Raw genomic sequence first — 143,272 nt, forward strand, 5'->3', positions numbered from 1 at the left:
GTCCCCTCTTCTCAGGAGGAACCTGGTGATTTGACAGGAGTGCCGGAGGAATATCATGATCTGCGCACGGTCTTCAGTCGGTCCAGAGCCAACTCCCTTCCTCCTCACCGGTCGTATGATTGTTGTATTGATCTCCTTCCGGGAACCACCCCCCCTCGGGGTAGACTATACTCTCTGTCGGCTCCCGAACGTAAGGCTCTCGAGGATTATCTGTCTGTTTCTCTCGACGCCGGTACCGTGGTGCCTTCTTCCTCTCCCGCCGGAGCGGGGTTTTTTTTTGTTAAGAAGAAGGACGGTACTCTGCGCCCCTGCGTGGATTATCGAGGGCTGAATGACATAACGGTTAAGAATCGTTATCCGCTTCCCCTTATGTCGTCAGCCTTCGAGATTCTGCAGGGAGCCAGGTTCTTTACTAAGTTGGACCTTCGTAACGCTTACCATCTCGTGCGCATCAGAGAGGGGGACGAGTGGAAAACGGCGTTTAACACTCCGTTAGGGCATTTTGAATACCGGGTTCTGCCGTTCGGTCTCGCTAATGCTCCAGCTGTCTTTCAGGCATTAGTTAATGATGTACTGAGAGACATGCTGAACATCTTTGTTTTCGTTTACCTTGACGATATCCTGATTTTTTTTCACCGTCACTCGAGATTCATGTTCAGCACGTTCGACGTGTACTCCAGCGCCTTTTAGAGAATTGTCTCTACGTGAAGGCTGAGAAGTGCGCCTTTCATTTCTCCTCTGTCACATTTCTCGGTTCTGTTATTTCCGCTGAAGGCATTCAGATGGATCCCGCTAAGGTCCAGGCTGTCAGCGATTGGCCCGTTCCTAAGTCACGTGTCGAGTTGCAGCGCTTTCTCGGTTTCGCTAATTTCTATCGGCGTTTCATTCGTAATTTCGGTCAAGTGGCTGCTCCTCTCACAGCTCTGACTTCTGTCAAGACGTGCTTTAAGTGGTCCGGTTACGCCCAGGGAGCTTTTGATCTCCTCAAGAAGCGTTTTACATCCGCTCCTATCCTTGTTACTCCTGACGTCACTAAACAATTTATTGTCGAGGTTGACGCGTCAGAGGTGGGCGTGGGAGCCATTCTGTCCCAGCGCTTCCATTCTGACGATAAGGTCCATCCTTGCGCTTATTTTTCTCATCGCCTGTCGCCATCGGAACGCAACTATGATGTGGGTAACCGCGAACTGCTCGCCATCCGCTTAGCCCTAGGCGAATGGCGACAGTGGTTGGAGGGGGCGGCCGTCCCTTTTGTTGTTTGGACTGACCATAAGAACCTTGAGTACATCCGTTCTGCCAAACGACTTAATGCACGTCAAGCTCGTTGGGCGTTGTTTTTCGCTCGTTTCGAGTTCGTGATTTCTTATCGCCCGGGAAATAAGAACACCAAGCCTGATGCCTTATCCCGTCTCTTTGGTTCTTCTGTGGCTTCTACCGACCCCGAGGGGATTCTCCCTGAGGGGCGTGTTGTCGGGTTGACTGTCTGGGGAATTGAGAGACAGGTAAAGCAAGCACTCACTCACACTGCGTCGCCGCGCGCTTGTCCTAGTAACCTTCTGTTCGTTCCTGTCTCTACTCGTCTGGCTGTTCTTCAGTGGGCTCACTCTGCCAAGTTAGCTGGCCACCCCGGCGTTCGGGGTACGCTTGCTTCTATTCGCCAGCGGTTTTGGTGGCCTACTCAGGAGCGTGACACGCGCCGTTTCGTGGCTGCTTGTTCGGACTGCGCGCAGACTAAGTCAGGTAACTCTCCTCCTGCCGGTCGTCTCAGACCGCTTCCCATTCCTTCTCGACCATGGTCTCACATCGCCTTAGACTTTATTACCGGTCTGCCTTCGTCTGCGGGGAAGACTGTGATTCTTACGGTTGTCGATAGGTTCTCTAAGGCGGCACATTTCATTCCCCTCGCTAAGCTTCCTTCCGCTAAGGAGACGGCACAAATCATCATTGAGAATGTGTTCAGAATTCATGGCCTCCCGTTAGCCGCCGTTTCAGACAGAGGCCCGCAATTCACGTCACAGTTTTGGAGGGAGTTCTGTCGTTTGATTGGTGCTTCCGTCAGTCTCTCTTCCGGGTTTCATCCCCAGTCTAACGGTCAAGCAGAAAGGGCCAATCAGACGATTGGTCGCATATTACGCAGCCTTTCTTTTCGTAACCCTGCGTCTTGGGCAGAACAGCTCCCCTGGGCAGAATACGCTCACAACTCGCTTCCTTCGTCTGCTACCGGGCTATCTCCGTTTCAGAGTAGTCTTGGGTACCAGCCTCCTCTGTTCTCGTCCCAGCTCGCCGAGTCCAGCGTTCCCTCCGCTCAGGTTTTTGTCCAACGTTGTGAGCGCACCTGGAGGAGGGTCAGGTCTGCACTTTGCCGTTACAGGGCGCAGACTGTGAGAGCCGCCAATAAACGTAGGATTAAGAGTCCTAGGTATTGTCGCGGTCAGAGAGTGTGGCTTTCCACTCGTAACCTTCCCCTTACGACAGCTTCTCGCAAGTTGACTCCGCGGTTCATTGGTCCGTTCCGTGTCTCTCAGGTCGTCAATCCTGTCGCTGTGCGACTGCTTCTTCCGCGACATCTTCGTCGCGTCCACCCTGTCTTCCATGTCTCCTGTGTCAAGCCTTTTCTTCGCGCCCCCGTTCGTCTTCCCTCCCCCCCCCCCCCCGTCCTTGTCGAGGGCGCACCTATTTACAAGGTACGGAGGATCATGGACATGCGTTCTCGGGGACGTGGTCACCAGTACTTAGTGGATTGGGAGGGTTACGGTCCTGAGGAGAGGAGTTGGGTTCCATCTCGGGACGTGCTGGACCGTTCGTTGATTGATGATTTCCTCCGTTGCCGCCAGGGTTCCTCCTCGAGTGCGCCAGGAGGCGCTCGGTGAGTGGGGGGGTACTGTCATGTTTTGTCATTGATTATCATGTCTTGTCCCTGTGCTTCCCTTCTATTCGTTTCCCTCTGCTGGTCTTATTAGGTTCTTTCCCTCTTTCTATCCCTCTCTCTCCCCCTCCCTCTCTCCCTCTCTCGCTCTCTCTCTCTATCGTTCCGTTCCTGCTCCCAGCTGTTCCTCATTCTCCTAACTACCTCATTTACTCTTTCACACCTGTCCCCTATTTTGCCCTCTGATTAGAGTCCCTATTTCTCCCTCTGTTTTCCGCTTCTGTCCTTGTCGGATCCTTGTTTGATGTTTGCTGTTCTGTGTCCTTGTTCCGCCCTGTCGTGTTTTTGCCTTCTTCAGATGCTGCGTGTGAGCAGGTGTCTATGTCAGCTACGGCCTGTGCCTTCCCGAAGCGACCTGCAGTCTGTGGTCGCGTCTCCAGTCGTTCCTCTCTACTGACGAGAGGATTTCAGTTTTCCTGTTTTGTATTTACCTAAGATAATATCCAGGAGTATCGTTTTTGTTTAAGACTGGAATAAAGACTCTGTTTCTGTTAAGTCGCTTTTGGGTCCTCATTCACCAGCATAACAAATACAACAGGCAGAAATGTAAACTTGAATATTTATGATGATTGTAATCTTCCTTGAAGGATTTTGTAAGTTTAGCCCCTACTCTTGTAATTAAGTCAGGGGCCACCACAGACTATCTCTGGGGCCACCATGGATTTAACCTCAAATCCAATATGGCTGCCACAGTACCATTTAATGGACGTTAAATCCGGTGTAAAAATTTTTTTTTTGTGTGCAACACTGATTCCAACATGGCCAACATAATTACACTCAAACACCATTACCTGCATAGTTGTTTATTTTGTATTGTGTTATTCTTTCTTTTTAAAAGGGTTTCATAAGGCTCTTGGTATATCTAGGACTAGGGGTGGCGCTGCCACACACACATTGTGTTTGAATAGCTGAAGCCAAATAGTGTTTAATGTGTGTTCATGTTTAAAAGGTCATTCACAGATTTACAGCATATCAACAGTGGACAATTCTGCAAAATATATTAACAAGCCTTTCACGACACAAGCACACAGAAGCGTAAACAAGTTACAGGAACGCAAACTGTAATACAACAGTCATCTACTCTAGAAGCGTATATGTACAACTCTGAACTTTTCCTTATGATACCCAATGAAACTAAGTGTGCAAGGTTGATTAAAAGTGTTTGAGGTGACCAGAACATGAGAGTGTCCTAACAGGGTGAGGAGACAAAGTAGCCAGTGGTGGTTGTAGTTCTGGCAGGGCCTGACGAGCTTGCACAGCTAACTGGTCATTTTGGGTAAGCTGCAGCGACAAGGCCAGTATCCTTCCTGTTTGACAGTTTCCAATTCTTAAACAGTTGGGTGCAGGCACTCAGCAGATGCAGCTTGCATGTCAACAAGACCCATTGACTAACTGGAATGTTATCCCAGCCTGAAGGATGCAGGGGATACTCCAGTAGTGGAATGGTTGGCTGTCTGGTTGTGTAGGAGAGTCTGTGAAAGGGCTGTCACCAACAGACCTGCCATTAGATCTTTTTAACACCGAATTGACCTGTGGCCTGAGTTTTTTTAATATTAAATGTGGCAAAAAGTCCTGCAGGTCACGTCCTACTTATTCCTTCATATTCCTTTGGAAGCTGGGTAGGATGATCATTTGGTCGATATTAACTGTGGGTGGTTGGCTGTTATTATGGTCTGGGGCAGGCCCAGCAGGACATAAGGAGAGTGACAACTGGTGAGGAAGACCTCAGGTTAACTAGAGGTTACTTGGACCTCGGTTACTTGGACCTAAGTGTTATGAGGGACGTAGCATATCTCCACACACATATACACTGCCTTCAGAAAGTATTCATATCCCTTGACTTATTCCACATTTAGTTGTGTTAGATTTATTTTCTCACCCATTGTTTTCTCACCCAGATTTATTTTCTCACCCATGTTTTTTGATATTTTTGCAAATGTATTGAAAATGAAATGCAGAAAGATCTCATTTACATAAATACTCACACCTCTGAGTCAATACATATTAGAATCACCTTTGGCAGCGATTACAGCTGTGAGCCTTTCTGTGTAAGTCTCTGAGAGCTTTGTACACTTGGATTGTACAATATTTCCACATTATTCTTAAAAAATTATTCAAGCTCTGTCGAGTTGGTTGTTGATCATTGCTAGGCAGCTATTTTCAAGTCTTGCCATAGATTTTCAATCCCATTTAAGTCAAAACTGTAAATAGGCCACTCAGGAACATTCAATGTTGTCTTGGTAAGCAACTCCAGTGCATATTTGGCCTTGTGTTTTAGGTTATTGTCCTGCTGAAAGATGAATTCATCTCCCGGTGTTTGGTGGAAAGCAGACTGAATCAGGTTTTCCTCTAGGATTTTACATGTGCTTAGCTCCATTCTGTTATTTATTTTGTCCTGAAAACTACTCAGTCCTTAACGATTACAAGCATACCCATACCATGATGCAGTCACCACTATGCTTGAAAATATGGAGAGTCGTACTCAGTAATGTGTTGTACTGGATTTGCACCAAACATTACACTATTCAGGACATCTGGAAATAGGAGACAAAGGGCTGTAAGACATAGGTTTAATCCTAGACACATGAAAAGTGGGATGTATACAGAGGGTACGGGGCAACAAAAGACGATCAACAGAGGGGCTAATAATCTTGGAGATGGGGAAAGGGATGATAAAACGGGGGGATGTTTGCAGGACTCCACCCGGAGGGGCAGATCTTGAGTGGACAGCCATACCCTCTGCCCAAGACAATAGCAGGGAGCCGGGGTCTGGTGGCGGTCCGCTTGTTGCCGATACCTGGAGGTAGTCTTGAGAAGAGCTGACCGGGCTCTCTTCCAGGCACGGCGACAGTGGCGGACAAACACCTGGGCAGAGGGTATGCCAACCTCTTCCTCCAGGAAGAGCAAGGGGTGATAACCCAGGGAACACTCGAAAGGTGAGAGCCCGGTGGCAGAGCAGGGGAGGGTATTGCGGGCGTATTCAACCCACACGAGTTGCTGGCTCCAGGTGGTGGGGTTGGCGGAGATAAGGCAGCGAAGAGTCGCCTCCAGGTCTTGATTGGCTTGCTCCGACTGGCCGTTGGACTGCGGGTGGAACCCGGAGGACAGGCTGGCCGACGACCCAATGAGTGTGCAGAACACCTTCCAGAACCAGGACGAGAACTGGCACACCGATCTTGACAAACCATTTCTGTATGGACCTCGCTTTGTGCCCGGGGGAATTGTCATGCTGAAACAGGAAAGGGCCTTTCCCAAACTGTTGCCACAAAGTTGGAAGCACAGAATAGTCTAGATGTCACGCTCGCCGAAAGGAATGGACCAAGGCGCAGCGTGCTGAGCGTACATTTTAGTTTATTTAATGTCGCCAACAAAACAAGAACATAACTAACAAACGTAAAGCTACGTAGAGCTCACAGGCCACTACACGTAGACAACTACCCACAATCACAGGTAGGAAAAAGGGCTGCCTAAGTATGATTCCCAATCAGAGACAACGATAGACAGCTGTCCCTGAATGAGAACCATACCCGGCCAACACATAGAAATACAAAACATAGAAATAAAGAAACTAGAATGCCCACCCTAGTCACACCCTGGCCTAACCAAAATAGAGAATAAAAGCATCTCTATGGCCAGGGCGTGACACTAGAATGTCATTGTATGCTGTAGCGCTAAGATTTCCCTTCACTGGAACTAAGGGGCTTAGCCTGAACCATGAAAAACAGCCCCCGACCATTATTTCTCCGCCACCAAACTTTACAGTTGGCATTGGGGCAGGTAGACCTCCCGGTCGCGGCCGGCTGCGACAGAGCCTGGCCTCGAGCCTTAGACCACTGCGCCACCCGGGAGGCCCTAGCTATAGAACCTTTTGAGGATCTGAGGACCCATGCCAAATCTTTTCAGTCTCCTGAGGTTTTGTCGTGCCCTCTTCACGACTGTCTTGGTGTGCTTGGATCATGTTACTTTGTTGGTGATGTGGACACCAAGGAACTTGAAGCTCTCAACCTGCTCCACTTGAGCCCCATCAATGAGAATGGGGGTGTGCTTGGTCCTCTTTTTCCTGTAGTCCACAATCATCTCCTTTGTCTTGATCACATTAAGGGAGAGGTTGTTGTCCTGGCACCGCACGGTCAGGTCTCTGACCTCCTCCCTATAGGCTGTCTCGTCATTGTCGGTGATCAGGCCTACCACTGTTGTGTCAAATCAAATCAAATTTTATTTGTCACATACACATGGTTAGCAGATGTTAATGCGAGTGTAGCGAAATGCTTGTGCTTCTAGTTCCGACAATGCAGTAATAACCAACAAATAATCTAACCTAACAATTCCACAACTACTACCTTATACACACACGTGTAAAGGGATAAAGAATATGTACATAAAGATATATGAATGAGTGATGGTACAGAACGGCATAGGCAAGATGCAGTAGATGGTATAGAGTACAGTATATACATATGAGATGAGTAATGTAGGGTATGTAAACATAAAGTGGCATAGTTTAAAGTGGCTAGTGATACATGTATTACATAGAGATGGCAAGATGCAGTAGATGATATAGAGTACAGTATATACATATACGATGAGTAATGTAGGGTATGTAAACATTATATTAAGTGGCATTGTTTAAAGTGGCTAGTGGTACATTTTTACATAATTTCCATCAATTCCCATTATTAAAGTGGCTGGAGTTGAGTCAGTATGTTGGCAGCGGCCGCTAAATGTTAGTGGTGGCTGTTTAACAGTCTGATGGCCTTGAGATAGAAGCTGTTTTTCAGTCTCTCGGTCCCTGCTTTGATGCACCTGTACTGACCTCGCCTTCTGGATGATAGCGGGGTGAACAGGCAGTGGCTTGGGTGGTTGTTGTCCTTGATGATCTTTATGGCCTTCCTGTGACATCGGGTGGTGTAGGTGTCCTGGAGGGCAGGTAGTTTGCCCCCGGTGATGCGTTGTGCAGACCTCACTACCCTCTGGAGAGCCTTACGGTTGTGGGCGGAGCAGTTGCCGTACCAGGCGGTGATACAGCCCGACAGGATGCTCTCGATTGTGCATCTGTAGAAGTTTGTGAGTGCTTTTGGTGACAAGCCGAATTTCTTCAGCCTCCTGAGGTTGAAGAGGCGCTGCTGCGCCTTCTTCACAACGCTGTCTGTGTGGGTGGACCAATTCAGTTTGTCCGTGATGTGTACACCGAGGAACTTAAAACTTTCCACCTTCTCCACTACTGACCCGTCGATGTGGATAGGGGGGTGCTCCCTCTGCTGTTTCCTGAAGTCCACAATCATCTCCTTTGTTTTGTTGACGTTGAGTGTGAGGTTATTTTCCTGACACCACACTCCGAGGGCCCTCACTTCCTCCCTGTAGGCCGTCTCGTCGTTGTTGGTAATCAAGCCTACCACTGTAGTGTCATCCGCAAACTTGATGATTGAGTTGGAGGCGTGCATGGCCACGCAGTCGTGGGTGAACAGGGAGTACAGGAGAGGGCTCAGAACGCACCCTTGTGGGGCCCCAGTGTTGAGGATCAGCGGGGTGGAGATGTTGTTACCTACCCTCACCACCTGGGGGCGGCCCGTCAGGAAGTCCAGGACCCAGTTGCACAGGGCGGGGTCGAGACCCAGGGTCTCGAGCTTGATGACGAGTTTGGAGGGTACTATGGTGTTAAATGCAGAGCTGTAGTCGATGAACAGCATTCTCACATAGGTATTCCTCTTGTCCAGATGGGTTAGGGCAGTGTGCAGTGTGGTTGCGATTGCGTCGTCTGTGGACCTATTGGGTCGGTAAGCAAATTGGAGTGGGTCTAGGGTGTCCGGTAGGGTGGAGGTGATATGGTCCTTGACTAGTCTCTCAAAGCACTTCATGATGACGGAAGTGAGTGCTACGGGGCGGTAGTCGTTTAGCTCAGTTACCTTAGCTTTCTTGGGAACAGGAACAATGGTTGCCCTCTTGAAGCATGTGGGATGTGTGTGTGTCATCGGCAAACTTAATGATGGTGTTGGAGTCGTGCCTGGCAGTGCAGTCATGAATGAACAGGGAGTACAGGAGGGGACTGAGCACGCACCCCCGAGGAGCCCCTGTGTTGAGGATCAGCATGGCGGATGTGTTGTTACCTACCCTTACCACCTGGGGGCGGCCCATCAGGAAGTCCAGGATCCATTTGCAGAGGGAGATGTTTAGTTCCAGGGTCTTTAGCTTAGTGATGAGCTTCGAGGGCACTATGGTGTTGAACGCTGAGCTATAGTCAATGAATAGCATTCTCACATAGTTGTTCCTTTTTTCCAGGTAGGAAAGGGCAGTGTGGAGTGTAATAGAGATTGCATCATCTGTGGATCTGTTGAGGTGGTATGCAAATTGGAGTGGGTCTAGGGTTTCTGGGATAATGGTGTTGATGTGAGCCATGACCAGCCTTTCAAAGCACTTCATGGCTACAGACGTGAGTGCTACGGGTTGGTAGTCAATTAGGCAGGTTACCTTAGTGTTCTTGGGCACAGGCATTATGGTGGTCTGCTTAAAATATGTTGGTAGAGGTTGAAAATGTCAGTGAAGACACATGCCTGTTGGCCAGCGTATGCTCGCAGTACACGTCCTGGTAATCCGTCTGGCCCTGCGGCCTTGTGAATGCTGACCTGTTTAAAGGTCTTACTCACATTGGCTGCGAAGAGCGTGATCACACAGTCTTCCGGTGCTTCTGGTGCTCTCATGCATGTTTCAATGTTATTTGCCTCGAAGCGAGCATAGAAGTAGTTTAGCTCGTCTGGTAGGCTCGTGTCACTGGGCAGCTCTCGGCTGTGCTTCCCTTTGTAATGGTTTGTAATGGTTTGCAAATCCTGCCACATCCGACGAGCGTCAGAGCGGTGTAGTACGATTCAATCTTAGTCCTGTATTGAAGCTTTGCCTGTTTGATGGTTTGTCGGAGGGCATAGTGGGATTTCTTCCGGGTTAGAGTCCCGCTCCTTGAAAGCAGCAGCTCTAGCCTTTAGCTCAGTGCGGATGTTGCCTGTAATCCATGGCTTCTGTTAGGGGTATGTACGTACGGTCACTGTGGGGACGACGTCATCGATGCACTTATTGATGAAGTCAATGACTGATGTGGTGTACTCCTCAATGCCATCGGAGGAATCCCGGAACATATTCCAGTCTGTGCTAGCAAAACAGTACTGTAGCTTAGCATCTGCTTCATCTGACCACTTTTTTATTGATCTAGTCACTGGTACTTCCTGCTTTAATTTTTGCTAGTAAGCAGGAATCAGGAGGATAGAATTATGGTCAGATTTGCCAAATGGAGGGCGAGGGAGAGCTTTGTATGCGTCTCTGTGTGTGGAGTAAAGGTGCTCCAGAGTTTTTTTCCCCTCTGGTTGCACATTTAACATGCTGATAGAAATTTGGTAAAACGGATTTAAGTTTCCCTGCATTAAAGTCCCCAGCTACTAGGAGCGCCGCCTCTGGGTGAGCATTTTCTTGTTTGCTTATGGCGGAATACAGCTCATTCAATGATGTCTTAGTGCCAGCCTCTGACTGTTGTGGTATGTAAACAGCTACGAAAAATACAGATGAAAACCCTCTAGGTAGATAGTGTGGTCTACAGCTTATCATGAGATACTTTACCTCAGGAGAGCAAAAGCTCGAGACTTCCTTAGATATCGTACACCAGCTGTTATCTACAAAAATACATAGTCTGCCGCCCCTTGTCTTACCAGATGCCGCTGTTCTATCCTGCCAGTACAGCGTATAACCAGCCAGCTGTATGTTGATAGTGTCGTCGTTCAGCCACAACTCCGTGAAGCATAAGATATTACAGTTTTGAATGTCCCGTTGGTAGTTTAATCTTCCGCGTAGCTCTATTTTTTATATATATTTTATTGTCCAAAGATTGCCTGTTTGCTAGCAGAATGGAAGGAAGTGGGGGTTTATTCGATCGCCTACGAATTCTCACAAAGCAGCCTGCCCTCCGGACCCTTTTTCTCCGCCTCCTCTTCACGCAAATCCCAGGGATCTGGGCCTGTTCCTGAGAAAGCAGTATATCGTTTGCGTAGGGCTCGTCAGACTCGTTAAAGGAAAAAAAGGATTCTGCCAGTCCGTGGTGAGTAATCACAGTCCTGTTGTCCAGAAGTTATTTTCGGTCATAAGAGACGGTAGTGGCAACATTATGTACAAAGTAAGTAAAAAAATAAGTTACAATAAATGCAAATAAAATGAAAAAAAAACACAATCGGTTGGGGGCACGTAAAACATCTGCCTTCTTCTCCGGCGCCATTTTAGCCTGTGCATTACAATGTAATGTGATGAGTGACGCAGAATGTAATGATCCTTTTTCTCACGACTGGTGTCTCTTTGTTGACAGGAGTAGACCTCCCACTCAGTTCCTCATCTCTCAGAGATGGCCAGGTCAAAAGTGTTTCTCAGGTGCTACTTTTTCTACACCTTCTCCTTGTGAAGCACAATGTCTCCTGCTATTGTTCATTATTTTCCCTAGTCTTTATGTCATGTAGAAGCCCATACCAAAAACCTATACAGTATATTAAACATAACCACTTCCCCACGCTCAATTGCTAGAGAGAGCCAGCTGGTGGACAAGATTGTACTGAACATAAATTGACCATGTTTCTTCCTTATGTCAGGCGCCCTCCAAAGGTCAGGACTGTTATGCCAACCTGAATCTGAAGGCCCCCAAGCTGGTGTCTGGCCGCAGCTCCCCACAGCCCCAGATTAAGTACTCTGACATAGTGAAACTACAGGGGCCACAGGAAGCGGAGAAGGTGACCATGGCCAACAACAACGCTGACTCAGTCTCTGTGCTCTCTGACCTGTATACCTCAGTGAAAATAGACCGCACCAAAACCCTGGACACAGTGGATGGCAATGACGGCTATGCCAACCATGTCTGAGAGATAAAATGTTGGTGACATGCTTTTCAATTTGTTATAGATTTTTTCTGTGTTTTTGGTTGGCAAGATTTGGAGATGATGACGCTGGTTGTCTAGCTGTTTCACCTCACAACCACAGAGTGTCGCTAATTGCCAGCTTTAGAAAAATATTTTTCCTTCCTAATATAAAAATCTGCAGAGCAGTGTGTGTGTGACAACTGTGTGGTTTAACTTCAGTCCCCGCAGACTTTACAACTTGTTGAGGCCCGTACTTACTTATCTAATTCCCTTAAACCAACAAGAAGCCAGTAGGAGGTAAGAGGCTACATGCAAGCAGTGGTGTAAAGTACTTTGAAGTACTGCTTAAGTCGTTTTTTTGGGTATCTGTACGTTACTTTACTATTTATATTTTTGACAGCTTTTACTTTTAATCACTACATTCCTATAGAAAATAATGTACTTTCTACTCCACACATTTTCCCTGACACCCAAAAGTACTCGTTATATTTGAATGCTTAGCAGGACATGAAAATGGTCCAATTTACGCACTTATCAAGAGTACATTCCTACAGACTCTGATCCGGTGGACTCTAAACACAGATACTTCATGTGTAAATTATGTCTGAGCGTTGGAGTGTGCCCCTGGCTATCCGTAAAAAAAGATATATACAAAAACATTTTGGTGCCGTCTGGTTTGCGTAATATAAGGAATTTGAAATGATTTATACTTTTACTTTTACCTTTAATACTTAAGTATATGTTAGCAATTAAATTTACTTTTGATACTTAAGTATATTTAAAACAACATACTTTTAGACTTCTACTCAAGTAGTATTTTACTTGGTGACTTTCACTTTTACTTGAGTCATTTTCTATTATGGTATCTTTACTTTTACTCAAGTACTGTATGACAATGGAGTACTTTTCCACCACTGCATGCAAGGTATTTGGAGGTGGATTATTTCCTCTATTTCCATCACACATTTTCAGATGCCTATTAGGGTAGAGTGTCTACCATGTTGTTTGCGGTTTTATAATCTCCAGATCCTGTCAAACATTAAGGTTAAACTGAACATGAAATTTAAGGAGATAAAATTGTGAGGGGCAATACATTTCTATATTTTTGAGATATTAATTAATGTGGTTTATGTCTAAATTGTTGATACCTCCTTTTGTCATAAATAAACAAACGGTATTTTTGATTTATTTAAGTTCTGTGCACATGTACTTTGTCAGTTCATTTGATGGTCGGATTCTCCTGCAAGGGTAATAATGCATCATAGACCTTTTGATATGTTCATGTTTAAACCCAAAGAATACTCCACCAGTGATTGTGAGTGACTAGGCTTTAAGATACAGGCATGAGGCTTTGCAAGTTGTAATCACTGTCTTAACAAAGTGTTTGTTATCATCACTATAATAAAAACTTGATCAGTTTGTCTGAAATGTATTTTCTATCTAGGGTTAATTACTGTACTACTTAAATCATGCTCAAGCTTTTAATTTAGAGGGTACCAGGGAATTATATCCCTTGGTTTTTGAAGTAGGATTTTTAATTTGGTTTAAACTTTTATGAAAAAGTTAACGATGCAATTGATTTCAAATTATTAACACATTTGGGTTATGAAGTGTTTCTAAGGACAAATTATTGGGATATTTGCAACCAACATTGGCAGCAAGATCATCTGGGTCAGTGAATTCAGTAGGTGAATTGAATATCCTCATTTAACATAATCATAATTTTTCATTGTTGAATTGGAAATCCAATGAATCTCCTAAACGGATTGAATTGAAATGAATACCAGACGTACACTATAGGTTCACAATATATTCACCCAGTATTTATTAGACCAGATGTATTATTTGCATAGATAACTGTTCATAGATATAGATGTACTATAATGTTCTGCTTTCTTGCAGACGTTGTGTTGTCCAGCATTTTATCTCAGTCAGGATGTCAGAGGAGTAATAATTCAACGATAGTTGTTCATGAGAAAATACTTTATGGTCAAAATGGTAAATGAATAAACAAGAGATAACGATAATCGATTATACCATATTAAGGAATTATTAACATTTGTAAAACAATTTTTGCAGATTATGCAACTAATTTATATGTGAAAGCTGAAATGGTCTATTCATTCCTTTTTCAGTAGACAGGCTTATCCAGGACAAATTACAGTAGTGAGTGCATACATTTTCATACTTTTTCATACTGGTCCTCCTTGGGAAATGAACGCACAACCCCAGCAATTCAAACACCATGCGCTGCCAACTGAGCCACATCATCACATCTCATCATCACAAACCACTTGATGTCTCAATGTACTCAATTACTGTATTGAGCGTTATTTTTCTTCATGGTGATGGAAAGTGTATAGGTACAAACCTAGATGGCCAGCCTATGTACAATACAGTAATGCACATTTACATTAAGTGGTTTGTAAGTATGGTAAATTAATACTGCACAAATAGTGGTTGTTTTCCATGTCATTAGATCAAGACAAATATTTAATTTGATGTAGATGTTTTGTGTCTTTGCATATAACTTTCCACCTTTTGATTTAAATGTTTGAGGACAGGGTTTTGTTCTTTCTGAACACATTAGAATGACAATCACACCGAAAGGGACAGGGCAACAACTCTTACAATTACAACTATCGAATCCTGCAAGATACTGTTCTTAATTATACAACTACCTTTTTTTGCCAAAGCAGAGATGCTGCAAAAATATTTTTGCCTGCGCTACAGACAATATCGGTCCGCTAATACTAGTAAAGGCCCAGTACACTACTTTTGTGAAAAAATATATATTTTAAAAAATATTTTAAAAATGTATTATTTTTCTTTTTAATTCAGATTTTTCAGGGGGTGCTGCAGCATCCTCAGCACCCCTACTTCCCGCGGCTGTGGTAAGTCCACAAAAATGAAAGTGGACAGAGAGTTCAAAATAGTTTGAAGTGATCCTGCTCTGTACTCTCTACCAAAGATAATGTGTAACGTGGATGGTAATTGTGTCGAAGCTCTGGCTGAAATCAACATTGCGGACATAGTACAACGTTTTGACCACTTTGACCCTGTGTATCAGGAAACCAGTAATCCTCCATGGCTCTGTGCCCAGAGCTCCTGTTAGAGGGGACCAGCAGCATAGGGCTTCACACTAGACTGCTTTATCAAGTGCAAAAGTAACACCACTAATAAAAATAGTTTATTCCTAATGTCTGGGGCCAGGGGGTTTCCTGACCACGTAACCTGACCAGGAACAACTCTGGGCCTTGTAATGGAAATTAAAAGATTCAACACGTGATCCCACGACCTTGAACAGAATTGAAAAACAGATTTGTAGTTAATAACGCAGTTTACTTTTTGAGGGCAATTATTATTTTATTATTCAACCAAGACAGTCCACTCAGCAACAATAATCCCTAACTATTGGTGGCAGGTAGCCTAGTGGCGTTAGAGCATTGGTCGCTGGTTTGAATACCCGAGTCGACAAGGTGAAGTATTTGTCTGTGTCTTTGAGCAAGGCATTTAACCCCAATTTGCTACAGCAGTGCTATGGCTGACCCTTTAAAACAACACATTTCACAACACCTATCCGGTGTATATGGCAATATATATATATCATATACTGTACTTGTTGCCTTGAAGTTTTCCAACAGAACATCTTGAGCCGGTCAGCAATAGGTACAGATGTAGGATATTAATTTGAGCCAGTTTTCTACAGCAGGAAAATAAGCCTGCAGAAACAGGAAATGTTAATTATTATGTGGATTATAATTAATGGACATTTTTGTAGGGGTTGACACATTTTTTTGTGAGGGAAAATCAACCCTGAAATTTCCAAGTTGAAATGACAGACTTCAGAAGCCTTTTTAAACTGCTAATACACTACAAGTATTACATTTCCTGCATTGCAGGGATGCTCTCCTGCCACAGGGTGATCAAATTAAGATCCTACATTTATATCACAATGCCGGTCATAAATAGCTGTTAATCATCCATTATAAACCTACCAATCTTTATTTTCAGGGACAGGGTAGCCTTTCCTTGATCCTTCAACCTGTTGCATTCTTAACATAAGCTGCTGGTGCTGATATAGAATTGTATGATTATTGAGGTGCTGATAAAATAGTAAACCCTAGATTAAGATTGCAAACAGGAGATTGAGACTGTAAAAGAGCCAACACAAAGTTGAAGGATTGTTACTACCTAACAAAGCTTTAGTCTCTCCCTCTTATAATGGATGTTTCTTCGTATCCCTTTTGTAGGGTTGTTCATTAAGCATAAAATGTTTCCTTTGAGCTTCACTTTTTATAATTCATCATGAACTGAACTTGATAGATAGGTCTTGTTTAAAGCCAGACTGAGTTCCACTACAGTGAGATGTTAATGGTGTATGATCTCTTGTCAGTAATTTAAATCAAGTATTACCCTATGTGACCTCTGGTATTTAATTTGAGAACAAAATGTACAGTGTACACTGTAAATTGAGTCAACTTAAAAAATCTAGGCAACCAGCTAACGTACATTCCTGAGTTGTCTCAACACATTTGCCAAAGTTGAGTTAACTAGAAATCGTAATGCAGCTGGTTGCCTTGATTTTTCAAGTTGACACTTTGGATTTCAAGTCCTCTCAACTTAACGATGCAAGCTCACCCACTCAGCTGAACTATTTAAGATCAATGGGAAAAGATTGCGAATTCGGTAGGTAGCCCCAACCGGGACTCGAACCCAGAGCCAGTGACTACAACACCTTACCATTGCTCTATAGAATTACCACTATGGAAATTATTTGGCTATTGATGGCTGTTATATTTTTTATTTAGGATGGAACAAGTATGTTAATGTTGCATGAAGGCTGCGTTTACACAGGCATCTAAATTCTGAAAATGTTTCCACAAATTGGTATTTTGACCAATAACATCAGATCTTTTGACATCAGACTAGTGCTGAGCGATTAGTGTTTTTAGGGCTCGGTTTGGTTTTGGTTCTGTTGTAAAAAAATAATTACGGTTTTAAATTATTATATATTTTTTTTTACATCAAATGCATTATGAAATATGACCTTGAAATGATTTTAGAGCTTTTTCATTGACATTCCAAGCCAAATATTGAGGACATTAAATTGCCAAAACACTGAAAACATTACACTGTCTCTAACACTGAATAAAGCAATTAATAAGAGCCCCATGATCGTAGTTTACTGCCCATAAAGTCTTATCACTTATTAACCACCATCATTTATTCACATTACTTTACTTAAATGAAGGCGTTGCTTCTACACCTGCATTGCTTGCTGTTTGGGGTTTAAATACAATATTTCAGTTGTGTATATATATATATTTTTTTAAATGTATGACTTTATTATTTAATTTCTTGATGTCATCATGTTATCTCTTCTCAGACAGCAGACAGACAGTGAAAATGGTATCCCGTGATCATTGGGTTACCACAGTTGCCCATGCTGCAGAGCTGTCTGACGAAATCACTATTTTAGTAGTTCTTCAACGTAGATAAGGCATACTTTCAAATTTGCTACAACTATCAATCGCGTCTCGTCACTGTGTTGTACATTCCTCTCATATGGTCTGTGTGCAGGGCCGGGAAGAATAGGAGCAATGGATTCTGGTCATTGTAGTTAATTACCACATTTTCTGCGCTGAACTAGGTTGAATATTTTCCCATTGAAAACAACAACTCCCTACACCGTCCGACAGTTCGTTCTGGATTTTATGTAATCTTGTGCTTGGAACGGCTCGTTGAGCTCACAAAAAAATGAACTAAATGGAATTCAAGTAATTGAACCAACGTTTAATAATCTGGAAAATCAGCACTACATCCAACCTTTTTCAGAGCTGATCTGATTGGTCAAAAGACCAATTAGTGAAAAATATCAGAATTGGGCTGCCTATGTAAACGCAGCCTTCGAGTCAGTCCTTTCTAGTTTTGACTAAAATAAAGTAAAAACAACTTGCAGAAAGGTACACTGGGTAATATGTTATGGAAACACATGGTTTTAAGCTAACACAGTATTTTACATTACGGGTCTCAGCAAACTAAACTCTCTTGTGTGATCAGCTCAACTCTTGCAAAATTAACAAAACAAATAATTGTATAACAATTGGCAATAACAATAACAGGCCAAAATTAACAGCCGCTATTCCTTCTGTACACAACAAACATTCAAATAATTATTTTGTTAATTGATCAAAATGCCAATGAACTTGAAAGCTGGCAAGAATGTATAAGATGTCAATCCCATCTTCTCATGTCATATAAGAGAGAGTGGTGAGCTAACACTGTATGTGCAACATTTTGCAGCGTCACACCTTCACATTCATTCCTCAGTACTGCTAACCCAGTGTCCCCATACAAGGCTGGAAGCCTGAAATGTGAGTTCAGACCTTGGTATTGTCCTAAATGTCCTTTATGCTGGGGGGGGCCTTGTGCACCCCCATGCTGGCAAAATCAGAGGGCACGTCAAAGAACAGCTCGTCGTCAAAGCAGAACTCGTCAGACGGCGTAGCGAGACAGGGCAACTTCAGTGCAAAGCCGGTCAGCACCCCACCGACAGCGGCTGCCCCGATAGTAGAGAAGATAGCTGCCACCTGGTAGACGGCTTGCTCCTTGGCGGTGCGCCCCAGCCCGGGCCTCAGCCCTGGGATCAGCTGCTGTAGCTCTAGGAGCTTTGGGTCTCCCTCCATGGGTGCACGGTGGGCGAAGATCTGGTACATGCTGGGGCCATAGGTTTCTTCGTTGGCCATGAGGATGGCACAAATGCCAGCTGTGCAGGATATGAGGCCAGTGAGGCCGTGGAGATTGTGGATGCCACACTGGTCTTGGATCCTGAAGCGGCGGGCCAGGAACGGGGTGAGGTACCTGTATCCCATGAAGCAGGCGGTGCAGCCCATGATCCCAAGGGCGTAGGCGACTGCAGGGGAGATCATCATGTCCACAGAGGCCCCAACAGTCACACCACCCGCCAGAGTCACATTTTGAATGTCGGCCATGGTGAGCTTGCCTCTCTTGTTGAATACGGCAGATAAGGCGAAAGCGGTCATCGTTGAGGAGCTGAGGCCTATGAAGGTGTGCAGGACGGCCCTGTGCTGGTCATCACCCTTTAAGGTCAGAGCCGAGTTGAAAGAGGGCCAGAACACCCAGAGAAACAGGGTGCCCATCAACGACAGGATGTCTGACTGGTAACTGGTAATCTCCTTGACGTGGCCGTCATTCAGGCTAGGCCGATACAGCACAAATGTGACCCCCAACCCAAAGTAACAGGCAAACAGGTGAATGAGGATGGAGCCACCTGCGTCATTGATCTTTAGGTACTTCAGCACAGCCCACTCTGTCACGGCAAAGACAGGGACCTCTAGCAGGGCCATGACCAGCAGCTGCACCGGACTGGTCTTTCCCAGCACCGCCCCGAAGGAGATGAGCACCACGGCACAGGCAAACTCAGCATTGAGCAGGTTGATGACCCCAAGGTGGATCTTTCCATCAGAGTAGAACTGGAAGTAGCCCTGCATCAAGATGGCCCACTGGATGGTAAAGGTGGCTGTTAAGAAGTTGAAGACCATCCCGCTGAAGCCATAGAGCCGCAGGAAGGCCAGCAGGCAGCCGAAGCCGACAAAGATCATCACCTGCACATCCGCGAAGAAGGGATAGTCCCGATACAGGGAGTTGTCCATAGGGTTGGTCTCATTGTTCTGAAACTTGGCGTTGGCATTGTCGTCGTAGGTGACAAAGCCGGCAAAGAGACCAAGGAAAACCACTTCCATCAACAGTACCAGCACTGGCAACCGCACCCTGAGGCTAGTGGAGTTATTCATGGTGGAATGGACACCTCACATAGGCCAATTACTCCTGCATCCGCACGCTTTATAGTGCTCTATATCTGCTGCCAGATATAGATTGGCATTTGGCAGAGAGCAGAAACGCACACCGTACAGCTACACAGGACTCCACATCTCTACCGCTGAAGACAGGGTTGTACTTTGGTCCCTCAAATTACCCGCAGTAACATTTTTACAATCCAGCACGTTCTACAGTTTCACAGAACAATGTGTACTGATGAAATGATTACAGATTCAGGTAAAATACATTTTTAGGTTAGTAGCCATGCAGGGTCTATTTTGAATAAATAAGGGAAATGGTTTTTCAGAAGTTTTAAATGTTTTTTTTTAACTTCCCGACTGATTGTTACTGTATGCCTCAAATTAGTTTCTATTGTACTGGAAAAAGAACTGAGCTAATGAGCTAATGCCTCAAAGGTATTATAGTATTGAACACGTTTTTCAAAACAAAAGATGCTCAAACAATTGACTTTGCATAAAAAATAAAAAATAATGTTTCAGTAATTCTATATCTTTAGAATTCCCTTTACAAAAAAAGATTGCAGTTTTGAAACTGCAGTAAAAGTGCAGTAACTGCAGTCGACTGTGGCATTATGGAGGCAATTATTGCAGAATAACTGCAGTGTACTGCAGTTGATGCAGTTATACTGCACTTTTACTGCAGTTACACTGCAAAATTACTGCAGTAAAAAAACAGTGTTATTTTGGACGCAGTATTTGCAGTATACTGCAGTTATACTGCAATCTAGTTAGTGAAGTACAGCACAATATATTCAACAAAACAGTCCAAATCAAATGGAAAAAGGGTTCTACCTCTTCAAGAAAGCATGTATTATTGCAGTGGATGAGAATGTACCTTTGCTTTAGCCCCTATCAGTGAAATTGTGCTGGGTTGGTTAGCAAGTGGTTTTACAAACTTCTACAAATGTGCTGTTTCCAAGTTGTGTCCTTCATTTGTGTGAATATGTTGATATCTAGTGGGCATATATAGACATTACAGGAACTCGATCTTTACAACAGTGGTCCTGTGGCCTCATTTATAACAGTTGAGTAAATTTCACACTACATTTCTGAATGAGCATTAAATGAGCAAGAAACAAATCCACTCACCTTTTATGGTGAAAAAACACCCCTTTATTTGCTGAATCATTTGGAACTCTTGGCATGTCGTGGCACGGCATACAAAATACTAATTGTTGTTCAATAGTGTATATATTCTACAAGGTCCAATTAAATGATAGTTGCACATGGTAATTTGTTGCATAGGAGATCTGTGGCTAAATTGAGGGTGCCTACTGCGCTGGCTAATCCGATAGCTACAACCACTGTGCCTATAGCTTCCACGACCCCGGCCACAGCAAAGTTTGATGCTAGCCTATATGATATGTCAGAGTACAACCAATATTGTCTGAGAATAACAATATTGTCAGGCCAGGCTTATAGCCAATATGCTGCTATAATGTATTAAGCCTACTGCACAAACCTAATTCCTACAGAATTGTTTTTATTAGGTTAATGTTACAATTTTTAAGTCGTGTTTAAAATAATTCTGAGAGGTAGATCTCTGCTAGCTTTTGACTGTGAAAGTGATCTTCATGCCAAAAAGGTTGGTGACCACTGGTCTAAAGTTTTCAGGGAGGTGAGCACATTCTCCCCTCAAGTTCATAAAAAACAGGGCTGGCACATTTTCGGGTATATTTTGTATTACGCATGGTTTATAAATGAGGCCACAGGGGCCTTGTCTGGTCCTCCACAACTAAGTATTCAGACCCTTTACTCAGTACTTTGTTGAAGCACCTTTGGCAGTGATTACAGCCTCAAGTCTTCTTGGGTATGACACTACAAGCTTGGTACACCTGTACTTGGGGAGTTTCTCCCATTCTTCTCTGCAGATCCTCTCAAGCTCTGTCAGGTTGGACAGGGAGTGTCGCTACACAGCTATTTTCAAGTGTCTCCAGAGATGTTTGATTGGGTTCAAGTCCGGGCTCTGGCTGGGCCACTCAAGAACATTCAGAGACTTGTCCCGAAGCCACTCCTGTGTTGTCTTGGCTGTGTGCTTAGGGTCGTTGTCCTGTTGGAAGGTTAACCTTTGTCCCAGTCTGAGGTCCTGAGCGCTCTGGAGCAGGTTTTTATCAATGATCTCTCTGTACTTTGCTCTGTTCATCTTTCCCTCGATCTTGACGAGTCTCCCAGTCCCTGCCTCTGAAAAACATCCACACAGCATGATGCGGCCACCACCATGCTTCACCGTAGGGATGGTGTCAGGTTTCCTCCAGACGTAACGCTTGGCATTCAGGCCAAAGAGTTCAATCTGGATTTCATCAGACCAGAGAATGTTGTTTCTCATGGTCTGAGAGTCCTTTAGGTGCCTTTTGGCAAACTCCATGCGGGCTGTCATGTGCCTTTTACTGAGGAGTGGCTTCCGCCTGGCCACTTTACCATAAAGGCCTGATTGGTGGAGTGCTGCAGAGATTGTTGTCCTTCTGGAAGGCTCTCCCATCTCCACAGAGGAACTCTGGAGCTCTGTCAGAGTGACCATTGGGTTCTTGGTCACCTCCCTATCCAAGGCCTTCTCCCCCGATTGCTCAGTTTTGCCGGGCGGCCAGCACTATGAAGAGTGCCTCGACACAATCCTGTCTCGGAGATCTATGAACAATTCCCTCAACCTCATGGCTTGGATTTTACTCTGACATGCACAGTCAACTACGGGACCTTATATAGACAGGTGTGTGCCTTTCCAAATAATGTCCAATCAATAGAATTTACCACAGGTGTACTCCAATCAAGTTGTAGAAACATCTCAAGGATGATCAATGGAAACAGGATGCACCTGAGCTCAATTTTGAGTCTCATAGCAAAGGGTCTGAATACTTATGTAAATGTGATATTTCAGTTCTTTATTTTTAATACATTTGCAAACATTTCTAAAAACCTTTTTTTGCTTTGTCATTATGGGGTATTGTGTGTAGATTGATGATGGAAAACCCCTCAATTTAATCGATTTTAGAATAAGGCTGTAATGTAACAAAATATGGAAAAGGTCAAGGGATCTGAATACTTTCTGAATGCACTGTATAGGCATATATACTGAACAAAAATACGAACACAACATGTAAAGTGTTAGTCCCATGTTTCATGAGCTGAAATAAAAGATCCCAGAATTGTTCCACACACACAAAAAACGTATTTCTTTCAAATCTTGTGCACAAATTTGTTTACATCCCTGTTAGTGAGCATTTTATCCTTTACCAAGATAATCCATCCACCTGACAGGTGTGGCATATCTAGAAGCTGATTAAACAGCATGATCATTACACAGGTGCACCTTGTGCTGGGAACAATAAAAGGCCATTCTAAAATGTGCAGTTTTGTCACACAACAATGCCACAGATGTCTCAACTTTTGAGGGAGCATGCAATTGGCATGCTGACTGCACGAATGTCCACCAGAGCTGTTGCCAGAGAATTGAATGTTAAAATCGTTGAAATTGTTGCATGTTGCGTCTATATTTTTTTTCAGTATATATAAAAGGTTATTTTCCTTGGTTCTTTAAAGCAAGGCTACCCCAGGAGTGTGAGTGGGCTGAGGTTGCACTTAACTTGCCACTGATGACTCTCCAACCACTGTCACGTTCCTGACCTGTTTTCTATTGTTTTGTATGTGTTTAGTTGGTCAGGGCGTGAGTTGGGGTGGGTATTCTATGTTGTGTGTCTAGTTCGTCTGTTTCTGTGTTCAGCCTAATATGGTTCTCAATCAGAGACAGCTGTCAATCGTTGTCCCTGATTGAGAATCATATATAGGTGGCTTGTTTTGTGTTGGGGATTATGGGTGGTTGTTTCCTGTCTCTGTGTTTGTGTTCTGCACCAGATAGGACTGTCTCGGCTTTCACGTTTTGTTAGTTGTTAAATTAAACATGTTGAACACTAACTGCATTTTGGTCCTCTCCTTCATCCCAGGAAGAAAGCCGTTACAACCACTCTGTATAGGATCATGCACTGTCTGTTTTTTGGCTCGTGGGGAGGGGTTGGCATGTAGAAATAGGTCTACCGGCATGTTGCTTGTTAGATCCAAATGGCTCATACGATTCATATTTAGTTGCCTAGATTTCTCCACGACTATGAAAGCTTATTTTGAAGTGTTGCGTAATTTCCAATCGTTGAAGCAAAATAAAATATAGGATTCGCACCCCTGTAGATTATTAGATATGGGTATTATTCTGATGATGTAAACCTATGTCTCTGATAAAGCTGGGGCTTTCCTTGATCTAACCTTATAAAAATTATTAGGCTTAGTTAGCTATTTCATTTGGGATGAAATGTAGGCTACATTGAATGTTAATTTGAAATGAGCAAGCAGTATTGACATAAATAAATACAGTAAAAAACGACCTATGCATAATTAGCCTAAGCTTGTTATCAATAGAGCTCGCCAACTTGTAGTCCTAAAAACCGCAAATGAATGGGGGAAAAAAATATGGTTTGGGGATAAAAGCTCAAAATAAGGTCTGAGGTTAACACAGGCTTAGTAGATCTAATACGTTTTGTTCTATGAGATAATATCAGTCAGTTAACATGACCTTTATGAATTAAGAAGCCTTTTATGTGCTTTTAAAAAAGTACATACATGCTTCAAAATTCACAAAAAGTTACTTTAGCTAATGAATCTAAACGTATGATATCTCCTAAGCCTGTGTTTACCACAGGCCTTATTTTCGGAGTTTATCCCAAAACTCTCCAGAAACGACATTGATTTTCCCATAGGCATTGTCCAGCAAACCATGGCTGAGTGCCTACAAAAATATGCCATTACTATTGCAGAGATGAAAGCCTCATGACGCTAACATTTTGGCTCTGTAAGTGACATTTATCTTCAATTGAATAATATTGTAGCTAGCTATGTATGCATCCTGCATTTTAATAGGTACAATTACTCAGGCAATTGGAATAATGCTCCACATAACAGTGTTTGTATGTCAGTGTCACAGTCCTTCATATAAAAAAAAAATATAAAAATACCCATAATGCATTGCAATGCCAACGTAGGCAAATCTGCCACTGGCTAGTTGTCAACATGGCCACCAGTGTTTGCCATCCGCTAGCATAGCTCTTCGCAATGGGTGTCAATTAACTCCACGTATTTAGCAAAAAGCCATATCGAACTAGCTAAGCACGAGAGACGCTTTAAACACCGCGTTCTTTAGTTTCTACAATACCCAGCCTGGTAAGAGACTACGAGCTAGCAGTAGCATAGTCGTAGTTAACATCAGTTAGCTACAGTAACTGTTAGATCAGATACACTATCATACATAGTATAGACTATTGAATGACATTCAGCTTTCTAGTTGCAGTCAGTTCGTATTTTCGAATATTGTTTATTTAACAAGGTATGGCTTTCAAAGTCTGTCATTGGCGTCCTACGTTAGCCGCTTGGTAGTTAGCTAAGCTATACACGTTATTGCTTTGATGCCGGCTTGGTTGGTGATAACATAAGCAGCTAGGACGTGATTTATGTGTAAGATTGCTAATAATTACTCTCTTCAGTGTCAGTCAAAATGGCAAGCCCAAGGACCAGAAGAGTTTTGAAGGAAGTGAGAACCCAGGAGGAAAACAACGTGAGTAGCTAGCTAACGTTAGTTTGCTGTTTGACCAGTAACGTTGTAGCTGACTTAGTCACGACTTGATTGCCCAAAGGGCCAAGGCTGAACTGACGTTAGGACCTTGTGGGTGAACAATATCTGTTGAGATATTCAATGTGATAGTGTCCACATCCATGTTTTCAATATCGACATCAAATAGCGAGCCAACATTTTCCCCTCTTTTCTCAGCTTTGCTTTGAGTGTGGGGGCTTCAACCCTCAGTGGGTGAGTGTGACCTATGGGATCTGGATTTGTCTGGAATGTTCTGGCAAACACAGAGGCTTGGGAGTGCACCTTAGGTGAGTAACTTCCATGTTCCAAAAGGATGATTTTTCTGATTGTGCTGGTATTTATGCTTGCCTGCAGAGGCTCGTCTGTGCATGAATGTCAAACCTCTACTGTTGAATCTCTTATCCTGAATAAGTCATTGTTCAAGCCTTCAACCATGCCCTTCTAAGATGATGATTACCACTTATATTCTTTAACCCACCATACCCACCTAGTCATCCAAATGTCTTCTTATATAAGATCCCATGCCTAGTTAAACAAAGTAACATTTCCTGTCAAGTCGGTTTGGAAGTATTTAACCCCTAATGTGATCTCTGTACTGTAGCTTTGTGCGCTCTGTTACCATGGACAAGTGGAAGGACATTGAGCTGGAGAAGATGAAGGCGGGAGGGAACGGAAAGTTTCGAATGTTTCTGGAACTCCAAGATGATTACGATGCCACCTGGACCATGCAGGACAAATATAACAGCAGACCTGCTGCACTTTTCAGAGACAAGGTAAGGAAGCCTCCCTTTTGAGTCATTCATTTAATGGTCATGTACATGATAAAGTTGCCGGGGACACTCCAAATCAACATTTCTGAATTCCCAATGCTAATATCAAACAGTACATCTATAATGGTCTCACTCACTGAAATGCATGCCTCTTTATTCTATTGACAGGTTGCAACCATTGCAGAGGGGAAAGAGTGGTCTATTGAAACTTCCTCTGCCAAGGACTGGACTCCGCCTCAGGCTAAGACCGGACTTTCGTCGTCTCATCGGTAAGGGTGAAAAGAGTGTTATTTCATATAGCTAAAGTATTCAATTACTTGAATATTTTCAAAGTACCCATTTCCAATATTATCACATCCCATAATAATCTGTGGTTGGTTTTCCAATGTAGCTCAGGGGGCCCTGGCCAGAACTCGGGAAACCCTTCAGACAAGGTGTTTGAGGACTGGTTGAGTGACGATGTGAACTCTTATCAGAGGTGAGACCATTGTATCCATGCCATGCTTGTCTCTGAAGCAGATGTACAGCCCCCCCCCCCCTCTCTCTCAAAACAGCCTCAATTTGTCAGACATGGACTTCACAAGGCATTCCACCGGGATGCTGGCTCATGTTGACTCCATTGCTTCCCACAGTGTCAAGTTGGCTGGATGCCCTTTGGGTGGTGGACCATTCTTGATACACACGGGAAATGGTTGAGCGTGAAAAAACAGGCATCTTTGCAGTTCTTGACACAAACTGGTGTGCCTGGCACCTAGTACCATACCCCATTCAAAGGCACTTAAATCTTTTGTTGCCCATTCACCCTCTGAATGGCACACATAGTCTGTCTCAATTGTCTCAAGGCTTGAAAATCCTTCTTTAACCTCACTCCTCCCCTTCATTTACACTGATTGAAGTGGATTTAACAAGTGACATCAATAAGGGATCATAGGGGTCAGTCTGGCATGGAAAGAGCAGGTGTCCTTAATGTTTTATGTGTATACAGTGCATTCGGAAAGTATTCAGACCCCTTGACTTTTTCCACATTTTGTTACGTTAGACTTATTCTAAAATTAATTAAATAAAAAATGTTCATCAATCTACACACAATATAATATATATATATTTTTTTTGCCTATTTACCTAAGTATTCAAACCCTTTGCTATGAGACCTGAAATTGAGCTTAGGTTCATCCTGTTTCCATTGATCATCCTTGAGATGTTTCTACAACTTGATTTTAGTCCAACTGTGGTAAATTCAATTGATTGGACACAATCCTGTCCCCTGGGGAAGGGATGCCTGGTTATTCTTTAAGCGCTTTCCTCGCCATCTTAAATAAGCATGCCCCATTCAAAAATGTAGAACCAGGGACAGATATAGCCCTTGGTTCACTCCAGACCTGACTGCCCTTGACACCAGCACAAAAACATCTTTGGCGTTCTGCATTCGCATCGAATAGCCTCTGCGATATGCAACTTTTCAGGGAAGTTAGGAACCATTATACACAGGCAGTTAGGAAAGCAAAGGCTAGCTTTTTCAAACAGAAATTTGCATCCTGTAGCACAAACTCCAAAAAGTTCTGGGACACTGAAGTCCATGGAGAATAAGAGCACCTCCTCCCACTGCACCGAGGCTAGGAAACACTGTCACCACCGATAAATCCACGATAATTGAGAATTTCAATAAGCATTTTTCTACGGCTGGCCATGCTTTCCATCTGGCTACCCCTACCCCCGGTCAATGCCCTGCACCCCCCACAGCAACTTGCCCAAGCCTCCCCGATTTCTCCTTCACCCAAATCCAGATAGCTGATGTTCGGAAAGAGTTGCAAAATCTGGACCCCTACAAATCATCTCGGATAGACAATCTGGACCCTCTCTTTCTAAAATTATCCGCTGTAATTGTTGCAACCCCTATTACTAGCCTGTTCAACCTCTTTTGTATCGTCTGAGATCCCCAAAGATTGGAAAGCTGCCACGGTCATCCCCCTCTTCAGAGGGGGAGACACCCTGACCCAAACTGTTACAGACCTATATCTATCCTACCCTGCCTTTCTAAGGTCTTCGAAAGCCAAGTTAACAAACAGATCACTGACCATTTCGAATCCCACCGTACCTTCTCCGTGATGCAATCTGGTTTCAGAGCTGGTCATGGGTGCACCTCAGCCACGCTCAAGGTCCTAAACAACATCATAACCGCCATCGGTAAAAGACAATACTGTGCAGCCGTATTCATCGACCTGGCCAAGGCTTTCGAGTCAATCACCGCATTCTTATCTGCAGACTCAACAGCCTTGGTTTCTCAAATGACTGCCTCGCTTGGTTCACCAACTACTTCTCTGATAGTTCAGTGTGTCAAATTCGGTGGTCTGTTGTCCGGGACCTCTGGCAGTCTCTATGGGGGTGCCACAGGGTTCAATTCTCGGACCGACTCTTTTCTCTATACATCAATGATGTTGCTCATGCTGCTGCTGATTCTCTGATCCACCTCTACGCAGACAACACCATTTTCTTTACTTCTGGCTCTTCTTTGGACACTTAACTAACCTCCAGATGAGCTTCAATGCCATACAACACTCATTCCGTGGCCTCCAACTGCTCTTAAATGCAAGTAAAACTAAATGCATGCTCTTCAACCAACCGCTGCTCATCCCCATATTGTTATTTTATTTTTTTGCTCCTTTGCACCCCAATATCTCTACTTGCACATTCATCTTCTGCACATCTATCACTCCAGTGTTTAATTGCTAAATTGTAATTATTTCACCACTATAGCCTATTTAAATAAAGGTGAAATAAATAAAATAAAACACCTGTCTATACAAGGTCCCATAGTTGACAGTGCATGTCAGAGTAAAAGCAATGAGGTCGAAGGAATTGTCCCTAGAGCTCCTAGACAGGATTGTGTCGAGGCACAATCCTGTCCCCTGGGGAAGGGTACACATTTTTTTTACAATAATTCTGCAGGATTGAAGGTCCCCAAGAACACAGTGGCCTCCATCATTCTTAAATGGATAAATTTGAATCCACCAAGACTCTTCCTGGAGCTGGCCGCCCGGCCAAACTGAGCAATCGGGGGAGAAGGGCCTTCGTCAGGGTGGTGACCAAGAACCCGATGGTCACCCCGACAGAGCTCCAGAGTTCCTCTGTGGGGATGGGAGAACCTTCCAGAAGGACAACCATCTCTGCAGCACTCCACCAATCAGGCTTTTGTGGTAGAGTGGCCAGACAGAAGCCACTCCTCAGTAAAAGGCACATGACAGCCTGCTTGGAATTTGCTTAAATGAACCTAAAGGACTCTGGTCTGAGGAAATCAAGATTGAACTCTTTGGCCTGAATGCCAAGCGTCTCGTCTGGAGGAAACCAGGCACCGCTCATCACCTGGATAATACCATCCCTACGGTGAAGCATGTTGGTGGCAACATCATGCTGTGGGGATGTTTTTCAGCGGCAGGGACTGGGAGACTAGTCAGGATCAAGGGAAAGATGAACAGAGCAAAGTACAGAGAGATCCACTCAGGACTGGGGGCGAAGTTCACCTTCCAACAGGACAACGACCCTAAGCACACAGCCAAGACAATCCAGGAGTGGCTTCTGGACAAGTCTCTGAATGTTCTTGAGTGGCCCAGCCAGAGCCTGGACTTGAACCCGATCGAACATCCCTGGAGAGACTTGAAAATAGCTGTGCAGCAACACTCCCCATCTAACCTGATAGAGCTTGAGAGGATCTGCAGAGAAGAATGGGAGAAACTCCATAAATACATGTTTATTTTTTGTTGTTTCACCTTTATTTAACCAGGTAAGTTGTTGAGAACAAGTTCTCATTTACACCTGCGACCTGGCCAAGATAAAGCAAAGCAGTGCGACACAAACAACAGAGTTACACATGGAATAAACAAGCATACAGTCAATAACACAATAGAAAAAAATAAAGTCTATATACAGTGTGTGCAAATGGTGTGAGGAGGTAAGGCAATAAATAGGCCATAGTAGTGAAGTAATTACAATTTAGCAAATTAGCACTGGAGTGATAGATGAGCAGATGGTGATGTGCAAGTAGAAATACTGGTGTGCAAAAGAGCAGAAAAGTAAATAAAAACAATATGGGGTTGAGGTAGGTAGATTGGGTGGGCTATTTACAGATGGGCTATGTACAGCTGCAGCGATCGGTTAGCTGCTCAGAGCTGTTGTTTAAAGTTAGTGAGCGAAATATAAGTCTCCAGCTTCAGCGATTTTTGCAATTCGTTCCAGTCATTGGCAGCAGAGAACTGGAAGGAAAGGAGGCCAAAGTAGGTGTTGGTTTTGGGGATGACCAGTGAGATATACCTGCTGGAGCGCGTGCTACGGGTGGGTGTTGTTATCGTGACCAGTCAGCTGAGATAAGGCGGAGCTTTACCTAGCATAGATGACCTGGAGCCAGTGGGTCTGGCGACGAATATGTAGCGAGGGCCAGCCGACTAGAGCATACAGGTCACAGTGGTTGGTGGTATAAGGGGCTTTGGTGACAAAACGGATGGCACTGTGGTAGACTGCATCCAGTTTGCTGAGTAGAGTGTTGGAAGCTATTTTGTAAATGACATCGTCGAGGATCGGTAGGATAGTCAGTTTTACGAGGGTATGTTTGGCGGCGTGAGTGAAGGAGGCTTTGTTGTGAAATAGGAAGCCGATTCTAGATTTAATTTTGGATTGGCGATGTTTAATATGAGTCTGGAAGGATAGTTTAGTGCCAAGCTTTTATCGTCAATACCCAAGAAGACTCGAGGCTGTAATTGCTGCAAACGGTGCTTCAACAAAGTACTTAGTAAAGGGTCTGAATACTTGTGTAAATGTCATATTTCAGTTTTTTTTTGTAATACATTTGCAAAACACTTTAAAACCTGTTTTTGCTTCGTCATTATGGGGTATTGTGTATAGGTTGGTGAGGGGGGGAAAACTATGTAATCCTTTTTAGAATAAGGCTGTAACGTAACAAAATGTGGAAAAAGTCAAGGATTCTGAATTCTTTGCGAATGCGCTGTTAACATATTGTACCCAGAAAGCACAGTCTAAACCAAAAGTAAGATGCCACAGAGCATGTTTTACTATTGTTTAAAGATAACTTGAATCTGATTTTTCTCTTTATATATATTCTTAACCATAATTTTAACTAACAACTTTCAAGACTTTATCTGTAAATGCTCAACCAATGTATAGCACAGGGTCTTCATCCAAAAGTAAGATACCACAAAGTACACATTTGTACTTTTGCTTTAAGATCAATTTCATCCATATTTGTCATTTATTTTTCTTTCCCGCTGGGACCACCCATATGCGTATGCATGATTGTAAGTCACGTTACATAAAAGCACTTCCTAAATGTAATTTATTATATAGGTTTTTGCTCACCTTTTATGAAGACTTATAATTTATGCAAACATATCATTTCCCCTGTAGTGGTGGCGGTTATAGTGGGAATCAGGAGAACCGCTATGTTGGCTTTGGGAATACACCGACCCCAGAGAAGAAGGAGGATGATGTCCTGAACAACGCTCTATCTTCCATTTACTCGGTACGGCAGTAATATGGCACAGCATCTGGGAATCTGCATGGCCCTGAAGTAAAGGGGGGGTTCCCAAATGGCACCATATTCCCTATATTTGGGACACAGACATGGAGTTTAAGGTATCTGTCATGGTGACTCGTGTGTCTATTTGGGACGCAGAGTTTAAGATATCTGCCGTGGTGAATTGTGTGTGAATTGTATGTTTTGTTTGATAGGGCTGGAGCAATTTCACAATCGGAGCAAGCAAAATTGCAGCCGTCGCCAAAGATAATGTAAGTATCTCCAAGGAAAGCTGTTATCCTGTCACAGAACTTAATTTCACTGTTTGTTAATAGCTTTTTTCCCGTCTTTTCACTGGACCAGACTGCAAAACTTGCAACCTCAGCAACTCTAAAGGTATGACTTTATTTTATTAAACAGTTAATTAGTACCCGATTGATTAGCACCATCAAGTTTTTAAAACTTTTAGTTACTATTAAGATATCGTAAAGTTTTTTTTTACTAGCATCATTTTGCAACTTACTGTACTGCTCTAAAAACGTGCATTTAGATTAGACTATTTATATGAATGTGTAGATACAAACTCTTAACCTTACAGGTCTGAGATGCCATTTAACAAAGTTGATAAAGATGTGATTGTGTGAATCCCTTTTTGATGAAAAAGCAAACCATTATTATGCTCATGCTCGCATGACACAAGTAATAAATATGTTTCAAAGTTTATTCGCCACATGCACAGGATGCAATAAGTGTAAAGCAGTACAGGGAAATTCTTACCTTCAGAGCTCTTTCCAACAATGCAGTGATAATAATAATAACTACGATGAGAGTTAAAAAAACACGAGAATGCAAGAGTATGTTTAGGTCAGTGCCAGTACCTTTATTCAATGTGCAGGTTTACTGGAGTGGTTGAGGTGGGTTTATGCATAAATAAATAAACTTTCTTGAACTGCATTATTGATTTAAGGGCTTGTAAGTAAGCATTTCACAGTAAGGTCTACACCTGTTGTATTCGGCGCATGTGACAAATAAAATGTAATTTGATTTAGTATGATAAACAGTACCAGTTAAAAGTTTGGACACGTACTCATTCAAGTGTTTTTCTTTTATTCTTACTATTTTCTAAATTGTAGAATAATAGTTAAGACATAAAAAATATGAAATAACATATGGTATCATGTAGTAACCAAAAAGTGTTAAACAAATCTAAATATATTTGAGCTTCTTCAAAAGTAGCCACCCTTTGCCTTGATGACAGCTTTGCACACTCTTGGCATTCTCTCAACCAGCTTCACCTAGAATGCTTTTCCAACAGTCTTGAAGGAGTTCAGCACTTTTTGGCTGCTTTTTCTTCACTCTGCGGTCCAACTCATCCCAAACCATCGCAATTGGGTTGAGGTCGGGAGATTGTGGAGGCCAGGTCATCTGATGCAGAACTTCATCACTCTCCTTTTTGGTCAAATAGGCCTTACACAGCCTGGAGGAGTGTTGGGTCATTGTCCTGTTGAAAAACAAATAGTCCGACATTAGCGCAAACCAGATGGGATTGGGTATTGCTGCAGAATGCTGTGGTCGCCTTGCTGGTTAAGTGTTCCTTGAATTCTAAATATACCACTGACAGTGTCACCAGCAAAGTACCATCACACCACCACCTCCATGCTTCACGGTGGGAACCACACATGCGGAGGTCATTCGTTCACCTACGCTGCGTCTCACAAAGACATGGCGGTTGGGAGCAAAAATGTAAAATTTAGACAACAGATTTCCACCGGTCTAATGTTCATTGATCGTGTTTCTTGGCCCAAGCAAGTCACTTCTTCTTATTGGTGTCCTTTAGTAGAGGTTTCTTTGCAGCAATTTGACCATGAAGGCCTGATTCACACAGTCTCCTCTGAACAGTTGATGTTGAGATGAGCCTGTTACTTGAACTCTGAAGCATTTATTTGGGCTGCAATTTCTGAGGCTGGTAACTCTCTAATGAACTTATCCTCTGCGGCAGAGGTAACTCGGGGTCTTTCTTTCCTGTGGCGATCCTCATGAGAGCCAGTTTCATCATAGTGCTTGATGGTTTTTGCGACTGCACGTTTTTGCGACTGAAAGTACGCATTGACTGACCTTGATGTCTTTAAAGTTATGATGGACTGTCGTTTCTCTTTGCTTATTTAAGCTGTTCTTTCCTGCATTCCAGGTGAATACCTCATGAAGCTGGTTGAGAGAATGCCAAGAATATACAAAGCTGTCATCAAGGCAAAGGGTGGCTACTTTTGAAGAATCTCAAATATAAAATATATTTTGATTTTAATACTTTTTTGGGGGGGTTACTACATGATTTCATATGTGCTGTTTCATGGTTTTGATGTCTTCTACAATGTAGAAAATAGTAAAAATAAAGAACCCTGGAATGAGTAGGCGTGTCAACTTTTGACTAGTACTGTACATGTAAACAGGGCTGAAAAGTGACTGGTAGCAGATATATATATATATATATATATATAAATTAAATGCACACACACTGAGTTTACAAAACATTAGGTACACCTTCCTAATATTGAGTTGAACGTCGAAAGCGTTCCACAGGTATGCTGGCCCATACTGACTTCAATGCTTCGCACAGTTGTCAAGTTGCCTGGATGTCCTTTGGGTGGTGGACCATTCTTGATACACACAGGAAACGGTTGAGCGTGAAAAACCCAGCAGCGTTGCAGTTCTTGTCACAAACCGGTGCGCCTGGCACCAACTGCCATACCCCGTTCAAAGTCACTTAAATATTTTGTCTTGCCCTCTGAATGGCACACATACACAATCCATGTCTCCAGGCTCTGTAACCTGTTTCCTCCCCTTCATCTAGCTACACTGATTTGAAGTGGATTTAACAAGTGACATCAAATAAAGGATCATAGCTTTCACCTGGTCAGTCTGTAATTGAAGGAGTAATTTGTATACTCAGTATAAATACTTATGGTAATATACTAATGGTAAAATATACTGTACATGTAAACAAGAGTAATAGCGATCAGTAGCAGGACAAATAGGTAAATACTAATGGTAATCGCGATCAATAATCAATGGACGGCAGCGTAATGGAGTAATAAATCTAATACAATAATAATTTTAGCAGTTGTCTGAGGGGGTAGAGACCCGTGGATGGGCATATAGTCAGTGTGGATAGTCATGATGATCTGCTAAAGATAAATAGTTCTAGCCCCCTCTCTCAGGAAATACCAAGCTAGGGTCATTTATTTGAGTAAGACATTTTCATGTATTGGTTAAGAGGTTCAACCTCCTAATTCCATATGATGTACCCACAGAAAAATAATTATTCCAGATATAACGTAATTCTATGGATGCACCACTGTATGTGATTCCCTCTGCAGCAGAAACAGCAGTGCAAATGTTTAGCCTTCAGAGCTCATGGAACATAGATTTTCTTCCACAGGTTTCCCTTTTTATTTTTGCTCATAAATGAACTGGACAAATAACTGACCTTATTCTGTGAACATTACTGTAGTTTAAACTGTTTGTCGCTTCTTTAACTTCCTTGCTTTCTCTGGACGTAGTTAAGGGGCTATAAGCCGCCCCCAGAGCCGGTAAAATCATTAACAAATGCGTGCTCTATGTCCATTTACCTGCATCTCCCATTTTACTCATTGTTTTCATGTATGTATTCATTCCCACCCTAAGCTTGTCGGCTGGTCATCGGAGTCCTGTCTGAAAATGTATGTGAAAATGACCAGACCCACCACTGCAAAATGGTGGATAAGTACAGTTAGCCTAACCAGTAGTGTTATATTGAGCTTTTCTTGGCTGCAGACAGAAAAACATATATTTTGCAGCTGATGGATAATCTTAATGTCAAGGGTTGTAGTAGTTTAAAATTATTAATTAATATGAAGTTCTTGATCACTTTCACTTTAGTGGCTCCTTAAGACAATGGTTGAGAAACCATTCAAGGAGTGTGAACATTCCTGTCATTTACAAAGAAAGAAATCTTGGCATAATAATAAACATGATGACCACTTATTTTGTACTCACCAACCATAGGGTTATTTATCCCTGCATGACCGTTCCATTGCTTAGTTCCCATTGAGGGTCAGCCCTCGCTCTGCTGACTGTGCTTGTTTAATGTCCTAGTGAATGGAATGACAGTTCCCTCGCCTGCCTCAGCTGCCTGCTACTCAGAAATTCAGTCAGTGTCTTGCAATGTCGTGAATGTCGAACTGTTCTGTTTAATTCACACATCTTCTCCCTGTCACTCCCGACTAGGCCACAGAGTTAGGACAGACATTAAATGAGAATGTTATCAAACCTACCCACGAAAAGGTAACTGTTTAAAGTTAGTTAATAGGCTAATATGCTTCATAAAACCAGCTTTACATTTGATTTGCATTGTCTCCTTTGGAATGTGTCTGCTCTAGTGACTGACTAGTGTGCACTGTGCATATGTAATAGCTAATTGCTTGATGTAGAAAAATTCCACATAGCTTCTTAAAATGGGCGTTTTCAAATCTATCTTGACTGAGACTAACAGAAATCACCTACTGTCTCATAAGTAGGCTAATCACCACATTATTGTCCTCTCAGTAAAAGAAAATCTAAGACTAATCACTTTGCGCACAATAAAATGTGCAACTGTTCACAATCAGAAACACTGCCTGAGCTAGCCTGTGTGGTGATGTCCTGATTTACACACCCACCTCTTGATGCTGTGAGTTGTCTCCATTTCCATTAACGGTGATTTGGCTTGTCCAGGTAAAAGATGGCAAGTTGCTAGATGAAATGTCCGTCGGCATTGCTGGGCTGGCATCCAAGGTAGGAGAAGGCAGACCTCTGCCACACTGCAAACCTACAACCAGTCTCCTGAGTAAGGGTCGTGTGAAGCTATGCATTCATTAGGAATTAGCCTAAGTTTAGCAAGGCAAAATACGTTGGTGCTGTCATCGCACTGCTTACTCTGAAAAGGAGACTGGTTTGGGTGTGTTGATGTACATTTTGAAGATATTCATTCAATTTTTATCTCCCTTTTCTCTTGCTGCTATTGTTTTTCTGGTGGTGAGTACTGTGTAGATTGAATTGTACTTATATTAACTTGTACAACCTTATACAACCTTTACTTTGGTCAATGAACTATTGTGAATCTGATAAACATGATTTGTAAACTTGTTTTGGTGAGTGTTGTAGACTTTTTATCAACATTTCATGTCTATTGATGTTTTCTCAATTTTGTTTGACATGTGTTCCCTCTTCTCAGGTTCAGGATGCTGGTGCAAAAGGCTGGAAAGACATGACTGACTTCTTTGCTGGAAAGCCAGAGGACGGGTAAATCAAATGATTAAATTAATCTGGAATTTGGCATAGTGATGTGTCAGTTGAGGGTCTTTATTTCTGAGATAACCGTCTCCCCTCTTTGTGACGAACCCTCTCCCACAGGTCAGAAGAAGAGAGCTACCAGAACATGGACGCCACTGAAGGTTACCAGTTCAACTCCTCAGGCCCAGAACTAGGCCAGGCCCCTGCGCAGGACTTCTGGACGTCCTTTGGCAGCACCAGCTCCTCCAAGCCCAAGAAGTCCCCAAGCAGCGACAGTTGGACCAACGTCGATAACTCTGGCGCTGAGAAGAAGAGCTCCGACAGCTGGGACAACTGGGGTTCGAAGGCGGCATCCAACAACAAAAACAGCACTGGAGACAGCTGGGAGGCCTGGGACAACAACTGGGACAACGCTGCTGGCGGAGAGGCCAAGGGCAAGAAAAGCCCCGCAGCCGCCCCCGCCAAACCTGCTGAGGAAACCTGGGACAATGCAGACTGGTAGAGGCCTCACTCACAATCCTCCCCAGCTCTATTTCTCCCTTTTCCTCTACCTTCACTGCCTTCTCTCTTTCCTTCCTTCTCAGAGGCACTTTTACAGTTGCACAGTTCTGTCTCTGACCTAGATTGAGTTCAATGCCAGTTCAGTATGTATTTATCACTCAATAACAACTAATTGAAATGGAATTGAGCTCAACGCACACTGAGTATTCCTGAATATTTACACATTTTAAAGGAAGGTTGCAGTCTATTTAATTTTGCTGGATGTGTATACATTTCTTTAATTAATTACAGGAGTTAAATGTAAGCAGAGTCATAATCATCTTATGTCACATTTAAAGTTGTCTCCATATTAGAAGGCAAGGTGCCATCTTGGTTTTATGAGTCTATAGTCTGACATTTTAATACATCATCCTCAACTAAAGATGGCAGCAGTCACCTACTCAACCAGAGTTTTTAGAGTGAGAGGAGCCTGGTCTGTCAGTGGTTATCCCTTGAAAAATGGGGATTTCAACTTTCTGAGTTTCCACACTCAATTTATGCATAATGAAATTGACAAGGAACTGGAATCCAGTTTAGTGTGCTGTCGTGTAAAGCCAGCATCCCTTGCACCCCAACAGTGCGGTCAGTGTTGACTAAAACTTACGGTCAAAATGTTCTGTTGTGTGTCAATTTACGACTGCAGCTAACCTTGGTATGATGATGCTTAGCATTGTGCAATGGCGTTATATGTATAAAATGTAGCTGCTGGATTCATGTGACGCAAGTACAGTATTTTACCAATATTTTTTTCTTTCCATTCTCAGCCGTCTTCATTGAAACCTGAAGAGAAAGCTCTTATGAGTCGGTACGACTTGGTTATTTTGATGAGGAACAGGTGATAAGTACATTTAGGTTTTAATACAACCTAGTCTAAAAAGCGGTTGACAGTGTAAGAGTACTATTCCACCACCCAATCAGTAGTTGTCGATAGTATGGCATTAATCTCAGCAGCTAACTGTAATATAAATGATAATGTGTTAATTTAATGTGGTAAGCTGTACAATTATTGTGTGTTGAGAACTGGACACATTCGTTTTTGGAGTAGGGACTGTAACTCTGACTTATGGTTCATTGCATGTAATACTGCCGAACCTGTGGGACCACCACAGCAACCTTCTGTGACCTCAGTGGGATCTAGTATAGTGTAGTTGCGTCTGTTGTCCTCAACACACACTCCAAAAAAAAAAAGAAGCTTTTTCATTAAGCTGATCTTTTCAGTCTCCATGTCCGTGTTAAGTGTTGCATTCAAGTTTTCATGACTTCATGTTAAAACAGACAACGGGCAAAGAACACGTCTCAGGCCAGTCATTTAAGAATCTTTGATACGAATTTCAGTTTGATACGGACAGTCGCTTCTCAAGGAGTGAGGTTGAATACTGCCAATTTTGAAAGAGCTTTTCGCTGGACTTCTAAGATGAGTCCGATGTTTTACATTGACATGCAAATTTCAGCCATGTAATCCCTTGCCCTTGTTGTTCGATTTGACATGTTTTTGTGTTCGTATACAGGGGTTAAATGGGTATTTCTGTGTCCTCTGAATTGCTGGCTTTTCCATAGTCATTTTTCACAGATTAGCCTAGTTCCTACTGTTTACTATCTCACCTTGTAATGTCTCCCGTTGGAACTCTCAATTTCACCCTTGTATCTATGTGAGAGAGTGGCGTTGCCTAGATTATTTTTTTCACTCATGAAAAAGAGGAGATGGCAAGGCTACTATTTCTTAATTGCACCAGATTGTTGGAATTTCCTTCACCTGGCTATTTTTCTGGTGGAACCACAGCAATATGGGCTGATGTGGCGTGGCTTGCATCGTCGTGTGTGAACGAGAAGTGCTTCTGCTAAATGAGAAACAAGACTGTCTGAGTTGTTTTCTACACACCAGGATAACTAATGACTAACTGCAACGCTTGTGTAGTAGTGCATGTTTTGCGGTATTGCGCTCTCCCCACCCTCTATTTTAATGTTGTGTTACAAGCCTTAAAGAGCTGTCGTCATAGTCTATCTATTGATAAACCGGTGTCAGTTTGGTTTTAAGTGTGTGTTTGGGTTTGTGTTTTCCGTTATTAGATGGACAGCATGTATGATCAAATGATAAACTATGAACGTAAAACGAGGTGCTGCTGTTTACAGTTTGCCTCCATATTTCTGATGCTCTATGACTTTTTGTACTATGACTAATCACACAGCCTGGATGGTGAACCAGCCTGATGGTGAACGTAGCGATCGGGCTGTCTCCACCAAGCTAAAATACACATTCTTGCAGTCCCAATTTAGTTCTTTAAAAAAATATATTATTCATCAATGAATTCCAGTGTTTTAATCTAAAGGATGTTCAATGTTAGATATTATGTTTTATAGATCTACAAGTCTCACAGTGGATCATTAGGTATACATGTGTTATGTAACACTTGCAAATTAAAGAATCTTCTCATATTTTTTTACCATTGATGGTAATGAAGACTTTTCAGCAGTGCGGTTTAGTGAAATATAGGCCTAACGCTGAAAAGTAAAGTAAACCATGTGCTTTTATGTCCATTCATGTTTTGACTGCCACATTGGAGATTGCCACCCACAATCTTTGTAGATATCATTGTTCAGTCAACAAATACTATTTTTTGATATTGTACTTGGTTGCCTAATGTAGCTATGGTTTGGAGATAAAAAAAAAAGGTAATTTCTTTATTTTGAAAAACAGTATTTCTAAGTACAGTGGGCGTTGGTGAGTTGAGTTCCACTAACTTATCTAAACAAGTATTCAATATTGGTGATTGTTTAAAGGGAATTTCCTCCAATGCTCTTGAATCTCATGTGAACCATTACTTACTTTAGGCTTGTCCCTTATAGTAATGTAATATGTATAATGTGTAAAATGTACAGTTATGGGTGTATGTACAGTGGCTTCAGTATGTATTCATACCCCTTGACTTATTCCACATTTTGTTTTACAGCCTGAATTGAAAATGGTTTAAATAGCGTTTTTCTCTCACCCATCTACACACAATACCCCATAATGAACAATTGAAAACATGTTTTTAGAATTTTTTTCAAATGTATTGAAAATGAAATACTCTACGTGACCAAAAGTATGTTGACACCTGCTCGTCAAACATCTCATACCAAAATCATGGGCATTAATATGGAGTTGGTCCCCCTTTGCTGCTATAACATCCTCCACACTTCTGGGATGGCTTTCTACTAGATGTTGGAACATTGCTGTGGGTATTTACATCCATTCAGCCACAAGAGCATTAGTGAGGTCGGGCACTGATGTTGGGCGATTAGGCCTGACTCGCAGTCAGCGTTCCAATTCATCCCAAAGGTGTTTGATGGGGTTGAGGTCAGGGCTCTGTGCAGGCCAGTCAAGTTCTTCCACACCGATCTCGACAAACCATTTCTGTATGGACCTCGCTTTGTGCACCAGGGCGTTGTCATGCTGAAACTGGAAAGGGCCTTCCAAAACTGTTGCCACGAAGTTGGAAGCACAGAATAGTCTAGAATGTCATTGTATACTGAAGCATTACGATCTCCCTTCCCTGGAACTAAGAGGCCTAGCCCGAACTATTAAAAAAACGGCCCCAGACCATTATTCCTCCTCAACCAAACTATACAGTTGGCACTATGCATTGGGGCAGGTAGTGTTCTCCTGTCATCTGCCAAACCCAGATTCGTTCCTTGGACTACCAGATGGTAAAGCGTGATTCGTCACTCCAGAGAACGCCTTTCCACAGACCATTATTACGAGCTACGCACTTCAGCACTCGGTGGTCCCATTCTGTGAGCTTGTGTGGCCTATCACTTCGCGGCTGAGCCGTTGTTGCTCCTAGACGTTTCCACTTCACAATAACAGCACTTACAGTTGACCGGGGCAGATCTAGCAGAGCAGAAAATTTTATGAACTGATGTTGGAAAGGTGGCATCCTTGGACAGTGCATCGTTGAAAGTCACTAAGCTGTTCAGTAAGGCCAATGTTTGTCTATGGAGATTGCATGGCTGTGTTAAATTTTACACTTCAACAACCGGTGTGGCTAAAATAGCTGAATCCACTAATTTGAATGGGGTGTCCACATACTTTTGTGTATATATAGTACATGTAATTTCCATAAGTATTCACACCCCTGAGTCAATACTTTGTAGAAGCAACTTTGGCAGTGATTACATCTGTGAGTCTTTCTGGGTAATTCTATAATATTTGCACACACTGTCAATTTGGTTGTTGATCATTGATAGACAACCATGTTAAGGTCTTGCCATAGATTTTCAAGTAGATTTAAGTCAAAACTGTAACTCGGCCATATTCAGTGTCTTCTTGGTAAGCAACTCCAGTGTAGATTTGGCCTCGTGTTTTGTGTTTGTCCTGCTGAAAGGGGAATTAATCTACCAGTGTCTGTTGGGAAGCAGACTGAACCATGTTTTCCTCAAGGATTTTGCCTGTGTTTAGCTCCATTCCATGTATTTTTTTTTATCCTAAAAAAAACCCTCACCACTTAACAATAACAAGCATTCCCATAACATGATGCAGCCACCACTATGCTTGAAAATATGGAGAGGTACTCTGTTGTATGGGATTTGCCCTAAACACAACAAAAGTTAATTGCTTTGCCACATTTTTTGCTGTATTACTTTAGTGCCTTGTTGAAAACAGGATGCATGTTTTGGAATATTTTTATTCTGTACAAGCTTCCTTTTCACTCTGAATTAGGTTAATATTGTGGAGTAACTACGATGTTGTTGATCCATCCTCAGTTTTCTCCCATCACAGCCCTAAACTCTTAACATTTATTTTATTTTTTTGTGTACTTTTTACCCCTTTTTCTCGCCAATTTTGTGATATCCAATTGTTAGTCTTGTCCCATCGCTGGAACTCCCGTATGGACTCGGGAGAGGCGAAGGTCAAGAGCCATGCATCCTCAAAAACACGACCCGCCAAGCCGCACTGCTTCTTGACACGCTGCTCGCCTTACCCAGAAGCCAACCACACCATTGTGTCGGAGGAAACGCCGTACACCAGGCGACCGTGTCAGTGTGCATGCGCCCGGCCCACCACAGGAGTCACTACAGCACGATGGGACAAGGATATCCCGGCCGGCCAAACCCTCCCCAAACCTGGACGACGCTGGGCCAATTGTGTGCCGCCTCATGGGTCTTCCGGTCGCGGCCAGCTGCAACACAGCCTGGTATCGAACCCTGATCTGTAGTGACGCCGCTAGTACTGCAATGCAGTGCCTTAGACCGCTGTGTCACTTGGGAGGCCTCTAACTTTAAAAAAATCACCATTGGCCTCATGGGGAAATCCCTGAGTAGTTTCCTTCCTCTCTGGCAACTGAGTTAGGAAGGATGCCTGTGTCTTTGTAATGACTGGTTGTATTGATACACCATCCAAAGTGTAATTAATAACTTCACCATGCTCAAAGGGATATTCAATGTCTGCTTTTTTTACACCCATTTACCAATAGCTGCCCTTTGAGAGGCAACCTCCCTGGTCTTTGTTTAATTTGTTTGAAATTCAGTGCTTGACAGAGATGAGGTAGTCATGAAAAAATGGTTAAACACTATTATTCCACACAGTGAGTCCATGCAACTTGTGTGACTTGTTAAGCACATTTTTACTCCTGAACTTATTTAGGCTTGCCATAACAAAGGGGCTGTCAATAGTTATTGACTCAAGATACTTCATTCAGCCTTTTAATTTGTAATTTCAAAAAAAATCTAAAAACCTAATTCCACTTTGACATATGAGGTATTGTATCTAGGCCAGTGACACATGGCTATTGTATCCATTTTAAATCCTGGCTGTAAAACAACAATGTGGATAAAGTAAAGGGCTGTGAATACTTTCTGAAGGTACTGTATGTGCACTACCTGTTGTCTGAATGGAAAATAAAAACATACATGTATGTTGTAAATGCTGTTTTAGATTCCCCCTCTTTCCTTGGTAGAATCATATTTTTTGAATATGGTGTCATGAGATTAATTATACCATGTACATGTCACATTACGATATGTATTAAATGTTAATTGCATTGCCCTGCACATGCACTGATTAAAATCAAAATGTTGAATGTATGTGAAAGACAGGATTATTGTGCAGTAGCCATGGACGTATATTTTATGTCCCGCCTACGAGGCGTGGTGATGTATCGTATTACCACAGCTGCTGCATTGGTGGAAGTATCAAACGGCGATCCGGTCCAGGCCATGGGGTAGGTAACCGCAGTTACATGAACTATTTACTATCATTAAATTAACAGTTTTGAGTAATTATAGAATTTTGTCGTTATATTGTAATCACTGTTGCGCGCCTGCAGACCAAAAAGCACATCGGCAGTAGCCTAGTGAAAAATAGATGTTTGCGAAGGAACAAATCGCTCTCCTATGGAATATCGTGTGTAGGCTTTTTTTTTCTCAGTGATGATTCACTCTTGAGACGAATAACGTTACGTTCTATAAATTCATACATTTAGGATTTTATTCACTTGGAGGGGATTTCAGTGTTGAAATATGAATTCCCAGAAGTTATATTAAGCGCTGGCTACAATTTAATTCAAGCTAGCTGTGTTTCTCAAATTAGTAAATGGATTTACATGCCTTGCCATCCGATGTGGCTCATTTACAGCCCCACTGCCTTCGGTAGCTAGTAAATTATCAACGCTCACTAGGCTACATGTGAGGTTATCATTGTTTATAAAATGATTATTAATATCTATATCACAATTTGGCCAGGTTTCTGAAAATACAGCGTTGAGAGCAGGAATGTCATTTTATTGCTATGCATCCTGGCTGCAGCCCATTCTGTCTTAATTACAATGGTCTTACAAGGTGGTGGTCAGCAGTAATTGATACATTGTTACAAATGTATCCAGCTGCCTTGTGTGACACACTGAAACCACCCTCATCTGTCTGTGAGGGGGACTCTTTGTCCCCATCATTCTACAGAAGGTCGATATTTGTCCTCCTGCAAGCTGGGGACCTGTCACTCAGTAACCTATCAGATCAGGTACCTACCTACCTGTCATACTATGTCAAGAGCCAGGATCATGCATGAGTCCTGAAAACAAACGATTTAACTAATTTCCCTGTAACATAAGATAACTGTAACATTGCCACTCAGGATTTGCAGTTAGGGCCAGTACATGGTAGGCTATGGGGTCTTTAGGATCAGTTATCTGAAGTCTCTCCTAACTTTCCCAGATTAGGTAGGTCAGTGGTTGCTTGAGTAGCTGAGCTCCACAGCAGCATAGTCAGGATGCCTTTGAAAATGTGTATTTTGTCTTGCAGTTTTTACATTCCCACATCAATAAGAATTGCAAGACAGAATCCCTCTGTCTATAAAATAAGAAATTCAATACACTCAAATGATGTCAGTTAAAAGCGTTCTGCAAGATTGGTTTCAATCTGAGATGCAATTAAAAGAGTTTTAGAAGGAATGTCTGCATGAAAGCAGGTTGTCAGTATTTGACTGGTTATTAACATCAAGAAAAGGATAAAGGGAACTTCTCAAGGAAGGGATTTTATAGGGGTGGAGAAGCATTAAACGTGGAATGTTTGACTATATTTTACAGTTCCTCTAATGATACTTTCCCACTGTTAGGCTTTGCACCAGTGTTTGACCCAAAGATGCCTTGACAGTTTGTCTGTCTTTACAGAGGAGCTGATGCCATGGTCTGAAACGTGAGATTGAGAGAGCGAGTGAGGTGCCCACTCAACGCTCCAACAGGTGAGGACGGTCGCCATATCTTGTTAAGATAAGACCCAGGATGAGAGGAGAAACCAGAAACAACGGCACCCACTTAACAGTTAACGAGATTAGCCTTTTGGCATTAGAGAAGAGCCCTGGCTGAGATTCCTCTTCAAATGTGTGGGGGAAAGTTGTGCTAGGATGGAAAAGGAGTAGGACTTTTTGTTTTGAATTCACGTTGAACAAGATGGCTGTCCAGACAGCATAGTCCTCATAATGGGCAGAGGGAGAAGCCTACTAAATTAAGAATGTCTCTCAGGCTTACTGGGCATCTGTTTTCAATTCCCTCCCTTATTGCCCAGGCACATAGGTCCTGACATGTACTGACTGTCTGATTCGCCTCCCCCAACCTAGACACACACACACGTACTGTCTCTCTTAATAACCTCTTAGCCTTGTCCTTCATGGACTCTGGTTTCTTAGTGGTGCTTAGTGGTTTTCCCCACCATTGTGGCTGTAAGCACATGGCCCTCTGTCAACTACTGGAATTCTGAGTTAGTATTCAGACGGTATCCTCACTATGCTGGACTTAGTCTTTCATGCCATGCATATTGTTCCCCGTGTAGAATATTGACTCAGCTCTTAATTATTTCCTTAATTTAAAATTAAATGATAGAGATCAGTCATGTTTGCTTGCTTTGGTTCAAGAATTTCATTGATACCCTAATATTTGAAGATTTTTGTAGAGCTAGTCAGTGAACTGAGAAAATTAACACCATTCTTGCCAGCTCGTGGTACACTCTGTACAAAATTATGTGGACCCCTTCAAATGAGTGGATTTGGCTATTTCAGCCACACCCGTTGCTGACCGGTGTATAAAATTGAGCACACGGTGATGCAATCTTCATAGGCAAATATTGGCAGTAGAATGATCTTACTGAAGAGCTCAGTGACTTTCAACGTGGAGCTGCCGTATGATGCCACCTTTCCAAGTCAGTTAGTTGCATTTCTACCCTGCTAGTGCTGCCCGGTCAACTGTAAGTGCTGTTCTTGTGAAGTGGAAACGTCTAGAAGCAACGATGGCGCAATCGCGAAGTGGTAGGCCACACAAGCTCGCAGAAAGGGACAGCCGAGTGCTGAAGTGCGGAGCTCGTAATAATGGTCTGTCCTCGATTGCATCACTCACTACCGAGTTCCAAACTGCCTCTGGAAGCAACGTCAGCACAATAACTGTTTGTTGGGAGCGTCATGAAATGGGTTTCCATGGCCGAGCAGCCGCACACAAGCCTAAGATCACCATAAGCAATGCCAAGCGGTGGCTGGAATGTTGTATAGCTCGCCGCCATTGGACTTTGGAGCAGTGGAAACGTGTTCTCTGGAGTGATGAATCACGATTCACCGTCTGGCAGTCCAAGGAACGAATCTGGGTTTGGCGGATGCCAGGAGAACGCTACCTGCCTGAATGCATCGTGCCAACTGTAAAGTTTGGTGGAGGAGGAATAATGGTCTGGGGCTGTTTTTCATGGTTCGGGCTAGACCCCTTAGTTCCAGTGAAGGGAAACCTCAGCGCTACAGCATACAATGGCATTCTAAACTCAGCAAAAAAAAGAAACGTCTCCTTTTTCAGGACCCTGTCTTTCAAAGATAATTCGTAAAAATCCAAATAACTTCACATATCTTCATTGTAAAGGGTTTTAACACTGTTTCCCATGCTTGTTCAATGAACCATAAACAATTAATGAACATGGACATGTGGAACGGTCGTTAAGACACTAACAGCTTACAGACCATAGGCTATTAAGGTCACAGTTATGAAAACTTAGGAGACTAAAGAGGCCTTTCTACTGACACTGAAAGATGCCCAGAGTCCCTGCTCATCTGCGTGAACGTGCCTTAGGCATACTGCAAGGAGGTATGAGGAGAGGTGATGATGAGATGTGGCCAGGGCAATACATTGCAATGTCCGTACTGTGAGATGCCTAAGACAGCGCTACAGGGAGACAGGACGGACAGCTGATTGTCCTCGCAGTGGCAGACCACGTGTAACAACACCTGCACAGGATCGGTACATCCGAACATCACACCTGCGGGGCAGGTACAGGATGGCAACAACTGCCCTAGTTACACCAGGAACGCACAATCCCTCCATCAGCGCTCAGACTGTCCGCAATAGGCTGAGAGAGGCTGGACTGAGGGCTTGTAGGCCTGTTGTAAGGCAGGTCCTCACCAGACATCACCGGCAACAACGTCGCCTACGGGCACAAACCCACCGTCGCTGGACCAGACAGAACTGGCAAAAGTGCTAATCACTGACGAGTCGCGGTTTTGTCTCACCAGGGTTGATGGTCGGATTTGCATTTATCATCGAAGGAATTAGCGTTTACACCGAGGCCTGTACTCTGGAGTGGGATCGATTTGGAGGTGGAGGGTCCTTCATGGTCTGGGGCGGTGTGTCACAGCATCATCGGACTGAGCTTGTTGTCATTGCAGGCAATCTCAACGCTGTGCGTTACAGGGAAGACATCCTCCTCCCTCATGTGGTAAACTTCCTGCAGGCTCATCCTGACATGACCCTCCAGCATGACAATGCTACCAGCCATACTGCTCATTCTGTGAGTGATTTCCTGCAAGAAAGAAATGTCAGTGTTCTGCCATGGCCAGCGAAGAGCCCGGATCTCAATCCAATTAAGCACGTCTGGGATCTGTTGGATCGGAGGGCTAGGGCCATTCCCCATAGAAATGTCCGGGAACTTGCAGGTGCCTTGGTGGAAGAGTGGGGTAACATCTCACAGCAAGAACTGGCAAATCTGGTGCAGTCCATGAGGAGGAGATGCACTGCAGTACTTAATGCAGCTGGTGGCCACACCAGATTGTTACTTTTGATTTTGACCCCATCTTTGTTCAGGGACACATTGTTCCATTTGTTCGTCACATGTCTGTGGAACTTGTTCAGTTTATGTCTGTTGTTGAATCTTATGTTCATACAAATATTTACACATGTTAAGTTTGAAAATTAACACAGTTGACAGTGAGGGGACGTTTCTTTCTTTGCTGAGTTCAGATGATTCTGTGCTTCCAACTTTGTGGCAACAGTTTGGGGAAGACCCTTTGGGGAAGAGGCCATACAGATATGGTTTGTCGAGACCGGTTTGGAAGAACTTGACTGGCCTGCACAGAGCCCTGACCTCAACCCCATCGAACACCTTTGGGATGAATTGGAACGCTGAATGCGAGCCAGGCCTGATCGCCCAACATCAGTGCCTGACCTTACTAATACTCTTGTGACTGAATGGAAGCAAGTCCCTACAGCAATGTTTCAACATTTAGTTGAAAGCCTTCCCAGAAGAGTGGAACTTGCTATGGCAGCAAAGGGGGGGACCAACTCCGTATTAATGCCCATGATCCTGGAATGAGATGTTCAACGAGCAGGTGTCCACATACTTATGGCAATGTAGTGTATCAGAAGTCCATTCACAAAGTGGAGCTGACAGCTGCAGTAGCACTTGTACAGGACTCCACTAGTGCTGTAGCTCAAACTGTTATCGTGGAGGCTGCAGTCAGTGGTAGAGGTCTTCACAGGTCCAACTTCCAAAATGGACCTGGGGTTTTCCCACCCTGACCAGATATAAATAAATGTTTTGAATATAGACCCGTTCCGAACGGAACCGGGGACAACTAGACCCGTTCCGAACGGAACCGGGGACAACTAGACCCGTTCCGTATAGACCGGGTTGGATCCATACCCAGTCTGATCTGAGTGAGGGAAGCAGCAGAAAATGCCTTTTTTTTGAGCTACTGATAACCAGACCTGAAAGCGCAAGAGAGAGAGAGAGGTGCCACTCTAGCAGGCAGGGGAGCTGTCGTTCTGTGAATGTACTGTGAGCGAGTGGCGCAGGAAGGGAGAGACGAGAGACAGCAACCAATCAAGCGGACTCGCGCTATAGTAGACTAATAGCTGCTGTGACTCAGTTATTTATCATCCAATATTATTGCTCAGTACCTGTCTTGACTGCGTCAAACCGGGAAACGCTAGTTAAGCTAGGTATCGTTTGCTAGTTAGGCTAGTTGAGGCTGCAATGCATGTGCTTTCTCATCCTACAGTTACACAACAACAACTCCATTCAGAATATTAAGTAGCCTGTAGCCTCTCCTTCTCCTTTAACTTTTAATTCCTTCATTGTAATTCCATCTTCCATTGATTAGATATCTCCTAACTTTTGCCACACATGGAGGCTCTGACTGTAGCCTATTGCCGCTTTGAATTATAATTGGCCAACAACAAGCTACACGCGCCACGCTCCACACTCATGAAAAAGCAAGAGCAGCAGCATAAATAATACAATTTCTCTTTCTACTGCAGCGGTCTCGTTCGAACCTGTACGGCCCTTCTGGACAAGTCAGTTAAAATTACACATACCCGAGACCCGTGACAATCAGATCCGACCCAGACCCATGACATTATTTAGAATTCTGGATCCGGTCCTGCGTTGGGTATTCGGGGACAGGTGGATCTGTGAAGACCTCTAGTCAGTGACCTTTGGACTGGGAATGGACGATTGTGTCCGAAATGGCACCCTGTTTCCTATGTAGTGCACTACTTTTGACCAGAGCTCCAAGAGGCCCTAGTTATTCCCATTTGGGACTGGGAATGGACTTCTCTTATTTATACCCCCAGACAATGGCAGCATTGTGGCCCAGATGATGTGTCATGGCAGGAGTTCCTGTCTGGCAAGGTTAAGTTAGCCATTACATGTGCCTTGTCTTCCGGTGTCTATTTTCATGTTGTTGTTGATGTTTGGCCACAAATGCACTGACGGTGTGGCACTGTGTCAAGAAAAACATGTCTGTGAAATGAAAAATATATATAAATTACTTTTAGAATTAAACCCTCACAAAGAATCCCCGACGCTTTTGATGTGTTCTTATAAACCGTTTGTGTAATTGTATGCAGCAGTGAAACATGGTTCATCAGCATATGCTTTTGTGTATAACAGTGTGGTTAACTCTACAGGTCTGTTTTTCTTGCTGTTCTTTCATTTGTGGATGTGGTGGGTTATAGTGAAGTCAGAGTATCTGAATGTGCTCTGATGAGCTGTCCTGCACTTGCCAGTCTTGGACTAAATTCTACTCAGTATTTTTCTGCAGCTTTTTCACAGCCTGTTTAGGCAGCCTGTTGCACAATGCCCCATTCATCATTCCAAGCCAAGTCTCATCACTGATTGTTGTTTGACTTGGTGTTCTCATTTAGCTAAATTCTCCTATCCCCTATCCCGCCTACCAGGCAAGTCTCCTCATGTATGGATATTATTGCCTGATTTGAGAGCAGAGAAAATACTTTATCCAAAGGCAGTATTGAATTGGATCCAGCTTGTTATTAGAGGTGTTACGATTGGAATTACATTTTCCTCAAGAAAGTAAACGAGTGTTTTCACAGACCATTTAAGAGTTGATCATTAGACTACTACTGCAGATGATGAATTTAACTTTGTCTTTGCAGTACAGGATATTTTCAGTAGAATCAATCGATAATCAACTGAAATGCTTGAATTTATTAGTTCATGGTCCCTGAAATTGTTTGCTGTGAAAATATCCGTATTGAAACTCATGTGTTCTCAGAGAACCAAGGCAAGCAAACAGACACTTTTAAACCCTGTCCACACACCATCTGATCCCCAGCCAGAGTCCGGGCCGGATTACTGAACAGGCACGCAAAGAAAACAATTCTGAAGTTTTGGGGGGCCCAGATAGCATATGATAGCAAAATGTGTACAATTGCAGGAAAGTAACTTTATAACTGCAATGTTTTTCATGGCAAAATGTGAACAAAAGCATGAACTGAGCTATATAACAGCCCCCGGAGACAGGAGAAGGAAAGCCCCTTACCCTTCTCTTCTCCCCCTACCGCCCAACACTCAACAAAAAATGTTGGTTTCAGCTATTCGGCATCTGCCCAGTGCAGTGACAAGCACTGCTTGATTATGTGTTGTGTGGTTCCCCAGTAAAATGCCCTCTGTTGGCACTGATTTCTACTGCTTTGACGCGCACTCATCTGTCACACGACGCCAGCCGAGTGCAGAGCAAAGAATCCCTGTGGATTTAGAATAGGGAGGCTAGCAGGGGTATACCTGAGCTCCATGGTGCTGTTGTTATCTGCAGTAGATTGGGAAGCTGTGCTAAACCAACCCCAGCCCACGTACAGGTTCTAGGGCTCCTGAGTGGGAGGACTGAGCCCGCCAGAGATGTGGATGTATGAAACTTGCTGTTTCTCACTACCCCAGATTGTGTGTGTGTGACTGCATTCACATTTTCTGTAAAGAAATGCGCAGAAAGATTCTCAGTCCGTAGGCGTCTGAATACAATGTCGATGAATGAGAATGTTTAGATTTTTCTGGCAGCAACACCAGAGAATACCACCCTATAGTGGAGTTAACATAGACCAGTGTTTCCCCTATATTCATTTAGCTGCAGCTTTTAAAGTAATAGTGCGATGTTTTGGCAATTCAAGCTCTTTTTTTGACTCATGGATACCATTGTTATGTCTTTGCATCAGTTTGCAGGAAGTTGCTAACTAGCATTAGCGCAATAACTGGACGTCTATGTGAACAGCTAGCATGATGGATGTGGTCAGCAACAGGCGAGGGGGGGGTATTGTTTTGTAAAAATATTAAAATCACCAGGAATTCAGCTAAAAATTTGTTTGATTTAGTTAATCTGTTCACCTAGTATTCCCACGAATAAAAGAGCCATGTGATTGTGTCTCAATGCAATCAAGGTGTAAAATTATTACTTTCAAATACAATCTTTTTTTGAGTTTGGTGGTGGTCAATTTGAGTGTACAAATTATTATAACTGTTCCTGACCCCCGACCTTCCGCTCCATCAAAAATCGTCCCGTGGCTGAATCAGTTGCCTACTGCTGGTCTACAGGAACAGCTAGCATGCTAGCTTTTCCCATAAACTTCCAGTCATTGCGCTAACACTAGTTAGCAATGGCTCGCGAAACTACCTTCAACTTCATTCAAGTTGCACGCAGACAAAAATGGTATCCATGAGTTAGTGACTCTAAGTAGAAAAAATGCTTAATTGCCCAAATCTTGTACTATCCTTTTAAGATCAGTGACAAGTCACGATGTATATTTGTAGCAAACAGAGCGACCAGGGTGGTGAATGAGAGCCACAAGCACACAGCCATTGCTTTTTCCTCATCTCCCTATAGTGTAGTGGTGTGCATCCATTATATTTCAGATGGTGTCAACATAGTTACATTTTCATGCATTTTGGAGTAGAATGTATTTTTCAAAAGTCACCAGAAGTGACCTTCTCAGTCGTTCTACAAAAAAATAATCTCCCAGGATACATGTGCCCTGACCCCCACAGGAAAGAGCACAAACCTCACCCCCCTCCCCTGCTGTCTTTGCCACCGCTGCTGTAAAAAATCCTAGAGGAAACTGCATCGAAAGACAGACAAAACGACGTGTGTTTTAACAAGACATGGGATGTTTTTCTTTGTCAAATCTGGTTGGTTTTAGTGCGTGTCTATTTCTGGCAGCAACAGAGCCTCTAGTTCAGGCTACAAGATGCATAATATCAGACTGTTTTCTACTCGGTGGTGCACCTCTGGGCACTGATATTTAGAAGACTTTTTCTCCCCATCGTTGGGCTTGTCCATCAGGCTGTTAAAATGGCTCTTTTGAAGTGGGTGTAGGTAATAGCTAAACAAAGTGTGGCGCTACCTACCACGGGTAATACATCTGAGGATTTAATGGCATTGATAGCTGATACCTTAAGCCCCTGCAGCTGTAAAAGCTGTCCTGGGCCCATCTTTTTACCCTAACATGTCCTCTTAAAAACAACATTTTGTCATGTGGGGAAAGCTTTACCAAAGATGGGCTATGACAAACTGGACTGTAATGAGACTACATTGAATAGATGTTGTTGCTAAAATGTACATTTAAGAGAAGTGTAGTTGTGTGACCTTGTGCCAATGATAAGGAACAGGCTTTTCTAGAATAAGACTTTTCGACAGGCGTCATGGTGTTTTTAAGCCACAATTGTCTTTAAGAGTGATTTAACTATGAAATGTAAAAATTGCTGTCAAACCTTCATACCAACATAACGTGATCATGGTGACATATGTAATAATGTAACATGGTGGCAGACATGGGATCCCTGTATCTAACAGTGTAACAGTAATAAAGTGCTCTTTTCTTCTCTGTGATGTCTGTCCTCCAGTGGCGTGTGAGAGGACAGCAGCCATGCCACCCCACTCTGACATCGTCAAGGTGGCCATCGAGTGGCCCGGCGCCAACGCCCAGCTCATCGAGATTGACCAGGTCAGTGCCCGTCTAAAACCCCCCCCTAAAGGACAAGACATACCAACATGAACGTCGGTCATGCGCAGTAGAATACCTGCTTGGTATCGGCGAACGGTGTCGATTCAATGTGTAGAATCGTTGGGAAATTAACTGAAAAATGAGAGCCGATGTTCTGTGGTCAGAGGCGATAGGACGGCCAACCACTGTGCTCGGCTGCTTATTGTGTTGGTCTTGTCCTTAACAGCATCAATCCTCCACTCTGTCTACTCAACCAAACGTTTTATAGAAGTCTATTTTCCCTGTGCCAGCGACTTTAAACTCCAGAGACTCCATGTTAAATAATTGTAGGGAAAAGACAGCTACAGTATGTTTCTGCTCAAACCAGCATGAACTACTGAGATTTTGTTGGTAAGTCTAGCACATCTCTCGACTCTCAGCATGAACTGTAATGTATGTCGCCGGCAATGACATGAAACCAAATCCATCAACGTTTGTTTTCCACTGAATGCCAAGCTAGGCAAGGAATGAGAGCCATTGTTGAAGTTACTTTAGGGCAGCGTTTCCCAAACTCGGTCCTGGGGACCAACAAGGGGTGCACGTTTTGGTTTCTGCCCTCGCACTACACAGCTGATTCAAATAATCAAAGCTTGAGTTCATTATTTGAATCAGCTGTGTAGTGCTTAGACAACCAAAACGTGCACCCCTTGGGGTCCACAGGATTGACTTTGTAAAGCTCTGCTATAGTGCCTTTTATGACCAATCGGCAACTTTCCTGTGATTCCAGTGGCTTTGCAGAGTTTGACTGGTTTTGTCTGTTGTGTGTTTGCAGAAGAAGCCTCTGTCCTCTATCATACGGGAGGTGTGTGATGGGTAAGCACCAGGTCCACACCCAGCTGTTTTTGCTCATGCTGGAGATGATGGCCGCACAATGTTTCCGACTGATTTATATATGTGTGTGATATGAGCACACACGTGAACGCACACACACTGCGTTCACTTATGTAAGATTAGTGCTAGCTAGACAGACTTAGTTGGGGCCAAATGTATAGCAGGTCCATAATGAGAACAAACAAAGGAACATTAGTAAGAGCCATTACACATGGACTGGATCACACATGAGTTTCATTACAATGACAGAATTCTTATTATAAAATTACTTTTTTAATGGTCTTAATATATTCTATATTATAATATATTACCCTGTGTAGAAATGGAACAGTTTGTGCCTGTTGGCATACTGCAGAACGTTCTGCTCACAATACAAAAAATGCCATTTGAATGCTTTCTACATTCTTGCTCCATCATACCCATTGATTCACTATGCTATATTATCCGCACAAGTTTAGAATGCTATTGCATTCAAAGATGTTGGATATCATTCTTCACTTTTGAGGTGCAGATATTTCTACAATAACATACGAGGCATTTCAGTGTTATCTCCAGATACACATAAATGCTGCGGTACTCCACCTTTTGCTTGGCTCCCGAGTGGCGCTGCAGTCTAGGGCACTGCATCTCAGTGCAAGAGGCGTCACTGCAGTCCCTGGTTCGAACCCAGGCTTAATCACATCAGGCCATGATTGGGAGTACCATAGGGCGGCGCACAATTGGCCCAGCGTCGTTTGGGTTTGGCCGGGGTAGATCGTCATTGTAAATAAGAATTTGTTCTTAACCTACTTGCCTAGTTTTGTTGCGCTTACTCACATACCACTGCCAATAAACACACACCTCTAGCCAATACACTAAAGGAGGTCTAATGGGGTCCAGACTTGAACTTTTAATGTACTTATATAACCATTCTGACCCCCCCCCCCCGAGTGCCTCCTCTCATTGCCTTTCCATTTCCTCTCTTTTGTCTCCTGGTCCACCTTGTCTGTCTATGAATACTGAGACTTTTCCTAACTAGCTACTTCTCCTTATCCCTCTCTCTCCATCTCTCTCCAGTGCTTCCTCCTACTCTCTTGCTCTCCCTCTCGCATCTGAATGTATTTTTTCCCCTAACACTTAACGCCCACTGAATATCACCCTGTACAATCTTCTCCATCTGCTCATCTTGCAAATAGAAATGCTCGAGGCTCCGATAATGACTTTTATTAACCTTATGCACATGGTATGTATTTTCTGTAGGGTGAAAAAACAAATGCACGGCATTACAGTAGGTCTTACTGAGATACGTGTGGGTTTAGCTTCTGCCTGCCTCATGTTTAGGGATGTCAGTGCACTCTGGTATAGAGCGGAAAATTGGTGAATTCATTCACCTACTTTTCAATTGGTTTTGTGCATGTGTCCACAGGTGGTCTCTGTCTGGCTCTGAGCAGTTTGCCCTGCGTTACGCTGACGGTCCTCAGCTCTACATCACTGAACAGGTGAGCCTCAACACCTTGGCAGAATTCATTACTATAATACACTACGTGGTTCCTTAGTTAATATGTAACTGTTAGTACACCACATGACCAAAAGTATGTGGACACATGTTCGTCGAACGTCCCATTACAAAATCATGGGCATTAATATGGAGTTGGTCCCCTCCTTTGCTGCTATAGCAGCCTCCAATCTTCTGGAAAGGCTTTCCACCAGATATTGGAACATTGCTGCAGGGACTTTCTTCCATTCAGCCACGAACATTAGTGATTAGTGCTGGCTCGCAGTCGGCGTTCAAATTCATCCCAAAGGTGTTTGATGGGGTTGAGGTCAGGGCTCTGTTCAGGCCAGTCAAGTTCTTCCACACTGATCTCGACAAACCATTTCTGTATGGACCTCGCTTTGTGCACGGGGGCCACTGTCATGCGAAAACATGGCCTTCCCCAAACTGTTTGCACAGAATTGTCTAGAATGTCATTGTAACCTGTAGCGCTAAGATTTTCCTTTACTGGAACTAAGGTGGCTAGCCCAAAACATCATCCTCCACCAAACTATACAGTTGGCACTATGCATTGGGGCAGGTAGCATTCTGGCATCCGCCAAACCCAGATTCATCTGTCGGACTGCCAGCTGTACATCCGCCAAACCCAGATTCGTCTGTCGGACTGCCAGCTGCGTTTCCACTGCCCTAGAGTCCAATGGTGGCGAGCTTTACACCACTCCAGCTGACGCTTGGTGATCTTAGGCCTGTGTGCGGGTGCTCGGCCATGGAAACCCATTTCATGAAGCTCCCGACAAACAGTTATTGTCCTGACTTTGCTTCCAGAGGCATTTTGGAAATTGGTAATGTGTGTTGCAACCGAGGACAAAAGATTTTATGCGCTTCAGCACTCAGCGGTCCATTTCTGTAAGCTTGTGTGGCCTACCACTTCGTGATTGTGCTGTTGTTGCTCCTAGACGTTTCCACTTCACTATAACAGTTGACCAGGGCAGAAATTTTATGAACTGACTTGTTGGAAAGGTGGCATCCTATGACAGTGCCACGTTGAAAGTCACTGAGCTCTTCAGTAAGGCCATTCTACAGACAATGTTTGTCTATGGAGATTGCATGGCTGTGTGCTCGATTTTTATACACCTGTCAGCACGGGTGTGGCTGAAATAGCCCAATCCACTTATTTTAAGAGGTGCCCACATACTTTTGTGTATATATAGTGTATGTCATATCACCAATATGAAGTTTTTGTTGTTATGCTGTGGTAGTAGCAATGTTCACCATCTTTCTTTCCAGAGCCGTAGTGAAATGAAGAATGGGACCATCCTTCGATTAGCCATATCTCCCGTGAGACACTTTCTCTTCTTGTACATGCAGTTATTTTCATTTCTTTGAAGTAAATGAACAGTATTTCTTAGGTATATTTTATTAACTCTATATAGTGACTGCAATGCTCATAGTTTCACCAATGATAAACAGGGAGAGGCTATACAGACATGCCTGGTGCCCAAAATTGATAACCTATGTCGCGCAGTGAGAGTTGAGTGTGGACTAATTGATTCGGTTCAGTCAGTCGTCCTGATGAGCCCTCCTCAGCTAGCTAGTTTATGCTTGTGGCCAGAAACTTCAGTGAGAATGTGAAACTTGTTTGCCGAAGTTGGGACTTGGGAGTTTTCAAAATTATTCCATTTTTATCGGACTACAAAATCAACAAATGTGCTTTAGCTGCCTGTCACCCTTGCCTGATATTAGCTACACTATAGCTACTTCCCTAAAAATGAGTTACTGCAGAACAGCCAGAAGGTACCGACCCTACCTTTACGCTTGTTTCACTGAGCTGCACTGGGGTCGGAATGCAATCATGCTTACATTAAGTGGAGCCGGCGTGAGATATGGGTCGGAAAATGTACCTCAATTCAGGGATGGGATGTCAAATATAAAATGTATTTGCCACTGTACTCCACACTGCCGCATAGAGAAGATTGAAATACTGCTGCCTTTCCCGGAAAACTTCCCTTTTCGTCCTCATGCTAACTAGCAGTAGCCACCGCTGCCAATTTTGGAATGGCAGTGTCAGCCAAGCAGCTCCTTTGTTGTTTGTGACGTATCATTCCATAATGGCTGCTGTGGCTACTGGTAGCTAGCATGAGGATGCAAAGGGCAGTTTTCGGGAAAAACTTGCAGTATTTCAATCTTAGCAATGGAGCAGTGTAGATAATTGTAAAATTTTGGAGTACTGTGGTATATCCCATCCCAGCATTAAGGTACGTTTTTCAGACTCATATTGCGCGTTGGCTCCACGGTGTCTTCATGTAACCATGAATGCGTTCCGACCCCAGTGCAGCTCAGTTTAAACAAGCGTAAGGGTAGTGTCGGTATCTTCTGGTAGGCTTGGGTGGTATATTGTATACCGGGTTATTTGGGGAAAAAATTATTTAGACATTTTTGAATAAATTTAAATATTTGTAGCTACTTTTTAACTTAATATCTGCAGTCAACTTGTGCAATACTTTAGGAGATAAAGCAGGTTGTGTTCTTCATTTCACCTGTCACATTATTTTACATTATGAATCTTACCGTAGTTTCTCAGAACAGTTGAGCCAGTCTGTTTGTAAATAGCACAACGGGAGACGGCGGGAGCTGGTGTGTCCATAGTGTTCTATACCGGTGACGCAACTGTTGCCCAGTGGGAAGCATTGCATTGGTCATTCACACAGGCTTGCGTTAGCTAATTGGCATGTCACGGTGACATCCAGATTCCAGATGGTGACCAATACTAAGTTATTTCTCCCTCGCCCATCAAAAATAAACATAACTTTCTTTTACAAGTTTTAACTAGCGCAGTGCTGTTATTGTTGCCAGATAGCCAGCATAAACTAGCTAGCTGGAAAAAGGGCTTATCAGAACGACTGAACTGACTGAACTGAATCCATTAGTTTCCACTCTCCTCTCAGCTGAGTGACATGTCATCAAGTTGGACACCCGACGTATCCGTATAGCTTCTCCCTAATAAACAGATCAAAAACATGGCAGCTGCTTTCGACTAACCCTATTGCTGAGTTATACGTTTCGGTCGCTGCCTACATGTATCAAGCTAATGTAGTCGTTGAGGTAAACCAGGTTTAAAGAAAAGTCAATAATGGCCACCATTGCCTTGCCTGACCCCCCCACTCCCACCCACAATAGGCCCGTGCAGCACGGCAGCTCCTGGACAGGATCCAGTCTCATGGCATAGACGCCCGCCTGGAGGCCCTGAAGGAGCTGGCCAAGCTGTCAGCTGACCCCACCTTTGCCACCGAGTTCATCAACATGGAGGGCATCGGGACCCTGGCGCGCCTGGTAGAGAGCGGCACCCAGTGAGTCTCATACAGTGTATGGTGAACTGCCACAAGACACTGATCTTGGGTCAGTTTTGCATTTTCCCCACTAATGATTAAGGTAAGAATTGGGCAAGGGGAAGCTGATCCTAGATCTCTACCTACGGGGAAACTTCACTCCGGAGCAAGTCTCATTATAAAGTCATAGGTCTCATACAGACAGACAAACCATGGGTCTACTGTAGGGTACATACCACACCACAGCCATAGACATCAATGTGTACGTGTTTAAAGGTAGCTCAGCCCTTGGGCTACTTCTACTGGCTACTAGAAGCCTTTCTGGATATGGTTGCTGTAGGCTAACACTGATTGCCCTATACTGATACCTTGCTGTTTGTGGCTGCAGTTGTCTTGTTTCTTTTCCCCTTCAGTTGGTGAATGTTGTCCTCTAACTCTGTCTCCTCTCTCCTCATCAGCTTTGGGGAGATGCTGGCCTTCACTCTCACTGCCTTCCTGGAGCTGATGGACCATGGAATAGTGTCCTGGGACCTCATCTCTCTGTCTTTCATCAAACAGGTCAGATTCCATACCTGCCTCAACTAAACAGTTCAGGCTGCATCTATAGGAAATGCTATTCCCTATACAGTGCACAACTTTTGACCAGGGTGCATAGAGCTCTGGTTAAAAGTAGTGCACTTCATAGGGAATATGGTGCCAGTTCGTACGCAGACACACTCAACGTAACACTTGTCATATAAGGAAGCCACTGTCAGATTCCTACACCATCCACAATGGAAGTAAGACGCAATTTATTTCTGACTTATTTTGATGGAACTTGGCCCTATACAGTATGTGAACTATCTTTCTCAGTTTAAACACTGGTAAATGAGTTTGGGTGGGTTCAGTAGTTTGAGGCCTATCTCGAATCCTCCCCCATGTTTTTTAAATCTTTTCTTTTATTACTTGACCTACAACCCCTCACTGGTTGCCAAAACTGAGTGGGTTGCGGTTACCTAGCAACCCCCCATGTTATTTGGAGCTCTTTCAGCTGAATTGTCTGAAGTTTTCACCCTGATGAAGTTCTCTGAAGTGCTGCACAGCAACAAGCACTGTAGAATTTAGATACCTAGTTTTCTATAGGCTGTACATTAATGCACAAGTATGGATATTTTTTTATATTTTTTGGCAATTATGTCATTTGATAGACCTACTTTTCAAGTCCTAGTCTTGAGTTTTCAAATCTACCTCCATAAACCAAGTTGTAATAGATTTATGTGTCCATTTTAATGGAGTATTTCCCCCCTCTCCTGTCTGGTCAGATTGCGGGCTATGTGAACCAGCCGATGGTGGACGTGTCAATCCTGCAGCGCTCTCTGGCCATCCTGGAGAGCATGGTCCTCAACAGCCACAGCCTCTACCACCGGGTGGCGCAGGATATCACTGTTGGACAGCTCATCGGACACCTGCAAGTGTGAGCACACACACACGCACTGGGGCCTCCCACATACAGCTATGTGGGGGATGTAGTCGAAGTTAGTGTGTAGAAATGTAGTGGCGTAACTTACTAATGTCGGTGGAATCAAACGTAGATGACGAGCCTTGCCTTGCTACGCAACCTTGTGATTATGACTAAGCTTAGAAGTGTAGAACCCCAGACTAATACTATCTGAGTACTGTATTAATACATTTAACCAGTTGCTACTTTAGTTTTTGTAACCATGTGAGAATTCCTAGAACCAGATGCTTCTAACTGGTGTTGCTGTGTCTGATGTGCCTTTTTAGATCCAATCAGGAGATCCAGACGTATGCCATCGCACTCATTAACGCCCTCTTCCTCAAGGCACCGGAGGATAGACGGCAGGTCAGTACAGTACCTGCTCACCAATACACCGAAAGGGTACCCTTGCAATATACACTACATGGCCAAAAGTATATGGACACCAGGGCTCTTACGGTAACCATATTACCGCCACTCCGGCCGTCAAGAGTCATGACTGCAGTCAAATTCCACTTGACCGTTTAGTCATGGTAATTAGGCTTCTCCAAGCTCTGATGCTGCTGATGGTTATTAGTAGCCTATCAAACATGCTAACTGCCTGGTACTCAGCTCTCTATAGTCCCTCTAATCACGCTGACATCGATGCAAATGTAATCGAAAATCTAATTTAACACTTCATGAGAGCCCATGAGCTCATGTTGTGCAACATTTCTGTAGGCTATGCAATTGCGTGAGAAAACAGAGTGATGGCCTCTACTAAAAAGAGGATCCCATCAGATTTCTATAGACTAGACCTACTATATTTATTTCTCAACTTTTCTAATATTAAGCACATTGCTTCTCTTTACAACAGGAGTATAGCCAACCTGCCTGGCATGAAAATTAACCACGGAAAAAGCGTCCTCCATTCGCTATTTAAGTGCACAGATGACGTATTTTTTTTCCACTGCCCCAGTTTCGAAACAGGTTCATGATAATGGTCCATTCTAAATTTAAAACAAATTTCACACACATATTATTTAGTATATGTAAAGACAATATTGAATCAAGAATATTGTGATGGGTGACAATATTAGCCTATCACTTTGTGAATGATATATTATCACTTGTGAATCATGCCCAGCTGTTGCGCATGCTTTTTTTGGGCGACTTTTTCCAAATCAAAGTCACACACCTCATATAGCCTAGCCCATAGGCCTACAGTGCCTTCGGGAAGTATTCAGACCCCTTGACTTTTTCAACATTTTGTTGAGTTACAGCATTATTCTAAACTGGATTTAAAAAAATCTTAAGCAATCTACACACAATACCCCATAATAACAGCGAAACAGGTTTTTAGAAATTTTTGCAAATTTATAAAAAATAAAAAGCAGAAACCTTATTTACATAAGTATTCAGACCCTTTGCTATGAGACTCGAAATTGAGCTCAGGTGCATCCTGTTTCCATTGATCATCCTTGAGCTGTTTCTACAACTTGATTGGAGTCCACCTGTGGTAAATTCAATTGATTGGACATGATTTGGAAAAGCACACACCTGTCTATATAAGGTCACACAGTTGACAGTGCATGTCAGAGCAAAAGGGAAGCCACGAGGTCGAAGGAATTGTCCGTATAGCTCTGAGACAGGATTGTGTCGAGGCACAGATCTGGGGAAGAGTACCAAAACATTTCTGCAGCATTGAAGGTCCCCAAGAACACAGTGGCCTTCATCATTCTTAAATGGAAGAAGTTTGGAACCACCAAGACTCTTCCTAGAGCTGGCCGCCCGGCCAAACTGAGCAATCGGGGGAGAACAGCTTTGGTCAGGGAGGTGACCAAGAACCTGATGGTCACTCTGACAGAGATCTAGAGTTCATCTGTGGAGATGGGAGAAACTTCCAGAAGACAACCATCTCTGCAGCACTCCACCAATCAGGTCTTTATGGTAGAGTGGCCTGACGGAGTTGGAGTTTGCCAAAAGGCACCTAAAGCCTCTCAGACCATGAGAAACAAGATTCTCTGGTCTGATGAAACCAAGATTGAACTCTTTGGCCAGAATGCCAAGCGTCACTTCTGGAGGAAACCTGGCACCATTCCTACGGTGAAGCATGGTGGTGGTGGCAGCATCATGCTGTTGGGATGTTTTTCAGAGGCTGGTACTTCCAATATCTGAATTGAAAGCATTAGTGAGTTCGGAACTGATGTTTTACGCGATTCAGCACTCGACGGTCCTGTTCTGTGAGCTAGTGTGGCCTACCACTTTGCGGCTGAGCCTTAGTTGCTCCTAGACGTATCCAGCACTTACAGTTGACCGGGGAAGCTCTAGAAGGGCAAAAATTTGACGAACTGACTTGTTCGAAAGGTGGCATCCTATGACGGTGCCATGTTGAAAGTCACAGAGCGCTTCAGTAATGCGTTTGTCTATGGAGATTGCATGGCGCTGTGCTCGATTTTATATACCTGTCAGTAACGGGTGTGGCTGAAGTAGCCAAATCCACTAATTTGAAGGGGTGTTCACATACGTTTGTGTATATATAGTGTATTTACACTGAACCATGGTCACACATACATGCATAACACCTACAGTGCCTTCAGAAAGTATTCACACCCCTTAACTTTTTCCACATTTTGTTAAATTGAGATTTTTGTCACTGGCCTACACACAATACCCCATAATGTCTAAATGTTTACAAATCAATTACTAATGAAAATCTTGAGTCAAGTATTTCATCCCTTTGTTTATGGCAAGCCTAGGTAAGTTCAGGAGTAAAAATGTGCATAATAAGTTGCATGGACTCACTCTGTGTGATATTAGTGTTCAACATTATTTTTGAAAGACTACCTCATCTATGTACCCCACACATAAAATTATATATAATGTCAAGCAGTGAATTTCAACCACAAAGACCAGGGAGGTTTTCCAATGCCTTGCTAAGAAGGGAATATATTGGTAGATGGGTAAAAAAACAAAAGCAGACAGTGAATATCCCTTTGAGAATGATGAAGTTATTACTTACACTTTGGATGGTGTACCAATACACCCAGTCACTACAAAGATACAGGAATCCTTCTTAACTCAGTTTGCCAGAGAGGAAGGAAACATCTCAGGGATTTCACCATTAGGCCAATGGTGACTTTAAAACAGAGTTTAATGGCTGTGATAGGAGAAAACTGAGGATGGTTCAACAAAATTGTAGTTACTCCACAATACTAACCTAATTGACAGAGTGAAAATAAGGAAGCCTGTACAGAATACAAATATTCCAAAACATGCATCCTGTTGGCAACAAGTCACTGAAGTAATACTGCAAAAATGTGGCAAAGCAATTACGTTTTTGTCCTGAATACAATGTGTTATGTTTGGGCCAAATCCAATACAACACATTACTGAGTACCACTCTCCATATTTTCAAGCGTAGGTGGCTGCATCATGTTATGGGTATGTTTGTAATTGTTAAGGACTGGTGAGTTTTTCAAGATAAAAAATAAACTATAGTGCTAAGCACAGGCAAAATCCTAGCGGAAAACCTGGTTCAGTCTGCTTTCCACCAGACATTGGGAGATAAATGTACTTTTCAGCAGGACAATAACCTAAAACAAGGTTTCCCAAAGTCGTTCCTGTGCAGTCCCTAAGACGACCAGCCCTGAGAGGGTGGAGAGGAGGATTTCATGCTTCATGGTGTCAGTCTGAGCTCTGTCATTTAACCTCTAGAGCAGGGTTCCAGCCCGCTGGCCCAATTTTATTTGGCCCCCAAATGTTTTGAGCAAAAACCAAGTATTATAAAAATATATAATATTTTTTATAATTCTAGTTTACGTTGTTGGACATAAACTCTAAAATCATCAAGAAATCAGCTCAAAGTGATTAGGAAATCTGTTCCCAAGTATTCCCATTAATAGAGGCAAAGGCCTATGTGATCGTATCCAAATGTTATCAAGGTTTGAAATTATTCTGTTTTTGTCATGCTATATCTGTTTGGGATTCTTGAGGTCAATTTGCAGTGTACGAATTATTTATGACTATGTTCCGGCTCCCCCGCAATCCGCTCAAGGACAACGCTGTGTCATGTCACATACTGTTGTGCTCTGCGTCGCCATATCGTGCTGTACCTTACTGTACCATGCTGTTACTGTGCATGCTGTATCTCGTGAACCATGTATAAGTGTGCACTATTTGTTTCCATTGCCATCACCGGGAACCCCTCCTCCCAATCCACCCCCCCTCAGGAAGAGCATAATAACCCCCTGGACCAGCGGCTCACTGTAAGTACACATCATCCCACAATCCTTTGCTCCACCCTCTCCGCCCCCTCTTCTCTCTGATCCATAGAGAACCATGGGCTGCCACCCTCATAGTTCAATCCACTCAGATGAAGTCAGTGGGGAAGAATACAGTATGCAATCTTGTCATAGTAACTCTGGGTCCCTCTAGTGGTAGCAGCTGCGTTCTGCACTATTAGACATGTCTCACTGGTGATGACGTCTGATGATGTGACCCCCCCACACACACATACACACACAAAATACATATGGAATTGTAACAGTTATCAACCCATTCAGGGCCAAGTGATATGACTGTGAGCCTTTCCTCAAATTAGCCTTTTGATATTGTTGTCTGGTAGTAAGCTTATTGCCTACCTGTTTCCATACTGGCCTTGCTTTTGAGGCTCACTGTATTTGTCTATATCTCCCTCTCAGGAGATGGCGAGCACCCTGGCCCAGAAACACCTGCGATCCATCATCCTCAATGTGAGTTTCGGGGAAAGCCTGAGTGTACTTGTCTTGGATAACCAGTCACAACCAATCAGCCCTTCATAATAACATGATGCTTTCTAAACAGTACAGATGGATAGCTTCTACTGCTCCTAATATGTGTGTCATCTCTCGCAGCACGTTATCCGAGGAAACAGACCAATCAAAGCCGAGATGGCGCACCAGCTCTACGTGCTGCAGGTTCTGACCTTTAACCTTCTGGAGGAACGCATGATGACCAAGATGGATCCCAGCGACCAGGTAAAACGACCAGAAGCAGTTTTTCTTTTTGTATTCCCTTTTACCTCAACCCTTCTGACCCTCATATCATTTGATGTTTTTAAGTTCTGCGCTCCTCCATTTTCAGGCCCAGAGGGACATCATTTTCGAGCTGCGCAGGATTGCGTTTGACGGGGAGAACGACCCCAGTGGCACGGAGAAGAGAAAGGCCATGTACACCAAGGACTACAAGATGCTGGGCTTCACTGTGAGTCCAGCTAGTGGGTTGCTTTCATCTGTATAACTGCTCTCTAGAGAGGTTGTTTGGGTCGGAGAGTGAGTGGATGTGTTAAAATGGTTGTTTGGGGTCATAAAGGGATTGTTATGGGTCTGTCTGTGTCATTGACTCTCCTGTCGGTTGTTTCTCCAGAACCATGTGAACCCTGCCATGGACTTCACGCAGACCCCTCCAGGGATGCTGGCCCTGGACAACATGCTCTACCTAGCCAAGCTGCACCAGGACACCTACATCAGGGTGAGTGTGTGTGTGTGTGTGTGTGTGTGTGTGCCATTTTTAAGACCGAGCCTGTACCACACTCTCCAGTTAAGGTTTTCTATGACAAAAATATTTTTCTGTACAAATAAAATGTTTTATTTCAAATGGTAGCACTTGAGTTTTCCCCGAGTGTGACCATATGTGTGTGTGTGTCACTCACATCAGATTGTTCTGGAGAACAGCAGCCGCGAGGACAAACACGAGTGTCCTTTCGGTCGCTGTGCCATTGAGCTCACCCGTATGCTGTGTGAGATACTACAAGTGGGAGAATTGCGTGAGTACACTTCTCGCAGATGGACACCACACATTACGACGGCTTTAAGGCTGACGTGGCATTCAAGGAAGCCTTAATCTTTTTAGGGCTTTTCCAAGCTAATCAGAATGCCCAACCTCATTTTTATTGTACATGTATACTCAGAGATATAACTGATGTATAATTTTTCAAGACAACCTCATGCGTTAAAGTAAGTTTTTGACGGTGTGTGTGTTCCTTCTCTCCAGCCAACGAGGGCTGCAACGACTACCACCCCATGTTCTTTACTCACGACCGGGCGTGGGAGGAGTTCTTCTGCGTCTGCATCCAACTGCTCAACAAGACCTGGAAGGAGATGAGGGCAACGGCTGAGGACTTCAACAAGGTCAGAGTTCATCCACCAGAGTCTGTTGACCACTTGGTTACTTAGGCCATTGATTACTTCTATCCATCCCACTTTGTTTATCTGGTTGACTCTGGTTGGTAAAGGAAAAGCTGATAACTCTCATGGCTTAGATATAATAAATGTAACAAGTACCTACGTTTCGACAGCTAAGCTGCCTTCATTTATCAGGGTTTTCACTAAATGTTTGACTCTGGTTGGCCAGGTGATGCAGGTGGTTCGGGAGCAGATCACCCGGGCTCTGGCCATGAAGCCCTCGTCCCTGGACCATCTTAAGGGTAAACTGCGAGGCCTCAGCTACTCTGAGATCCTGCGTCTGCGCCAGTCGGAGAGGATGAGCCAGGACGACTTCCAGTCACCACCCATTATGTCAGTCCCACATCCACGTTAACTGTTTGACTTTGTCCATCAGATTAGTCTGCCTCTGTTTTTGGGTTTAACCCCTCATGTCAGTATTTTAGCCTCTCTTTAGACTTCATTTCCAAAGTTTCATGGTACTGTATGACAGGATTGGGGTCATTTCCATTTAAATTTGGGAAGGAAACTACGGAGCCCCTTAGGGGTCAAGGTGGAGAAAAAAACTGCCAGGCTAATCCATTCCCTTGTTTTTTAAAAATCTATTCCTTCGGATTCTTTATTCGTTCCCTTTATAAGTTACTCCTATTCCTGATTTGTGTAGCTCTAGGCCTAAAAACATCATTCTCATAAGGCGATGCAAAAAATTATCTGTGAACGGATACAAAAACAGAGGGACAGGATTAGCCTGGATGTTTTTTTACTTTCTCCACCATGACCACTAACGGGGCTCTGTGGGACACTGAAATTCCAATTCCACTTTTTTTCTCATTGAAAAGCATTCAGGAAAATTGGAATTTCAGTTTACTTTCTGAATTGACTGAATTGAAATGGAGCTGACTCCCACCCTGCTCTATGAACAATATAGGTTAGTTAGAGTGTGTGTTTTGGTTGCTGTTCAATGCTAACAGACCTAATGTATGTGAGTTGTGTTGCAGTGAGCTACGTGAGAGGATTCAGCCAGAGATCCTGGAGCTGATCAAGCAGCAGAGGCTCAACCGCCTGTGTGAGGGAAGCTGCTTCCGCAAGCTGGGCAACCGCCGCAGACAAGGTGGGCACAAACACTTAAATAAACAAGGTGATAGGAGCAAGAGCAGTGTGCGGGTTTTCTTTTAAAATGTATTATTCCTACGCACCTGCAACAAGATACTTTTTTGAATATTTGCTGAGCACTACCTTTCTGCCGTCATCTTTTGTCCTCCTCAGAGAAGTTCTGGTTCTGCCGTCTGTCTCTGAACCACAAGGTGCTGCACTATGGAGATCTGGACGAGTCTCCCCAGGGGGAAGTGCCCCTTGAGCTGCTCACCGACAAGAGTGAGTCTCCTGGCTGCAACTCTGTGTCTCCCCCCACTCACTCAGCGTTGGGGTCACCGTGACCTGTGCACTCGTGACTATTTGAGATTCTAGTGAGGTTGCCTATCAAAAGGCAAAAGCTAATCAGGTGAAGTCTCATAGCTCATGGAGAGGCATCAGCTCTGAGCTGATGTTGCACAGATTCACTTGTCGTCTGGAGGGCAGACGATCCAGTCAAGTGTTACGACTGACACTGACTGATCCACATCACACCTAGGTCAGTGGAACTGTGCAGTGGTTGACTTAGATAAATGCCTGTTCATCTAGTCTTAATTTCCTGCTCTTTGTCATCTTCCCCTGCAGTCCCCGTGTCTGATATCAAGTCTGTGGTGACGGGGAAGGACTGCCCCCACATGAAGGAGAAGAGTGCACTGAAACAAAACAAGGTAGGCTACTGTGGCGTCCTATCAGCAGAGGGCATCCCAAATGGCAACCTATTCCCTATATACTGCACTACTTGGATATAGGGTGCAATTTGGGACATAGACCTGTTGGCGTGATGTCTGTTAGCATGACTGATATGTAGCTACGAGCCCTACCTCTTCTTCAGCTCAATGGTTATGGAGTATCTAGGGAGTTTCTCACTCCTCCGTCCTCTCCTCGACTCCTCCGTCCTCCTACGTGACCTGGAAACCAATAAGTGGTCGCCATATGTATGAGAGTGTCAGTTCGTTAATACGCCAACGGAGGACTTTGCTCCTCTTCTCGATTGCAATCTCCAGCAGAGGATACTCCGGTGTATCCTACTGCGGGAAGACTTTTGAAATCTGCCACCTCCCCTTTGAAACAGCTGTTTTCTCGGATGAGAAAAGCATGTACACATTTAAAAGCTATATGTAACAGTGTTGTTTCCGTCCCACTCCTTGCCCCGGCCTGTAACCAGGAACCCTCTGAACACATCAACAACTGCCTTCCATGAAGCATCGGTACTATTCACTCCACAAAAGCCGCGGCCCTTGCAGAGCAAGTGAAACAACTACTCCAAGGTCTCAGAGCAAGTGACGTCGCTGATTGAAACGCTACTAGCGCACTCTGCTAACTAGCGAGCCATTTCACACCGGTTACATATACGCCACTTATCCTTTTATCTATAAAATAGCACAACTAGCTACATTTAATTTTATATCTCTTTACACATGTTTTGGGATTCCACCTCCTGTAAACTTCATTTGTCTGATAATGTGCTAAGGGAGTCTCATTTCATACAAGGCCATTTGTTTTCACGTTTCTTCACCTCCTCTCCTCGATTACCTTTTTCCAAAAGGAGGAGAGGACAGAGGAGAGGAGGCGAGGAAATCCAATTGAGATTCTCCACATCATCCTAGTGCACTGTATGATGTTTATATTAGAGGTTTGGACATGAGGTGTGCTCTCTTGTTTGGGTAGGAGGTTTTAGAGCTGGCCTTCTCCGTCCTGTACGATCCTGATGAGAACCTCAACTTTGTGGCCCCCAACAAATATGAGGTGAACGGCATGTTTAACTCCTTAGAATGAATAACTCTGAAGACGTGATCTGCGTTGTATGTGAGGGCATACCGCAAATGTACTGTATGTTATCTGACCCGTGCTCTCTCTCTGCTTTGTGTGTTGTGTGCGTGCATGCGCCTGCCTGCACTGAGCAGTACTGTGTCTGGACTGATGGGCTGTGTGCGTTGCTGGGCCGAGAGATGGGCAGTGACCTCACCCGCAGCGACCTGGACACGCTCATCTCCATGGAGATGAAGCTCCGCCTCTTGGACCTGGAAAACATCGCCATACCTGAAGCCCCTCCCCCTGTGCCAAAAGAGCCCAGCACTTACAACTTCACCTACAACTACGGCTGAGGGGTGTGTTTAAGGCTGGTTTGTGAGAGAGAGCTGGGCCGTATTTGTGTCGGTGTGTGTGTGGGGCACGGTTGCGTGTGTGTATTTGTGTGTAATAAGACGAAGAAAACCACTCATCCCCTAGCCACTTAATCTTGAACACAACATCACTTGTCTGATGCTCTGAAATCCAAATGCCCACAAATAATCCAGGCAGGCTACGTAACACTAGACAACAAAATGTTCCATTGTATTTTGTTTTGTTTTAATCGCCGTTATGGTACAAGCTTGACACCAACCTGAAAGTTAATATTTTGTTTCGTAACTCATCACTTCATGGCCTTATCAACTTTTTTTGTTAAATAAGCTCTGTGTGTTTTGAACAGTTACAGCTGAGCCCCACTATTGCTTCATGCATCGTCATAACAACAGAACCAGATCTGTTTGAACTGACACATCACGGCCCAGGGTCTTTTCCAAGGTGTTGTATTCTAGTCACTGCCCGTGTCTGCTCATCCTCTAATTCAGTACTAATCAATATTATTGATGTTTGTTATGCAGAATCTGATTATATTTTTGTAAATGACTGTGAACTCCGTCTCAGCTTTGAAGAGAAGGAACATGAACTTTCTAGCAACCTACTAATTTGAATTAAAAAAATGGTGGTTTAGGGCACAAAAGATTGAGCTAGGTATTAAACTGACAGAGGTATCAGAGAAAGCAGTAAGCCATTTGTAGGCTTATCACATATTTGTCTTCTATAATTATTATACTTTGCACAGTCAAACTCAGTTGCCAAATGGTGATCTGTATGTGGAGACATTTAACACTAAACAAAATGGAGCTTTCACCACGCAAGCACTCTGAAGTCACATATTCTCTGGAATTATTAGGTTAGGAGATGGCCAAAATGCCTCGTAACATGAATCCTCAATGGTCAAGGTGTCATATTGGATAATGTGTTTTTGTTGTATCTTGCACTGCTAATGAAAGTAACAAGAAATGTGCTCAGTATATGCTATTGGAGTTTGGTTACACTGTACGTAAATTAATAGGATTCAGTGGTCTTGTATTGCAAGTTATTTGTAAAAAGGGTTCTACCTTTGTAAAGGGGTTCTGATATTTGATGTCCCATTGTTCATAGTACACAATCTGAAAGGGATGTTATGTCAAAGACATCACTGTCAAAAGCTTGTAGCTGCTTAGAGAATTCTACAAAATGCCACATTGAACAAAGTCGGGTTGCTAATGGATACCCCAACAGTAGGGAGACTTCTGAAGAGGCTTAAGCATTAGGTACTCTTTAACATGACTTGCTAAACCATGACCGTGTTCAGGCTAGTGTTGGTAGTGAATGACAGGTTAGTCATGAAATACATTTACAGTTGAAGTCGGAAGTTTACATACACTTAGGTTGGAGTCAACCACTCCACACATTTCTTGTTAACTAACTATAGTTTTGGCAAGTCGGTTAGGACATCTACTTTGTGCATTACACAAGTAATTTTCCCAACTATTGTTTACAGCCAGATTATTTCACTGTATCACAAATCCAGTGGGTCAGAAGTCTACATACACTAAGTTGACTGCCTTTAAACAGCTTGGGAAATTCCAGAAAATGTCATGGCTTTAGAAGCTTCTGATAGGCTAATTGACATCATTTGAATCAATTGGAGGTGTACCTGTGGATGTATTTCAAGGCCTACCTTAAAACTCAGTGCCTCTTTGTTTGACATCATGGGGAAATCAAAACAATTCAGCCAAGACCTCAGGAAAAAAAAATGGTAGACCTCCAAGTCTGGTTCATACTTGGGAGCAATTTCCAAACGCCTGAAGGTACCACGTTCATCTGCACAAACAATAGTACGCAAGTATAAACACCATGTGACCATGCAGCCATCATACCCCTCAGGAAGGAGACGTGTTCTATCTCTTAGAGATGAACGTACTTTGGTGCGAAAAGTGCAAATCAATCCCAGAACAACAGCAAAGGACCTTGTGAAGATGCTGGAGGAAACCAGTACAAAATTATCTATATCCATAGTAAAACGAGTCCTATATCGACATAACCTGAAAGGCCGCTCAGCAAGGAAGAAGCCACTGCTCCAAAACCGCCATAAAAAAGCCAGACTACGGTTTGCAACTGCACATGGGGACAAGACAAGATTGTACTTTTTGGAGAAATGTCCTCTGGTCTGATGAAACAAAAATGGAACTATTTGGCAATAATGACCATCGTTATGTTCGGAAGAAAAATGGGGATGCTTGCAAGCGGAAGAACACCATCCCAACCGTGAAGCACGGGGGTGGCAGCATCATGTTGTGGGGGTGCTTTGCTACAGGAGGGACTGGTGCACTTCACAAAATAGATGGCATCATGAGGAGGGAAGTTATGTGGATATATTGAAGCAACATCTCAAGACATTAGTCAGGAAGTTAAAGCTTGATCGTAAATGGGTCTTCCAAATGGACAATGACCCCAAGCATACTTCCAAAGTTGTGGCAAAATGGCTTAAGGACAACAAAGTCAAGGTATTGGAGTGGCCATCACAAAGCCATGACCTCAATCCTATAGAAAATGTTTGGGCAGAACTGAAAAAGCGTGTGTGAGCAAGGAGGCCTACAAACCTGACTCAATTACACCAGCTCTGTCAGGAGGAATGGGCCAAAATTCACCTAACTTATTGTGGGAAGCTTGTGGAAGGCTACCTGAAACATTTGACCCAAGTTAAACAATTTATAGGCAATGCTACCAAATATTAATTGAGTGTATGTAAACTTCTGACCCACTGGGAATGTGATGAAAGAAATAAAAGCTGAAATAAATCATTCTCTCTACTATTATGACATTTCACATTCTTAAAATAAAGTGGTGATCCTAACTGACCTAAAACAGACAATTTTTACTAGGATTAAACGTCAGGAATTGTGAAAAACTGAGTTTAAATGTATTTGGCTAAGGTGTATGTCAACTTCTGACTTCAACTGTACATATGGTATTCATATAAATCATTGTCTGTATATATTGTGTTGCCTTACTAAAAAAAATGTATTTTGTTTTGTGTGAATAAATATGTTAAACTGGTATGGTATGTTTGTTCTGGAAAAGAGGGTTTTGAAATGACTTTTCACACGTTTACATTATCTTCATGCAACCACGTTTATTGTAGTACACATTTGTGTTGTAGCCCTGGACAAACATACCTCATTCAGCTCATTGAGGGCTTGTTGACAAGTTTAATCAGGTGTGCTTGTCAAGGGTTATAATAAAAAGGTGTACTGTTGGGGGTAATCGATGAGCAGGGTTGGGAAACACTACTATAGGATCTATTGAACAAAGCTCTAGTCTGTTGTGTAAAGCCTCATTTTAACACGGTTGTCTTTGTGGTGGTGACTGTCCCGGTCAACTGTAAGTGCTGTTATTGCGAAATGTAAATGTATTGGAGCAACAACGGCTCAGCCGCAAAGTGGTAGGCCACACAAGCTCATAAGTTCTAAATCGTGTACCGTGTAAAAATTGTCTGTCCTCGGTTGCAACACTCACTACTGAGTTACAAACTGCCTTTGGAAGCAATGTCAGCACAATAACTGTTCGTTGGGAGCTTCATGAAATGGGTTTCTATGGCCGAGCACTCAAGCTTAAGTTGACCATGTGCAATGCCAGGGGTTGGCTAGAATGGTGTAAAGCTCGCCGCAAATGGACTCTGGAGCAGTGGAAACGCGCTCTATGGAGTAATGAATCACACTTCACCATCTGACAGTCCAACGGACGAATCTGAGTTTGGCGGATGCCAGGAGAACAGTACCTGCCCGAATGCATAGTGCCATCAGTAAAGTTTGGTGGAGGAGGATAATGGTCTGGGGCTTTTTTTCATCGTTAGTTCCAGTGATGGAAAATCTTAAAACTACAGTATACAATGACCTTTTAGATGATTCTGTTCTTCCGACTTTGTGGAACAAAACAAGGTCGATACCCTGTGCACAAAACAAGGTCGATACAAAAATGGTTTGTTGAGAGCAGTGTGGAAGAACTTGACTGGCCTGCACAGAGCCCTGACCTCAACCCGATCTAACACCTTTGGGATGAATTGGAACGCCATCTCTGAGCCAGGCTTAATCGCCCAACATCGGTGTCTGACCTCACTAATGCTCTTGTGGCTGAATGGAAGCAAGTCCCCACAGCAATGTTCCAACATATAGTGGAAAGCCAGAAGAGTGGAGGCTTTATAGCAGCAAAGTTGGTACCAACTCCATATTATTACCAATGACTTTGTAATGAGATGTTCAACGAGCAGTTGTCCACATACTTTTGGTAATGTAGTGTAGGGCCGATAGGCCAGGAAGATAGGTCCGGCCGGCTGGCCAGGTAGGTGACCTACCTGTCTTACCGGACCTACCTATCTGACCGACCGGACCCAACTATCTGTCTGGCCGGACCTAGTTATCTGGCCGGTTGGCCGGACCTAGTTATCTGGCCGGACCTACCTATCTGGCTGGACCTACCTATCTGACTGGCAGGCCGACCGGACCCAACTATCTGTCTGGCCGGACCTAGCTATCTGGCCGGACCTAGTTATCTGGCCGGACCTACCTATCTGGCTCGACCTACCTATCTGACTGGCAGGCCGACCGGACCCAACTATCTGTCTGGCCGGACCTAGCTATCTGCGTAGGTAGGTTCGGCCGGCTGGCAAGACAGCTATCTGGCCAGCCGGCAGGCCGGACCGTGTTCTCTGCCCAGCCGTTTGGAATTAGCCAGGTCCGGCAGGCAAAATAGCTATCTTACCGGCCGGCCTGCCGAACCTAGCTATGTGGCTTACATTTCTGACCGGCTGGCCGACCGGAACTAGCTATCTGGCCGGCCGTCTGGACCTATATATGTGGCCGGCAGACACAATGCCACAGATGTCTCAAGTTTTGAGGGAGTGTGTAATTGCTGCAGTCAGCATGCCAATGTCCACCAGAGCTGTTGCCAGAGAATGACGTTTTAGAGAAATTGGCAATATGTCCAACCGGCCTCACAACCGCGGACCACGTGTTTGGTGTTGTGAGAGGCTGTTTGGTGCAGCCTCTGGAACTGCCGATCTGCGGCCAACAAGGCAGAGTTCATCTCAGCCTATGCTTCCCTCCAGTCCCTCGACTTCTTGGCACTGACGGAAACATGGATTACCACAGATAACACTGCTACTCCTACTGCTCTCTCCTCGTCTGCCCACGTGTTCTCGCACACCCCGAGAGCTTCTGGTCAGCGGGGTGGTGGCACTGGGATCCTCATCTTTCCCAAGTGGACATTCTCTCTTTCTCCCCTGACCCATCTGTCTATCGCCTCCTTTGAATTCCATGCTGTCAGTTACCAGCCCTTTCAAGCGTAACATCCTTATCATTTATCGCCCTCCAGGTTCCCTTGGAGAGTTCATCAATGAGCTTGACGCCTTGATAAGTTCCTTTCCTGAGGATGGCTCACCTCTCACAGTTCTGGGTGACTTTAACCTCCCCACGTCTACCTTTGACTCATTCCTCTCTGCCTCCTTCTTTCCACTCCTCTCCTCTTTTGACCTCACCCTCTCACCTTCCCCCCCTACTCACAAGGCAGGCAATACGCTTGACCTCATCTTTACTAGATGCTGTTCTTCCACTAATCTCATTGCAACTCCCCTCCAAGTCTCCGACCACTACCTTGTATCCTTTTCCCTCTCGCTCTCATCCAACACTTCCCACTCTGCCCCTACTCGGATGGTATCGCGCCGTCCCAACCTTCGCTCTCTCTCTCCCGCTACTCTCTCCTCTTCCATCCTATCATCTCTTCCCTCTGCTCAAACCTTCTCCAACCTATCTCCTGATTCTGCCTCCTCAACCCTCCTCTCCTCCCTTTCTGCATCCTTTGACTCTCTATGTCCCCTATCCTCCAGGCCGGCTCGGTCCTCCCCTCCTGCTCCGTGGCTCGACGACTCATTGCGAGCTCACAGAACAGGGCTCCGGGCAGCCGAGCGGAAATGGAGGAAAACTCGCCTCCCTGCGGACCTGGCATCCTTTCACTCCCTCCTCTCTACATTTTCCTCTTCTGTCTCTGCTGCTAAAGCCACTTTCTACCACTCTAAATTCCAAGCATCTGCCTCTAACCCTAGGAAGCTCTTTGCCACCTTCTCCTCCCTCCTGAATCCTCCTCCCCCTCCCCCCCCTCCTCCCTCTCTGCGGATGACTTCGTCAACCATTTTGAAAAGAAGGTCGACGACATCCGATCCTCGTTTGCTAAGTCAAACGACACCGCTGGTTCTGCTCACACTGCCCTACCCTGTGCTTTGACCTCTTTCTCCCCTCTCTCTCCAGATGAAATCTCGCGTCTTGACGGCCGGCCGCCCAACAACCTGCCCGCTTGACCCTATCCCCTCCTCTCTTTTCCAGACCATTTCCGGAGACCTTCTCCCTTACCTCACCTCGCTCATCAACTCATCCTTGACCGCTGGCTACGTCCCTTTCGTCTTCAAGAGAGCGAGAGTTGCACCCCTTCTGAAAAAACCTACACTCGATCCCTCCGATGTCAACAACTACAGACCAGTATCCCTTCTTTCTTTTCTCTCCAAAACTCTTGAACGTGCCGTCCTTGGCCAGCTCTCCTGCTATCTCTCTCAGAATGACCTTCTTGATCCTAATCAGTCAGGTTTCAAGACTAGTCATTCAACTGAGACTGCTCTTCTCTGTCACGGAGGCGCTCCGCACTGCTAAAGCTAACTCTCTCTCCTCTGCTCTCATCCTTCTAGACCTATCGGCTGCCTTTGATACTGTGAACCATCAGATCCTCCTCTCCACCCTCTCCGAGTTGGGCATCTCCGGCGCGGCCCACGCTTGGATTGCGTCCTACCTGACAGGTCGCTCCTACCAGGTGGCGTGGCGAGAATCTGTCTCCGCACCACGTGCTCTCACCACTGGTGTCCCCCAGGGCTCTGTTCTAGGCCCTCTCCTATTCTCGCTATACACCAAGTCACTTGGCTCTGTCATATCCTCACATGGTCTCTCCTATCATTGCTATGCAGACGACACACAATTAATCTTCTCCTTTCCCCCTTCTGATAACCAGGTGGCGAATCGCATCTCTGCATGTCTGGCAGACATATCAGTGTGGATGACGGATCACCACCTCAAGCTGAACCTCGGCAAGACGGAGCTGCTCTTCCTCCCGGGGAAGGACTGCCCATTCCATGATCTCGCCATCACGGTTGACAACTCCATTGTGTCCTCCTCCCAGAGTGCTAAGAACCTTGGCGTGATCCTGGACAACACCCTGTCGTTCTCAACTAACATCAAGGCGGTGACCCGTTCCTGTAGGTTCATGCTCTACAACATTCACAGAGTACGACCCTGCCTCACACAGGAAGCGGCGCAGGTCCTAATCCAGGCACTTGTCATCTCCCGTCTGGATTACTGCAACTCGCTGTTGGCTGGGCTCCCTGCCTGTGCCATTAAACCCCTACAACTCATCCAGAACGCCGCAGCCCGTCTGGTGTTCAACCTTCCCAAGTTCTCTCACGTCACCCCGCTCCTCCGCTCTCTCCACTGGCTTCCAGTTGAAGCTCGCATCCGCTACAAGACCATGGTGCTTGCCTACGGAGCTGTGAGGGGAACGGCACCTCCGTACCTTCAGGCTCTGATCAGGCCCTACACCCAAACAAGGGCACTGCGTTCATCCACCTCTGGCCTGCTCGCCTCCCTACCTCTGAGGAAGTACAGTTCCCGCTCAGCCCAGTCAAAACTGTTCGCTGCTCTGGCACCCCAATGGTGGAACAAACTCCCTCACGACGCCAGGTCAGCGGAGTCAATCACCACCTTCCGGAGACACCTGAAACCCCACCTCTTTAAGGAATACCTAGGATAGGATAAAGTAATCCTTCTAACCCCCCCCCCCTCCCCCTCCTCCTCCCCCCCCCTCCCCCTCCTCCTCCCCCTCCTCCTCCCCCCCCTCCCCCTCCTCCCCCTCCCCCTCCTCCTCCCCCCCCCCTCCCCCTCCTCCTCCCCCCCCTCCCCCTCCTCCTCCCCCCCCCTCCCCCTCCTCCTCCTCCTTAAAAGATTTAGATGCACTATTGTAAAGTGGTTGTTCCACTGGATATCATAAGGTGAATGCACCAATTTGTAAGTCGCTCTGTAAGTCGCGACCAAAAACGGTCGTCTTGCTATGTTTGCTTCCGTTTGGTTCTTAAACGCTAAACCATAGACAGTACTCTGTAGGTAAACGGTTTCCGTAATGAATATGCCCCTGCTCGACAGCAATCAGCGCGGGCACCTTCACCAAATCATCGAATCACAGAGTTTCTAAACCCAGAGGCGCAACATTACAAGACTTCCGGGAATGCTGGCTAAACAGACGAGACGGGAACAATTATTATTTAGTTTTTAATTTTCTCTAAATCTAAAGGCACAACTTAGATTCGAGCCAATGTTTTAAGTAGTCGAACATGGTATTACCCCAACCTTGTGAAAGTAACAAACGGACACGTTTTCATTTTCGTCAAAAATTACTTGATATCGAAAGATTTCCGTTGATTTGACGGCCTGCACATGCGGAGTTCGGTGCTAGACGACCGTTAGTCCCGATTACATGTTGATACGCATGAGCCTTGCTATCCAACGTCGCCATGACATCGCCTACAAGTGTGATCGGGGAATTCTATTGGAGAAGCAGTTTTAGCCTATCTTCATACTGTACCGTCTTTGATCAAATTAATTGTCCGGCAAAAGCATAACGTAGCTAGCTAAAATGTATCTCTCTAAATTATTACGTTGTTAATTATGTGAGTAATCAAATGTTTGTAATTGGCTATACTTTGCGATAAAATAACCAATAGCTGAATGACGTCGATAACTGATCTATTTAGCTAGCTAGGCTAGCTTGGTATTGGTAACATTTGTCATGTACAGCTAATCAGTTTGTTGGAGAAAGAAAATGATATCTATCCAATAGTATAATCTACGATGACGAGAAGATTGTAGTGTGGAAACCATGAAAAGATCTAGAAGTGTTGGTGCGTCTTCACCTTTGAATGGGATTGGGAAACAAGGTAACGTTATTCTAACGTCATGGACATTCATTGTTTTTTCGTTTAGCTAGCTAGTTAACGTTAGCTAGCTGTTAGCTAGTTACCCAATTAGTTGAGAGGATGTGACGAATGTGTCTGGCTAGCTAACTAGTTGTCATGTCATGACGCATGTTTGCAAACTTGTTTTAACTAGATTAGCTAGCTAATGTTTACGTTAACAGCTGGAAAACGAAATGCATTAACGTTAGCTAACAACACACCATTGACTGGTAGTTACCCAGGCATTATTTGACATGGTCTCCTTAAATCTTTAACCAATCACCGGAACAGTACTAGGAACGTATAAGAGAACGGGGTTATACTACAGGCTTCCTTAAAATACATAGCTAAATTAACTGTAATAAATATTTAATACTCCTGAGAGCACACAAGTATTGCCAGTTTGTGTGGCACAGTGACATCAATATCCAGCAAAGGCACAGTGCAGGGGGACTGTCAAAAGGTCATGAATTGAGCTAGCCAGGTACTAACGTTACATTACATGATGGTTGTAACTCCCCAACCCAGTGGTTAATTTACTGAAGTACTCCCTCACACTTCAGTCAGCTGGGTGTTTGCAGTTCAGTTTTGTCAGGTATGTACTTGCTTGTCTGATGCAGTGTTTCCTAAACAAAATGTTTTATTTTATTTTAAGAACTCAGTACGGCTTTCAACTTATTCTTGAAAGTTTTAATAGTAGAATGCACAAGGTGCAATTTTGAAATTGGGTAGTGCATCATCAGTTTTCCTCTTGTCATGTTAGTCAATGCCAGTGGTGGAAAAAGTACCCAATTATCAAGTGAAAGTCACCCAGAAAAATAATACTTTAGTAAAAGTCAAAAAGTATTTGGTTTTAAAAATCTACTTGAGTATCAAAAGTAAAAGTATAAATAATTTCAAATTCCTGATATTAAGCAAACCACACCACCATTTTCTTGTTTTTATATATCTTTTTTTACAGATAGCCAGGGGCTATCTCCAACACTCAGACATAATTAAGCATTTGTGTTTAGTGAGTGTCTTATATATGTTATAATAAGCACATCAGACCGATTTTTTTTTTTACAGATAGCCAGGGGCACACTACAACACGCAGCCATGATTTACAAACAAAGCATTTGTGTTTAGTGGGTCCTACAGATCAGAGGCAGTAGACATGACCAGGGATGTTGTCTTGATAAGTGAGTGAATTGGACCTATTCCTGTCCTGCTAAGCATTGAAAATGTAACTAGTACTTTTGGGTGTCAGGGAAAATGTATGGAGTAAAAAGCACATACTTTTTCTCCACTACATTCCTAAAGAAAAAGAAAAAGCTGTCAAATGTACAGATAGCTAAAGAAACTACTTAAGTAGTACTTTATTTTTACTTAAGTACTTTACACCACTGGTCATTGCATACCTTAGAGAGCTATTTATAACTTGTCAGAAATGTCCAGATCAACTAGCCCATGTCAGCTAATGTTTTTTAGCCTATACATTTTGTTGTAATGTTTGAGTCACTCAAATATCACATAAATAAACAATAAATATGACTGTGTAGAATTGCACGAAAATTAGCTTTTAACCTACAAAATGTTCTCTACGTCAACAAGAGGGTTGTGAACAGTGCTTGTGCCTATAGAAATAGACGTGGCGTGGGGGGGGTTCGGGATGTTCCCCAATGCTGGAAGGGGGGCCTGAGTAAAAAAGTTTGGGAACCCCAGGTCTGATGGATACCTTGCCTGTCTGCTTCTGAGTTTAGCTATCTCAGGAGGATGTTCTGGCTAATGGCCACTGTGCTACTGTAACTGCTGTGAGTTGAGACCTCACCTGAACCGTTGTCATGTGGTAAGATGGGGACTCCCGGAGGAAGAGGAAGTTGGCGGAGATCTCTCAGGCCCTGAACGTGACGCCAGTTGACGTGGCAGTGCTGAGGAGGATGGCCATCAGCGAGGGGGGGCTGCTCACTGATGAGATCCGCTGTAAAGTGTGGCCACGGCTGCTCAACGTGCCCACCGACATCCTGCCTGAGAAACCAGGTGAGCTGCCTGGTCATTGACAGACCAGGGATGCCACTAAGGCTAAAAAGGGTAATAGTCCTGTATCAAGCGTAGGGGCATGTATTGGGGTCTGAGCTTAATTGACAGCAGATTTTGTCACTTGAGTTAGTCATTGCTGAACCTGATAGTTTCATAAATTACAGAAGAGTCCACATCCCCACTGCAATTGCCTATATATCTTCCATGCGCCCAACAACAGTTGGTGGTTAACAGTAGTAATGCACCGATATGACATTTTTGGCCAATACAGATATCCAATATTTTCCTTGCCAAAAAAAACAATACCGATATTTCGGATTTTTAGTGTTCTTTTAAGCATTCTTTCACAGTTAAATAGTTAACACACACACATGGATGCAGCGGTCTAAGGCACTGTATCTCTGTGCAAGAGGCTCCACTACAGTCCCTGGTTCGAATCCAGGCTGTATCACATCCGGCTGTGATTGGGAGTCCCATAGGGCGGTGCACAATTGGCCCAGCGTTATTCGGGTTTGGCCGGGGTAGACCGTCATTGTAAATAAGAATTTGTTCTTAACTGACTTGCCTAAATAGGGTACACACACACACCACACCGACCAAAAAGTTATTTTGTTGGCATTTACATATGTCCCCATTACCAGTAAAACGTAATCAAATCCTATTTCTTTCACTTGCTGTGCTGTTTCGTTGTTCAGTCGTTTCATTCTCAACCAGGATTTCTATGGAACGCCGTTTGGGTCTTTTCGTGTCTTAACATATACTATTTAACACGATTTGACGTGTCAAAACACTATTTGACGTGTCGATTAAGCTTGTTGACCAATCAGGACCTGAATATGACTGCACGTCATATAATAATTTAACGCGTTGGTACATTTTTTCCGTAGTTATTACACATTTACGTCATGTACCACTCGCTCTTATTTCATAACAATTCATTGTTGTATGCTATGATGCTGGTAAAGTCGTCTCGTGCACCTACAGTGCTGGTCATTAAAAAAAAATCTTGCTGAAATTGTCTTACTCTTTCAAATGACTGTTCGACTTTGTGGGCTAAGTTAGGAATGCTGTGTTGCACGTTTAGCTCCAAATTTTACGTGGCGTCATTACGTCATGTACCTACGTTTATATAGGTATGTACGTCAGCTTTGACATCGGTTTTGCACATCGGTGTTAAACTAAACATCGGCCGATACCGATGTTGGCATTTTTAGCTAATATCGGGCCGATTCTGATATGTTCACCCGATCTATCGTGCATCCCTAGTTAAGTGTGACCTGATCTCTCTCTCTCTTCTCCAGAGGAAGTAGAGCGGGAGAATAATAAGGACTATAACCAGGTGCTGTTGGATGTCCAGCGTTCCCTGCGAAGATTCCCTCCTGGTGAGTGACACAGGTCTTAGAATAGCACTAAATCATGTGAGGCAGTGGTGTGGTTTGTCATCATTGTCTGATCTGCCTGCTTCCCGCTTGAATTTGACTTGTGTGATGTAGGCCTACAGACTACGCAACCCTGTCAGTTTGTATTTGTTTCTTTTGGAGAGTGTCCTAGATGTCTGTATGTTACTGCTTTTATTTATTAAAGTAGCAGAAAGTCCCAAAATGGAGAAAGCATAATCTGATTACTGGGTGCTTTGGAATTCATTGGAATTCTGCCATGCTTGTGTTTCACTGGCCAAGAGTTCAGGACAACCTTTTTGCATGTGAAAGTTTGGTCATTGTGTCAGGAAGGGTGTGACCGTCTTCTTTTCCAGTTGTATACTACAGAAGCCTAATTTAGGAGCTGCCTGCATAACTCAAGTCTCCTGTTGACATCAGTGCATAAGATACACAAAGGCCAAGTTATACATGCTTTTCCCTAGTTAGGATTTGGCCCATAATGAGGAAATCAGCTGGGCCTTTTGACTTGTGACCTTTTGACTTTTGACTCATCTCCCTGTGTAGGCATGCCAGACGAGCAGCGTGAGGGCCTCCAGGAGGAGCTGATTGACATCATCCTGCGGGTGCTGGGAAGGAACACTCAGCTGCACTACTACCAGGGCTACCATGACATCGTGGTCACCTTCCTGCTGGTGCTGGGTGAGCGGCTTGCTACCGCTCTGGTGGAGAAACTCTCCACGCACCACCTCAGGTGGGTCTCTGTCTCTCTAGGTGCTCCCCTCCCATAGGAGCTTGGCTTTCAAAGGGGTTTTAAGTAGACAGGAAGCCATGTAGAAAAGAGAACGTAGCCAGTTACAATACAAGATCAGCACATCCTGTTACTTTCAGCATTTTATACTGTGTGCAGGTTTAAATAATTGTAAACTGCGCACAGTTGGCTAGATGAGTCATCCTATACAGTTGCTGGTGGAGACGAGGCAAGTCTCGAAGCATTTAATTTAACAATACGCAGTGCTACTTTCTATTTTTATGATTTGACAGACTGTCTTGTTGATTATCTGATTCTGGTTCAGTTTGTCAAGTGTCCAGTTTGTCTCTTCTGTTCCTTTACTGCAGGGACTTTATGGACCCCACCATGGACAACACTAAACACATCCTTAACTATCTGATGCCAATCATCGAGAGGGTCAATCCAGAGGTGCATGACTTCATGCAGCAGTAAGCATCTTTTCTCTTGTTCTGTTAGTACAATCAGTAATTTGTTCAATTAACTAATGAGCACAACTAATGTAGCTATAATACCAATAATTTGACGTATTGCTAAATGGGTGTCACTACGTTTTGTGTCCTCAGGGCGGAGGTGGGCACCATCTTTGCCCTTAGCTGGCTCATCACCTGGTTTGGCCATGTCCTGTCAGATTTCCGACACGTCGTGCGGTTGTATGACTTCTTCCTGGCCTGCCATCCCCTGATGCCAATCTACTTTGCTGCTGTGGTGAGTGTTCTTTTTGGGACTAAAGTAGAGCATTTTTCTAAGTGTCTCCAAACATAACCCTCTTTTTCCTTTTGTCAGTTGACATGGATCTGATATTTAGAAATGGCCTTTAGCCATCCTTAGAGTTCAAATGTGCCTCACAACTAGTGTTTTATAAAAATAAAAAAACATGTTTTTTTTCCAGCAGCAAAGAGCTTAGCTGACCACGTATGCTGTGTTCTTTTCTTCGGACAATGTCTTCTAAGTTGCCGTAGAAGTTTGATAACATTTTATTGAATTCAATAGATGTTGTTAACTGCTTGTTGTACTGTGGGTGTGTGCACGCCGTTTGGTCGGTGTCTGTTCCAGATTGTGCAGTACCGGGAGGATGAGGTGTTGGACTGTGAGTGTGACATGGCATCGGTGCACCACCTCCTGTCCCAGATCCCCCAGGACCTGCCCTACGAGACGCTCATCAGCCGCGCAGGAGACCTCTTTGTCCAGTTCCCCCCCTCCGAGCTGGCCAGGGAGGCTGCCCAGCAGTACAGTCAACAGTAAGCCTGCCTCCTTTCTCGCTTGTCTCTGTCACGTAGTCTCTCCCATGGATTCTCTCTCGCCCGCCCCCACTAGATCCTCTACCTCCTCCTACATCTCCTTTCCACAAGCCTCTTTTCCTTTTTCTGTCTTTCCCCCTTTCTTTTTCTCTCTTTCTTTCCCTCCTCTTTTTACCTGCTGTTGCGAGTCGAATTCCCTCATTAACACTGAGATGAGAGAGTGTAATCTGACAGAATAACCTTCATCTCCCCTAACAGGTGAACTGTGCGCTAATAACCTGACACTGAGCTAATTCTGTCTACTCCTTCACACTAGCCTGTACGACTATTATCATGTACTTATTTCCAGCGTATTTAAACAATAACACAGGAATTTGAACATGTACATGTGTCTTTCTATAAATAATGGGGCCAATGTGTGACATTGGGATAAACATTTCTATATAGTTTGAAACTAAACTAAAATACATTTTATGCAGTTCCAAATGTGTACTTTGAGGAATAAATGTGAATATATGCAAATTGGCCCATAACTCCAGCTATACAACAACATAGGTCTAGGACTATACATCCTTTAAGCCGGGTTCATTTATATAATTGTACATATAGGGCCTAATATAGAACCCTCCCTCCCCCAAAAGCATGCAAAAAGTAGGCCATAACCACTTTAGAAATAATGAATTCTTTAGGCCTTGCTTAGGCATTGATATTCAATTATTCCGTTCTAAAATATGAGAATAATGTGGACATTGCATGACTACATAGATTGGAGTAAGACTGGCGACTTTTCTGTTTCCTGTGTGGCAGACGCAGGCACACATAAAGCCATGTGTAGCATTAATCTCACCATTTGAATCTCACCATCCCTCTTTTTATAAAGAGAAAGCCACCAAAAACCAGGTTGCTTTTTTTTAATGGAAGGATTTGTATGGAAAGCCAAGTTGAAGCCAACATTAGATGTTGTTGTCCTCATAATAACCGCACATGGTTTTACCTCAACAGAGTAGAGTAACACCCTTCAATTAAAGTAGCGGGAAACAAACAAAAGTGGCCACATCTCTCACAAAAACGGATAAAAATGAAATCACAGATAATTATAAGGGAGCATGAGAATTTATCAATTGACTACAATAATTACAAGGACTTTTCAACCACCACATGTTTAAGGTAGGCCTATACCAGTACTTGAATTTCTGAGCTCCAACTTCAAGTAGGCTCCTTGTATTGTTTAACATTGCAGGTGTAACATGGAAGCCAAAATGTATTTATCATGTTGTTTAATTGTAAACCAGAAAGGAAAACGCTGCACACTGCTGCTCATGCTCCCAGGTGATATTTATCTAGAACAACGTTTCAACCCTTAGGTCTTCATCAGGCGTTGTTGTAGATAAATATCACTTGGGAGCATAAGCAGCAGTGTGCAGCGTTTTCCTTTCTGGTTTCCATGAGTTTGCCTACAACTCCAGCACCTGCGGAAACTACCTGGATGTGCTTATGTTCTTCAGCTTTTGTTCATGTTATTTCATTACCAGATCATATTGTCAAATAAGCCCACTAGGCTATGTCATTTGTTGCCATATATATCCAGAATAATTATTAGGAATAGCGTTGGGTGTTGCGCAATAGTCTATCCTACACAATTGCGCACACAGACTGTGTCCAATCATGAACTCGTTACCGTGACGCGTTCTCTGTTTAAATCTAACGAGATCCTGCTGTAAATCAAATCGACGACAACCGGTGATCAACAACAATTCACTCGGGATATTCGATCCAACGTGGATCCAGGCACAACTGTCTTCACCAGCGTAACGAATGAGAGACAAATATTCTTGACATTCCTTGCGAACACTTGGGCTGTTTTAATCGCATGCGCTATCACAACAGCTTTTTGTCACTTGACTATCATTCTGAAAATTCCTTCCTGGATCAGATGATGTGTGAAAATATCGCTGCGTAATTAAACAGCTCGACACCAAATACGCATCCAACAAGTATTATGCATAATTATTGAAGAACCACGGTGTTGATTTAGGTTTTAAGTATAAAGGTAAGGTGACTCGGTTAGAAGCATTAGTTTTTTGCAATCGTATACATTATTTTGGATTTGTGTGCCCATAAAAACTGTTTTCACGCCGTAACATAAGGAGACACAAAATGTTACACTGCGGCGTGGTAGGAAGGCCCGGAAAATCGTTAAGACTCCAACCACCCACCGCCATAGACTATTCTCTCTGCTTCCGTATGGCAAAAGGTACTGGTGAATCAAGTCTGGCAACAACAGGCTCTTGAACAGCTTATACAAGCATTAATATTGATAAATAGCTACATGGACTAATTCATTTAACTTTGTATTTTTATTTGTGCACTGTCTCTGTGCACACTCACGGGGCCCTACACACTTCCACACACACTTCATCTGTTCACTCACACTTAATATGCACAATTTAATTTCTACTGACCCTACACACATGCACACTCACTCGCATACAAACTGCTGCTACTCTGTTTATCATATATCCTGTTGTCTAGTCACCTTACCCCTATACATATCTGCCTCCATCACTCCAGTGTCCCTACACATTGTAAATATGATATTGAAACTGACCCTGTATATAGTATGCTTGCTTACTTATTGTGCTCTTCATATTTCTTGTTTTTCCCCCCTAGTATTACATTGTTATTGATTATTGCATTGTTGGGTTTTGAGTTTGAAAGAAAGGTATTTCACTGTACTTATGCATGTGACATTAACTTGAAATGGAAAATTCTGAGATCTCCATACAAAAAAATCAAGTTCAATGTCTAATTTAACTGTTTCATGCATAATATATTATATAACGACAACTTACATTGCCATAAATGCAAGGACCGACAAGTTATGTTTTATGTCATACAATTTTGGAGAAATCCGTCAACACAAACCATGAGAAAGGGTTAAAACAGGTTTTAAATCAACTCTTGAATTTAGTTGAATATAGCTATGTTCCCCCCTTATATCTTAATATAAAGACATGAAAAAAAATTGGCAGATTATTATCAATTACTTCTCAACAGCTGTAACAAGTTGTCCAGCTTAGGAAATCCTCACGGGTATCCTAGTTTATAGGAAATACACACATACCCCAAGCGAAGGTTCTGTATATTTAGGAAAATACATGTCCTTCCTTCTGATGTTTGTTCTCCTAAGCTATACCACTAGTATGGGAGACCAATAGAACTAGTTTGTACTCGAACTCGTTTGTACACGGTTAGCCCCAAACAGCCATGAAATCATGCAAATTCCTCTGCGCTGTCCCAGCAGTAGCTGCCTGGTGTTAATAACATTGTCCTCTGTCTCCTCCTTCATATTAGCCTGTAGGTCTGTTATCATGTACTTATCAGCATATTAAGCAATGACTCTTGAATTTGAACATGGCTGTAGCCGCCTGGTGTTAATAACATCGCCATCTGTCTCTCAGGATGGCGCCCTCCACCTTTAAAGACTTTGATCTAACCCCGGAGCAGCAGAGGCCGGACACGGTGCTGCGGAGGCGGCGGAGAGAGAAGCAAGCGCTGAAGGGAGCTGCTTCAGGTGCTATGGTGGCGACCGCCCAACCCACCGCGGCTCGGCGCTTCGTCCGACTGGCCGTCATGGGGCTCACTGTGGCCCTGGGGGCAGCCGCCCTAACCCTGGTCAACACGGCCCTAGAGTGGGTGCCCAAACTGGACCTACACCTCTTCCCCTGAGAGAGAGAGAGAAGGGGACTTGTAGGCGAGCGAAGGGGACTTGTAGGCGAGCGAAGGGGACTTGTAGGCGAGCGAAGGGGACTTGTAGGCGAGTGAAGGGGGCTGACGGCCATTATAGCAGAAGACATCCACGGGAAGGAGAGAGAATAGAGATCTTTGTAAAGAGAATATGGAGTTCTTTTCCACATTTTAATATGAAGGACGTGAATGGGACAGAGACTTGACTGTCGACGTTGTATTTAATTTATATTTGTTAATAAAATAACCGAATGGTGATAAATGTTGTGCTGAGAGAGATTAAACTATTAGCAGTGATGGCAAGCGACAACTTGTAGCAAAGACAGGTTTCCTAGGTTGAAGAGTTGTCACCGGGGTCGAAACTGCTGCCAATGAAGAGCGTGTGTAAGAGTGTGGATGTGTCTGAAATGGCTCCCTATGTAGTGCACTGTATAGGGAATAGGGTTTCATTTTAGACAGTCTGCGATCAGGTTCAGGGGTGAGTTAAATGTCCCTCTGAACCTCACATGGGCCATGTTGGCACAAGGACAGAGATCCCGCTAGCCCGCCACTGGCATGGTACCCCCCCCCCCCCCGGCAGATCATCAAGTTGAATCCTCTGCCTTCAACACATCATGTCCCGCTTCCTTTCATTCTGTACCGAGACCAAATACACATGTCTTAGTCCCGTCTTTGTATGTATAGCACTTAATTTTCTAAAGCATCATTATTATTGTTAAGTAAGTTATAGGAAATATACATTTTGTACAAACACACCCATGTTTAACATATCAAATTAAAGGAATCCATTTGGGTCTTCTGACCTTATGGATGACAATTTGCAATAGTTACTTTCCACAGCATGCCTAGGTTAGGTTTGGAATAGGTTAGCTTTGTGATCTGTGACAAAGCACCGATAGCACTCCCAGACATCCCATGAGCCTTGGCTTGATCCCATGCTTTTATTGCACAATAATGATGTCCTATTACATTGTTTGCACACCCTATCCTCACATTTCAACCAAACTCACCAAATGGCCTGGTCGTAGAAATGACAAGGTTTTTTTCACATTTAATTTTAAGAAATGTTGCTTGAGCTTATTGACTACAGTTGACATGATTTGAATGTGTCGCATTGGACCTACTAAAATTTGTTCAACAGAGATACATGAGTAGAATCATGTGTAGTCGACTCGATTGTGACACGCAGATACTCAGCGGTGCCTATTGACTCCCATCAGTGTTAGCCATGGATGGTTTTCATTGCACTGAAATAGCCTCATTCTGTATCATTGCAATGGTTTTTATCAGCCTTTTATGTTGAATTGTTATATTTGTCATGAGAATAAAAAATATATTAAAAAAAGATCAATGCAAACTGCATAGGTTGAGTGGACATATTTGTTTAGTTCCTATGTATTTATCGCTACATATAGAGTATTTCTTTAAGGTGAATGCAGTAGTGAAAAAATTAAGGAAACGTTGAAAATCACCAGAGTCTATTTAAGGTTTCTACCATCTTTGTTTATGCTAAGGGCTAAAAATTACTCAAAGCAGCAGACAGACAACACAATAAACCTTCAAGCAGTAAGAGTTAAACCCCTTTATTCTGGATCATTCATCAAGAAAAGTTGTGTTCTTTTCCCTAAAGTAAATAATGCTTTACATTCGCCAAACAAAATAGTAATTGTGCCCTGCAATGGTATCATCCTTCAAAAAAGTAGCTAATGAACATAGCTAAGACTTGCATTATACTGCACTGTATGCAGTGTTAAAACAAGAAATTGGCTACGCTGAACAGATCGGTTTAGTTGTAGTCAATGACGAAAAAGTATGGATGGCTTCTGCTGGGAGTGTTCAAAAAAACACTTCCAATAAGGCTGGAGGAGTGGTCAAACCAAACTACAGAAGAATTGTGATTGTCCATTACCGCCTTTGATAACTTACAAAATCTAACAGAACCAATGAATATGTTAAATATCCCTTCATTACAGTTGTACATGCTCAGTCCAAAGGAAAGTAAATAGTTATCCCCATTACAAGGTTACAATATGTATCTGTTTTACAGTATCTCTAGTGTTAATGCTTTTAAGGTCATGACTAGAACCTTACTGCTGATGAGAAGTTAAACAATTAGCCAACATTATATTTATTTTATACATGAAAGACAATATTCAATATTCTTCCAGTGTCTAAGACTCTTGCCATTTAACAAAACAGAAACGTGCATCTCAAAGAAAACAATAAGCGTCTTGAATTTATATCACAACCCTGTTTTGTTTAAATGGAGTGTCTCCTGTCAGATATAGGTGGTTATACGCCTCTAACATAATATTTAACAATTGTCCTACATGTAGAGAGCAAAACATTTATATAAATCTTCTAACTAGGTAATAAAATGTGTGTTACACCAATGTCAATTGAACCATCAATTAAACACCGCCCAGGGATAATTTGTGTTCAAAGTAATATAAAAGGCCTTTGGAAGTAAGACTAGCCAGTGTCTTCACAAAGGACTGAATAACTTGAGATCCATGTGCAGAACTAAAGTTTTTACCCAAATCACCCCTTAACATCAGTGCATGATTTTTTTCAGGGTGGTCCAGGTTAGGATTACTGAGAGAAAAATAGTCTCCTTGCCTCACAGGACACTGAGTGTGTCCCGATATGGACTACCCATCCAGCACCATGTTGAGATGGAGTGGGGCCCCTCAGTGGCAGTTCTGGCAGTTAGGGTGGCAACGCGCCCCATCGAATCGACATCCACAGCCTCCTGAGTTGTCCCCAGAACCCTGCAGAGAGGCATCAGATATGTAAGGAATAATCAACGAGTTCCAAGATGCACTAGCGGAGTGGAACTGACCAACACAAAGTTGCATTATTTTCCAGAGAACGCATTGAGCCCCGAGTTGATTATCCCTCATACCATGGCTATAATTTAACACATTAGTCACTAGAAATGAGTTTGTTTACAAGAGTGTGACAGTAGTTGCCTTGGTAACCAAACAACAGACTTGCTAGTTTAGCTAACTAAACCATCAATCAATTAAATGTATTTATAAAGCCATTTTTACATCAGCTGATGACAACGTGCTGTATAGAAACCCAGCCTAAAACCCCAAACGGCAAGCAATGCAGGTGTCCTAGCTTGCTATTATGAAAATTGAATTCAACAATGCCAATAATGTTTTCAATTATACTTTTGCTTTCAAAAGCAGCTCAAACATAGAACATGTAGGAATGAACTATAGCCATTGAATTCTACTGCGCAAATATACCGTGCATTATGGGGAAATAATGCACGCTCTAGAATGCCCTTCAAGCCAATCAGAAATGAGTATTCAACAATGCCATGGTACAAACTTTTTAATACACAGTTCTACAGGATATGCAAAGCCTTATAGTACTGTACCATGTATTTAACACCAAAGCAGTACTGGATTGAGGTAGGTCAGTTAATAATATATATTTTTTGTATTATCACTATATTAAAATCTGATGGATTCTATCTGACCTGAGATATCTGAATGACTTAATAAAGAGTATAGCATTCAAACTGGGCATGGTAACTTTCAAATCTTTTGGTGACCATAGTGATATACTGCAGTGCTTTCGGAAAGTGTTCAGACCCCTTGACTTTTTCAAAATGTTGTTACGTTACAGCCTTATTCTATAATAGATTAAAGAAAAAGAAATTCAGCAATCTACACAGAATATACAATAATGACAAAGCGAAAACTGTTTTTTAGACATTTTTGCAAATGTATACAAATTATTTTTTAAACCTTGAATGACTGGTACTGTAAGTATTCAGACCCTTTGCTATAAAAGTTGAAATTGAGCTCAGGTGCATCCTGTTTCCATTGATCATCCTTGATGTTTCTACAACTTGATTAGAGTCCACCTGTGGTAAATTCAATTGATTGGACATGATTTGGAAAGACACACACCTGTCTATATAAGGTCCAACAGTTGACAGTGCATGTCAGAGCAAAAACAAGCCATGAGGTCGAAGGAATTGTCCGTATAGCTCCGAGATAGGATTGAGTCGAGGCACAGATCTAGTGAAGGGTACCAAAACATTTCTGCAGCATTGAAGGTCCCCAAGAACACAGTGGCCTCCATCATTCTTAAATGGAAAAAGTTTGGAAACAACATGACTCTTCCTTGAGCTGGCCGCCCGGCCAAACTGAGCAATCGGGGGAGAAGGGCCTTGGTCAGCGAGGTGACCAAGAACCCAATGGTCACTCTGACAGAGCTCTAGAGTTCCTCTGTGGAGATGGGAGAACCTTCAGGCCTTTATGCAGTGGTGTAAAGTACTTAAGTAAAAATACTTTCAAGTACTACTTCAGTAGTTTTTTTGGGTATCTGTACTTTACTATTTATGTTTTTTACAACTTATACTTCACTACATTCCTAAAGAAAAGAATGTACTTTTTACTCCATACTCCATTTTCCCTGAAGAACTTCTTACGTTTTGAATGCTTAGCAGGACAGAAAAATGGTCCAATTCACACACTTATCAAGAGAACATCCCCGGTCATCCCTACTGCCTCTGATCTGGTGGACTCACTAAACACAAATGCTTAATTATGTCTGAGTGTTGGAGATAGCCCGTCTATCTGTAAAAAAAAATACATAAAAACAAGAAAATGGTGCTGTGTGGTTTGCTTAATATCAGAAATTAGAAATTATTTATACTTTTACTTTTGATACTTAAGTTAAGTAGATTTAAAACCAAATATTTTTAGACTTTTACTCAAGTAGTATTTTACTGGGTGACTTCCACTTTTACTTGAGTCATTTTCTATTAAGGTATTGTTACTTTTACTCAAGTATAACAATTGGGTACTTTTTCCACCACTGCATTTATGGTAGAGTGGTTAGACGGAAGCCACTCCTCAGTAAAAGGCACATGACAGCCCGCTTGGAGTTTGCCAAAAGGCACCTAAAGACTCTCGGACCATGAGAAACAAGATTCTCTGGTCTGATGAAACCATGATTGAACTCTTTGGTATGAATGCCAAGCACCATGTCTGGAGAAAACCTGGCACCATCCCTACGGTGAAGCATGGTGGTGGCAGCATCATGCTGTGGGGGTGTTTTTCAGCGGCAGGGACTGGGTGACTAGTCAGGATAGGGTAGTAATGGCGCTGGAGGAGATGGCTTCTGTTTTATGGGCTCTTAACCAACTGCGCTATTTTGTTTGTTTTTTCGCATTGTTTGTAACTTATTTTGTACATAATGTTGCTGCTACCATCTCTTATGACTGAAAAGAGCTTCTGGACCCTAGAACAGCGATTACTCACCTTGAACTGGACAAATAATTATTCTTTAATGAGTCGGACGAGAGGGATTTACTCCAGACACCCGACGAGGCCCTCATCCCCGTCATTCGCGGGAGAAAAAGATGGAGATATCACGGAAGGAGATCGGGGTGCCTTGTAAGGATCCGGCGACGAGTGGCTAATCTGCCTTTGCCATCGGTACTATTGGCCAACGTACAATCGCTGGATAATAAAGTGAACGAACTACAAGCACGTATATCCTACCAACGAGACATTAAAAACGGTAATATCTTATGTTTCACCGAGTCGCGGCTGAACGATGACATGAATAACATACAGCTGGCGGGTTATACACTGTATCGGCAGGATAGAACAGCAGCCTCTGGTAAGACAAGGGGTGACGGTCTATGTATATTTGTGAACAACAGCTGGAAAACGATATCTAAGGAAGTCTTGAGGTTTTGCTCACCTGAGGTAGAGTATCTCATGATAAGCTGTAGACCACGCCATCTACCAAGAGAGTTTTCATCTATATTCTTTGTAGCTGTCTATTTACCACCACAAACCAATGCTGGCACTAAGACCGCACTCAATGAGCTGTATTCCGCCATAAGCAAACAGGAAAACGCTCATCCAGGGAAACGTAAATCCATTTTCACCTCATTTCTACCAGCATGTTAAATGTGCATCCAGAGAGAAAAAACTCTAGACCACCTTTACTCCACAAACAGAGACGTGTACAAAGCTCTCCCTCGCCCTCCATTTGGCAAATCTGACCATAATTCTATCCCCCTTATTCCTGTTTACAAGCAAAAACTAAAGCAGGAAGCACCAGCGACTAGGTCAATAAATAAGTGGTCAGATGAAGCAGATGCTAAGCTACAGGACTGTTTTGCTAGCACAGACTGGAATATGTAATGGGATTCTTCCGATGGCATTGAGGAGTACACCACATCAGTCAATGGCTTCATCAATAAGTGCATCGATGACGTTGAACCCCCACAGTGACTGTACGTACATACCCCAACCAGAAGCCATGGATTACAGGCAACATCCGCACTGAGCTAAAGGGTAGAACTGACGCTTTCAAGGAGCGGGACTCTAATCCGGAAGCTTATAAGAAATCTTGCTATCCCCTCCGACGAACCATCAAACAGGCAAAGCTTCAATACAGGACTAAGATCGAATTGTCCTACACCGGCTCCGACGCTCGTCGGATGTGGCAGGGCTTGCAAACTATTACAGACTACAAAGGGAAGCACAGCCACGAGCTGCCCAGTGACACAAGCCCACCAGATGAGCTAAGTTATTTCTATGCTCGCTTCGAGGCAAGTAACACTGAAACCTGTATGAGAGCATCAGCTGTTCCGGATGACTGTGTGATCACGCTCTCCGTAGCCGATGTGAGTAAGACCTAAACAGGTCAACATTCACAAGGCCGCAGGGCCAGACGGATTACAGGACATGTACAATGAGCATGCGCTGACCAACTGGCAAGTGTCTTCACTGACATTTTCAACCTCTCCCTGTCTGAGTCTGTAATACCAACATGTTTCAAGCAGACCACCATAGTCCCTGTGCCCAAGAACACTAAGGTAACCTACCTAAATGACTACTGACCCGTAGCACTCACGTTTGTAGCCATGAAGTGCTTTGAAAGGCTGGTCATGGCTCACATCAACACCATTAACCCAGAAACCCAAGACCCACTCCAATTTCCATACGGCCCCAACAGATCCACAGATGATGCAATCTCTATTGCACTCCACACTGCCTTTCACACCTGGACAAAAGCAACATCTATGTGAGAATTCTATTAATTGACTACAGCTCAGCGTTCAACACCATAGTGCACCCTAAGCTCATCACTAAGCTAAAGACCCTGGGACTAAACACCTCCCTCTGCAACTGGATCCTGGACTTCCTGACGGGCTGCCCCCAGGTGGTAAGGGTAGGTAACAACACATCTGCCATGCTGAGTGTGTGCTCAGTCCCCTCCTGTACTCCCTGTTCACTCATGACTGCACGGCCAGGTACAACTCCAACACCATCATTAAGTTTGCCGATTACACAACAGTGGTAGTCCTGATCACCGACAACCACAATACATTGTATAGGGAGGAGATCAGAAACCTGGCCGTGTGGTGCCAGGACAACAACCTCTCCCTCAACGTAATCAAGACAAATGAGATGATTGTGGACTACAGGAAAAGGAGGACCGAGCACACCCCCATTCTCATCGACCGGGCTGTAGTTGAACAGGTTGAGAGTTTCAAGTTCCTTGGCGTCCACATCACCAACAAACTAACATGGTCCAAGCACACCAAGACAGTCGATGAAGAGGGCACGACAAAACCTATTCCCCTCAGTAGTCTGAAAAGATTTGGCATGGGTCCTCAGATCCTCAAAAGGTTATACAGCTGCACCATCGAGAGCATCCTGACTGGTTGCATCACTGCCTGATATGGCAACTGCTCGGCCTCCGACCGCAAGGCACTACAGAGGGTAGTGCGTACAGCCCAGTACATCACTGGGGTCAAGCTTCCTGCCATCCAGGACCTCTATACCAGGCTGTGTCAAAGGAAGGCCCTAAAAATTGTCAAAGACTCCAGCCACCCAAGTCATAGACTGTTCTCTCCGCTACCGCACGGCAAGCGGTACCAGAGCTTCAAGTCTAGGTCCAAGAGGCTTCTAAACAGCTTCCAAGCCATAAGACTCCTGAACATCTAATCAAATGGCTACCCAGACTATTTGCATTGCCCCCCCCCCCCCTATTTTACGCTGCTGTTACTCTCTGCTTATTATCTATGCATAGTCACTTTAATAACTCTACCTACATGTACATATTACCTCAATTACCTCGACTAACCGGTGCCCCAGCACATTGACTCTGTACTGGTAACCCCTGTATATAGCCTCGCTATTGTTATTTTACTGCTGCTCTTTAATTATTTGTTACTTTTATTTCTTATTTTTTTAGGTATTTTTCTTAACTGCATTGTTGGTTAAGGGCTTGTAAGTAAGCATTTCACTGTAAGGTCTACACCTGTTGTATTCGGCGCATGCGACAAATACAATCTGATTTGATTTGAATGAGGGAAAGATGAATGAAGCAAAGTACAGAGATTCTTGATGAAAACCGGCTCCAGAGCACTCAGGATCTCATACTGGGGCAAAGGTTCATCTTCCAACAGGACAACGACCCTAAGCACACAGCCAAGACAACTCAGGAGTGACTTAGGGACAAGTCTCTGAATGTCTTTGAGTGGCCCAGCCAGAGTGGCCCGAACTTGAACCTGATCGAACATCTCTGGAGAAACCTGAAAATAGCTGTGCAGCGACGCTCCCGATCCAACCTGACATAGCTTAAGAGGATCTGCAAAGAATGAGAGAAACTCCCCAAATACAGGTGTGCCAAACTTGTACGTCATACGCAAGAAGACTCAAGGCTGTAATCGCTGCCGAAGGTGCTTCAACAAAGTACTGAGTAAAGGGTCTGAATACTTATGTAAATGTGATATTTCCATTTTTTGTTTTTTATAAATTAGCAAAAATGTCTAACATCCTGTTTTTGCTTTGTCATTATTGGGTAATGTGTGTAGATTGATGAGGGGGAAAAAACTATTTAATCAATTTTAGAATAAGGCTGTAACCTAACAAAATCTGGAAAAAGTCAAGGGGTCTGAATACTTTCCGAAGGCACAGCCCTTCAAATGAGTGGTTTTGGCTATTTCAGCCACACCTGTTGCTGACAGGTGTATAAAATCAAGCAGACAGCCATGCAATACACAAACAATGGCAGTAGAATGGCCTTGCATGCTGACCATACCGGCCGCGTCGCGTGAGCGATGCAAAATAAATTTACACATCCATGTTATTCAATCATTGCACCCACACTGCTCGCGCGTGCCAACGCGTGTCTGCGTTGCCAGACGCTAAAATAAAAGTTGATTCTATTTGTGACGCAGAACGCGCTGCAAGTCCTGCCTCTCCCATCTCCTCGTTGGTTTTTAGAAGCATATACCCACGTGCCATCTTCTCATTGGTTTTTAGGAACATATACACACGGGGGTGATTGAAAGATGAACTGAGGTCGGTTGTGGTAATGCACCTTATTATGAAAGTTAGTTGCCAAAAGCCATATAGTCCAAAGAAGAAAAATAATCCTGGAAGTAGGAGAGATGACTAAAAACGATTCAGTTGACTGTTTTATGTGTAGATTAATTGTCTGAGTAGAGGACCTTGTGCATTTCAGTTAAAATAACAACTCAATGTTTATATCCCAGGACAAATTAGCTAGCAACAGCAAGCTAGCTAGCTAAATTGCCATAAATGTTTAATGCTTTTCGACCTGTCCCCAAATTAATATAATTGGTTCAGAGTTTGTTTTGATATTTCAACCTACATGTCGTGATCACGTTTGATGTGTGGGGACAAAATCAATTTGCGCACGTTGGCGCACGCACACATGCGTCCGGTTTGGGCATGGTGTAACTGAAGAGCTCAGTGACTTTCAACGTGGCAACGTCATTGGATGCCACATTTCCAACAAGTCAGTTCGTTAAATTTCTGCCCCGCTAGAGCACTATAAATGCTGTTATTGTGAAATAGAAACGTCTAGGAGCAATAAAGGCTTTGCCATGAAGTGGTAGGCCACACAAGCTTACAGAACGGGACCGGCGAGTGCTGAAGCGCGTAAAAATCGTCTGTCCTCGGTTGCAACACTCACTACCGAGTTCCAAACTGCCTCTGGAAGCAATGTTAGAACAAGAACTGTTCGTCGGAAGCTTCATGAAATGAGTTTCCATGGCTGAGCAGCTGCACACAAGCCTAAGATCACCATGCGCAATGCCAAGTATCGGCAGGAGTGGTGTCTAGCTCACCGCCATTGGACTCTGGAGCAGTGGAAACACGTTCTCTGGAGTGATGAAACACACTTCACCATCAGTCCGACAGACAAATCTGGGTTTGGCGGATGCCAGGAGAATTCTACCTGCCCCAATGCATAGTGCTAACTTTAAAGTTTGGTTGAGGAGGAACAATGGTCTGGGGCTGTTTTTCATGGTTCGGGCTAGGTCCATTAGTTCCAGTGAAGGGACATTTTAACACTATAGCATACAATGACAATCTAGACGATTCTGTGCTTCCAACATTGTGGAACAGTTTGGGGAAGGCCATTTTTTGTTTCAGCATGACAATGCCCACGTGCACAAAGCGAGGTCCATACAGAAATGGTTTGTTGAGATTGGTGTGGAAGAACTTGACTGGCCTGCACAGAGCCCTGACTTCAAGCCCATCAAACACCTTTGGGATGAATTAGAATGCAGACTGCGAGCCAGGCCTAATCGCCCAACATCAACGCCCGACCTCACTAATGCTCGTGGCTGAATGGAAGCAAGTCCCCGCAACAATGTTCCAACATCTAGTGGAAAGCCTTCCCAGAAGAGTGGAGGCTGTTATGGAAGCAAAGGGGGGACCAACTCCATATTAACACCCATGATTTTGGAATGAGATGTTCGACGAGCAGGTATCGACATACTTTTGGTCATGTAGTGTATGTTTGAAATGGAGCCATAGGGTAGGTCTAAGAAGAATGGTCTAGCACGGCGAGGTATTACAGTGGGGAGGAAGTAGCTGTAAGAGTACAGTTCGGTTTAACTGAAGGGCAAATCAAACGAAACGCCAACGAGTGTTTACACGCTGGAATTAGAATGCATGGTAGTGAATGACAGAAATCAGACGGGCCGCGAGCGTCGATGCCGTCAAAATCGTCATGCGCTTCAAATTAAAAAGCAAATATATTTTCCTCGCGTCGAACGAGCAACGCTCATTCGTGTTTCGTTTGATTTGGCCTTAACTGTCTTACGTTTGGTCCCCAGCGAGCCTGCTTGGTGACCCAGCAGATCTCCGTCTTACACATCAGGCAGCAGATCCAATCACAGCCGTCCTTCTTCTGAACTATGACCTTACACTTAGGACAGTGCATGGCCTCCCCGTTCTGCAGTAAGGACTATCGAAGAAGATAACACGAGCTCCAGGTTAGGTTTACCCATAGATATCATATCACAGTGCAGTCGCATAATAACCCAATAGTGGGTTTAATCAAGATTAGGTATACCTGTAGACTTCACATATGGGTTCAGTAGTGTAATAGGCTGACAGTATGTGTAATCTAAACCCATAAGCTTCATATTTCAGTTCAAAACTATAATAGGCCAATAGTATGTTTCACCCCCCAAAAAACAGACTTCAAATAGCAGTTCAGTAGTGTAGTATGTCATGTTCAATCCAAGACAGTGCTATATCACTGAAAGGGAATACTATCTGCCTGTTACCACATTACCTCCAGCATCTGTGTGGTCTGTTTGGCAGCCACATCGTTCTCAGCTCTGATCCGGAGATCATCTTGATACTCCTTGCAGTTCATGTCTTTGTGGATGGCCTTAAAAAGAGGTTGACAAAAAGGTTGGCCAAGCACCTATTGTTATCGTCATAATTTATTTTAGCATTCAAGGGGGGACAAAGGAGGAAGAGTAAGAGAGAGAAAGTTGACATACCTTGCAGAGGAGGCAGTTGGTCTCTTTGCAGAGCTCACAAATAAACTCATTGACTTCGTCCTCAAAGATGCACCAGCCAGCACAGTCGGGCGTTTTGCAGTGGTAGCTGTTCTCACTCCGCGTCTCAGCAATACTGAGCCTCAGCTCTAGAAGCTTCTGGTGCTCCTCCTGAGAGAGAAGCTAAAGAGACAAAGAACAGGACACTGTAGGGTACAATGGAATGGATTAAATATATGTTATGGTGATGAATATCTTTCACAAAAATCATCTTTGGGTCTTTGAAAAGCACTATATAAATGCCATGTATTATTTGTATTATTTATTATTATTATAAGCACCCTACATAAATGATACAAGGCATTATCATCACTTGATACAGAGAGCTATAGTGAGATAGCCTGGGTACAGTTCTGTTTTTCCTTTAGCCAACAAAGCATAAACTGACTGGCTGCCAGGCTAATGGCGAGAGCACCAGCAGGACTCACAGATTGGATCTCCCTGTCCTGCAGCTTACTATCACAGCTGTAGTCTTCATCCCCATAAGGGCAGGTCACCTCTGGATCCATGCTATTCACTATGGTTCCTTTAAGACACTCCCTGTTTAGAGAAAACACGTAAATAAGAAGGCATTTAACCTGTATATGTCTCAAATTATTTAATTATTTAGATGGTCGTTTTTTATTTATTATAGATAAAACATTTATGGGAACATCTCTAATATTGATACAAGGTCAGTAAGTATTTAATTTCTATATTATTAATAGCAGTGGAGCGACAGTGATCTACTCCAGAGAGTACCAGCCAGGGCTGTGTCTCAATAGTTGTAGCTTTGTTTCCTTGTGCATGAGGATGTGCATGTATACATATTCTCTGCTATCTACTTTGTTTTAATTATTATTTTGGGTATAGGGGATGGTCCCTTGTTTTTTTTCAAGCGTTCACAGAGGGTTTAAGTAAAATATATTTTGCTGAAGGGAGGGCCGTCCATTTTCATTTCAGAGGTCCGATTTTCTCCATGTAACCCCTATTATAAATAATGTTTACTCCCTTACTTAGATGTAGCCAAGATGTGTTATACCTGCAGAAAACATGCAGGCACTCCCGCAGTGTGGCTCCCTCCCCTGGCGGAATGGAGCAGAGGCAAATAGGACAGTCCAGCTCCTCTGTGTTGGGGACGAGGCTGTGGGCGTCTGTTTCCACCAGACTCAAGAAATTCCTCTCCCGCTCTTCCTCCAATGCCTTCATCGTCCCACAGCAACAGAGCGGTAAAATTAAGGGAACGCTGTCTTTCTCATTTAATAAGGTGGCTACACACATTAGAACAGTCATACCAAGTGTATTTTTAGCTATATGTAATTATGACGAAAATCTGAGTAACACGTGTATATCGCATATCTTGCAACTCATATCTTGTTTAAAGCATACCTGCTGGTACTGTAGATTGGCAATCTCCTCTAGCTGGAGTCTCTGGACCTCCTGCTCATCAGGCTGGTAAACCTCAGGTACTTTATAATCTTCTGGTCTTTCAGACCCACACATCTCACAGCCCGGCCTCGTTGGCTTGTTAGCATAGGTGCACACAGAGCATGACCAACCCACCTAGTTGTCCCCACACACATATGCAAGCACACATTATTGTAGAAACGGGCATGGTTATCGTATATGTATACAATGAGTCACTGCACAGTTTGCATTATAATCTTACCTGAGGCTTTGGTTGCAGAGGAGGAGGTGCTGGGTGTTTAGTTTTGGGAGGTGGGGTTGGTCCAGTTGCTCCCCTGGCCAGTAGAGGACTCAATGACTCAATGATACCTATACCATGATGGCAACAAGTCAAAATACAAACATGGCTGTCTATAATGGGGGGAAATATTTTAAGGTATAGGTTGGTGTAAGTGTGCATGTGTGTGTCACAAGCTGATATGTTGACAACCTGTGCCTTGCTCAGTATACTAGGTTCTTATTGGAAGACTAAACAGTGCTGTATGACAGAGTATCCTTACTGTCTAGCCGACGGTGTTCCTCCTCCTGGTTCACTTGCTCCCGGCTGAGGTTGGCAGCCTGGGCAGACTTGATGTACAGGTAGGCTTGGTCTCCATTCTTCCTTACCCCATGGCTGTACAGAGTTTTAGAGTCCCATGCCAGACGCTTACCGATCACCCAGCTTTGCAGAGATGGATGAAATCCATAGTCAGTATTGATCTGTAGAGAGAAATTCAAGAATGCATGGGGTCTCGGTCTCTACTTTTTTTCACTGCAAATATGTGTGTTCAAGATAATGAGTAAATATCAGAGCTGTTGGTGAAAATGGGTTGCAACAACTATTTATTTTACCTTTTCTTTCAGATCTGAAATGGTCATGTCAAGTGTTACCAACAAAGTAACCGGAATATAGTTTTCTGACTGTGCATCCCCGACTCCCACCTTCAACCTGCAGCAAAGTAACCAATAGAGGTAACCGGGTCTGAATTTCTCAGCACTAAAACAACACAGTTACAAAGGTGTTACAATTGATTAAAGCTGCAATATGTCACTTTTTGGGCCAACCAACCAAATTTACATAGAAATTGGGGTTATAGATGTGTCATTCTCATTGAAAGCAAGTATAAGAAGTTCTATGTGCACTATTTCTATGCTTCACGTGCTTAAATTTCGTATTTCCATCTTTTACTTTCGGTTTGGTACACCAGCTTCAAACAGCTTAAAATGCAATAATTTTGTTTATGGAAAATATATTTCATAGTGGTTTGAATGGTACAATGATTCTCTACACTCTACTTGTTTGTTTTAACTATTAGAATTGTAGCAACCAGGAAATGGTGGCGCGATTTCTGCATAGTGCATCTTTACGTTTTTCAAGGTGGTGAGCGATAAAGAGTAAAGTAAGTAATCCACAATCGCTTGTACCTAATAGCTTGTTACAGCCTAATTACATGTTGATTATTCCACTTGCGTTTATTCTGTTATAGGCTAATCCTATGTAATTAATGTAAAGTATGACCCAACAGAATACTACTAAATGATTCCACCTACTGAATAGAGTCTTGGGAGTAAGCCTTGCGGGAGATCATGACAGATACTGGTACACACAACTCTGCCAGCTGCTCTGAACACCTTTTGGCTTCCTCTTTGTCACCACAGCTGATGGCCTCACTCAACAACTGGGCTAGCTCCTCCGCTGCAATAGAAAAATGACATTTTCATCAATGCACAGAACACTCGATACTCAATTAAACTTGGTCAAAAATAGACCAGATATTGTACGTTTCACGTTCATATGATGTCATACTATCATTGCTCTTTGGCCGTTTATTGACCTGCCCATTTAGACATGATCAGGAAATCAGATAGGAGACTATTATGAAAACTCTTTATTCTTACCCTCTATTAAGTTGCTTGTGAAGACCTCAGGAGATGTCATAGTTAGACCTATTTTAAGAAATGACAAGAATAAGAAAGTAATGATGCAGAGAAGAATAACACACAGTGAAAAACAACATCATGTGAAACGGAAACGTTCACTTTGACAGCACTCTATCCCATAAGGAAGACCATTACTATTAATATTGTATTGTATGCTAAACGACATGTGATACTTTACCCATAAGTATCCAGAGGCTACCAAAATTGAGAGGGAAATTTGCATAGAATGGGTCACACACAGCACAGAGTGAAGGTGGTAAAAGGCGCTCGAGCTTCAAGTTGATAAAACTGCAAATGGGTTTCTCACCTGATCAGCGGGCAGTTACGTAATAGGGCTATCAGGCTTCTTCATAGAGTTTCCTTATCTGTTGACAATTAACTTACCTTTCTCTTGCCTCAAAATTTTACGTAATTATAGAACTTGAAACCACTTCTATTTACGTGTAGCTACTTCATTATCAAGATTAGAAGGCTAGCTGAATGAAAAGGGAAACGAAACTTAGCTAGCTATATTCAGGAAGTACGTTTTTAAAGGATTAATTTGCATATTGCAATTTATGACATATCAGTACTGTACATAGATAGTGATGAGAGACTGCCGTTTCATAACATCCAGATAGACCAATATGTATTTTAATAATTTATGATATGATATTTGCTTTTTGTGTGTTAACTTTAATGCAAGTGTAAGTCTACTATAAATGGACGAAGAGGGGGTGTTATTATAAAACGTCATTGCATGTTTATATGGCCCCATGGCGCCCCCTCGAGGCAAAATGCGCTAAAAGAGGAAGGGCTTGTAGGGAAGAAGGAAGTGCAGTTACACTGAGGAAGGATCAAAACAACCAAATTGTTTTGCTGTTTTAATAGACAAATTCAGGTGCATATCGAATGCGAAAGGCTTCGAGAAGCCTGGGATTTCTCTTTAAGTTCTGATACAAAAGCTGGGATGAAGATTTTTGTATCTAATTTCAGTTTATTTAATGGCAGGTATTGGAAATTTCACAGTAAAAAGGAAGACATTTTTATCAGAAATATAAGTGCCTTAAGCCATCGACAAAGATATTTACATCATCCGTAAATGAATCGTGCAATATTGAATTTAAAGTGTGTGATTGAAATTGGTTACTTTGGTGTTGAATTAAGCGAGCGCAAGATACACCGAACTGTTTTGCGCGCGCGAGCTGAGGATCTTCATTCTCCACGGCCCGTTGTCTCGGAGGTATTAAATGCAAGGCAAGCTTTGTTGCAGGATTAGCAAAATGGCTAGCTCCATTAGCTAGGCAGCTTGATAGGCCTGAAAAGTTGATGCGTTCGCTGTTTTTTTGAACGACACATTTGACCGAGTTTTTTTGTTGTGGGCCAGTGCATAGCTAATTGTTAGCCTAACTAAATTAGTACGACCATTGTTGAATATCTAACTAAAGTGTACAAAGCAAGACAGGGGTGTAAAGACAAGTGTAATTTTGTTTATCAGAATTGATGACCTGACCTCCTGGTGGTGACAAATAGCAGTGTGGTATTCAAGCCTAGGTGCTAAACAGGGGATGAGTGCATTTTAAACAATTTATATTTTGCTTAAGAAAACAAACTCAAGATGAAACTCTTGGAAAATTCAAGTTTTGAAGCCATAAACACCAGACTCACCATTGAAATGGGGGACTGTCAGATAATAGGAAGGTAAGTTCTCAACACTTCAGTAGTGCCACCAACCCATTTGGTATGTAGACCTAGAAATGGGAAAACATTTGCACAGAATTTAACAGACCTAACACAACTTAACTTTGTTACACAGGAAGTCGATTTTCACAACCACATCATTTGCTTAAGTAGATGCATGGTGTGATGAACCGTTCTTTGTTTTGCACTGTGTCTTTCCTCAGGATCGAAAGCTACTCTTGCAAGATGGCAGGCGAGGATAAGCAGATGTTCAAACAGTTCTGCCAGGAGGGACTGCCTCATGTCCTGGAAGCCCTGTCCCCTCCACAGTCCTCAGGAATCAGCCCCAGCAAGTAAGACTACAGATCTGCAGAAAAACATTGTTTTGAGGTCAAGAAGCAGTAGTAGTAGTATGCAAATCAGAGAGCTAAATGAACAGCTCTTTCACTGAGGTGATTCGGTTCCAGACGTTCACCGAAAAGATCCCTTCAAAAAGAGCCGTTCGTTCGCGAACGACCCATCACTAGTTGTTATCAGACCTCATGCTCCGATACCGCCTGCCTGACAGTAAGGGAGAGAACAGCTTGTGTATGGGGTCCTTGATGATGTTGCGTGCCTTCCTCAGGCACCGTTTCGAGTAGATGTCCTGGATGGGTGGGAGCACGGTCCCAGTGATTTACTGGGCCGTCTTCACCACCCGGTCAGGATGCTCTCGATGGTGCAGCGGTAGTATTTGGAGAGGCCCCGGGGCAGCATGCTGATTTTCTTCAGCCGCCTTAGGAAGTAGAGATCTATTCAGTACTTGGGAGAAATGGTCAGTGTTTTTCAGATAAATGTAACTAATGCATGTAGAGTTCACACACACTTTAAAGTAGATGTATAATATAGTGATTAGAGGTCGACCGATTATGATTTTTCAATGCCGATACCGATTATTGGAGGACCAAAAAAAGCCGATACCGATAATCGGCCGATATAAAAAAATAAATAATAATAATACATTTATTTTTGTAATAATTACAACAATACTGAATGAACACTTATTTTAACTTAATATAATACATCAATAAAATCAATTTAGCCTCAAATAAATAATGAAACATGTTCAATTTGGTTTAAATAATGCAAAAACAAAGTGTTGGAGAAGAAAGTAAAAGTGCAATATGTGCCATGTAAGAAAGCTAACGTTTAAGTTCCTTGCTCAGAACATATGAAAGCTGGTGGTTCCTTTTAACATGAGTCTTCAATATTCCCAGGTAAGAAGTTTTAGGTTGTAGTCATTATAGGAATTATAGGACTATTTCTCTCCATACCATTTGTATTTCATATACCTTTGACTGTTGGATGTTCTTATAGGCACTTTAGTATTGCCAGTGTAACAGTATAGCTTCCATCCCTCTCCTTGCCGCTACCTGGGCTCGAACCAGGAACACAACGACAACAGCCACCCTCGAAGCAGCGTTACCCATGCAGAGCAAGGGGAACAACTACTCCAAGTCTCAGAGCGAGTGACGTTTGAAACGCTATTAGCGCGCACCCCGCTAACTAGCTAGCCATTTCACATCGGTTACACCAGCCTAATCTCGGGAGTTGATAGGCTTGAAGTCATAAACAGCGCAATGCTTGAAGCATTGCGAAGAGCTGCTGGCAAAACGCACGAAAGTGCTGTTTGAATGAATGCTTACGAGCCTGCTGGTGCCTAACATCACTCAGTCAGACTGCTCTATCAAATCATAGACTTAATTATAACATAATAACACACAGAAATAAGAGCCTTAGGTCATTAATATGGTCGAATCCGGAAACTATCATCTCGAAAACAAAACGTTTATTCTTTCAGTGAAATACGGAACCGTTCCGTATTTTATCTAACGGGTGGCATCCATAAGTCGAAATATTCCTGTTACATTGCACAACCTTCAATGTTATGTCATAATTATGTAAAATTCTGGCAAATTAGTTCGCAATGAGCCAGGCGGCCCAAACTGTTGCATATACTCTGACTCTGCGTGCAATGAACGCAAGAGAAGTGACACAATTTCACCTGGTTAATATTGCCTGCGAACCTGGATTTCTTTTAGCTAAATATGCAGGTTTAAAAATATATACTTCTGTGTATTGATTTTAAGAAAGGCATTGATGTTTATGCTTAGGTACACGTTGGAGAAACGACTCCTTTTTCGCGAAGGCGCACTGCATCGATTATATGCAACGCAGAACACTCTAGATAAACTAGTAATATCATCAACCATGTGTAGTTATAACTAGTGATTATGATTGATTGATTGTTTTTTATAAGATACATTTAATGCTAGCTAGCAACTTACCTTGGTTTCTTACTGCATTCGCGTAACAGGCGGGCTCCTTGTGAGGCAGGTGGTTAGAGCGTTGGACTAGTTAACCGTAAGGTTGCAAGATTCAATCCCTGAGCTGACAAGGTACAAATCTGTCATTCTGCCCCTGAACAAGGCAGTTAACCCCCCGTTCCTAGGCCGTCATTGAAAATAAGAATGTGTTCTTAACTGACTTGCCTAGTTAAATAAAGGTGTAAAAAAATAAAAAATAAATCTGCGTCCAAAATTACCGGCTTCCAATTGTTATGAAAACTTGAAATCGGCCCTAATTAATCGGCCATTCCGATTAATCGGTCGACCTCTAATAGTGATAGTGAATAGAAGTGTAATGACTAAACACATTCAATCTGTATTCTGTAATGCTCGTGGCCTGGTCACTTGAAGACCTAGAAGAATCCATTAGTTCCTGTCAAGCAGACAGTTGAAATGACAAGTATTCACAAGTGTGCACTGAACATCTTCATAACACTAACTAGGGTGTGGTTTTGTGCTGTGGTTTTAGGTTGAGCCAGAGTCAGAGTGGAGACGAGGGGGAGGGGCCTCTCTCTGACAAGTGCAGCAGGAAGACCCTCTTCTACCTGATTGCCACCCTCAACGAATCCTTCCGCCCCGACTATGACTTCAGCCGCACCAAGAGCCACGACTTCAGCAGAGAGCCCAGCATAAACTGGGTGAGGATTTAATATCTCCTACCTACACAACTGTGCCCTGTACCTGCCTCACGTTGCTGGTAGGAATTGCTTACACCAGAACCAGCGTATTCTGATGGTTTTGCGTCGTGGCTTTCACTACACAGTAGCTGGAGTTGATTGGGCTTGACGTGCCGAGGCAGCTTGTACACGACCCAAAGCCTGTCTGGTGTCATGTGGTATGAGACTGTAATCCATTACCTGGAGGACAAAAGGCTTGGGAAGGGGACTAACAGATCAACTCCAAAATGAAAAGTACAACACACTCTGCTTGAATCTATTAGTTGATGTCTAGACATGGTCAGTGTTGGCTAAATCCTAACGGCCTGATATACACGAAAGTTCTGTGTTTGTATGGCATTATTAACGCAGTGTATGATGTTAGGTGTTCAATGCGGTGAACAGCAGTCTGTCGGCGGCGGCTGGGGAGGAGTACAGTCGGCTACAGCCCCAGCTGTGGGAGGCCATCGACACAGAGATCTGCTTGTCGGAGTGTGACATCTACAGGTGAGCAATGCCATTTTTTCTTAAAGGTAGAGAGGGTATGTGTGGTAGATAGCGGGTATTTGTGGTCTGGAGTTTGCAGCGCTATCACTACACCAGACTCCGGCACGAGCACCGCCACCTTTAAACATATGCGAGGAGACATACCGGTAACTGACAAAATAAAGGAAACACCAACATAGTGTCTTAATAGGGCATTGTGCTACCACGAGCCAGAACAGCTTCAAAACACCTTTGCATAGATTCTACAAGTGTCTGGAACTCTATTGGAGGGATGCCACATCATTCTTCCACAAGAAATTCCAAATTTTGTTGTTTTGTTGATGGTGGTAGAAAACACTGTCTCAAGCGCCGCTCCAGAATCTCCCATAAGTGGTCAATTGGGTTGAGATCTGGTGACTGAGACAGACACCCTTTAAACCCCCTATGCTCCTTTGAGACCCCTCTGTCAAAGTCACTGAGGTCTTTTCTTCTAGCAATGGTAGCCAAAATAATGGGCAACTGGGCATTTTTATACATCAACTTAAGCATGATGGGATGTTAATTCCTTAATTAACTCAGGAACCACACCTGTGTGGAAGCACCTGCTTTCAAAATACTTTGTATAGTCATTTATTCAAGGGTTTGCTTTATTTTGGTAGTTACCTGTCATTTGTAAACCAGAATGTAAAGGCCATTTTGTTTTGGATGTTGCAGCTACAACCCAGACCTGGACTCTGACCCGTATGGAGAGGTGGGCAACATGTGGTCCTTCAACTACTTCTTCTACAACACGAGGCTGAAGAGGATCGTCTTCTTCACATGCCGCTCGGTCAGGTAAGACTGAAGACTGCAAAACACATCATTATTACAGTTTTGTGCTCTGTATTGAAAGTCCTACATTTTAATCATCTTGATTGATGTGCACAGTTCTTTGGGGTTGTATTAAAAATGGACTAATTAACAAAATATGAATGTATTATTTTTGAGTGACCATTACCTTTTTTAACTTCTTATGTCCATTTGACGTGACAGTTGTCTGGGTATGGTATTCTTTTATCTGAGTGGAAATCATCTGTTTACGATCTGAACGTGGTTGGTCAAAGACAATATAACTGCATACTGGCAATACGATCAACAAAATAAATACTTATCTTTTGCTCAAAGCTCAATGCATGGATAAATATCCTTGGCAGTCAGTCAACCTAGCCAAAGAACCAGGGAAGGGATAGAAATTAACCTAGCCCGCTAGCCTGAGGCTAGTACTTTTCAGACTGGGCTGTTAGAAACTAACCCGGCAGTGATATTTTGTCTTTTCAAACATCGCATGGCACAGATTTTGGACCCGAATGTTACCTGGACTACTAGAAATCTGTCTACTACTCCGACTGGCGAATGCCCAAAATACTTCTATTCCATCCCTGAAAGAATTTCTTATACATTGAAATGGTCTGTGGTGAACAACATTTGATTTTGTCTCCGCGTGTTAGTTTATTCATGGCCCCACGGGACTCTGGCATTGGCAACGAACTGGACCTGGAGCTGGATGAAGATTGTTATGATGAGAACATGGATGAAGAGAGGTGAGGAGGACACACTGCCTGCATTCTTCACAGAAAGGTTTCCCCAAATAGAAAAATAGAAAATGTGATTGGTATGGAAAACATAGAGAATGAAACTGTTTTACAGTCTTTATGTTGAATTAGTACTGTTCGTGGATGCATCGTTTGGGGCGGTCTAATCTTCTAATCTGAACCATGTATTTCTTCTCTCAGTAGGTATGGTGCCCTGTGTGCCCAGTGACGCGCCAGTCACATTCTCATGCAGGAGCAGACAGTATACTTGGATGTCTGTCTGTACCCACGTCGCCACCATTTCTCTTACAATCTTAAACTTGTTCGGGTTGGGATTTTATTTCAATTTTTTTCTAATTCATTTGTTTGGTGGACCTCATGTTTTACTGAAGTCAGACTGTGAGCTTGGAGCTCTGTTACTCGGTTACTTTATTTGTGTCTCGTTTTAGTTTTCCATTGCTATGTTCTCATTACCTTGTTTATCAGAAGCAAAAGCTTTTATGTTTGGCGTGTGTTGTTTGACCTGGTATTGGAGCAAGTTCTGGCACTCATTAATTTGCAACATATTTCACATTCTCTATGCTGGTGTTGGTGTTGGTAAACACAATTTGTGATTTTTATGATCATGTTCTGTTTTTCAAGCTTTACTGTTCCAAAGTGTGGGCTGTTGTAGAACCAAATTGACTCAACTTAGGTTTAGGACCATTCTCAGACTGCATGCTTGAGGGCATGTTTGAACACAAGGGGGCATACTCAACTTAGCTGATGGAAAACTCACATACCAGCTTGAATCAGTCTGCCTCTTGGATATGTTATGCCTTCCATACCAATGCTACTCAAACCTACAATGTTTTTATTTATTTAGCGACAGGACTTAGTGCAGTCTATAGTTTTATTGGTCAAGCCAGCAAATACAGTTCTTCTACATCGCTGTTCCAAAAGTACTCCAGAATCTAGTTCTGATTCTCAATTCTATGATGTTTTAAGGACAAGTGTGACGTGTGAATTCTCACACCAAATACAAACTCTGCCTGTAGAGTGTACTGTTTGAACCTAATTTACATATCTTGTATTTTAATAACTTTAAAAGTATTTTTAGGTATTGCTTTAGTTGAACAGTTTTTAGTTTGTCTGAAGAGTTTATGATAGCAGAAGTCTAGCTATAGAGCAGTTTTCATTTAGTCCAACTGTTGCTCTCCCACCGTATGTTGTGTTTTGAAATGTCATTTTAGACTTATAGTTTCAAAACAAATCTAGCCGTGATGCCTATCGTCCAACTTTCCTTATCAAATGACGCATGATGGAAATGTACTTAATATAGAATAATGCATTTGTGATTAATGGGAGGACTGAAGGCTACCTATTTAGGGCTAGTAGTGTGAGTGGTTGGTTAGCTGGATATCGATCCTCACAGCTACTGTATCAGTATTGTGTTTGTCCTACTGAATACCAGCTGGACAGTGTTACTGTAACAGATGTAGGATATTAATTTGATCACCCTGTTGCAGGTGAACTTTCCTGCAATGCAGGACATTTTAAACTTGTAGTGTACTTAAGGTTTAAAAAGTAATTTCCACGTTGAAATTTTAGACCGGATTTTCCCTTACAAAACATGTCAATTAATTATAATTCACATTTCAGGTTGCTGCAGAATTATTTTCCTGCGGGAGCAAACGGGTTCAAATTAAGATCCTACATCTGTATGTGGCACAAGTCTTGCTCTTGGCTGTTTTTGTTCAAGTAAAATGTGACAAAGACTCGTCCTTTGTACTTCGGGTACATAATAGTAGAAATATACAGGTGGGTATTCTAAAGTTGCATCCATTCCCTTCTATGTGATGTATATCTATCTGCCTCTAGTGTAGAACATGCTCCCTAGAGATGTTACCGCAAACCTGTCCTGAATTTACTCAGATATTGATTTCAAATGTCAACAACATCCAAAGTGATCAGCGAATTAGCTTTAGACATACATACTTTGTGCAGGTAGATATGGCTACAGTACATATTTCCTTGTTGATTGTCTTATTCTTTGTCTACTTAACAGAGGTTTTAGACGTACTGTACATTACCAGTCAAAGGTTTGGACACACCTGCTCATTCAAGGGTTTTTCTTTATTTTTACTATTTTCTACATTGTAGAATAATAGTGAAGACATCAAAACTATGAAATAGCACATGTGAAATCATGTAGAAACCAACAAAGTGTTAAACAAATCAAAATATATTTGAGATTCTTCAAAGTAGCCACCCATTGCCTTGATGCCGCTTGGCCATCGTTCATCCATATATTTATATGTACATATTCTTATTCCATCCCTTTACATTTGTGTGTATGAAGTAGTTGTGGAATTGTTAGATTACTTGTTAGATATTACTGCACTGTTGGCACTAGAAGCACAAGCATTTCGCTACACTCACATTAACATCTGCTAGCCATGTGTATGCGACCAATAAAATGTTATTTGAATTTGAAGACAGCTTTGCACACACTTGGCATTCTCTCAACCATCTTCATGAGGTAGTCACCTGGAATGCATTTCAATTAACAGGTGTGCCTTGTTAAAAGTACATTTGTGGAATTTCTTTCCTTATTGCGTTTGAGCCAATCAGTTGTGTTGTGACAAGGTAGGGGGGGTATACAGAAGATAGCCCTATTTGGTAAAAGACCAAGTCCATGTGATGGCAAGAACGGCTCAAATAAGCAAAGAGAAACAACAGTCCATCATGACTTTAAGACATGAAGGTACGTCAATCCGGAACATTTCAAATACTTTGAAAGTTTCTTCGAGTGCAGTTGCCAAAACCATCAAGCACTATGATGATGAAACAGGCTCTCGTGAGGACCGCCACAGGAAAGGAAGACCCAGAGTTACCTCTGTTGCACCTCAGATTACAGCCCAAATAAATGCTTCACAGAGTTCAAGTAACAGACACATCTCAATATCAACTGTTCAGAGCAGACTGAGTGAATCAGGCCTTCATGGTCGAATTGCTGCAAAGAAACCACTACTAAAGGACATTAAATAATAAGAGACTTGCTTGGGCCAACAAACACGAGCAATGGACATTAGACGGGTGGAAATCTGTCCTTTGGTCTGATGAGTCCACATTCAAGAGTTTTGGTTCCAACTGCTGTGTCTTCGTGAGATGCAGAATAGGTGAACAGATGGTCTCCGCATGTGTGGTTCCCACTGTGAAACATGGAGGAGGTAGGTGTGGGGTGCTTTGCTGGTGACACTGTTGGTGATTTATTTAGAATTCAAGGCACACTTAACCAGCATGGCTACCACAACATTCTGCAGCGATACCCAATCCCATCTGGTTTGCGCTTAGTCCCACTATCATTTGTTTTTCAACAGGACAATGGCCCAACACACCTCCAGGCTGTGTAAGGGCTATTTGACCAAGAAGGAGAGTGATGGTGCTGCATCAGATGACCTGGCCTCCAAAATCACCTGACCTCAACCCAATTGAGATGGTTTGGGATGAGTTGGACCGCAGAGTGAAGGAAAAGCAACCAACAAGTGCTCAGCATATGTGGGAACTCCTTTAAGACTGTTGGAAAAGCATTCCTCATGAAGCTAGTTGAGAGAATGCCAAGAGTGTGCAAAGCTATCATCAAGGCAAAGGGTGGCTACTTTTGAAGAATCTCAAATATATTTAGATTTGTTTAACACTTTTTGGTTACTACATGATACCATATGTTATTTCATATTTTTTATGTCTTAACTATTATTCTACAATGTAGAAAATAGTAAAAATAAAGAAAAACCCTTGTAGCTGTGTCCAAATGTTTGACTGGTACTGTACATGTCACTGTTGATTTGTTGTGATCAGTTTGGCCCATGTGTGGTAACCAGGTGGTTGTCATGGTAAGGACAGGCAAGCTTTTTTTCTGACTTCCTGATGATATGGTCCAATTACATACTAAGAAGCAAGATAATATTATTGCTAAAGAAGGCTAATGCTTTTGTATCAGAGCCACATTTATTTTAGTCTGTGTTAAAGACCAGGATATATTATCTGTCAAAACATTTGGTTTTAAATTCCCATCGCAAGGTTGACCTATTTAATACATTGCAGAAGAGTTGAATTTTCTTTCTGGCACCTTTTAAAGACCTCATACTTGTTTTTTTTCTCAACTTGTATCATTTGTCACCAACTCACCATGTACAACAAAGGTCTTGACTAAAACATGTTTTTATAACACTGATTTAAATAATGTAGATGTGTTATTCTCTTGACAAACTCAGGTGAGTGTTTTTCTTTCAAAATCGGTGTAATCCAACCAGTACAAGACTTGGAATGAGGCTAGGTAGTGCATGATTACTATTGTCAGCCATAGCAGAAACCCGACAATCTTTACTATTAAGTATGAATTGGCCATAACCTCGGTCCTTGCACGTTACATCCTGGTATTAGTCCAAGCTGAATCAAGGCGTGCTTATAGTTAAATAATTTCTTGATTCCTGCAATAATTTTTCTGACCCTGAAAATAGAGATTGTGTAATGACAAAGTTTGGTCTTATCGCAAAAAAAACTGATTTGCAAACAGTCAGTTCAAGGATTTATTTTTACTGGCAACAAATACTTGTTCACAAAAGTACATCCACCAAACCAACATCAGAAAAAGTGTGTACTTTTCTTACAAAAAAGTATTTACAAAGTCACAATAAGAGCTGTGGCTTAGTGTATGATCTTAGATCTACTTAGGGTCAGCGAACTGCATGCAGGCATCATCACGCCTAACACACAGTACTGTGTAATGTATGTGATGCCTTTGTTTCTTCAGGTCAACAGATACTAACACGATTTCACCATTACATGGGTATTCAAGATGTTTAAAGTACACTACAGCACTGTATTCTTCAGGATCTAACCCACTGCACTATATACTTCTACAGACATTAACTCACACCTGAGGTAATGACTACACTTGTCTAGGGATCTAGGACACCATGCTAACTCTGACATACGTTCGTCAGAAAACATACAAAGCCTGTGACCGAGGCGAACGATCACTGAATCACAGATGACTAAAACTATCGGCACACCATAAGTGATGATTGAGGGTAGCCTAGTGCTGCGTTCATAACCAAGTGGGAAGGTGGTAATTACCAGTTGTCAAGTTGTAAATGCTGAGTTGGGTAATGTCCAACAAGTTGTCAACAACCAAAAGCACAGCTATCATGCTTGTGAACAAAGTGTTCAAAAACCATATTAATAGATTGCTTTTTATAAATGTTTTGTTGCATTTAACTGCTGAAAATGCAGTTAAAGATCATTTCCTTAGTAGGTGACCTCAGATCAGCATGTAAGAGAAGTCTAAACTCCGGGGTGATAGACGAGTTTCCCACTAGTAATTACCAGTTGGAGGGGCGTTCAAGTGGATTTTTCCCAGTCGTATGTGGTAAATACCACCTTTCCACTTGGTTATGAATGCAGCATTAGTCTTTGGTAAAGCAAAACTCAACTTCTGATAGGGATGTGGACTAAACGTAAACTGTGGTTATGAAAACAAGGCACTTCAACGGTTGGTAGGATCCATCGGTCACTGAAATATATAAACAGTAGGCCTACATAAAAAGGCACAAAACGTGCATCAAGTATTCCAGGATTTCATCAAGTTCGGAGGTATCAGGTATCAATCCTGTCAGATATAGATCTTCAATTTAGTGTTCCCAACAGAGTTGCTCAACAAAAAAAGTAAAATTACTGCCTTTTGTGAAGGGGAATACAGCTCGACAGACTGCTTCTATAGGGCATGTTATCTGAAGACTTTTCACCTGTTCTTCCCATTGAGTCAACAAAACATTTATTGGTTAAAGCACAAAAGTTGGGTAGCCTTTGAAAAGCACCTTTCTTGATGTTACACTGCAGTGTGGGACTAACTGCATTGGACCCTACCTCGGAGGTAGGTGTACACGTGGCCAGGAGATACAGTATTTGGTAGTTACTGCTTTGTTGTCTGCAATGCCAACAGATGCTTCGACACAGAACTATGTTATACATTTGGTAACACTTCAGATTAACGGCCATGCATAACATGTTCATAACTTCTTCAAAAGCACAACTTCAACATATATACATGCTAATGTCTAACAGCAGGTTAACAACGCTGCAGTTATAGACATTTGCAATGCCTTATGACTATGATATGTTTCTTAAATGTCACCAAACATTTCAGGTAGAGAGAAAAAAACCTGCATTACCAGTATTTCCTATATGGAGATTATGCCGCTGTACTTGCATCAGTAGGACAAAGTGGACGATGAAGGACAGAGGATATTTAACATTTTTATTCTAGAAACACATGTCGTCGGTGTAGCTGGGGACCACTTGGTCAGTGCAGTTCCTAGGGTTGAGGTGCGTGTTGGGAGGTGTTGTGTTGTTGGAACAGTTCAGCCACGGGTGGAACAACAGCTCCGCGGCTTCCAGTCTCTCTGAGGGAGCTTTTCGCAGCATGCAGCACACCAGCGACTTGGCCTGCACTGAGAGTGACTCTGGCACTGTGAATGCCCCCCGGCGGATCTTACTGAAGAGCGCAGCAGGCTCCACGTCTTGGAAAGGGTAACGTCCCACCACCATGGTGTACAGCACCACACCCAGGCTCCACACGTCGGCAGCCTTCCCTGAGTAGGAGTGGCGCGAGTTGAGGATCTCAGGGCCCACGTAGGCTGGGCAGCCGTGCTTGTCCGTCAGAGAGTCATCGTCCCCATGGAGCAGACATGAGTCTTCCAGGTTCTGAAGAACAAGCTTGGTCCTAAGGAAAACCAGAGAGAGGTTGAGTCATCATAGTAATCAAACCCCCATGGTGGGACATCATGTAGTCTGCTCTGTGTGATTTACAGGTGGTGCACTGGGTCATATGCATGCATAATACAGTGGCTTACATAACTGCCTGGAATAACACTGGAGTTTACAGGGTTGGAGAAATTGCAGTCCTATATGACAGTTATGATGGCATGATTAAGGCATTATGAAGATCTTTAGAGTCATTTTAACAGTTACCCAACTAAAGGGCTTTCTTTAGCAGTGACATAATGGAAGTGAACATAGTCCACATATGCCTGGCCGTCTAAACATTCAGATGATGAATTTGGGCCAGGTCTCAGTCACTACTGTAAGGCAATCTAACCTGCAAACAGATGATCATGTTCCTCAGCTAAAACTCGATTAAGTTAAGAAAAGTGTCAACTACTAACCTCTGCTGGTCCACAAAGACAAACTTGCGCAGCTTGAGGTCACGCAGGACAACGCCGTGCTCGTGACAGTGGGCCACCGCCGCTGCCATCTGGCCGAAGAGACGGACCGCCTCCTCCTCCTGGAGCCGCTTGCACGTGCGCACGTAAGAGTGCATGTCACCGTAGTTATGCTGAAAGAAGACGTAGACGCTGCGCTCGCCCATCACCACCTCTGCGATGCGGCAGATGTTGTCGTGGGGCAGTAGACGGGCGTAGGGGGCGATGAGCTCCTGGTACCGCCTCATAGAAAACACCTGGTAGAGGACATGGGGTAGAGTTAGGTTACAGTTCATAAGTTCATGGTCAAATTACAGACTGGACTACAGTACAGCTATGCATATTCTTTATCGCCTGAGGATAATGTACCCTTTCGAGTGTCAAAGAACACCATGTGTTCCTGACAAAATAAAAATAAGCTGAACTTGAACGGCACAAAAGGGATGTGTGTGCATAGGTCGATTTCAGGCACAGTATCAAGCAAGTACCGACAGTTGGGCGACTTCATTAAGCAAACAGTCACACCACTCTATCTGGTCATGTAGCTACAATACATACCTTGCAGGTGTACTCCTGCTCTGTGACCCTATGGATGGCCCTGTAAGTCTCTGTTCCCTCTGTGGGTTCAAGGAGGACGTAGGGCCCGATGCAGGACACACAGTGGTGGTCGGAGCCCGCGGGACTCGGGCTGTGTCTCAGGGGCCTCAGGCATGGGGCCAGGCCGGGGGATGAGGGTGGCAGGCTCAGTCGAGGACGCTTGCATTTTAGGGCCTCTGTGTAGTCCTGGGGGTCATCCAGCTCCAGCCGCTTCAGCCGCAGGGGACGAGTAGGCGCAGGGGCGGGAGAGATGTTCACACTCATCTGAAAGAGTCGCATGGGTTGTTTTAGTGGGTTTCATTGCAATATGTGTAGGACGTGACTGAACCACATGGTAACCTGTAGGGCTATCCTAGTGGGTTGTATGATTTGTGTTTGATTGGATATGCTGATAACCACATTTCAAATGCACAGTGAAATAACTACCTATAAAAACTTACTGTGTGCAAATACTGTATTTTTTATTGCACATACAAAGCATAATTTACAATTTGGGGAACTTGGAGGAGACGGGAATCATATCCACCATTAAACAGTGCTAAATAACAGGCTAAAAGTTATTGGATGACGCCATGGAGCCTTGACTGATGAGCAATGTTGTCTGTCATATGCATTACTCAAATTACTGACTGTTTCTTTCGAAATGTGGCTAGTGAGTCAGTCATTCTCAGCCAGCCAAATGAAAAAAAAAGTTAAATACATGGACGGACGTCATGATAAAAGTTACGTCAGGCTTCCCTTAGCTTGCGCCAAGGCCTGAAGTTTTACAAGTAAAATAACTATGATAAAGTTACATTATAACTAGAAGAGGTCACATGGGGGTCATGTTATAAGTCGAAATAAATATTTGTTGAACCAGGTAAAACTGGTCAGACCGGCGAGCAATTCTGAGAAATAGAGCGACCTCGGGATACTTCACTGAGCGCGAAGAGTGGAAGGGAGAGTTGCACCATCACTTTCTAAAAGTTTAACATTGTTGTTTCGCGACAACATACAAGTAAAAAAATTATGAATTTTCAATACATGTCGGGACTGCAAGCAACCCCTTCAACTGTATGATAAAAATATGGATACTGAGGTAGGGTGAAAATTGTGAAGAAGTTCTTACCTTGGCAGTGGAAGACAAAGGGGTCAGCTTTCCAGAACAGAACAATGGTATGGTAACTCCAGCTTTTGGTGTAGTGCTTTGCTTGTCAAGAAACTCGAAATGTGCAGTAAACGTAGCAAAACCCTTGCTGTGTAGAGGAAACCAAATAATTTTGAGAGCTTAGGACAAAATATGTTTTTCTTCCTTCTAAAAGAAAGTGGTTCAAGGGAGTCTAACGTATTTACAGTTGCATGTGCAAATTATGTAACCATAAAATACGAGTTCAAATTAGCTTTCGTCGTTTGTTGTGCGGGATGTCTGTTCACATATCCAAAGCAAAATATGTATTAAAGTCCTTGACAAATTGAATAGGTTATTTTGCTTTGAAGAGAGGCGGCAACACTGGTGTCTACTGTTGTTGGTACAGATGCCTTTGTTCCATTCCCGGTGTGTAGCGACTTGTGTATCCAGTGTTTTCCTTGCGAAAAAGCCAGAGGCTTTTAGTAGAAAACCAGCAAAACTTTCTATAAATAGAGAAAATACACGTTTAAAGACTCTTGCACAATAATGAAGAAAGAGCGCCTACTTGTCCGAAGTAGTTATGGAAACTCGTGGATGCGTCCAGATAAATAATTGGTCATAGGGAAGAGTAAGCTACACGTCCCCTATTTGGTCAATTGCATAGTAAACCTTTAATTTCCAAATGGAGTCCCTAAAAAGTAGATTTCTAATCAGACGTGCCCCCACCGACTGATTGAGAATGGACTGGACAGCACATTGGCTTCAAATATCCTTTCTGTTACAGCAGTGAAGTTGGTGATGCGCGACTGAGCATGATTGCAACATCGTAGCTCCACCCCCTGGTCTGACGACATCAGCGAGGGAACATCGCAATAGTCACCCAGGCAGTTTACATCTATTGAATGGAACAAAAATAATCTTGCAATTTAAATCTGAAATTACAAGGTGTGCTGCAAGTCATTGATCATAAAGTAATTATGTTACACAATCCAGTTGAGGTGGAATACATCCAAATGTGCACTGACCAAATGAATTCAAAACGATTTAGTCTACATGCAAGAGTTGCATATATATATTTTTCTTATTTTTTCCCCAAAAAGACATTGGGCATGTTATTTAATAATATAAAACAAATTGTCACTATAAACCCAACCATATGTTGGACAGGGATTGCCACACCCCTGCTATGACTCAATAGCAATGATTGTATTGCACCATTCTTCACGATGCATGCTCTCTGGATGGCATGCACATGGGGATGGGTTAATATTAATCATGTATGTAAACCATGGATTGCTGATGCTATGTATTGACCAATGACAGGCTTTGAAGCCACTGGTCGGCCATATTGGCCCTCCTCAGAAAAGCAGACCTAAATAGAAATTAATGGAATTTTACAGTATTTCAATTAAATGTTTCAAGGACAAAATGTATTTAAATATGTTTTGTTGTAGTGGGGACAGTAACATTAGTACATAAAAAATATATATACTTTAAGGAAAAGCTATATATAATTTTAAATTATTAATATATATATTGTTTTATGTTTAGCTCACATAATATCATTTAAAAGTATGCATTAAGGTGTCTGTAATAGCATAAAAGTGGCAAAAACAAATGTAGAAATTAAATAAATGCATTTCTATAGCTTCCAAAATATTTTTTACACCTGCCAAGATGGAGGCGCGGTGGCTTCAAAACAGATGTCCCTGTCAAAGTCATCTTGTGTATATGTAAATCATTGGTTATTTTGGGTTAGAAAATATCTGTTTGATTGTTGTGGAAAAGTAGAGAAACTATGGAAAAGTAGAGAAATTGACTTTGAAAGTAGAAGTGTGTTGTCCTCACCATCTATGTTCAACACATTGCAAGTATCAGAAAAAAGTGCCTAACATTGATTACAAAGCTAAACAAATTCAGTAGCCTGGAAATAAAGTGGGCAAGGATCAAATAACTTTTATCCGGCTATTGATACAACTTACGGCATGTGTCACATACACACGTATGTATGCCTCACTAACACACACGTAGAGGACAGTTTCACATTATTAATGTCAATGAAACACATGGATCATTAGTCCTGCATAGGTAGCGTTTAATGGCCTGAGCTTGTGCTTGAGTTGCACAATGTTCCCTTCAAAGTCATGTCTTTGTGTGACCAAAGATAGGATGTAATGCTTCATTACTGGTGTGGTCCTGAGCTGAGTCAGATGGTGTGTGTTTGTGTGTGGTCTCATTTGACTATGCTTTTGGGTTCCAACAGTCCTTACAAGGATAGTAATTCAAGGAAAATTTGTGGGGACATTTTGCTGGCACCCTAAATAAAAAGTTACATTTTAGGGTTAGGGTTACAATTAAGGTTGCAATTAGGGTTAGGGGTTAAGATTAGGGTTAGGTTAAGGATTAGGGTCAGGGTTTAGGAAATATATGATTTTGAATAGGAATAAAGTTTTGGTCCCCACTTGGGTAGTAAAACCACCCCGTGTGTGGGTGCTGTGATCACTCCTAGTCAGACCTATGAGTGTGAGATCATCCTTGCCTTAATATTGAAGCATTTCAGTCGCACACACAGCGTTGCATGACTGGTAGAGACATTGCCTGAGGCTACAGCCATGAAATTGTCACGCGTCGCAATGTAACTTGGCAGCACTAAATATCCTAAAATATTCTCTGGGAGCCTTTCTCCCCCTGCCTGCCTGCTGCCTCAATCTCCTTTCATTAACTCTGTGAGTCACATTTTGATGTTGAATGAATCACCCTCTGTATTAACATTTACATGGAAGGATTATGAAACAGTATAATTTGTGTTGGCACCATAGCAGTCTGCAAATAGTGCAATGATAAACCAATAACTATCTCAGTACAATAGATTGCAATCAGAGGAAATTGATTAGTGGGGGAAAATGACTGGATTTCTCTGAAACTCTCAGCTGTGTTGAAGTCATACTTCCTGGGTTGAGCAACAGTAGGCCTATCGCAATGGGAGCATAAGTCGCTGTTCTCACAGTGGCGTGCCTTGATGCTGGAGTCATGTAGACTTGGCTGTTCTGGTAACCCATGATACAAAATGTCCTGGTAACCCCTACACAATGTTCTGTGGTGACAGACTCTCAGCCTGGGGAACATGGATTGGAGAGGGCTAGCTCAATTAGCCTAGCTAACAAAGAGGTTCTAGCTTTTATTTCTGTGGTTAATTGGATTATCAGTACTTCTAGGGGTTTCAATGGCTCCTTTGGAGTTTGGGTCTTCAGCTATCAGACCACAGAGTTCCTGGCATTCACAACAGACAGACACTACCATGAATTGGGCCTCTTCCCACTACTGTAATGATTCAGTCAGGGGAAAGAAAAGGGCAAGTTTGGGGTATTGCATCATAATGCTGCTTTTGTGGTGGATCGTTCTCTGTTAGGGAAAATATCTGCAGGACTTCTTAACTGTGACCAGGAAGATAAATAACAGCAGAGCCAACCATACTCGGCTTGGCCTCGTTCTGGCACGGCCACAGCAATGCAAGAGATTACGAAAGCAGAAATTCCATTGCAGCGACGGGTCTTTTTGCATAAACAAGTTAGACAGTGGTGTTCTTCTCAGGCAAATGGTACCTGCTGCTCTGACCGTGCTCCTGTTTTCAGGCTCCATAAAAAACCTGCTCATGCTCCCCAATGACATTTGACAAAACTTCTATTTCAGTTATAGCTCATTGTTCTTAAAGATATTTAATGAAGACAATAATTTGTGACATCAGCTGATGTAAAAAGGGCTTTATAAATACATTTGATTGATTGATTAGACAGATTAAAAGAAAACAGGGCCTAATTTACCCCATTAACCAAACAGAACAGTTATAATACAGCTTCATAATTGTATTAATTTATCCACTTAACCTGATGATGCCATCTGGTTTGCTCTTTTATTAATCACATTAAAGATTTGTCCTTTGAAGCAGGAGCAACAAAGTACCTGTCACCTTCCTCTAGCCTTTCAATGGAGAGGAGATTCAATTAACTGGCATCTGTCAATGTATGCTTCTTTCTAGAATTGAATTATAAGAGGCTACACTGCTGCCGCCGTCCCTTATGGCCTGTCCTAAGGCCTTCATCCAGACATTGTATTGGGACCTATCGTGACCTATTTAGCCCTGTTGACTGTAACTAGCTGTGCACTGACAGACCTCCCCCTCATTAGACACTGAGCGCTAATCTCTTTACAGATCAAAAGTCGCAGGCGTCAGGTTCCATTATGACTGGCCTTTAACGCTTCTTACTGCTGGCTGTGGTGGAGCAGCTCCACCACTCATAACTGGGCTGTGGGTGTTTGTGTATTGCGTAGGGAGGCACAGTTTGTGTATTGTTTCTAATGGCTCATTAATGTCTAATGCCCTTTGAGGAAGCAGTAAATCCCCATGGCCTTCCCCTTCTCCCCTCCTCCCCCCCATCACCGGTCCCTATTGATTTCTTTATTCTAGCTCAGTGACGACAGAGTTTTGCTTTCAGTCCTTTGTGCCTACTGTATTACCTGCACATTACTTTTAATGGCAGTTCAAACCATTTCTAAAGAGTGATGCATCCAAAATGCTGTTGGGCAAACAAGGTCCCGAGACTATACAGTTTTAAATAGATTCCATGACCTACCCCAAATATTTATATTATCCCCTAAACAAATCATCAGAGACATTTGATCCTTTTAAACCAACGCCCTCTTAAGAAAGTAAATATAAACGCAACATGTAAAGTGTTGGTCCCATGTTTCATGACCTGATTAAACAGCATGATCATTACACAGGTGCCCCTTGTGCTGGGGAAAATAAAAAGCCACTTTAAAATGTGCAGTTTTATCACACAGAACAATGCCACAGGTGTCTGAAGTTTTGAGGGAGCTTGCATATGGCATGCTGACTGCAGGCATGTCCATCAGAGCTGTTGCCATAGAATTTAATGTTCATTTATCTACCATAAGCTGCCTCCAACATCGTTTTAGAGAATTTAGCAGTACGTACAACCAGCCTCACAACCGCAGACAACGTGTATGGTGTCGTGTGGGCGAGCGGTTTGCTAATGTCAACGTTATGAACAGAGTGCCCCATGGTGGGGTTATGGTATGGGCAGGCATTTCTACGGACAATGAAGACAATTGCATTTTATTGATGACAATTTGAATGCACAGAGCATCGTGACGAGATCCTGAAGCCCATTGTCGTGCCATTCATCCGCCGCCATCACCTCATGTTTCAGCATGATAATGCACGGTCCCATGTCGCAAGGATCTGTACACAATTCCTGGAAGCTGAAAATGTCCCAGTTCTTCCATGGCCTGCATACTGATCAGACATGTCACCAATTGAGCATGTTTGGGATGCTCTGGATTGACGTGTACGACAGCATGTTCCAGTTCCCGCCAATATCCAGCAACTTCGCACAGCTATTGAAGAGGAGTGGGACAACATTCTACAGGCCACAATTAACAGCCTGATCAACTCCATGCAAAGGAAATGTATTGTGCTGCATGAGGCAAATGGTGGTCACACCAGAAACTGACTGGTTTTCTGATCCACGACCCTACTTTTTAAATTTTTAGGTATCTGTAACCAACAGATGCATATCTGTATTCCCAGTCATGTGAAATCCATAGATTAGGGCCTAATGAATGTATTTCAATTGACTGCTTTCCTTATATGAAATGTAACGCAGTAAAATCTTTGAAATTGTTGTCACACCCTGTGACTAGGGTGGGTCATCTAGGTAATTATATTTCTATGTTGGCCTGGTATGGTTCCCAATCAGAGGCAGCTGTTTATCGTTGTCTCTGATTGGGGATCATATTTAGGCAGCCATTTCCCCTTTGTGCTTTGTGGGATCTTGTTTTTGTGTAGTGCCTGTGAGCACTGCATTTTCTTCACGTTTCGTTTGTTCGTTTATTGTTTTGCTGTGAGTTTCACCTAGAAATAAAAGATGTGGAACCCAGATCACGCTGCGCTTTGGTCCAGTTATTATGATGATCGTGACAGTGTTGCATTTATATTTTTGTTCAGTATAGTTTTGGCTAATAGATGTTCTGGGTATTGACTGAATTGAATGCTTCTGTGTGGTGGGAGCTTAGTGTCTGCTAGCACTTGTTGTAGGAGGAATGTTTAAGGGCACTGCCCCCTCTGGCTAATCCACAATCAATTATATACTGTGGTCATGTTTCTCTTGACCTGTTATTTTTGAAAAGGTTAACCAGAGGTGGGTAGAGTAGTGAAAATCTGTACTTAAGTAAAAGTACTGTTACTTAAATTGTAATTTACTCAAGTAAAATTAAAAGTAGCTATTCAAGGAAACTACTCAAGTACTGTGAGAGTAACAAAGTATCCGGCCTGAAGTACTAGTTACAAATTTTGTTTGGTAATTTTTTACACCTCATAGTAAACTGTGACAGCAAACAAAAATAACAACTTGACATTCATTTATTATTTAAGCCTGCCAGCACCAATTTGCAGATGTCCACCAGCACAGATAGTCTCCAATAAAGAGTGATATCAAACAAAGTCCGTAGGCTGTACAGTTTCAATTATGGTCTTATTCAAAGTTGACTTAATATCTATCAATGTGCTCAATTTCATCAAAAAGGTAAATGGTACTCGATACATTGGAATAATTTCACAATTTCAATAGCATTAATAAATATCTATCATAAACATTTATTTCACAATATCATTTCAAGTACATGTGATGGTGAATGCGTGCTAAAAAGATTTACACCAAGTGTGACGTTTCATTTTTTACTCCGAATGAAATATCGAGGATCAGGTAAGTAAACACTTGGTGGAAGCACCAGCCTCAGTCTTCTGAAAACCTAACCCTGGGAGTGAGTTGTATTTTTCAGAGAGACAATTACACACATTTTTATGCCAAAGACACACCTGAATGGCTTTCCAAGAGGTGTTGCGTGTTCCTGAGTGGTCTAGTCTCAGTCCTGACTTAAATTAGCTTGAAAATCAGAGACAAGGTTTGAGTATTGCTGTACATCAATGATTCCCAACTAAATGTACCTAAACTTGAGCAATTTTGACAAAAACAATGGACATATATTGCCCTAAGAGTTGTGCAAAGTTTGTATAATATTTTTTCTAAATGATCACAGCTGAAATGGCTGCCAAATGTGCTTCCACCAAATATTAACTCTGGGGTGTGAAGACATGCAATCAAGACATCTTTGTTTATTTTTGATTAATTAGGAACATTTCTATAAGCAGGTTGTAGGTTGTGTAGATCTGTAGAAAAATAATCTAATTTGTTCCCTTTTCAGATTCAATTTTGAGGCAGTAAAATGTGAATACTCCAAGAGGTGTGTAGACTTTCACTAGGCACTGTAACACAGTATTTAAATGAGTTATTTTATACAGTCATTATTGCACATCTTTATCAAGGTTGTCATTTTCGGACCCTACTATATATCATTAATTTATAAGTCCACAAATGGATTTAACAACTAAGGAATCTAGCTTTTAAATGATTGTGAATGCACTCCATAGAGTGTGTACTACATGATGAAATATTTAAGAAATGATTGGGAGGAAAGATGGGAATGCTAATTTAAGTGGTGTATGATTATAGACTTGAGAAAAAAGTTAAACTCAATCGCTCACATTGATAGCATAGCATGACACCCAATAACCTATTATGGACTTCCCTGTTCATTCCCCTTATTTGTTTATTTCAGATGAAATGTGTGGCATAACTTAACTCAGAAACAAAGCGGAAAATGCTGAGTTAAGCAGTTCTTGTGAAAGATTTCACAATTATAAGTCACGTCCCTAACGATGCAATAATTATTCGGAAGTGATGACCATGAAGAAAACCGAAAGTCAGAATCTTTAGGGATTGCCTCAGTCTCTCCAAGCTGTTGGCAAGTTTTTTGGGGGTTAGCTGGGTTTTTTCTGGTTAATAATAATGACGAATTAACACAGACTTTCTTCTATTGTAACTTATTTTGGTACCATCAAATGAAGAAAAAAAATCTATGAACATTGAACAGCTGTTTGAACCAGTTCATTCTCCTGCTGTAGGCTATTGCCTAACGTTAGCCAATGGAAAGGTGCAGACAATCTATCTTTGATCCCCTCCCTAACGTTAGTTCAGCTGTTTAGTGCCCTTTTCTATCAAAACAATAAAAAAGCCTGTCTCCACAATGAACTCCTGCCTTTGTGTTTATGTGAGTCATGTAAAACACATATCTTCGAGTCTTGTGTAAACATAGAATCGGGCCTCTGAAACTGAAATTACCTTTCACAAGCGAACAGAGCCGGTAGCCGAGGGCAACCAATACAATCTCACGAGAGCCTTATGACTGTAATGAAATCAAGGTGGGCTAAGTGAAATCATACCGACCTGGCATAGAAGCCGAGGAGCCTGGGTGTACATGAACAGAGACAGTGGATGCCCAGGTCAAAAGATAATTAATAACTAAGACCCTGTATGCAGTGAAATACTGAGAAATTTATTTTGGTTTTTGCTGATAAGGCCACACACAATGAGCCCATTCTCTTTCCTATAGTCTACAGTATGTGTCTCTTTACCATTAAGGCAAACCACTAACAAATACATAAGACATTTACACATGACACATCAGCAATTTCCTATTTTCAACAGAACACTAAATTAACATGGGATTTTCACTGGTACAGTACAAGGCAGGATTTGGGTCAACCAAATGCTGCATTTTGTGTCCAATGTGGAATTATCATGTAAAAAGGAAAATAAATGAGGAAAAGGATTTATACATTTGTAAAGAGTAATGCTGTATGTGTTGCTGAGTGTTGCCATGGCTCACTGTAGCCTTCAGTCCAAGCTAGAAGTAAACCACTAGGGCTGGCATCCTATGCACTATATAGTGCATGACTCCTGACTAGGACCCCAGAGAATAGGGTGCCATTTGGGATGCAAATAGATGTTATTCTTAAAGGCCTCCAAGCCACTGTGTTTCATGTCGTTCCATCGCTGCTAGCTGCTGCAACGGATCTATCTCTATATTGAGAACGACATTTCAGATGCATTTCCACACCCAGCCACAAAAGTGGCCTTTTTGAGTCAGCTGCGTTTTCTCTCTGAATCACATGCCTTTCATAACAAAATGTGATGAAATCAGAGGCCAAGTGCTCTGACTCAACGGTGGTCTGCCATTAACGCCAGGCTTTGCCCAGAGACAGAGCACAGCCTGGTCTGGTCTGGCTACACTCAACACATACATACAGTATGGACCAAAACAGCAGGGTTCTCCTTGGCCTATTGTTAAGCTCTGTTTTCCCATCCAAGATGAAGGTCTGATCATCAAAACAGAGTCTTATTTGCTCTCTCTCACTCACTTTAACTTCCTCACAGTATCACCTTTTAGGCTTGTTTTGTCAGGCTATATTTCCCAAAAGATCTATTTATTGGATGAGGATTGTACAATCAATCCATATTGAAAGCTAAAGCAAAAGTACGAAAGACTATACAGAGACACTTGACTTGACTAGCACCTTGACACAATTGACAGGTTGATATGTCTACCACATGGAGATCAATCAAAAGTCAGATTCAATAGGCTTAACCTGGGGTTTCCTTCTGTTTGATTTGGAAGAGTCTACTGTATATTGAGTGGCTAGTAGTGAGCTATTGAGTTCACAGATGTTTTCAGCTGTCAAAGGTATAAATGACTCAGTCTTTCTGTGACTGTGGTACAGATTACACGGTCTCTAGTGTGGGTAGTAGGGTTTGGTGTTGACTCCATAGTGACTGTTTGTGTGTTTTCTCACTGGCTTGGCGTGTCACAACCTGTGGGATTCCCCAATAAGAATGTTGCTTTAAAGTAAATTGTTCTGTAGTTTTACTGATCATTTTACACCTGGTACCTTGCCCTCTGCTGGCTCCTCTCTATTACACCCTTATACATGTGTTACTAACAGGTAACATCTTAGTTGCTTTCCAAGCTGTATTTAGGAGAGGGAGGACTATTTTGACTGAACTGATCTCTGTCATTCTGATAAACTAAGACAGTGGGTAGCTAGATGTAGATGTAAAGGGGTTCCATGTGATTGATTCTCCACCAGGCAGCTTCTTGAAGTTTTGGAGTCTAAAATAGTTCTCTGTGATCAAGGGATTTCACTACGGACCCTGGAGACAGGGCTGGGACGGGCTGGGTCAGGAATCAGGATGCAATTATCTGGGACACTTCCCATTGGATTGTCTGAGAGGATTTCCCATCTCAGCCCCCCATCAAAGTCCCACACAGGCCCACTGGCAACAACAAGGCCCTGCCTGCCTTCCAGCAGGAAAGGGTGAAACTACTGTCGTGAAGTGGTGGGGCTGAGGTCTGTGGTTTAGCCAGCGTTTCCGGTCCCCACTCATATGGCTCCTGTGAGTAACCAGACCCCCTAGACCATGCAGCTGCGGGTAGAACAGGCCCCAGAACTGCACGTGGAGTACGAATACTACGCAATGAGGGTTGTGAAATCCATGTCGAAAATTCACTTGACTTGACTAGCACCGTGACACATTTGACAGACTGATATGAGTCTAGCACATTGAGATCAGTCAAAAGACCATTTGATATCTCTCATGACAAGGTCATTCAAATGTAGATAAAATAATAATGCCGTTCATTAGAAAATAACTCTTATCAGCAGTTGTCAACTCATCTCAGTGTCGGGAGCTTCATCCTGCTAGGAGCAAGAAACTGATGGGACTGTCTGTGCTTTATCTGAGCTTTGATTGATTTCCTCATATCCTCCTTCGTCCTAGTGCTTTCCCCTCGGCCACCACAGCATCCGTCTCCCTGTCGCCCATGCAGCCGAGTCGCACACCAGGAAGGAAAGGGAAGCCAACACGTCGTTTGCATAGCTGGGTGGGTACAGACAGATACATGAGAAATGTCCTGGAACTGAAGGAGTTCATCCAGTGTGCAACTTTAATGAGGACTAGTCAGCGTGGTTGTACAGTATTCATACCCAGTCAAGAATGAAATATTGATTGATAGAGGGGATTTGATATACACTAGATACTGATTAATGCAGTGGTATGAATAGGTTATGATATACTTCTGAGATTACAGTTGATAAAATAGCAATAGCACTGTACTGTAGTTCTCATATACAGTGCATTTGGAAAGTAATCAGACCCCCCCACATTTTAAGTTACAAACTTATTCTAAATTTGATAACATTTTATTTTTTGCCCTCATCAATCTACACACAATACCCCATAGTGACAAAGTAAAAAAAATTTTTTTTTTAAATTTGGCAAGTTTATTAATGATAAAAAACTGAAATATCACATTTACTTAAGTAGTCAGTACTTTGTTGAAGCAACTTTGGCAGCGATTACAGCCTCGAGTCTTCTTGGGTATGATGCTACAAGCTTGACACACCTGTATTTGGGGAGTTTTTCCCATTCGTCTCTGCAGATCCTCTCAAGCTCTGTCAGGTTGGATGGGGAGCGTCACTGTACAACTATTTTCAGGTCTCTCCAGAGATGTTCGATCGGGTTCAAGTCCGGGTTCTGGCTGGGCCACTCAAGGCTATTCAGAGACTTGTCCCGAAGTCACTCCTGCATTGTCTTGGCTGTGTACTTAGGGTTATTGTCCTATTGGAAGGTGAACCTTCGCCCCAGTCTGAAGTCCTGAGCGCTCTGGAGCAGGTTTTCATCAAGGATCTCTTTGTACTTTGCTCTGTTCATCTTTACCTTGATCCTGAGTAGTCTCCCAGTCTCTGCCGCTGAAAAACATCCCCACAGCATGATGCGGCCACCAACATGCTTCACCGTAGGGATGGTGCCATGTTTCCTAAAGACGTGACGCTTGGTATTCAGGCAGAAGAGTTCAATCTCAAATCTCAATCGCAATTGAGACGGCTCAGACACGAGACCTATGTGGCAGGGTCTACAGGCAATCACGGACTGCAAAAAGCTTGACATTCAGGCCAAAAAGTGCAATCTTGGTTTCATCAGACCAGAGAATCTTGTTTCTCATGGTCTGAGAGTCTTTAGCCTTTTGGCAAACTCCAAGCGGGCTGTCATATGCCTTTTACTGAAGAGTGGCTTCCATCTGGCCACTCTACCATAAAGGCCTAGTTGGTGGAGTGCTGCATAGATGGTTGTCCTTCTGGAATGTTCTCTCATCTCCACAGAGGAACTCTGGAGCTCTGTCAGAGTGACCATCAAGTTCCCTGACCTTCACCCCTGAATGCTCAGTTTGGCCAGGAGTCCAGCTCTAGTAAGAGTCTTGATGGCTCCAAACTTCTTCCATTTAAGAATGATGGAGGCCGCTGTGTTCTTGGGGACCTTCAACACTGCAGACATTTTTTGGTACCCTTCCCCAGATCTGTGCCTCGACACAATCCTGTCTCGGAGTGCTACGGACAACTCCTTCGACCTCATGGCTTGGTTTTTGCTCTGACATGCACTGTCAACTATGGGACCTTATATAGACAGGTGTGTGTCTTTCCAAATCATGTCCAATCAATTTAATTTACCACAGGTGGACTCCAATCAAGTTGTAGAAACATCTCAAGGATGATCAATGGAAACAAGATGCACCTGAGCTCAATTTCGAGTCTCATAGCAAAGGGTCTGAATACTTATGTAAATCGGGTATTTGTGTTTTTTTTTTTTTTATAAATTTGCAAAATGTTCAAAAAACCTGTTTTCACTTCATCATTATTGTGTATTGTGTGTAGATTGATGAGGAAAAACATTTATTTAATCAATTTTAGAATAAGGTTGTAACGTATCAAAATGTGGAAAAAGTCAAGGGGTCTGAATACTTTCTGATTTAACTGTAAATATGCAGATTTATACAGGAATTCACTTATAACCCCAACCCCATTCTTCTTAATACTTCAGGCTTATTTCACCCTCATTCCTAATACAACACCTAACTCCCCTTGCCCAGATGACTGCTAGGGTAGTGGCAGCCATTTCAGTGCACGCAGGCTTGGGATTGGAACTCTGATGAAACACTATGTAATGCTGCATGTCGGCATGACAATTCAATAGAGGGTCATACACCAGGGTCAAAATAATCTTCCTCTACCATCGGCACTCTGTTTGGTTCAAATTGCAGGCATTGTTCGCTTTTGACAGTTGAATAAAAATAACTTTAAATAGTTTATATTTTTCTTGTGAACTCCCACTGGGGAGAGTGTGTACAGCGCTGCATGATGCAATTCAGACATAATCACATGCACTTAATGAAAATGACACAGAGTCTTGTGAGAACTCTGGAGAAGTAGGATTCTGAAAGGTAGGGTTTCTGTCACGAGTTAAAGCCTGTGATAATATGAGCCTTCCTTCTTCCTGATAAATTAAGTAGACGTTTTTGCAATCGGCGGTAGGAAACAATTCTGTCGAACATCCCTATTTCAAAGAGCATGCTATGAGAAAAAAGCAACCTTCCTATTACCTCAGTCTCAACATAGTTCCACTGAACTTCTGGGTTTAAACAAAGAGGCAGTGTGTAACTGTGTTAATGTCATATTTCTAACAACAGAGTAGGATCAGATTGGTTTGGGTGTCCTCAAGGTGGCCTCTGCCTCAGACCACTGTCATGTGGTGTATTCTTATAGCTCAGTGTGACTCTCCTGAAATGTTTTCTTGTCTGAGATGATGATTAGCCTCATAAATTCTGTGAGATCAAGATAGTTGTACGAGGCTAGATGATGATGGTGATGATGAGTATTTCTCACACCACACACTCAGATTTTCCATAAAGATGCACCACAAACCAGCACAGACAATGAAACCTGTATATAATTAACTACAGTAACATGCCTCGGGCTAATCTGGGAGTGCAGCAACCTCTCTCAACGATTTGTTTTGGGAAGAGAGGAGGAGGGCCCCATTTTTGAATATTTAATTGCTGGTAGCATGTGTTGATAGTTACTATAGTGACTTCTTTGCTTGGACTTTTGTTTTCACTCCTGGTGTGTCGACACAGTTCCTGTTGGCGGTGAGGGAGAGGTTGAGCAATCCCCTGGGCCATTGCGTAAGCTGGCCCCCTTCACTTTCAGGTACGAGCTAGTGAATCTGTCTGTGTGGCTGAAAGTCAAGCCTCTTCTAGGAATGTGATACGTGTCAGAGGAGCGGGATTGAGGTAATGCCATGCAAATACTGCTCCAGCTCCACTGGCTGCACAGATACACAGACAGACAGGCAGACAGACAGCACAGCACACAGGGGAGGTTGCGCAAGACCTGACACCTGCTGAACAGTGGCAGGCAGGCCCACATGAGGGGGTGAGAGAGAGAGAGGAAGAAATAGAGAGACAGAGGGACAGAGAGGAAGAGTGGAGAAGACTAAACAAGAGGCAGATATAAAGAAAGGTTGAGAGAAAAGGTTAAGGGAGGAAGAGTAAAGAAGAGGGGAAAGATTCAAAGGGAAGACAAGTATTGATAAGAAGTGAAAGAGAAACCAAGAGATTGACAGGTATTGAGTCAGACAGTGTGTGACTGAGAAGCAGCTAGGGACATAATAAAAAAGTGAGTGAGAGAGAGTAGATGGGCTAAGAACTTGGCAAGGAGCATGATTGACAGGCAGAAAGGAGAGAGCAGAGAGAGAGAAAGTAAAAAGAAACAGTAGCAGACAAGCAACAGGTTGAGAAAGAAGTAGAGGCACAGAAAGTGAGTAAAGGAGAGACTGACTGAGAGGGAGAGAATGGGAAGCAAAGAAAGTAAGGAAAAACGTGGAAGAGAGAGAGAGAGAGAGAGGAACGTTGTTTAGACCAGTACTACACACCAGGCACCTCTATAATTGTCAGTCTGATCACTGTACCGGAGGTGAACTTTTTCACTCAGGAATTATTTTTCTTCAGACCTCCGTGTTAGAGCCCTTTTTCTGACCTCAGAGCGCCACAGTTAAGGCGTGTGTGTGTGTGTGTGTGTGTGTGTGTGTGTGTGTGTGTGTGTGTGTGTGTGTGTGTGTGTGTGTGTGTGTGTGTGTGTGTGTGTGTGTGTGTGTGTGTGTGTATAAGCTTTTAGGGATGACACAACTGCCCAGATAGGGCCGTGTACATACTGTAGTGTACACCGTCAAATGCAATGCCAGGCAATAACAGTGTCTCCATTGCAACAGATGGAGCAGAGCGGGACTGACTGCTATCATGCCGTAACGAGTTGCAATCAGTGTGCAATGATGACCAACACTTAGGCATCACCTCTCCCCACACATAGTCTGCTTGCGTGTTTCAAGCGGCACCACAGGAGTCAACAGCATTGGAAAATGCAGTTCTATTCATAGATTGCATGAGAGTTGCAGGAGGTGAGCGTGTATGTTGGATCATGAGTTTTCAGTGCCAGGTGCTGAAGAGGAAAAGGATAGACTGGAAACGTTATGCTTTTTTCTTTATGGGAAGGATGCTAAAATGCATAACATATTCATGAACTATGTGTAATATATTCATACATGCTACATACTGTAAATGCATATAGTAGTTATGCATCCATCAGTAGGGATGTCACAGTCATTGTTTGTTAACCTGTGGTTGTTGCAACAACATGACCTAAAATGAGCATTTATGAATGTTTAGTGCCTACAGACACAATAAAATACATTGAGATCTGTCATCCTTATATTGACTCAATTAACCATGGAGATCTAGTTTGTAGACTCCCAAGTTTAACAGGTATGATTGGGCGCCAACCGTACAGTAACACCCACAGGAAACAACAACTCCCCAGAAATTCACCCCAAGCGAAAGGGAAGTGCTTATCTGGTGTTCACAGCCTCGTTTGTGACTCTTTGGTTTGGTTTCCACAACAAAAAAAAACAAGAAAAGAAATAAAGGAAGTGCTGAGAGGTAAATCTTTTTCTGTGAAGGGAGTGTCTGATAACATTGGTATTCCCCTACATATACACACGCACGAGCAACACACGCACGCACGCACACGCTCTCTCTCTGACAGAGCTAATTGTGGAAGGGCAATGTCGTAGCAAGTTCTTCTTGCTGGAAAAAGTGACAGGCCCGGGAAAGGGGGCGTAGGTACGCTACAAACGGCTGAGAAGTGGTCAGAAAGCATTACTCATTACCAGAAACAGAAAGTCATATTGGGTGAACAGATAGCCCAGCATTTTTCCCTCTCAAGGGCATTTCCATGTTTTTTGCTGACCTTTATCAAAAAAGGGTTTCACTATTACGTAGACATAATATATGATATTGGTGTACTTTTAGAGACATTTCAATCTACTCTTTTAATACAGTCATAATATCCTATAATTGCTATATGCATCCAGATGTATTTCAATATCAACGACATGTAACTTTTGTTGCTCTTGTTTTCACTCCAAGCTTTTGTTGGCGTGGTTGTGTTCTGCTGTGGATCTGGTTGTAAGATGACTGTCTGCAAATATTTTTTTGTGTGTGTATGTGGGTCTTTCTATAAACTAGGGTACCAGTGATTTCCTACACTGGACAACTTGTTACATCTGTTGATACGTCATTGATAGTAATCTGCCATTTTCTTTATGTCATTACTTTAAGATTTAAGGGGGATCATAGCTATATTCAATCAAATTTACAAGTGGATGTAAAACCTGTGTTTAACACTTTATCATGGTTGTCTTGACAGATTTGTCCTAAAATCGTGTGGCATAAACAAATTCTGTCCTTGCATTTATGGCGGTGTAAGTTGTCGTTGTGTAATATATTAAGGATTAATCAGTTAAATTAGACATTGCACTTTAACCCTGTAAGAATCCTGTATCTAGCTGTTGGACAGTTTTTGGTATAGAGCTCAGAAATACATTGTAGCTATGTAACATATTGTGTCTCCTTATATTACATGGTGAAAAACGTTTTTATGGGCACACGAATCCAAATAATAAATGCAATTGAGAAATCAAATACTTCTAACCAAAAATGTCACCTTACCTTGATACATAAAACCTAAATCGATACTGTGATTAACGTGGTTCTTCAATAATTATGCATAATACTTGTTGGATGCATGTTTGGTGTCCAGCTGATTAGTTACGCCGTGATATTTTCACGCATCATCATCTGATCCAAGAAAGAATTTTCCCGAATGACAGCCAAGTGAGGAACAGCTGTTGTGATGGCACATGCAATGCAACAACAGCCCAAAAGGTATTCGCGAGGAATGTCCAAAATATTTTGGTGTTTCATTTGTTATACCGGTGAAGACAGTTGTGCCTGGATTTGTTTTTATTTAACCAGGCAAGTGAGTTCAGAACAAATTCTTATTTACAATGACGGCCTACCCCGGCCAAACCATGACAACGCTGGGCCAATTGTGCGCCGCCCTATGGGACTCACAATCACAGCCAGATGTGATTCAGCCTGGATTCGAACCAGGGACTGTAGTGACACCTCTTGCACCGAGATGCAGTGTCTTAGACCGCTGCGCAACTTGGGAGCCCCTCCCTAGACCTCGATCCAGTGGCGATTTTAGCATGTAAATGTTGCTGGGGCAAACTCAACCAATTTTTTACGATGGTGCCAGAAAAGCCACTACATAACAGAACACTAAACAATAAATTAATTGCACGATAATGGTGACAAACGGTGACCACAAACTTTTAGGGCTTACATAAAGCTGACTTGACAGCGGAACTTTTCTTTCAGCACCATGGAGTGGATCCTTACCACCGCTACACCTGGCTATCACCGGAGCCTTGTCTGGCAGCGAAACAGTTCATTCAGCCTCATTTACTGCCTTAAAAAAACATAGCTGATATGACTGACTTCCTTAAATAAATATGGTTTCTACTGACTCCTTGTGGATTTGTGTAACTCGATAAGAACCGCATTCTCCTTCAATAATAATGAATGCCGGAATGAGTTTTGACTTTTGAACCATACACAAACATTATTAAATATATGTTCAATAATTTCCTAATGTTTGTTATTATATCATTAACACTTAGCTCTAAGTACAGTGCATCGGAAAGTATTCAGACCCCTTGACTTTTTCCACATTTTGTTACGTTACAGCCTTATTGCAAAAATCACTGAAGCTGGAGACTCATGTCTCTCTCACTAACTTTAAGCACGAGCTGTCAGAGCAGCTCACAGATCACTGCACCTGTACGTAGCCCATCTGTAAATAGCCCAGCCTACCTGGTTAAATAAAGGTTAAATAAATAAAATGTTTTTTTTTTATTCACTCATCAATCTACACACAATACCCCATAATGACAAAACAAAAACAGGCTTTTAGACATTTTTGCAAATTTATTACAAATAAAAACTTATCACATTTATATAAGTATTCAGACCTTTTACTCTAGTACTTTGTTGAAGCACCTTTGGCATCAATTAGGGTGCAGGCGAGGCAGCAGTCTGTTAGCCAGACTGCCAGCTTAGTGGAGTCTGCCACTAGCACAGTCAGTGTAGTCAGCTCAGCTATCCCCATTGAGACCGTGTCTGTGCATCGATCTAGGTTGGGCAAAACTAAACATGGCGGTGTTTGCTTTAGCAATCTCACTGGAATAAAGACCTCCTCCATTTCTGTCATTATTGAAAGAGATTGTGATATTTCACCTCAGAATAGGGCTACTTAATGTTAGATCCCTCACTTCCAAGGCAGTTATAGTCAATTAACTAATCACTGATCATAATCTTGATGTGATTGGCCTGACTGAAACATGGCTTAAGCCTGTTGAATTTATTGTGTTAAATGAGGCCTCTCCTCCTGGTTACACTAGTGACCATATACCCCACGCATCCTGCAAAGGTGGAGGTGCTGCTAACATTTACGATAGCAAATTTCAATTTACAAAAAAAAAAAAATGCTTTTTTGTCTTTTGAGCTTCTAGTCATAAAATCTATGCAGCTTACTCAATCAGTTTTTATAGCTACTGTTTACAGGCCTCCTGGGCCGTATACAGTGTTCCTCACTAAGTTCCCTGGATTCCTATCGGATCTTGTAGTCATGGCAGATAATATTCTAATTTTGGTAGACTTTAATATTCACATGGAAAAGTTCACAGACCCACTCCAAAAGGCTTTCGGAGCCATCATCGACTCAGTGGGTTTTGTCCAACATGTCTCCGGACATACTCACTGCCACAGTCATACTCTGGACCTAGTTTTGTCCCGTGGAATAAATGTTGTGGATCTTAATGTTTTTCCTCATAATCCTGGACTATTGGACCACCATTTTATTACGTTTGAAATCGCAACAAATAATCTGCTCAGACCCCAACCAAGGATCACCAAAAGCCGTGCTATAAATTCTCAAACCCAAAGATTCCTAGATGCCCTTCCAGACTCCCTCCACCTACCCAAGGACGTCAGAGTACAAAAATCAGTTAACCACCTAACTGAGGAACTCAGTTTAACCTTGCGTAATACCCTAGATGCAGTCACACCCCTAAAAACAAAACAAAAATTTCATAAGAAACTAGTTCCCTGGTATACAGAAAATACCCGAGCCCTGAAGCAGGCTTCCAGAAAATTGGAACGGAAATGGTTCTACACCAAACTGGAAGTCTTCCGACTAGCTTGGAAAGACAGTACTGTGCACTATCGAAGAGCCCTTGCTGCTGCTCGATCATCCTATTTTTCCAACTTAATTGAGGAAAAAAATAAAAAATAAGTGCAGTCTGTCACGGCTGTCTAAGGGTGAGAGAGTGGACCAAGGCGCAGCGTGTGAAAAATACATCTTCTCTTTATTATTAAGAAGAAAAACGAAACAAAACAACAAATAGACGAACGTGAAGCTATATAAATGAACTAAGTGCACACATGCAACATAGAACATAGACACAGACAATTACCCACAAAACCCCAATGCCTATGACTGCCTTAAATATGGCTCTCAATCAGAGACAATGAACCACAGCTGCCTCTAATTGAGAACCAATCTAGGCAGCCATAGACATAACTAGACAACTACACTAGACACTACAAAAACACATACATTCCCCATGTCACACCCTGACCTAACTAAAAAACATAAAGAAAACAAAGAATACTAAGGCCAGGGCATGACAGTACCCCCCCCCAAAGGTGCGGACTCCGACCGCACAAACTGACATAGAAAGGGGAGGGTCCGGGGTGGGCCCCATCATGGCGGCGGCTCGGGTGCGGGACGTGGCCCCCACTCCACCATTGTCAATACCCGCTTTGGTAGCCTCCTCCAAATGGCCACCCTCCAAATTAACCCCACTGGATTAGGGGGCAGCACCGGACTGAGGGGCAACACCGGAATGAGGGGCAGCTCCGGAATGAGGGACGGCAGCTCCGGACTGAGGGACGGCAGCTCCGGACTGAGGGACGGCAGCTCCGGACTGAGGGACGGCAGCTCATGGCTGACGGACGGCTCGGGCTGATCCTGTCTGGCGGAAGGCTCGGGCTGATCCTGTCTGGCGGAAGGCTCGGGCTGATCCTGTCTGGCGGAAGGCTCGGGCTGATCCTGTCTGGCGGAAGGCTCGGGCTGATCCTGTCTGGCGGAAGGTTCGGGCTGCTCCTGTCTGGCGGAAGGCTCTAGCGGCTCCTGTCTGGCGGAAGGCTCTAGCGGCTCCTGTCTGGCGGAAGGCTCTAGCGGCTCCTGTCTGGCGGACGGCTCTGAAGGCTCATGGCAGACGGGCGGCTTTGCAGGCTCATGGCAGACGGGCGGCTTTGAAGGCTCAGTCCAGACGGGCAGTTCATGCGGCGCTTGGCAGACGGACAGTTCAGACGGCGTTGGGCAGACGGGCAGTTCAGGCGCCGTTGGGCAGACGGGCAGTTCAGGCGCCGTTGGGCAGACGGGCAGTTCAGGCGCCGCTGGGCAGACGGGCAGTTCAGGCGCCGCTGGGCAGACGGGCAGTTCAGGCACCGCTGGGCAGACGGCAGACTCTGGCCGGCTGAGACGCACTGTAGGCCTGGTGCGTGGTGCCGGAACTGGAGGTACCGGGTTAAGGACACGCACCTTCAGGCTAGTGCGGGGAACAACAGGACGCACAGGACTCTGGGGACACACAGGAGGCTTGGTGCGTGGTGCCGGAACTGGTGGTACCGGGCTGGAGACACGCACCATAGGGCGAGTGCGTGGAGGAGGAGCAGGGCTCTGGAGACACACTGGAAGCCTGGTGCGTGGTGTAGGCACTGGTGGTACTGGGCTGGGGCGGGGAGGTGGCGCCGGAAATACCGGACCGTGCAGGCGTACTGGCTCCCTTGAGCACTGAGCCTGCCCAACCTTACCTGGTTGTATGCTCCCCGTCGCCTGACCAGTGCGGGGAGGTGGAATAACCCGCACCGGGCTATGTAGGCGAACCGGGGACACCATGCGTAAGGCTGGTGCCATGTAAGCCGGCCCGAGGAGACGCACTGGTGGCCAGATGCGTTGGGCCGGCTTCATGACATCCGGCTCAACGCTCAATCTAGCCCGGCCGATATGTGGAGCTGGAATGTACCGAACCGGGCTATGCACGCGTACAGGAGACACCATGCGCTCTACTGCGTAACACGGTGTCTGCCCGTACTCTCGCTCTCCACGGTAAGTACAGGGAGTATGCGCAGGTCTCCTACCTGACTTCGCCACACTCCCTTTAAGCCCCCCCCCCAAGAAATTTTTGGGTAGTACTCACGGGCTTCCAGCCTTGCCTCCGTGCTGCCTCCTCATATCGCCTCCTCTCGGCTTTCGCTGCCTCCAGCTCAGCTTTGGGGCGGCGATATTCTCCTGGTTGAGCCCAAGGTCCCTTACCATCCAATTCGTCCTCCCAAGTCCAGAAATCCTGTGTAGGTGGGTCCTGTTGCCGCTTGACACGCCGCTTGGTCCGATTTTAGGTGGGTAATTCTGTCACGGCTGTCTAAGGGTGAGAGAGTGGACCAAGGCGCAGCGTGTGAAAAATACATCTTCTCTTTATTATTAAGAAGAAAAATGAAACAAAACAACAAATAGACGAACGTGAAGCTATATAAATGAACTAAGTGCACACATGCAACATAGAACATAGACACAGACAATTACCCACAAAACCCCAATGCCTATGACTGCCTTAAATATGGCTCTCAATCAGAGACAATGAACCACAGCTGCCTCTAATTGAGAACCAATCTAGGCAGCCATAGACATAACTAGACAACTACACTAGACACTACAAAAACACATACATTCCCCATGTCACACCCTGACCTAACTAAAAAACATAAAGAAAACAAAGAATACTAAGGCCAGGGCGTGACACAGTCATCTCAAATAAAACTGTGAAGGACCTCACCTCTGGACCCTGATCTCTCTTTTGACGAACATATCAAGACTGTTTCAAGGACATTTTTTTCCCATCTACGTAACATTGCAAAAATCTGAAACTTTCTGTCCAAAAATGATGCAGAAAAATGAATCCATGCTTTTGTCATTTCTAGGTTAGACTTCTGCAATGCTTTACTTTCTGGCTACCCGGATAAAGCACTAAATAAACTTTAGTTAGTGCTAAACACGGCTGCTAGAATCTTGACTAGAACCCCCAAAAATTATCATAATACTCCAGTGCTAGCCTCTCTACACTGGCTTACTGTTGAGGCTAGGGCTGATTTCAAGGTTTTACTGCTAACCTACAAAGCATTACATGGGCTTGCTCCTACCTATCTTTCCGATTTAGTCCTGCCGTACATACCTACACGTACACTACGGTCACAAGACGCAGGCCTCCTTACTGTCCCTAGAATGTCTAAGCAACAGCTGGAGGCAGGGCTTTCTCCTGTAGAGCTCCATTTTTATGGAATGGTCTGCCTATCCATGTGAGAGACACAGACTCGGTCTCGACCTTTAAGTCTTTATAGAAGACTCATCTCTTCAGTAGGTCCTATGATTGAGTGTAGTCTGGCCCAGGAGTGTGAAGGTGAACGGAAAGGCACTGGAGTAACGAACCACCCTTGCTGTCTCTGCCTGGTCGGTCCCCCTCTCTCCACTGGGATTCTCTGCCTCAAACCCAATCACAGGGGCTGAGTCACTGCCTTACTGGTTCTCTTCCATGCCGTCCCTAGGAGGGGTGCGTCATTTGAGTGGGTTGAGTCACTGACGTGATCTTCCTGTCCGGGTTGGCGCCCCTCCACCCGGGTTCGTGCCGTGGGGGAGATCTTTGTGGGCTATACTCGGCCTTAGGATAGTAAGTTGGTGGTTGAAGATAACCCTGTGGGGGGCTGTGCTTTGGCAAAGTGTGTGGGGTTATATCCTGCTTTGACCTTTTTTATTTTATTTTACCTTTATTTAACTAGGCAAGTCAGTTAAGAACAAATTCTTATTTTCAATGACGGCCTAGGAACAGTGGGTTAACTGCCTGTTCAGGGGCAGAACGACAGATTTGTACCTTGTCAGCTCAGGGATTTGAACTTGCAACCTTTCGGTTACTAGTCCAACGCTCTAACCACTAGGCTACCCTGCCGCACCTTATCCGGGGGTATCGTCGGACGGGGCCACAGTGTCTCCCGACCCCTCCTGTCTCAGCCTCCAATATTTATGCTGCAATAGTTTGTGTCGGGGAGCTAGGGTCAGACTGTTATATCTGGAGTATTTCTCCTGTCTTATCCGGTGTCCTGTGTGAATTTAAGTATGCTCTCTCTAATTCTTTCTTTCTTTCTTTCTTTCTTTCTTTCTTTCTTTCTTTTTTTCTTTCTTTCTTTCTTTCTTTCTTTCTTTCTTTCTTTCTTTCTTTCTTTCTTTCTTTCTGTCTTTCTGTCTTTCTCTCGGAGGACCTGAGCCCTTGGACCATGCCTCAGGACTACCTGGCCTGATGACTCCTTGCTGTCCCCAGTCCATCTGGTTGTGCTGCTGCTCCAGTTTCAACTGTTCTGCCTGCGGCTATGGAACCCTTGAACATTTGAACATCTTGGCAATGTTCTGTTGTAATCTCCACCCGGCACAGCCAGAAGAGGACTGGCCACCCCTCATAGCCTGGTTCCTTTCTAGGTTTCTTCCTTGGTTCCGGCCTTTCTAGGGAGTTTTTCCTAGCCACCGTGCTTCTACACCTGCATTGCTTGCTGTTTGGGGTTTTAGGCTGGGTTTCTGTACAGCACTTTGTGACATCAGCTGATGTAAGAAGAGCTTTATAAATACATTTGATTGATTGTGGCAATGATGCTACAAGCTTGGCACACCTGTATTTGGGGAGTTTCTACCATTCTTCTCTGCAGATCCTCTCAAGCTCTG

General features: G+C 43.2%; 7 protein-coding genes across 13 annotated transcripts; 4 read left to right on the forward strand and 3 right to left on the reverse strand.

The window, feature by feature from the left end:
• Positions 1–18,028: 18,028 nt before the first annotated feature.
• On the reverse strand, positions 18,029–19,619 carry LOC120025717 (ammonium transporter Rh type B-like). The gene has a single exon (XM_038970299.1). It carries the CDS (start codon positions 19,617–19,619, stop codon positions 18,204–18,206), a length of 1,416 nt encoding a protein of 471 aa, XP_038826227.1. The 3' UTR covers positions 18,029–18,203.
• Positions 19,620–24,690: 5,071 nt separating this feature from the next.
• On the forward strand, positions 24,691–39,541 carry LOC120062416 (ADP-ribosylation factor GTPase-activating protein 1-like). 3 transcript variants are annotated; one of them, XM_039012385.1, is made up of 13 exons: positions 24,691–24,863; positions 25,184–25,254; positions 25,468–25,577; positions 25,892–26,063; positions 26,229–26,329; positions 26,452–26,538; positions 31,473–31,587; positions 31,797–31,853; positions 31,945–31,977; positions 35,845–35,901; positions 36,331–36,390; positions 36,830–36,897; positions 37,009–39,541. In XM_039012385.1, the coding sequence occupies exons 2-13, from the start codon at positions 25,195–25,197 to the stop codon at positions 37,388–37,390; spliced, it is 1,302 nt and encodes a 433-aa protein (XP_038868313.1). In that variant the 5' UTR covers positions 24,691–24,863; positions 25,184–25,194; the 3' UTR covers positions 37,391–39,541. The 3 variants fall into 3 exon arrangements, with proteins under 3 accessions (XP_038868313.1, XP_038868323.1, XP_038868329.1); XM_039012395.1 differs by lacking the exon at positions 35,845–35,901; XM_039012401.1 differs by lacking the exons at positions 35,845–35,901; positions 36,331–36,390.
• Positions 39,542–43,596: 4,055 nt separating this feature from the next.
• LOC120062435 (engulfment and cell motility protein 2-like) lies at positions 43,597–70,572 on the forward strand. Its single transcript, XM_039012413.1, has 23 exons — positions 43,597–43,628; positions 45,072–45,142; positions 53,335–53,435; positions 54,247–54,287; positions 55,711–55,783; positions 57,067–57,117; positions 58,957–59,126; positions 59,564–59,663; positions 60,407–60,558; positions 60,870–60,948; positions 64,794–64,829; positions 65,265–65,315; positions 65,457–65,579; positions 65,686–65,805; positions 65,968–66,072; positions 66,259–66,367; positions 66,595–66,731; positions 66,955–67,118; positions 67,763–67,875; positions 68,031–68,138; positions 68,481–68,563; positions 69,564–69,641; positions 69,800–70,572. Exons 3-23 carry the CDS (start codon positions 53,358–53,360, stop codon positions 69,998–70,000), a joined length of 2,172 nt encoding a protein of 723 aa, XP_038868341.1. The 5' UTR covers positions 43,597–43,628; positions 45,072–45,142; positions 53,335–53,357; the 3' UTR covers positions 70,001–70,572.
• A 7,668-nt stretch (positions 70,573–78,240) lies between these two features.
• Positions 78,241–89,596, forward strand: LOC120062458 (TBC1 domain family member 20-like). Of its 2 annotated transcripts, none has more exons than XM_039012444.1 (8): positions 78,241–79,029; positions 80,881–81,066; positions 82,368–82,448; positions 83,010–83,196; positions 83,562–83,663; positions 83,799–83,940; positions 84,289–84,473; positions 87,935–89,596. In XM_039012444.1, the coding sequence occupies exons 1-8, from the start codon at positions 78,972–78,974 to the stop codon at positions 88,200–88,202; spliced, it is 1,209 nt and encodes a 402-aa protein (XP_038868372.1). In that variant the 5' UTR covers positions 78,241–78,971; the 3' UTR covers positions 88,203–89,596. The 2 variants fall into 2 exon arrangements, with proteins under 2 accessions (XP_038868372.1, XP_038868382.1); XM_039012454.1 differs by having other exon boundaries at positions 78,243–79,029; positions 80,790–81,066.
• A 191-nt stretch (positions 89,597–89,787) lies between these two features.
• rbck1 (RanBP-type and C3HC4-type zinc finger containing 1) lies at positions 89,788–104,008 on the reverse strand. 2 transcript variants are annotated; one of them, XM_039012434.1, is made up of 13 exons: positions 103,852–104,008; positions 103,426–103,473; positions 103,078–103,222; positions 102,379–102,475; positions 102,048–102,246; positions 101,750–101,856; positions 101,470–101,643; positions 101,123–101,283; positions 100,530–100,641; positions 100,045–100,224; positions 99,831–99,929; positions 99,354–99,497; positions 89,788–90,991 (listed from the first exon to the last, which is right to left on the reverse strand). In XM_039012434.1, exons 2-13 carry the CDS (start codon positions 103,463–103,465, stop codon positions 90,911–90,913), a joined length of 1,539 nt encoding a protein of 512 aa, XP_038868362.1. In that variant the 5' UTR covers positions 103,466–103,473; positions 103,852–104,008; the 3' UTR covers positions 89,788–90,910. The 2 variants fall into 2 exon arrangements, with proteins under 2 accessions (XP_038868362.1, XP_038868353.1); XM_039012425.1 differs by having other exon boundaries at positions 103,775–104,008.
• A 257-nt stretch (positions 104,009–104,265) lies between these two features.
• LOC120062469 (repressor of RNA polymerase III transcription MAF1 homolog) lies at positions 104,266–112,386 on the forward strand. Of its 2 annotated transcripts, none has more exons than XM_039012467.1 (7): positions 104,266–105,147; positions 105,351–105,479; positions 107,983–108,151; positions 108,555–108,676; positions 109,370–109,489; positions 110,143–110,235; positions 110,428–112,386. In XM_039012467.1, the coding sequence occupies exons 1-7, from the start codon at positions 105,065–105,067 to the stop codon at positions 110,453–110,455; spliced, it is 744 nt and encodes a 247-aa protein (XP_038868395.1). In that variant the 5' UTR covers positions 104,266–105,064; the 3' UTR covers positions 110,456–112,386. The 2 variants fall into 2 exon arrangements, with proteins under 2 accessions (XP_038868395.1, XP_038868403.1); XM_039012475.1 differs by having other exon boundaries at positions 110,431–112,386.
• Positions 112,387–114,783: 2,397 nt separating this feature from the next.
• Positions 114,784–119,984, reverse strand: LOC120062484 (tribbles homolog 2-like). 2 transcript variants are annotated; one of them, XM_039012497.1, is made up of 5 exons: positions 119,741–119,984; positions 119,176–119,302; positions 118,029–118,331; positions 117,435–117,727; positions 114,784–116,992 (listed from the first exon to the last, which is right to left on the reverse strand). In XM_039012497.1, the coding sequence occupies exons 3-5, from the start codon at positions 118,329–118,331 to the stop codon at positions 116,533–116,535; spliced, it is 1,056 nt and encodes a 351-aa protein (XP_038868425.1). In that variant the 5' UTR covers positions 119,176–119,302; positions 119,741–119,984; the 3' UTR covers positions 114,784–116,532. The 2 variants fall into 2 exon arrangements, with proteins under 2 accessions (XP_038868425.1, XP_038868415.1); XM_039012487.1 differs by having other exon boundaries at positions 119,176–119,984.
• Between the last annotated feature and the right edge of the window lie 23,288 nt (positions 119,985–143,272).

The sequence above is a fragment of the Salvelinus namaycush genome, chromosome 2 (genome assembly GCF_016432855.1).
Source record: "Salvelinus namaycush isolate Seneca chromosome 2, SaNama_1.0, whole genome shotgun sequence".
In the NCBI taxonomy this organism is placed as follows: domain Eukaryota; kingdom Metazoa; phylum Chordata; class Actinopteri; order Salmoniformes; family Salmonidae; genus Salvelinus; species Salvelinus namaycush.

Coding starts and splice junctions, on each gene's coding strand:
- LOC120025717 (XM_038970299.1), bottom strand. CDS start 19,619: ATGAATAACTCCACTAGCCTCAGGGTGCGGTTGCCAGTGCTGGTACTG.
- LOC120062416 (XM_039012385.1), top strand. CDS start 25,195: ATGGCAAGCCCAAGGACCAGAAGAGTTTTGAAGGAAGTGAGAACCCAG. Junction 25,578..25,891: donor GGCTTGGGAGTGCACCTTAG/GTGAGTAACTTC, acceptor TCTGTACTGTAG/CTTTGTGCGCTCTGTTACCA. Junction 26,064..26,228: donor CTGCACTTTTCAGAGACAAG/GTAAGGAAGCCT, acceptor TTCTATTGACAG/GTTGCAACCATTGCAGAGGG.
- LOC120062435 (XM_039012413.1), top strand. CDS start 53,358: ATGCCACCCCACTCTGACATCGTCAAGGTGGCCATCGAGTGGCCCGGC. Junction 60,949..64,793: donor CACCGGAGGATAGACGGCAG/GTCAGTACAGTA, acceptor ACCCCCCCTCAG/GAAGAGCATAATAACCCCCT. Junction 67,119..67,762: donor TTCCAGTCACCACCCATTAT/GTCAGTCCCACA, acceptor GTTGTGTTGCAG/TGAGCTACGTGAGAGGATTC.
- LOC120062458 (XM_039012444.1), top strand. CDS start 78,972: ATGAAAAGATCTAGAAGTGTTGGTGCGTCTTCACCTTTGAATGGGATT. Junction 83,197..83,561: donor CTCTCCACGCACCACCTCAG/GTGGGTCTCTGT, acceptor CCTTTACTGCAG/GGACTTTATGGACCCCACCA. Junction 83,664..83,798: donor GTGCATGACTTCATGCAGCA/GTAAGCATCTTT, acceptor TTGTGTCCTCAG/GGCGGAGGTGGGCACCATCT.
- rbck1 (XM_039012434.1), bottom strand. CDS start 103,465: ATGACATCTCCTGAGGTCTTCACAAGCAACTTAATAGAGG. Junction 100,642..101,122: donor TGCCTGCATGTTTTCTGCAG/GTATAACACATC, acceptor TTCTCTAAACAG/GGAGTGTCTTAAAGGAACCA. Junction 99,498..99,830: donor AGACCACACAGATGCTGGAG/GTAATGTGGTAA, acceptor CTTCTTCGATAG/TCCTTACTGCAGAACGGGGA.
- LOC120062469 (XM_039012467.1), top strand. CDS start 105,065: ATGAAACTCTTGGAAAATTCAAGTTTTGAAGCCATAAACACCAGACTC. Junction 105,480..107,982: donor TCAGGAATCAGCCCCAGCAA/GTAAGACTACAG, acceptor CTGTGGTTTTAG/GTTGAGCCAGAGTCAGAGTG. Junction 110,236..110,427: donor GAGAACATGGATGAAGAGAG/GTGAGGAGGACA, acceptor TTCTTCTCTCAG/TAGGTATGGTGCCCTGTGTG.
- LOC120062484 (XM_039012497.1), bottom strand. CDS start 118,331: ATGAGTGTGAACATCTCTCCCGCCCCTGCGCCTACTCGTCCCCTGCGG. Junction 117,728..118,028: donor AGCAGGAGTACACCTGCAAG/GTATGTATTGTA, acceptor GTCCTCTACCAG/GTGTTTTCTATGAGGCGGTA. Junction 116,993..117,434: donor GTCTTTGTGGACCAGCAGAG/GTTAGTAGTTGA, acceptor GGTTTTCCTTAG/GACCAAGCTTGTTCTTCAGA.